Source organism: Salvelinus alpinus, chromosome 19 (genome assembly GCF_045679555.1).
Source record: "Salvelinus alpinus chromosome 19, SLU_Salpinus.1, whole genome shotgun sequence".
Taxonomy (NCBI): domain Eukaryota; kingdom Metazoa; phylum Chordata; class Actinopteri; order Salmoniformes; family Salmonidae; genus Salvelinus; species Salvelinus alpinus.
In genome coordinates, this window is record NC_092104.1 from 39,525,541 (window position 1) to 39,669,719 (window position 144,179).

Genomic DNA, 144,179 nt, shown 5'->3' on the forward strand with positions numbered 1-144,179 from the left:
TTTATCTAGCCCATCCACGCCCCTCTTCCGAGGACAAAAGTATATATATATTTTAAACATAGATTTAGTTTAATATACATAATTCATACACTTTACATACATGGTACTTTTATACACAGCATTACATTATAGGAGTACAATACACGTACGCTACGATCACAAGACGCAGGCCTCCTAATTGTCCCTAGAAGTTCTAAGCAAACAGCTGGAGGCAGGGCTTTCTCCTATAGATCTCCATTTTTATGGAATGGTCTGCCTATCCATGTGAGAGACGCAGACTCGGTCTCAACCTTTAAGTCTTTACTGAAGACTCATCTCTTCAGTAGGTCATATGATTGAGTGTAGTCTGGCCCAGGAGTGTGAAGGTGAACGGAAAGGCTCTGGAGCAACGAACCGCCCTTGCTGTCTCTGCCTGGCCAGTTCCCTTCTCTCCACTGGGATTCTCTGCCTCTAACCCTATTACAGGGGCTGAGTCACTGGCTTACTGGTGCTCTTCCATGCCATCCCTAGGAGGGGTGCGTCACTTGAGTGGGTTGAGTCACTGACGTGATCTTCCTGTCTGGGTTGGCGCCCCCCCTTGGGTTGTGCCGTGGTGGAGATCTTTGTGGGCTATACTCGGCCTTGTCTCAGGATGGTAAGTTGGTGGTTGAAGGTATCCCTCTAGTGGTGTGGGGGCTGTGCTTTGGCAAAGTGGGTGGGGTTATATCCTGCCTGTTTGGCCCTGTCCGGGGGTATCATCGGATGGGGCCACAGTGTCTCCTGACCCCTCCTGTCTCAGCCTCCAGTACTTATTTATGCTGCAGTAGTTTATGTGTCGGGGGGCTAGGGTCAGTCTGTTAAATCTGGAGTACTTCTCCTGTCTTATCCGGTGTCCTGTGTGAATTTAAGTATGCTCTCTCTAATTCTCTCTTTCTTTCTCTCTCTCGGAGGACCTGAGCCCTAGGACCATGGCTCAGGACTACCTGGCATGATGACTCCTTGCTGTCCCCAGTCCACCTGGCCATGCTGCTGCTCCAGTTTCAACTGTTCTGCCTGTAGCTATGGAACCCTGACCTGTTCACCGGACGTGCTACCTGTCCCAGACCTGCTGTTTTCAACTCTCTAGAGACAGCAGGAGCGGTAGAGATACTCTTAATGATCGGCTATGAAAAGCCAACTGATATTTACTCCTGAGGTGCTGACTTGTTGCACCCTCAACAACTACTGTGATTATTATTATTTGACCATGCTGGTCATTTATGAACATTTGAACATCTTGGCCATGTTCTGTTATAATCTCCACCCGGCACAGCCAGAAGAGTACTGGCCACCGCTCATAGCCTGGTTCCTCTCTAGGTTTCTTCCTAGGTTTTGGCCTTTCTAGGGAGTTTTTCCTAGCCACCGTGCTTCTACACCTGCATTGCTTGCTGTTTGGGGTTTTAGGCTGGGTTTCTGTACAGCACTTTGAGATATCAGCTGATGTAAGAAGGGCTATATAAATACATTTTATTTTATTTGGTTGAGAGCCCAGTCGGACATACTGCCAAATTCTCTAAAACGATGTTGGAGGCGGCTTATGGTAGAGAAATTAAAATGTAATTATTTCGCAACAGCTCTGGTGGACATTCCTCTTGTCAGCAAAACAATTGCATGCTCCCTTAAAACTTGAGACATCTGTGGCATTGTGTTGTGTGACAAAACTGCACATTTTAGAGTGGCCTTTTATTGTCCCCAGCACAAGGTGCACCTGTGTAATGATCATTCTGTTTAATCAGCTTCTTGATATGCCACACCTGTCAGGTGGATGGATTATCTTGGCAAAGGAGAAATTCTCACTTACAGGGATGTACACTCATTTATGCACAAAATTGGAGAGAAATACGACAAATATTTCAGCTCATGAAACATGGGACCAACAATTTACATGTTGCATTTATATTTTTGTTCAGTGTAAAGTTGGTCGCTTCGTCTTCTGTAGTTTTCCGTAAATAAACGTTATAACATGAAGATACGGCTGTGTGGGAACACTAACCATAACCCTATCAAGGTGTGTATCAATCTAACCTTTTGTTTTTTGAAAAAAAAAAAATTGGTTGTTGAAAAAACAAGGTCCTTATGCTTCCAAAACAGTACATTGCATGTTAATGTTGGGACCAAGCGTTGGGGATCTTAACAAAACTTCCCACTACAGAAGACTCCATTCCAAGCACACAAGTTTAGTGCCGCGTTCAAGTGCTAGTCAGAACTCTGAAATTACCGACTTGCTAACTGGTTGAACGTGGTTCGTGTAGGACTACAACCAGTTAGCAAGTCATACATTTCAGAGTTCCGTCTAGCACTTGAACGAGGCACTAAACTCATGTGTGCTTGGAATGGAATCCCTTATTATACTAGTGGAATGCCACACCAAGCAGTGATGCAGCCAGTCAAGATGCTCTCAATGGTACAGGTGTAGAACTTTGAGGATTTGAGGGCCCATGCCAAACCTATTCAACCTGCTGAGGGGGAAGAGGCGCTGTCGCGCCTTTTTCACAGCTGTGCGCGTGTGTGGACCATTAAGTTCTTAGTGATTTGGAAACCTGGTCCACTTTAGCCCCGTGTATGTGGATGGGGCATGCTTGTCCCCCCATTTCCTGTAGTCCTCGATCAGCTCCTTGGTCTTACTAACATTGAGGGAAAGGTTGTGTTACGGACCCACATTGCCAGGTCACTGACCTCCTCCCTGTAGGCAGTCTCATCCCCGTCGGAATTCAGGTCCTACCACCGTTGTGTCATCAGCAAACTTGATGAGGATGTTGGAGTTGTGCGTGGCCATGCAGTCGTGGGTGAACAGGGAGTACAGGAGGGGACTAAGCACACACCCTTGTGGGGCCCCCGTGTTGAGGGTCAGCGTGGCGGAGGTGATGCTGCCTACCCTCACCACCTGGGGTCAGCCAGTCAGGAAGTCCAGGATCCAGTTGCAGAGGGAGGTGTTCAGTCCCAGGCTCCTAAGCTTGGTGACGAGCTTGGAGGGGACAATGGTGTTGAACGCTGAGCTGTAATCAATGAACAGCATTCTAACATAGATATTCCTCTTATCTAGGTGGGTGAGGGCAGTGTGGAGTGGAGTTGAGATTGCATTGTGTATGGATCTGTTGGGGCGGTATGCAAATTGGAGTGGGTCTAGGGTGTCTGGGATGATGGAGTTGATGTGTACCATAACCAGCCTCTCAAAGCACTTCAGGATTACAGATGTGAGTGCTACAGGGCGGTAGTCATAGTGGCATGAACAGGAATGATGGTGGTTCTCTCAAAACGTGGGGATTACAGACTGGGGACAAGGAGATGTTGAACATTAGAGTGAATATACCTGCAAACTGTTTTGCACATGTTCTGAGAACACACCCTCAAATAGCTACAAGTTATATAAAAAAGAAAAGACAACTTGGCATTTTGCCCCAAACTTTCTCAATGTTATGAATTTTAGTGATGTTGTTAATTTTTGCTCTTGAATGTATTTACTAATTTGGTCTTCAAAACTTGAACTCAAGGTAGGCAATTTCGAAAATTAGGTGTTTCCTGCGAACCCTAATACGCGGCATCACACTCCCTCATCTGATTGGTTGAGTAAGCGGACCTTCTGACTTTGTGGCTGTGGTAACTAGTGACGACCTCAACACGGCCCCTTTCTTGCATATTCCGCCTGTGGGCTACTCTCGTTGGACAGAAGGAGTCCGGAAATGTTTACTCGAAAGTAAGGACAGTTACGCAAAATTGTATTTACCAAGAGTTTGCCATTAGTTTGCAGCCAGTGACAGACATTGTCAAACAATCCTCCGACTCTGTAGTAGTCAGATATAGAAAATCAGGTTGATACATTTTCCTTTCCCAGGATCAGTAAGGCCCTAGTTCAGGGTTCTCCAACTCAGGTTCTAGGGCTACTGGGTGTAGGCCTACATGCATTTATTCCAGCACATCATTAACACACCTTGTTAAAATACAACATATTGTGGTATTTAGTCCATGATTAACTGAATCAGAGGGGTGTAACGAAAGCCTGCTTGCTCTCCAGTCTCCAGTCTCCAGTACCAGTATTTGCTCTGAATTATTAAATGAGCAAACTAAAAAGCCATTAACTAATTTACAGTAACACAAGATCAATGTACTTTGACATGGGATAATGAAGACATAGGCCTAGATGTGGCACATTCAATTCACTTGTTTTGTTCTTCTTAGTTCACCAAAATGGAAAAATATTAGTTTCCTTATCTTGAAAGTCTATGTACCAGCATAGATTGTGATCCACACTCTAGGTTTGCATACCTAGCCACACCCAGTATTTACATACATTAGTATTACCAACAGGGTTGGGTAGGTTACTTAATACATGTAATCCATTACAGTTAGTTAGTTACCTGTCCAAAATTGTAATCAGTAACGTAACTTTTGGATTACACAAACTCAGTAATGTAATCTGATTACATTCAGTTACTTTCAGATTACTTTCCCCTTAAGAGGCATTAGAAGAAGATGAAAATGTATGTTACCTATTGAACCACATCTATTGCAGGATAAATCAATGTTAAAGTTTACATAGCTGGCCATATGGATGTTAAATTTTACTTTATGGATTGGTTATGTAGGCTTCTTCTAACCCATCGCCTTCTACTACATATAATAATATGATTAAATTATATCTTTACATTAAAAACCAAAGTCTATCAGAATTCCAGTCATTCCAATACATGTTATACCCCTTGATCTTCAAGAATAGGATTTATGGAAATATGGAAGTATAGATTAGCCAAATTGTTTAACCTCAGCATAACCTAAAAACTAAAGATTTACCCTGCTGTTTATGATTTTGGTGTCATGCAGGACTGATTAGGCTCATTGATTCAAGATGAAAAAATAAATGCTGCGCTCATGGAATGGTATGCTTTGAGCGCTACTGAAAAGTGATATTTACATGGGAATAATGAATGCCATATGCTGCATTTGCTATAGGCCTATTGTTTAACCTTTTGTTGGTGACACTTTGATATCTTGATAATATGCAACTGTTTAAAGGGCAAAGCAACAGATGAAACAATAACAAAATGGACGCCCCACCTCTGTTTTGGTAAAAAGCTGAGGGATGGGCCTGGAGAAATGTAACCACTCTCAGATTAATAGACAGAGCTATGGATGCAAGGACTGACCATCCATGATATAACAATAATTGTTTTATCCATGTTATGAGGCTATACAGTGTTTGTTTACATTTACAATGTTTACAAACATTGGCGAAAAACAAGCTTATATTTTGGGTTCTCATGGAGTGTGACAGTTGAACTAAGCTCATGAGGCATTTATAAGTTATATTCTTCAAGAATGTATTTAAGTCCAAAAATGGATGTAGCAACTACAGATTGTCCCTTTAAGTCTATCAAAAGTGTGCTAGTTTGAACATGTGTCCATTAGGCCTATGGATTTAAAAACATTATCAGCATGAATTACATTGAGCAATAAAAGCCCCACTTTTATTCCATAGGCTGGGATCCACATTTTTCACTGGCATGTTCACTGGTTTCAAAAACAATGATTGATAGGCAGCTTAATCTTCTTGAATTCAACCATTGGGTTCAAATACACATTTAGATTTGTTAACAGCCATCCACAACAATCACAATCCGTAAAGCGCAAATAGCTAAATGAGAGAGCAGCAGTGTGATTCACATCAATGCGCTATGTAGATAACAATAAGTGATATCCGTATCCCCGTAGATTACACCACTGCTGTCATCCTTACCTCCAAGCGTTTATTCAAGTTGGATAATCTTTGGATGCCCGACAGCAGTCGCACCATTGGAAGACAACTTGGACTGTAGCCTACAAAAGCCTATTCCTGCTCTTTTCCCACTATCCATCACACACATTTGGTGTGTCATCATAGTGGTCTCTGATTTCTGGTCAGACTCGTTCAGGTGGAACAAACTTAAATTTGCACCTTTTTTCAATGCTGATTTGAATGTCTGAGAAAACAGAAGTGTCAAAGATTTTTCACAAACCTCATTTCTGAATAAAAGCAATCCATGAAGTAGTCTAGATTTTCAAAAGTGTCTGTAATCTGACTACAATATTTTTTCTGCTGACGCAATGGATTAGTTATCGTATTTTGTAATCCCTTACATGTAATCCGTTACTCCCCAAACCTGATAACCAACAACAATGAAAGTGACTGGACCCCAGGCAGCATGCTCATATATTTGCATGCACCTCACCTGAAATCAGAATGTGACGTAAACAAAGGCAGATTCTCTTTGTCAAACCAAGCGATGCAAAGCCATCACAGGCAAACTGCCATCATGGTGTGAAGGATGTCAGCGAAGGCCACTAGATGACACCCCACTGTGTTTATTAGGGGGGGATTATTGTCAGCTCTTTAAAACAGGACTGGCATTTATCATCTGTTGACACTTCCTAATGAGGCCTCCAGTGGCACATCGCCAATCCTGTTGTTCAGTTATAATTCTCTGCCAATCAGTTCCCAGTCAAGTAGCCTCCTAGAATTCACTCTTGATCCATCTGGCACTAACTGTGGCTGTGAGCAGAATATTGAGCTATGCTTCACTACAGCCAAAGCTAAGGCATGGGCACGGCGAGTGACATGTCCCCTTATTCACGTCGGCATTTATAGACAGAGGTATTCAGAATGAGTGATTTGTGAATAGGAGAGGTATATTCTAAGGACGACAGTTAACCTGTCAGTTTGATTTATCATTCACTGTTATCCATCACCTTTAGATGGCTGTGACTAGTCAGACAGAATTACGACCAAATATTGATTATCTTCAAGTATTGTTTTAAGCATATATTTGTATTAACAAAGTCAAATGAGAAGTACAACAGGATATTATGTAGCTAATATGTAAAAAATTTAGTTGTTACATTTTAAGTGTTAAAATGGACATAGACTTGGCCAAGGTACAATATGCAAGATGATAATGCTGGACCAGTTCACCCTGCACTGTCCTGTTTTAACAACAGGGGTCCAATTGATTTCCAAAATAGGCAAGCTCCTCGGCCCAAGGTCATGGAAGTTGTTTCCCAAAATAGCGGAGCGCAGCCGTGTCCCAAGTGCAACACTTTGTACGCGGTTATCTTTAGACATATAGATTGGAGATGTATTCTTAAAGATGTGTCAAAAAATATGGAGGCTGAGGATTTGTTTGAAGTCAGAGAGTTAAACCTCTTATCCGCCAGACACCTTCTGGATCATGTGTTCTTTCGGTTCTGGATTCATCAGGCACCTCTCACAATATCATCACCGGAAAGGTGCTCCTCACAGGAGAAAAATCTGTTAAATGGAACTAAATCCTACTTTGGGATTATTCACAGAGAACATAACTAGCTAACTAAACCAGGATCAACACAGATTGGTTGAATTTAATCCTTTTAACTTTAGGCAATGAAAGCAGAGATGTTTTGATTACATTAAGAGATGAAAAGTAATCATCTCATCTCTAGATAAAAAGCAAGACAGACTGATGAACTATAACTGGAGAACAAAGTACAGTAGTGAGATGAGTGAGAAGTCCTGGTCATTGTGGTAGAGCTTAGTGTACCAGAGTTAGCCCTGCGTTGACAGTCTCCTCGTTCTCACAGCACCAGCCTATCCTCACCGCCCTCCTGGATGACCTGACCAATGGAGGCCTGGCTCTGGGCCCTCAGGAAGCACCCAAGCTTGCACACCATCAGCTGCTCCAGGTCGAGCCACATCTTCACCTGCTTCATGTTGGGCCTGTGCCTCTCCCTCACGCCTTCTGCTGCTCACGCAACTTCTGTTGTTGTCCAAAGGGAAAGAGGAATCATTATTACATCAGCACAACAGGCTCATTTTGACATCGAAGACAGTGTATGATACCAGCATAGTTAAACAGACATTTTCAGTTTCTTTTCAAGTGTCAGCATATGGTTTTGTATCAAACACTGAATGGAAGGGTGGTCATGAGATCTTTGTATTCATTGACTGGAAGCTTGACCAGACAAATATTACCAAGTGCATTACAGTAATGTATCACTGCTGTGTGTTGTGCTGCTGCAGCACACCAGTACAGGTGCAGCTTGTATGTCTACATTACAGCTCGTCTACTGGGCCAAATGGTTTAGCAGGAATGCAGCGGAGCCCCCTCTGCCATGCACTTTCTCCTCTCTGGCCCCATTCTGATCAAGGTGAGGAACAACCTAAAGTATGGCCCCTGTGTTTGCAGGGGATCCATGTCAGATGCCATTGGCACTGTGCCTGCACCCTGACAAAGCACACACAGCACCTCTGCTCACCTTGCCCAGGGACTCCTGCTCTGCAACGTTCTTCATGTACTGCTCCCTGTGAAACAGCCGGAGGGTCAGTGGTCACGTGAGCCTATTAACTTTCGCAAGATCACTCCTGCCATTATTGTGAGTTTCACAAGGGAAAGACTACCTGTTAGATGAATAACACAACAAACAGTAGCAAACATCCATAACAGATTTTATTAAACCAGTATTTTTTTAACATATTTTTTCTAAAGAAAAGCAATAGTTCTGGACACACTTGGAAATGCATAGCAGTAGTATATAAAAGACCAATGAGGATGAACCTACTAACGGACTGCTGTAAGTGCGTCCTTTGAGGGAGGTGTATGGGGAGGTGTGTGGCAACAGTAGCAGATCCACACGTGTTGTAATAGGAGCCTATGGAGGGGACTGCGGTAATAGAAGTCCTAAGCAGCTGGCAGACTCACCTGATGGTTTTCCTCCTCTCTTGCGGATCAGGGGCCTTCATCTCATCTGCTGCTTGCTGCATATTCAAGTCAATGATCTGTGAAGAACAGAGAGAGATGGGGAGAAGAACAGGAGCTCTGGTTGACTGTCGCAACACAGAACAGGTGTTGTTTGCTACTTGAGCCCCTTACCTCTTTCATGCAGTTGATGTAGTGGTATCAGTTTTCCTCCCGAGTCGTCGCCTCCTTCAGAGCTCTCACCACCTGCAAGAAGAAACTGAACTGTTCCTCTTGGAGTGAACATTACAATTGTGTGGTGTATGTGAACAAATTACATATAGAAAATGTCATATGTGGTGTTAGGTCAGGTAGCACATAGCATTTCATATTGTACCTGGTCCAGTTTGGATCGGTTACTCTCCAGACCTGCAGTACAGGCTGTTGTATGACGCTACAAGCTTGGCACACCTGTATTTGGGGAGTTTCTCCCATTCTTCTCTGTAAATCCTCTCAAGCTCTGTCAGGTTGGATGGGGAGCGTCGCTACGCAGCTATTTTCAGGTCTCTCCAGAGATGTTTGATCAGGTTCAAGTCCGGGCTCTGGCTGGGCCACTCAAAGACATTCAGAGACTTGTCCCGAAGCCACTCCTGTGTTGTCTTGGCTGTGTGCTAAGGGTTGTTTCCTGTTTGAAGGTGAACCTTCGCCCCCGTCTGAGGTCCTGAGCGCTCTGGAGCAGTTTTTCATCAAGGATCTCTGTACTTTGCTCAGTTCATCTTTCCCTCGATCCTGACTAGTCTACCAGTCCCTGCCGCTAAAATACATCCCCTTAGCATGATGCTGCTACCACCATAGGGATGGTGCCAGGTTTCTTCCAGAGGTGACGCTTGGCATTCAGGCCAAAGAGTTCAATATTGGTTTCATCAGACCAGAGAATCTTGTTTCTCATGGTTTGAGAGTCTTTAGGTGCCTTTTGGCAAACTCCAAGCGGGCTGTCATATGCCTTTTACTAAAGAGTGGCTTCCATTTGGCCACTCTACCATAAAGGCCTGATTGGTAGATTGCTGCAGAGATAGAACCTTCCAGAAGGACAACACCCATCTCCACAGAGGAACTCTGGAGCTCTGTCAGAGTGACCATCGGGTCCTCCCTGACCAAGGCCCTTCTCCCCTGATTTCTCAGTTTGGCCGGGCAGCCAGCTCTAGGAAGAGTCTTGGTGGTTCCAAACTTCTTCTAAAGAATGGAGGCCACTGTGTTCTTGGGGATCGTCAAAGCTGCAGAAATGTTTTGGTAAACTTCCCCAGATCTGTCTCTTGACACAATCCTGTCTCGGAGCTCTACGGACAATTTCTTCGACCTCATGGCTTGGTTTTTGCTCTGACAACTGTGGAACCTTATATAGACAGGTTTGTGCCTTTCCAAATCATATCCAATCAATTTAATTTATCACAGGTGGACTCCAAATCAAGTTGTAGAAACATCTCAAGGATGATCAATGGAAACAGGATGCACCTGAGCTACATTTCGAGTTTCATAGCTAAGGGTCTGAATAGGTATCTGTTTTTTTATTTTTATAATACATATGCAAAAATGTGTAAAAACCTGTTTTCACTTTGTCATTATGGGGTATTGTCTGTAGATTGATGAGGGAAACTAATTATTTTATCCATTTTAGAATAAGGCTGTAACATAATTTTTTGGGGGGAAAAGTCAAGGGGTCTGAATACCCCCCTACTAGTACAAATGTTAGTTTCCCCAACCCCTTTCATATCACTATCAGATCAAAGCCCATGTATTTGCACCGTTTTACTGAATCTTAGCTCAAGCTTAGTCTATTAAAATATTTCTGATGCATCTTTTCATCATTAGTTATTGTTAGCCCGTATAATTTTATACCAACTTAGCGAACACATATTGGAAAATATGATCCCCTGCTTTAGCCAAGGGATGTGAGGGGCTTTCCCTATCATACACTTTACATATAGACTACATGTAAACTATCGTTAATGGACTCCACAAAGATCCTGCAAACCTTATTCTTATTTCTCGTATGTTTTTGTTATACCATAAGTTATTTTTAGGGCTACATTGATATTGATGACTGCATTGTTGGGTTTGGAGCTTGCAAGAAAAGCATTTCACCATACTTGTGCATGTGACATTAAAACTTGAAAGTGAATAGCAGCTGGTGGAGGCATCAGGGTTTTTCCCTTCCTTTGATAAACCTATTGACCTCCTGTCATGCTTTGCTAAGCTTCTAGTTTCGCATAATAATCTGGGGTTGTACATTTGGCTAATTCTATAGACACAGCTCTGTGTAATGACGCAATTTGAAGATGAAACTACAGACAAAGTTTCACAGCGTGTGACGTTCACCTGCCGCTGCTGTCTCAAAAGCCTCGGTTCCTTCATGGTCGGTGCAAGGGAACTCCACTATCGTCGAGTTCAGTTCCTTCACCTGAAAAAAGGTAACACATATTTCAACCCATATGCCAACATCCTGGTTTGGTGGGAAAAATGATCCACAGAAATGTCAGTTTAAGATGACTAACTATGCCCATAATAACATCTAATAATCATATGTTACCTGTGTTGTACACAAGCAGGGGCCGTATAGGGTGTGCATGGAGAGGCAAAGCTGTCTAAGGCCAACCAGAGGATTGGAAGATTGTGAGGTGAGTGAAAGTCTACTTTATAGCGACAGGTGTTGCAGGTCTAAGCACTTTAAATGGTTGAGCAAACAGGCAGGGCTCAGCTCGACACCTGGGAGTACAGGCCACCGTTCTCCAGTGTGTGTGTGTGTGTGTGTGTATAGCAGTGTGTGTGGTTATGTGGTCTATTGTATATGAGGAATGAGTAATCTGGAAGATGGTGATTTGAGTGAAAGTCTACTTTATAGCTACAGCCAGGAATGCTTGAATCCATCATTGGGAACGGCAGTCTACTATCTTCTAAGTGTGAAAGCTGCCAGCTGTCACGATGTTCGTAGTAATGATCGGACCAAGGTGCAGCGTACGTTGAGTTCCACATCATTTTAATGAAAGCGAAACTTAAGCAAATACAAAAAAAACTAAATAAAGAACAAACAAACCGTGATGACAATGCAGTGCTAAACAGGCAACTACACAGAAACAATATCCCATAACCCACAGGTGGAAAAAATGCAACTTAAGTATGATCCCCAATTAGAGACAACGATTACCAGCTGCCTCTAATTGGGAATCATACACAAACACCAACATGGATTAATAAACCTAGAACCCCACATAGAAATAATAAACTAGACTAAACACCCCTAGTCACGCCCTGACCTACTCTACCATAGAAAATACAGGCTTTCTATGGTCAGGACGTGACACCAGCTTTAACCACAAACCCTGACTAACCTTTAAAGAATTTCAAAAACATATTGGACTGGGGTCTAATCATTTGCAACTGGTTCTATTTGGATTTTCTTGCAATGGAATGACATATTGATAAACAGGTTGATTTGGTGATAAAACCTGGCTTGAAACTCACCAACTACTCTTCTTTTCCCCTGAATACAAGCACAAAGGACAGTTGAAGTATGCACGAGGGGTATTTCAAAGGTTTCAAAGACACTAAATCAATGCGAAGTAATCAATGACACAAACTAAACAGCACAGTCAGACAAGGAAGGTTCTTGTAAAACAAATTGTGCATCTGGACGAGCATCTGAAGGCAATGAGCATCCTCCTGTGACTGAGTATGGGGGTTGTCTGGAGTGGGTAAAGATCTGTCCCTGTGGTAAAGTGACATGCTACTCAGACAGTGGCTCCGATCCCCTGGTATAGTCACCATTTCAGATACGTCGTCCAGCGAGCGTGCCTTCATCTCGTCCAGTTCACCCTTGACGGCCGACACCCTCTCCAGTTCCTCCTGAGTGTCACTGTACCCAGAGATCCGCTTCTGTGCCTCCATGGATTGCTACACAGACAACAATAAGAGCATGAAAGGGCATATGGGGTTCCAGTCATCAATTAGTACACAAAATATGAGATCCTTGTGCCTTGTAATATGGCAGCATAACATGAGATTGTGTCCAGTTTTATAATCCTAAACCAAATGTCAGTGTAGGGACCTGGCAAGAGTTCATTAGAAAAACCTGGCACTTGAGCAATGTAGTCTATCTACACCCACAGGAGCTGCAAGACAGTGGGATATTTTAATGAGTGTAATCAGTAAATACAAGTTAATAATTTGAGGTGCGTAAACCTCCATGTAATAACATACAATGGCTCAGCTAATTCATTGTTTATAATTAGTTTGCACCATATCGACAAGTGTAAGTCTATAGCTGTGACTCAGTGACTAAGTTACTCCCTCCCTGTCTGGGAGGATATAGCACGGAGCCTAATCCTGAACTGACCTCTGACACCGGTGTCGCATCTCTAAGCACTGTGAAGGGTTGTGTCCACACAAACAGTCAGGGCTCAGTTCCACACCTGGGAGTACAGGCCACATTGTTCTCCAAGAAGAGAAGGTTACATGCGGTTGAGGTAGCAGTGTGTGTGTGTGTGTGTGCAGTCTATTGTATATGATGAGTGAGAAATCTGTGACCTATGAAAATAAACACAATTTCCTTCCCACGTATCCCCCAGCCCTCTATTGCAAATCTGTTCAAACACTGATAAAGACTGAATGTGAATGACCTAATTAAACTACATTAATTCTAATATTTGGTTCTGATATGAAAAGTTCACAGTGGCAGGCTGGGCTTCTAGCATGTTCTGGGTTATACTGTAGGCTATAACCAACATTGTTGCAGCGAATGGTTCATTTTATGTGGGAGGGGTAACAGTTGGGAACAGGAATGCAGGTAGCGAGAGGAGAGGGGGCTCAGGCACCAACAGACAACCAGCCGTGGTGGGGGGCGAGGGGGGGGAGGGGTGCAGCGACTGATAAAAAAATACCAGCGTCATAGAGAGAAACAGATGCAGCCTTCACAAATAGCAGCAGCCCAGCCCTCCCTGCGTCAGCCAGGCTTTTAGCAAGTCAGGAGGTGGGAGGGTTTTGAGGTGTGAAGTAATTTCCAGGAAGGTAATGTCACTTCACTTTTAATGCAATTTACATGAACATGGGCAGGATGGAAAGGCACGTGTAGCACTATAAGAGGGCTTATGCGGTATGGAGGAAAGCAGGTAGGGTGGATAGCTGCCCTGCTGTGAAAGGGGATTGGTGAGGTGCATTACCAGTTGCTGTTGGCTGACCTCACGCCTCTGTTTTAGGATCTCCTCTGTCCACTGCAGGACCCCGTGCTCAGCTCGGTAATCTCCTGCCTCTTCTTCTTGAACACCGTCCCCTTGCTGCGCAGTTTCCCGACAAAACGTTTGAACTGAGAAGAACCGAGGGAGATGGTCATGAAAAAAATATGCTAAGAGAAAGGGAATTACTAAAAGTAAGGACAATAACATTGCATTTTTTTGTGTCTGAAAATGAGACTGACATGTTCTCTTTCTTCCCAGATACACAAAAACAACCACATCTTGAAGCAAGGTCATCCTCTCCAATTCCTACCAAGACAGACATGACCCCTGGCAAACACATCAAACATTGGCCAACAGGATGCGGCACTCAACCTCCCCCCTCCTCCTCCGTAGGGGTACAATGAGAATCATGTGCATGTCAACATTTATAGCGGTTGTTCATTCTGGAGAACCCCAGAAATCACAAAATGTTACGTCACTTCAGGCATGCACGGCTTGCGCGCAAGAATGTATGGTTTGTTTTATTTCAGGACATCAAGGGCAGACAAGGTTGAGAGGGAATTAGCAGGCAGAATAATGCTGCATAGCATTCTCTCGTCACATACAATGGGTCCCCAGAACAACTGCTACTAAATTAGCCAGTACTTTGAAGGGCTTGAACTATTTATCATGACAGAGTATCGTTTTTGAAAATGCAGCACAATGGGATAGTAGATAATTAAACATGGTACGCACTGTGCATATTTATAAATAGCAGTAGCCTACAGTATATGTGAAATCTATTTCGGCAGGGTGAATAACCTTTCCAGATTGAGCAAACACATCTGTTATTTATGTTGGGGGAATTTGGGGTGTAAGTGAACAGAGAGCCAAGCAATGGACGATGGAACACTAGACACATGGTGGACCAGTTAGTAGGGGGTTTAAAACCAAGCTAACTAAGGATGGGCACACAGGGGCATAATACAGGCAGCTGCTGGGTGACATGTGATTACACGCACGCTCAGAATGGAAAATACCTCTGATAAGGTGATCATTTCCACCATGACCCATGACTCCAGGAGAGACTGATAAGTCCTTTCCATTTACCACAGGAACCCTTGTTCTCACCTACTGTTTTGCCACACTGAGAAGTAGGTTTAGAGTTCCCTTTCCCATCAAAACACACTCACTTATTATCCAGGGGAGCAGATGAAACCACCCACATTGAACAGGGCATTGGGGAGAGCAGGGAGGAAGTGGCTGCTATTTCAGACAGGCAACTTATGTGCCTTGCCAGCCTGTCCAGCTCTCAGCACCATGATCTCACTACGTGTGGAACTCCTGCTCATAAAACACTCAGACATGAACATATGTGTGCAGTACGTGCCTTTTATCCAACAGCGACCACCAACTATATAGACCTGCTTATGGCCAAAGGTTGCTCTGAAAACAGGAACAGGCATAGTTTGAGATGTGAAGAGTGGTCGTTTTTCCTTATTATCCTTGATCTTATACAGCCAGGCACAGGGTGTGTTGACACAGGAGTGATGGCTCCTGGCACTGTGTTGCAGAGGCTAAAAAGCCACTCAAATTTGAGAGTCCACTCTCTGCCAGTGGTTCAGAGGGATCTAACCAAACATAGCGTCAAAGCTTGTGTCAGTTTGTTTCGATTGGGGTAAAATATCAGCCCTCGAGTTACATTTAGTTGAAGGATTCACACTGCAATGGTTTGTGTTTTGCGGAATTAATTTAGAAGAGATTTGAAAACAGTTAACATTTCAGACAGTTTGTTCAATACTGTCCTGGTTCTAGGTAGTCCATGTTGTGGTCTATTTTTAACCTTGCATGGGAATGTGGGAGAGTGAGGGGAAAGGGATAAGTAGCTTTAGCCAGTAAGCCCCTCTCTGTTTACATAAGAGCAGAAATAGCATCTCACGTTCAGTGCGGCGCACAACTCTACCGCGCTTCACTCTTATCAACAAAGTTTGACGTAAGCAAACAGTAGAATGTTTAATCAATCTACCCCTAAAGATGGAAAACATCATCTCTGATGCATTTTGCTTTATCCTCAGAGAGTTTGGATAGTGATGTTCAGTTTTGAGTGGTGAGCAGATGTACAACGTAACGTGCGAATACAGAGCAGATGGTATCAGTGGAGGCTGGTGAGAGGACGGCTCATAATGGCTGAAACGGAGCCGAATGGAATCAAACACATAGAAACCATGTTTGATACAATTCCACTCATTCCACTCCAGCCATTACCACGAGCCCGTCCTCCCCAATTAAGGTGCCACCAACCTCCTGTAGATTGTATAAGGGTAGCAGTCTTTTTGCTGGACAATACATCACTCCCCATCGAAAAAGGCTCCAACCCTGTTTCAATGGTGAGTAAGGGGATTACTATTGGTGTGGATGATGATGATTTTCAGACCAGAATACTGAGCTGTGAGAGGTGGTTAGTTACCTCGTCTCCCTCCAGGTCTCGTGCTTGGCTGTTCTCACCTAAAAGAGACAACAAAATATTAAAATATCAATACGATAACCTGAATAAACCTTTTGATGATAAATAAAGCCGCCTCCCTTCATCAGACAACATCAATCATCCTAACAAGTTCAAAGAGCCAGCAAACGCTTAACAACACACAGACAGCCAGCCCTTACAGATTCATATAACTGACAAAGACCTGTGTGATTTAGTATCAATGACAGGGAATGGCATTCTGAAATGGACATAACCTTCATCCTATGTAATTGCTGGTGTTATGTCATATAAATGTACTGTATGTTTAAAGAATGTGAGACAAGGAGAAACAAATCACCTGCTGCCTGAAGAGACAGTTTATCATCCATGGGGTCATTTCTCATCATTCTTTTCTCAATTAGCGGATTTATTTCATTGTTGTTTTCTCGAATCTGGACAAAGTGGGGAACAGTCAGACTCAAACTTTCAATTTGTCAGAAACAACATGTTTGGTTACTGTCAGTCATTCTTGAACCAAATTGACAAGGCGCTATAGCTTAATTACCCAGGTAGGTAGATAGCTCACCTTGTCCTCTAGTTCCCTAAGCTCAGCTTGGCCCATGTCCGGCTTGGACACCACCTTCTGCAGGTACTGCACCATCCGCCTCTTACTCTCCAGCTCCTTGGGCAGTTTGTCAGACACCATGTAGGAGTTGAACTTGATCTCCTCTTCATGAAGCCGGAGACAGTAACATAGACAGAGACAGTAACAGAGACATTAACAGAGACAGTAACAGAAACAGTAACAGAAACAGTAACAGAGACAGTAACAGAGACAGTAACAGAGACAGTAACAGAGACATTTGATCAGGCTACATCATTCTGAAAGTCTTTGAAACACAATGAGGCACACCTGCTCATAGAAGAAAAGGAAGGTAATATGCTGAACTTGAGTTGAGCACACCTGCTCATCACAAGAATTAACATTAAACAAGATCAAGAGAGGGTATGCAAAACATTGTTTTAATTAATCAACTCAAGAGCATAACCTCAACATACAGTGCGTTCGGAAAGCATTCAGACCCCTTGACTTTTTCCACATTGTTATGTTACAGCCTTATTCTAAAATTGATTCAATAGATTTTTTCCCTCATCAATCTACACACAATACCCCATAATGACAAATCAAAAACAGTTTTACTGAAATTTTTGCTAAATTATAAAAAACAGAAATAGTACATTTACATAAGTATTCAGACACTTCACTCAGTACTTTGTTGAAACACCTTTGGCAGCGATTCAGACTTAAGTCTTGGGCATGATGCTACAAGCTTGGCACACCTGTATTTGGGGAGTTTCTCCTATTCTTCTCTGCAGATCGTCAAGCTCTGTCAGGTTGGATGGGGAGCGTCACTGCACAGTTATTTTCAGGTCTCTCCAGAGATGTTCGATCGGGTTCAAGTCCAGGCTCTGGCAGGGCCACTCAAGGACATTCAGAGAGTTGACCCGAACCCACTCCTACGTTGTCTTGGCTGTGTGCTTAGGGTCATTGTCCTGTTGGAAGGTAAACCTTCGCCCCAGTCTGAGGTTCTGAGCGCTCTGGAGCAGGTTTTCATCAAGGATCTCTCTGTACTTTGCTACGTTCATCTTTCCCTTGATCCTGACTAGTCTCCCAGTCCCTGCCGCACAGAAACATCCCCACAGCATGATGCCGCCACCGCCATGCTTCACCGTAGCGATGGTGCCAGGTTTCCTCCAGATGTGACGCTTGGCATTCAGGCCAAAGAGTTAAATCTTGGTTTCATCAGACCAGAGAATCTTGTTTCTCATGGTCTGAGAGTCTTTAGGTGCCTTTTGGCAAAATCCAAGCGGGCTGTCATGTGCCTTTTTCCTGAGCAATCGGGGGAGAAGGGCCTTGGTCAGCGAGGTGATGAATGAGAGGCCTTTTACTTTTGGCTTCCATTTGGCCACTCTACCATAAATGCCTAATTGGTAGAGTGCTGCAGAGATGGTTGTCCTTTTGGAAGTTTCTCCCATCTCCATAGAGGAACTCTGAAGCTCTGTCAGAGTGACCACCTCCTTGACCAAGGCCCTTCTCCCTCGATTGCTCAGTTTGGCCGCCCGGCCAGCTCTAGGAATTGTCTCGGTGCTTCCAAACTTATTCCATTTATGAATGAGAGGCCAATGTGTTCTTGGGGACCTTCAATGCCTCAGACATTTGATAATACGCTTCCCCAGATCAGTGCCTCGACACAATCCTGTCTCTGAGCTCTACGGACAATTCCTTTGACCTCATGGCTTGGTTTTTGCTCTGACATGCACTGTCAACTGTGGGACCTTATATAGACAGGTGTGCCTTTCTAAATCATGTCCAATCAATTGAATTTACCACAGGTGGACTCCAATCAAGTTGATCAAGGATAATCAATGGAAACAGGATGCATCTGAGCTCAATTTTGAGTCTCATATCAAAGGGTCTGAATATTTATGTAAATAAGCTATTTCTGTTTTTATACATTTGCAAAAATTCCCAAAACCTGTTTTTGCTTTGTCTTTATGTGGTATTGTGTGTAAAATATTTTCATCCATTTTAGAATAAGGCTGTAACGTAACAAAATGTGGAAAAAGGGAAGGGGTCTGAATACTTTCAAAATGCACTCTAGATAGTGTTCTTCCATGCTGCTGTTTAACTGATGCACAGTAGACCTACATGAGACTGAAAACCTTTACAAGAGGGTCACATCATTTGATATGTGGTATTTTGAGTCATTGGATTGTCAAATGCTTTGTTGGTGTGCCACTCACAAAAGCTTTCATGTCTGTCTTTCTTTACTTTGGTCATTTTGGAAACTATAAATGTGTAAATCTCCTGTGTGATTGTAAAGAGGCCAACACTAGATGATTACATGGCCTTAATAGATGTGAATCTGTCACGTCCTGACCATAGAGAGCCCTTGTTTCTCTATGGTGTAGGAAGTCAGGGTGTGACTAGGGGATATTCTGGTTTAATATTTATATGTTGTGTTCTAGTTTATGTTTTCTATGTTAGTGTTTTGTATGATTCCCAATTAGAGGCAGCTGGTATTCGTTGTCTCTAATTGGGGATCATATTTAAGTAGATATTTTTCCCACCTGTGTTTGTGGGATATTATTTTGTGTTTGTGCATGTGCACCACGTAGTCACGTTCTGTTGTTCGTTTATTTGATTTATTGTTTTGGCTTATGTTTCATTTTGCAATAAATATGTGGAACTCAATATCCGCTGCGCCTTGGTCCTGTTCTTACGACAACCGTGACAGAATCAATTAACAGATATTCAGCCTAATCTGCTGTGTCCTTGACCTTTCAACCTTTTCAACCAGATGTGGTGTGGAGGGTGATGCAGAACACGCCTACTCACTCTCTGGCTTGGAATCTGCTGCTGCTGCCTGCCGCAGGTCCTTCAGCTGCTGCTGAGATCTCTGCAGTCTGCTCTGCCTCGAAAAGCTGGACATATCCAAATGACAACACACCTTATCAGCATTTTAAAAGAAACCAACATCATGCTTATAAATCTACTTGTAGGTGAATTTGGAATATGTAATTGACAACAATCTTTGATAACATGTCAACTTTTACCTGTGTCTTTATAACAAACTCAGCAAAAAAAGAAACGTCCCTTTTTCAGGACCCTGTCTTTCAAAGATAATTTGTAAAAATCCAAATAACTTCACAGATCTTCATTGTAAAGGGTTTAAACACTGTTTCCCATGGGAAGACATCAGGGAAGGGAAGACATCCTCCTCCCTCATGTGGTACCCTTCCTGCAGGCACATCCTGACATGACCCTCCAGCATAACAATGCCACCAGCCATACTGCTCGTTCTGTGTGTGATTTCCTGCAAGACAGGAATGTCAGTGTTCTGCCATGGCCAGCGAAGAGCCCGGATCTCAATCCCATTGAGCACGTCTGGGACCTGTTGGATCGGAGGGTGAGGGCTAGGGCCATTCCCCCCATAAATGTCTGGGAACTTGCAAGTGCCTTGGTGGAAGAGTGGGGCAACATCTCACAGCAAGAACTGGCAAATTTGGTGCAGTCCATGAGGAGGAGATGCACTGCAGTACTTAATGCAGCTGGTGGCCACACCAGATACTGACTGTTACTTTTGATTTTGACCCCCCTCCCTTTGTTCAGGGACACATTATTCCATTTCTGTTAGTCACATGTCTGTGGAACTTGTTCAGTTTATGTCTCAGTTGTTGAATCTTGTTATGTTCATACAAATATTTACACATTAAGTTTGCTGAAAATAAACACAGTTGACCGTGAGAGGACATTTCTTTTTTTGCTGAGTTTATGTGTACTCTGTATGCAGCAAAGTTGATAATATGGATTACAAAGCCTGTAAATTGGAAAGTTGGACATGCCATATCATTAGTTGGTTCTTCTGCTGAGCCAGAGACTCTTCTCTCTCCTGTTCCACATGTAGTTGTCTGGCCAGTTCCAGCATCCGCTGGTGGTTGAACACTGACTCCACCTGGTGGACACAGAAAACAACTGTGATACTGATTCGGCACCTGAGATTGAGTTTCACCTCACACGACAGCCGGGAGCCACTACCACTGACCTCAGTTTCCCTTCTGGCATGGCCTTAAATTATGATCCACTAAAATAGCACTCTATTACTATTCTGCTCTGGAAAAGGGTGAAGCCGTGAGCCTCTCAGATGCCTGTCTAGTCTCATTACCAAAAGGAATCCGTTGGCGTGTATAAGATGTCATGTTTTCATTCCTCTGTGAGTCCCTGTGAGTTTCAGGCATTAGTACAGGGTGGGCTTCCTCAAACAGATTGTCTGCCTTACCCTCTTCTTCAGCAGCTCCACTCGCTTGATCAGCTGGTCCTTCTCCTCTTCCATAGCACCAATGTCCTGAGGTTGGCGAAAATATTGTGTTTTAGCACTGCCTTAAGCGTATTCCATGTGACACCTATTGAAAAGGTGTCACACTTTTCCACTGATCTCTGCAGTGGAAAAGCCAGAGCTCTTCAGTTGCTCACACTCCTTATGGTAGGTCTTGAAACCTTCCATTAGTTCTTCATACTACAAAAACAACAGATCAAACACTATGCAATGATTAATCATATCTTAGTTATGCATTCCATCACATCTTTCTGACCCACAGTGAACTTAAAAATAATAAAATAAGGTTTATAATCATGGCATCATAGCGTGATCTCTCTAGTCTAGCGAGAGGAGGAGTCATTATCCCACGTTCCCATTATTCCATGTTATGCTTGCACCTTGAAGTCAGTGTTAAACAAACCTGGTGACAGGTGTCAGTGATGACACCACCCTGCAGGAACTCTGCAGGCACCTCCAGCTTAACCAGGAAGCGAGCCAGGTAAGCTCTCTTCTTCAGCTCTGTGATCCTCTGCAGCAACCAGTGAAGGATAGGGTGAATCACAGGCTTTACTACCGGTCACCAGACCCTGTCTGAAACTGCTCCTGTATGAAGAAAGAGGACAGTGAGAAGCAAACACTCTCAGTGTTCTACTGCTGAAATCTGCTTTGATTTTGTAAGTTGTCAGTCAGGAATACTTACAGATCAGACATATTCCCAGGTGGTTTGTATTTCAAACCAGGTCAGGCATTTTTTCACGGATATCAATATCATGATCAAAAGTATGAGGTTGTTGTTGTTTACATTGCCATTGTTTACATTATCTTACCTTAGTGTCAATTTCAGCCAGAACATCGTTGAGAATCTCCAGCAGTTGCATTGGCTCCAGTGAGTCGAAGGTGATCAGGTTACCTTTTTAAAGTTAACGTTTTTCTTGAAGGGGTCTTTATTCAGGTGCTCAACAATAAATGTAAGTTGCTTGCTCATCTTAAAATCAACTGGTCAGCTAACGTTAAAGCGAGGTAAATAATTTTAGATAATGTTAGCTAGTCAAGAGGATTAGCAAAAATACAGAATCAAAACTAGCATTACGTTAGCTTGCTACATACTGTAAAGTTAGCTATTTAGCTAACGTTAGATACTGTTATAAAACGTTAGGTGGATAGCTTGAAGCATAGCTAGCTAAAGTTACACGCTAACAAGACAGTTCGTATGCACAAAGTGGCCAGCTAGCTTGTCCCCTTGTTTATTTCGAGGAATACTCGTTTTAAACACCATAACAACGTTCACAGTCAGCAAAACAAGACCATTTGTTTTTTGTTTTTTTAAACAAGACCATTCGTATCCGTTTTGGTAACCAGACACAAACGTACTCGAGCTGGTTGCTAACAGGAAGTCTTTCAGCTTGTTCAAGAGGGCAAAGATTGTTTGACAAGATAGTCGAGTGACTGCTCTAACAATGGAAATACCTTAAAAATAAAAGTTATCCTTTTACTTGACCACAATATCAGAAATTATAGTGTATTTTGCCTGTTGCAAGATGCGTTCAGTTTCTCTGATCTTACCCTCCCCTTTTCATAGGAGGGATTGAAGCTTATTTTTGAGTTCTAGTGGTCTGCCAAGGTGGGTAAATTAAATAAAAGATACAATCAGTAAATGTTTTAATAACGGGACATCGAAATGTGTTTTAAACAATAATGTTAAATATAAATGAGTTAAAAAGGAATTCATGATTGAAATGTAAATATTCTTCATTAAATAATATCTGGAATAATAGCTTAATTTCCATTCAACTAGATAGTACTGTCCCCATGCTGCTCCCCGTCAGGGGTCTGAGGACTCTGAAACAAAACTTAGGCTCTTGAAACGCATCCGTGCATTGGTAGATGTGCTGTACATTGTTATAAACAGTTAGTACACTGCTATAAACTGTTATTCTCACTGTTATCGACTGTTACAAACACGTATTACAAAGTCCCCCAGTGTCCGGTCTGGGGCGTGAAGTCAGGAACTTTGCTGGTCGGTTACTGCGTAGCAACCTTGCGGTGCCAAAGGCCCTGGTCTGCCCTAGAAAGCCTATGTAAATTACGATCGCCAGAACGGCCAAATCCATTTATTTTGGACAGCCGTTTTGGGATCTAAAATGTGCTTATGCTGACATACACCAATCACGGGCCTTCAGGCTTGGAGGCTCGTGCTCTCATGCCTAATGGTGCTTTTAAGAAAACTGGGAACTCGGGGGGGGAAACGAGCTGAAATCATGACATCAGTGAGCTCCATGTCGGAAAATCGGAGCTCTAGAAAGAGTCCTGACTTGGAATTCTGAGTTAGATGACCGTTCTAAAAATGTATAATCCCATTCGGCGCTCGTTTTTTTCAGAGTGGCCAACTGTCTTGAACGAAATGAAGTCGGAAGTCGGAGATTTCCAAGTTCCCAGATGTTTTAAATGCGGCAATAGGATATACATCACAGATAGAACAATGAGTCAGATATTTCACACGATGTATAAATGTGAAGCATCCGCTTAACCTTTCCACTCACTATCAAATTTGGTAGTGATAGGAAGCCCTGTGGTCAGAGAAGATTGATATTGGCCGACATTCTGCTTATTTTCTCATCGATGAAACATTCATTTCTCAATACAGTTTTCTGTTCCCAAAACTAGAATCTGTTACGAACAGAGTGGACTAAGTTTAGTAGACTTTGCCCTATGCCAAATTTTTACAAAACTACATTGTTTAAGGCTTACAAAGGCAAATTAAGTTACACGCACTTCAGAGTTGGCGTTCCCTGTCGGAAATATGCAAATGTTTCCTCCTCGTAGCCTGTCGGCCCATGATTGGTCTGTGTCAGCACGTGGTCCTGTGTGACATCAAATGCAGTAGTTAGAGTAGATCACTATTTAATTAAATATCAGAGTACACAATGCAATGCAAAAAGTCTGGGTAGCCATTTCATTAGGTGTTCAGGAGTCTTATGGCTTGGGGGTAGAAGCTGTTAAGAAGCCTGTTGGACAGTGATGCAACCAGTCAGGATGCTCTTGATGGTGCAGCTACAGAACCTTTTGAGGATCTGAAGACCCATGCCAAATCTTTTCAGGCTCCTGAGGGGGAATGGGCTTTGTCGTGCCCTCTTCACAACTGTCTTAGTGTGTTTGGACCATGATAGTTTGTTGGTGATGTGGACACCAAGGAACTTGAAGCTCTCAACCTGTTCCACTACAGCCCTACAGCCCCGTCGATGAGAATGGGTGCGTGCTCGGTCCTCCTTTTACTGTAGTCCAAAATCATCTCCTTTGTCTTGATCACGTTGAGGGAGAGGTTGTTGTCCTGGCACCACACGACCAGGTCTCTGACCTCCTCCCTATAGGCTGTCTCATCGTTGTCTGTGATCAGGCCTACCACTGTTGTGTCCTTGGCAAACTTGATGATGGTGTTGAAGTCGTGTCTGGCCATGCAGTCATGAGTGAACAGGGAGTACAGGAGGGGACTGAGCACGCACCCCTGAGGGGCCCCTGTGTTGAGGATCAGTGTGGTGGATGTGTTGTTACCTACCCTTACCTCCTGGGGGCGGCCCGGCAGAAAGTCCAGAATCCAGTTGCAGAGGGAGGTGTTTAGTCCCAGGGTCCTTAGCTTAGTGATGAGCTTTGAGGGCACTATGGTGTTGAACGCTGAGCTGTAGTCAATGAATAGCATTCTCACATAGGTGTTCCTTTTGTCTAGGTGGGAAAGGGCAGTGTTGAGTGCAATAGAGATTGCATCATCTGTGGATCTGTTGGGGCGGTATGCAAATTGGAGTGGGTCTAGGGTTTATGGGATAATGGCGCTGATGTGAGCCATGATCAGCCTTTCAAAGCACTTCATGGCTACAGACGTGAGTGCATGATCACACAGTCATCCGGAACAGCTGGTGCTCTCATGCGTGTTTCAGTGTTACTTGCCTCGAAGCGAGCATAGAAGTAATTTAACTTGTCTGGTAGGTTTGTGTCATCATCTAGACGGCAGAGACTGTGCAGGTGCATCAAAGCTGGGGACCGAGAAACTAAAAAACAGCTTCCATCTCCAGGCCATCAGACTGTTAAAGAGTCACCACTAGCCGGCCTCCGCCCAGTACCCTGCCCTGAACTTTAGTCACTGTTACTAGCCAGCTTCCACCCTGTACTCAATCCTGCACCTTAGAGACTGCTGCCCTATGTACATTGTCATTGAACACTGGTCACTTTAATAATGTTTACATACTGTTTTACCCACTTCATATGTACAGTGGGGAGAACAAGTATTTGATACACTGCCGATTTTGCAGGTTTTCCTACTTACAAAGCATGTAGAGGTCTGTCATTTTTATCATAGGTACACTTCAACTGTGAGAGACGGAATCTAAAACAAAAACCCAGAAATTCACATTGTATGATTTTTAAGTAATTAATTTGCATTTTATTGCATGACATAAGTATTTGATACATCAAAAAAGCAGAACTTAATATTTGGTACAGAAACCTTTGTTTGCAATTACAGAGATCATACGTTTCCTGTAGTTCTTGACCAGGTTTGCACACACTGCAGCAGGGATTTTGGCCCACTCCTCCAATGTTCAAATCCAGAAATAGAAAAGGGCTCTTCTACTGAAAATTACTGAAAAAATTCTGAGAAATACTGAAATGTAAACACCTCCCCCACTCAATGATGAGCTCTGTACTCACTGTAAAAGTGCAGGATGAATATGAAAGAAATACAGTCTTTCAGTCTTCAGGACTGTCCAATAGCGTATGATCAGAGGGAAATAATATGAATGAAGTTCAAATGCTCCATCATTCTTGCCAATTCAGGTTAGTCAAACAACTCCAAGTTTGTAGTGTCGTAATGCTGTAGCTACTATTTGATAGGACGTCGTACGAATGGGGCTTGTACGGAGAGACAGGGTAAGGAGTAGTAAAGCCCCGGGCGGACCAGGACCTCTCAGCCCTCCTGTCCAAAGTCCTCTGCGAACTCCCTGGTCTTGAACAAGTCCTCCATGCTGACTGTGGATCTTGTGGTGGATAGTGAGCGCAACATGTCAGACTGGAGGACAGAGGGACACAGAGAAGACAAACAAAATCATGGTTCAGCAATTACACAAATGTAAGCGTCAGTTTGCCTGGATGTGTATGTTGAAACAGCATGTTCCAGTATGTCAAATCAAATTTTATTGGTCACATACACATGGTTAGCAGATGTTAAAGCGAGTGTAGCGAAATGGGTGTGCTTCTAGTTGCGACAGTGCATTAAAATCTAACAAGTAATCTAACAATTCCCCAACAACTACCTAATACACACAAATCTAAAGGGATGGAATAAGAATATGTACATATAAATATATGAATGAGCGATGGCCGAGCGGCATAGGTGCAATAGGTGGTATAAAATACAGTATATACATATGATATGAGTAATGTAAGATATGTAAACATTATTAAAGTGGCATTATTTAAAGTGGCATTGTTTAAAGTGACTGATCCATTTATTAAAGTGGCCAGTGATTGGGTCTCAATGTAGGAAGCAGCCTCTCTGAGTTAGTGATTGCTGTTTAGCAGTCTGATGGCCTTGAGATAGAAGCTGCTTTTCAGTCTCTCGGTCCCAGCTTTGATGCACCTGTACTGACCTCGCCTTCTGGATGATAGTGGTGCAAACAGGCAGTGGCTCAGTGACAAGCCACATTTCTTCAGCCTCCTGAGGTTGAAGAGGCGCTATTGCGCCTTCTTCATCACACTGTCTGTGTGGGTGGACCATTTCAGTTTGTTTGTGATGTGTACGTCTCACTCTCCATCTTCGACAGCTTCCTAACCATCTTACAACCTGCCAGAACACTGAGGACAGACTCCCCTGCCTGGGAGAGAGAGAGACAGACAGAAGAGAACGAGAGCGAGAGTGAGAGAGAGGAGAGTGAGAGTGAGACAGAGATGGGGGAGGGAGATAGATAGCGAGAGAGACAGAGAGGATAGTGAGACAGAGATGGGGGAGGGAGATAGATAGCAAGCGAGAGAGAGAGAGAGAGAGAGAGAGAGAGAGAGAGAGAGAGAGAGAGAGAGAGAGAGAGAGAGAGAGAGAGAGAGAGAGAGAGAGAGAGAGAGAGAGAGAGAGAGAGAGAGAGAGAGAGAGAGAGAGAGAGAGAGAGAGAGAGAAGGGGGGTAGAAACAGCTGGTCCGGGACAAGGTAACCCGAGAGATAACAGAGAGAAAGAGGGAGATAGAGCCAAATTACAGAGAGAATGCATAAGATCACACAGTATACCAGATAAGACAGACTGAGCCTAGCTCTGTGGCCTCATCCAAAAGTTACTCCTGGATAGGGTCAATTTGAAAATGTTCTCTTCTAAACATGAATAAATCCTGTTCTGTTAGCAGTTAAAAAACACTAATACTTCCAGCAACAGTGTTGGTATTGTGATGTTATTGTTGTTTTTTAAAGGGACTATAAGAAAAAAACTCATCACTATAATTGTTTGGGTCATATAGTAAATAGTTCATTGATTTCTATAATATATTGTTGTTATTTTCAATAAATGTTTTTTTTTACTTTAAACAATATTTTTTGTGATTTAAATAAAAAAATCATCTAAGTAAACATTTTTCAGAGGGACTTTTAATTCGAAAAAAAATCTGTATGATCATGTGACTCATGTGCTCCCGAGTGGTGCAGTGGTCTAAGGCACTGCATCCATCTCAGTGCTAGAGGTGTCACTACAGACCCTGGTTCGATTGCAGGCTGTATCACAACTGGCTGTGATTGGGAGTCCCATAGGGCGGCACACAATTGGCCCATCGTCGTCCGGGTTTGGCCGTCATTGTAAATAAGAATTTGTTCTTAACTGACTTGCCTAGTTAAATAAAAATAAATAAATAAAACCTTAATGTTGCTAGTTTGACATGGAAGATAGGCGGGAGGAAGTGAGATCAGGTGGGACCATTCTAGCCAATGCAGATACGCTTTTGAATAAAGGGGCCAATCTGTGTCTGTGACAGCACCATTGAGACTATCTCCATTTTAAAGTAGTCAATTTCTTCTTCTTCATTGGCTAATTGCTCCCAACTCATAGGAATCCCCACCCAGTTGACTACTTTAAAATGGTGGAAGTCCTCATTGGCAATGTCCATAATAAAATTGTATATATCATGAGTCCTCTATCTATCTTTATGACAACAGGCACAACTCCAATATCAAAGTTGTCGAAATGCCACCATTACGAAATGTCTATTGATCAAATAAGCCCCACGTAGCAAATTAGCATTCCAAGTTTTTTTTGACCAAATTGACAATCTCACATTGGTCTCCATAAAAAAAATCTTTCGTGGTCTTGTTTTGTTTAACAGATATTGGGCGAGGAGAAAAGGGTAGCCTAGTGGTTAGCGCGTTCGGCCAGTAACCAAGAGGTTGCTAGATTGAATCCTCGTGGTGACAAGGTACAAATCTGTCGTTCTGAACAAGGCATTTAACCCACTGTTCCTAGGCCGTCTTTGTAAATAAGAATTTGTTCTCAACTGACTTACCTAGTTTAATAAAAAATACTCGCTTCGCCTCTTCTCTCTGAAGAGAGAGTGGGACAAGCTGCGCAGACTCTGCCACCAGCGCACACGCATGTTCTTGTCTGTCTGGATTTCTCTTTTGTACCATTAGATGGAGACAAATATCGATATTTCAGACGGTATATATACCGTAATAAAACATATCTGTTTTTAATCTTACAAAATGGTAATAGATTAGTCTATATTATTACTTACATAATATAGACCATATCATTATCAGTTTTTTTTCTTCAGCTTGGATTTCTTGTTTTTTCGACGTGCCTGTGTCTTTAAAACTGGACTGGCCCTCAATCACATCAAAGTCCCTCCCTCTCTTTTCAGCACTAACTCAACCTAAATAAAATGAGCAAAACACAGTAACTGTAGCGTGCGATCAAACGAAGTGTATATCATGTGTGGTGGATCTAAGGTTAACGAGAGAACATTCGAACTAACTTTCAATTAGATGCGGACTAACGAATTAACACGAAAAACAGGAATTACAGTGGAAATGTACAATTGTTATTGGACTTTCACTAAATCATTGGATGGAACGTATGGATATAGCACAGTGCTGCTGCTTTTACGATGAATGAAGGATCATTGTCTACTGACATTACTTACAGAAGATAAGGACACTTTATGTTTTTGTTGTTGCAGGAATCTGAACTGGGTCGTCATTCTCAGTCCTCATGGCATCCTATACTATGCGAGTTGATATGTTGATAACTAACGTTAGAACCATAAGAAAAATGTGCACGAGTCTTCTGAAAACTGTATTCAGTCAGTGAAGTGTGGAAATAGCTTCTAATGGCCATTATAAGTCATACTTTAGAAATTATTTTGATTGGAAACTAATCATATCGTTTAGTAGAATTTTTTGTAGAAGTTTCTACTCTATTCTCAGTGAACTACGTTATTTTTTTAAATGGTCGAACCAGTGGGTTTTGTAGAGGCTTGGAAAGCCCAGTTCCCGGAGTCAAATCCCCCAAACATGGAGCTGAAATCGTTGGGGGATGTTGAGCAGGAGCTTGAGAAATGCAAGGCATCTATCAGGCAGCTGGAGTTGGAGGTCAACAAGGAGCGCTTTCGGATGATCTACCTGCAGACGTTACTGGCCAAGGAGAGGAAGGCATATGATGGACAGAGATGGGGCATCAAGAAGATGTCCCTAATGAATATTGGAGACCAAGCCAGTGTTTCAGACACCCAGAGATCCCACTTAGATGACCCTTCATTGGAGGAGCAGCCAGGAGAGGTAGTTGACACAGGGTGTAAACAGTATCCAGAGGGAGAGGTGGATGGGGTGTCTCCCTCCAAACAGAGTGGTGGCTTCTCCCCTCACAGGCCTACAGTGGGTCCTCCAGACACAAATCTGGACAGGGTAGGCATGGGCTCAGTAGCAGCACTGAGGTCCAACTTTGAGCACATCAAGAGAGCCAACTCTCACACGGCAGGAGATGGGAAAGGGGTTGGTGGAACAGAGAGACCCTTTTACGTGAACATGGAGTACCACCATGAGAGAGGCTTAGTGAAGGTCAATGACAGGGAGGTCTCAGACAAGATCAGCAGCCTGGGCTGCCAGGCCATGCAAATGGAGCGGAAGAGGTCCCTGCACTCTCTACCTGGGAACCTATCCACTGCGACGGGGGAGATCCGCAAATCTGTCCTCCGAGGCAGATCCACAGAGGGCGGCTGTGGCTACAATGGGCTGTATGATGATGCAGCAGAGGTGAACCCACATTTCTTCAAGGACAGTGTGATCCGTTCCAATGGGGGGAGACAACCGGCAGACTGTCAGCCCTACACCAGTGTGTATGTCGGGGGGATGATGGGGGAGGGGAGGATCATCCACATCAGGGACCACAGTGTGGAGGAGGACTCCCACCTCACCTGGCCAAGGCGCTCCTACTCACCTGGGAGTTTTGATGATGTTGGGGGCGGCTACACCCCAGACTGCAGCTCCAATGAGAACCTAACGTCCAGCGAGGAGGACTTCTCCTCTGGCCAGTCAAGTCACGTGTCACCAAGTCCCACAACCTATCATATGTACAGACCGAAGAGCCGCTCTCCGTCCCAGATTTCCCAGCAGTCCTTTGACAGCAGCAGCCCCCCCACCCCTTTGTCTCAGAAACGTCTGAAGCAGCAGGTGTTGGTGTCCGAGGCCTCCATCGTGGGTGTCCGTAAAACAGGTCAGATCTGGCCCGACGATGGGAACTCCACTACATCTAGTAGGACCTCGCATGACAACAGTCTCCATGGAGATCTGGGTAGGTCTGCAAGGACATAGTCTCTGTCCTTTTGTAATCAAGATATTTTCTATCCTCTGTTTTCATTTCCATTTGATGAGACACTGTATAAAAGCACGAGAATTGTTAATGCACCCTAGGGCTCAATAACCACTACCGTTTCATGTTTATTAGAGATGCCTGTACTTGCCCTAACCTAGACCTCTCCTCAAGCACGGATGTGCTTACAGTATATGTGCACCTGCAACATGTCGAAGGAAAAGAAGGAATTATTTAGATCTAGTGTACCATGCATCTGCCAAGAAGTTTTCCATATGAATACATTAAACCATTAGCACAGCCCAACCATTGCAAAGCACCCTAGTGCTTGTGTGGTTCTTTGTAGATTGTACGACTGTTTTGTTTTCACTTTGTAAACATGCCTGTCCCCCCCCCCCCCTCTGCTCTCCTATTGAGTGGACTAGTGCTCTTGTGGACATGCCCTGATTGAGACAGTGCGTGCCCTCAGGCTGCCCAGTCACTCGGCCCTGTCCACCCAGAGTGTTTTTGTGTCAGCACACATCAGCGTTGTTGTCCTTGGCTAGAAGTAATTAACTTAAAGGGGCTTGTGTAGCGTGATGAATTTAGGGAGGCTCTTTGTTGGGGGTGGGGAGGAAAAGGGCTGATAACTCTCACTAAAAAGAGGACGGAGGGCTCAAAGTGTGTCACATGGCTTCCCATCAAAATCTCAGGCCTCGGTGTTTCCTGTTGTGATGTGTGAACACAATAGGAGAATCACTCATGCAGAGTATGTATTGACACTGCAACAATGTAGCAATGTTAAGTGGGATGGGGTGGTCTTACTAGGTGCTGCCAAGGACAGAGAAGAGTGAGTTCCCATGCAAAATATTTATTAAAGCTGTAATACATGAGAGGCTGTATGATTTGTCTATGATGGTGATTCAATTAAAGAAATGATTGTCTAAGTGAAAAGGGGTGACTCAATGCCACATATTACATGATTTCACTGAAGTCTTAACAGACGGTCTGTTGTAGTGAATCCGTCAGGGTCATTGGTTGCTAGGCTCAACAAATAAAAGCTATGCGAATTCATATGAGAAGAGCCAAAACATTTTTTGACGTTATTACAAAAAATACATGCTGTTTGGAGCAGATTTTCAGTAGCAATTGTTGAGAACAGGCTGTTATGTAAGGTGATGGGCTAGAAAACATTTAAAACCAAACATGCAATGAACAAGCAAATTGTCTGAGAACTGTAAGCCAGTGTTTGGCTCTTCTGACAGAAATACAGATTCCTTTTGACTTGTGGTCAAATATTTAGCTTTTTTGATATTACAATTACACTATCATGGGTTGTTTTCTACATTGTCTCGCCACATTATTGTTTATTCACACTAACACCCATTTACCAATGCTGCTTGACCTGTAGGAAATGGGGAAACAGGCTATCAGATACAAAGACACATGTTTTGACTGAAGCCTTAGTAAACTGGACAGTTAGCTTACTGTGATTGCTGCAGCTTGCTGGTTAAATGTTAAGCAGAAACAATGCTGCTGAGCCTGGCCCTGGAGTGGTGGTCTAAATGGCCGTGTTGCTGAGGTAACAGTCCTGCTGCAGGATCACTTCATGTAAACCGGGCTTCGTGGATTAATGGAAATCTGGATTTATTTTCTGATGTCGTAAGAACATTAGGGCTATTGCGCACATTGCTGGATCAGTGCTGTGGTAAGCAGTGGTTTTGAGGCGAGCATGACAATCCACTATTCTCTATTTTGGTCAGTGATTTTGAGCGAGTATGGGAAAATCTGTTTTTCTTTTTGTTTTATAACAAAACTCATTGCAACATTCAGTAAATTTCATTTAATCTGCTGAGTAAAGCTAGCTTATAATGTCAATGTTATAAAGGGCCACTGTGCTCCAGTTACATAAGCGTTCTGGTGACTATTTAGCTTTACAAGAATCGGAATGACTTTATTTGCCAAGTACATTTGCACATACCTGGAATTTGACTTAGTGAATAGGTGATGCCAGCAATAGACAATATGCAGACCATGTCAGCATAAATAATATAAATACAGTAAACGTAAAGCTGATTTTACAGTGAGGATATACAATTTACAGGCATACATTGACTATACCAAACATTCGGAATATTGAGTTGCACCCCCCTTCATTTTGTCCTCAGAACAGCCTCAGTTTGTTGGGGCATGGACTCTACAAGGTGTCGAAAGCGTTCCACAGGGATGCTGGCCGGTGGCGGGTGGTGGTTTTTAAAAAATGAATGAGCTTTGCCTTATTTCTATTAGAGCATATTGGATGACTGTCATTCATATTCCATTCACCCAGCTCAATGTAACCGTGATCGGTTTAGGCTACTACATGATACTCACGTTTTCCTGTGCCCATCATGAGGTTACTATAACCCTATAAAAATAAAAATTCAACAGAATCGGTGGAATGAATACACCCCTGATCACACGTAGCAATATAAAAACAGCATGATCACTTTGCCTACTTGCATATATAATTCCTTCTTGCAACTATCTACATGCTCTCCTCTCACTTTTTCCCTTCACTTGTAGACTTCAGTGTATAACACATCTGCTCTCTGTGACCAGGTGAAAAAACCTTTCAAAAACAAACCTTCATATCATGACTGCTAACCGCTACGCACAGCCTATGTTGTTGTCACCTCATAGTCAACATAGCTACTAGAACTAACACTTTAGTAAACCCGCTACAATCATGTAATACAGTCAGCAAGCAGTTTAGCAGTTACACCGGCGGGCCCCGATGGTAATAAATTATTAAAACCAAAAGCTTACCGTGACTTGGAAGAGATTCAGTGTTGGATAGCCATAGTCAGTTAGCTAACATAGCATCCCTCTCTGTCTTGAGCCAGGTGTTTGAGTAGGCTAAACTAGCTAGCTGCATTCAGTTAGCTAAGTGAAAGTTTTAAAAAAATACAACCAAATATAGCTAGCTCACTGTCTCGCTTGTCCTTAATTTTGGAATAAATTAATTTGTTCAAAACTGTTATGCTTTCAGTACTAGATTACTTCTCTGAACTTTTGATTGGGTGGACAACATGTCAGTTCATATAGGTTGGAGGACATCCTCCGGAAGTTGTAATAATTACTTTGTAAGTCAATGGAAGGGGGTGAGAACCAAGAGCCTTCTAGGTTTTGTATTGAAGTCAATGTACCCAGAGGAGGACGCAAGCTAGCTGTCCTCCGGCTACCTCATGGTGCTACCCTACAGAGTGCTGTTGAGGCTACTGCAGACCTTCATTGCAAAATAGTGTATGGTGATGTGAAATATATATATATATTTTAAATGAAATTCACTGAGGAGGATGGTCCTCCGCTGAGGAGCCTCCACTGATGCTGGCCCATGTTGACTCCAATACTTCCCACATTTGTGTCAAGTTGGCTGGATGTCCTTTAGGTGGTGGACCATTCTTGATACACACAGGAAGCTGTTGAGTGTGAAAAACCCAGCAGCGTTGCAGTTCTTGTCACACACTGGTGAGCCTGGCACCTACGACCATACCCCATTAAAAGGCACTTCAATATTTTGTCTTGCCCATTCACCCTGTGAATGGTACACATACCCAATCCATGTCTGTCTCGAGACTTAAAAATCCTTCTTTAACCTGTCTCTTTTCCTTCATCTACACTGATTGAAGTAGATTTAACAAGTGACATCAATAAGGGATCATAGCTTTCACCTGGATTCACCTGGTCAGTCTGTCATGGAAAGAGCAGGTGTTCTTAATGTTTTGTGTACACTTACCGGGCCAGTTTATTAGGTACACCCATCTAGTACCGGGAGATGCTCTATTGTGTTGAGGTCTGGGGACTGCACAGAAGTTAAAGTTAACTGAACTCGCTGTCATGTTGCAGCCAATGTTTTTCCACTCCAAATTTATTTATATAGCCCTTCTTACATCAGCTGATATCTCAGTGCTGTACAGAAACGCATCCTAAAGCCCCAAACAGCAAGCAATGCTGGTGTAGAAGCACGGTGGCTTCCACTCAATTGTCCAGTGTTGCTGACCGTGTGCCCACTGGAGCTGCTTCTTCTTGTTTTTAGCTGATAGGAGTGGAATCCGGTGTGGTTGTCTGCTGCGATAGCACATCCGTGACAAGGATGTCTTTCTGCACACCACTGTTGTACTGCGCCGTTATTTGTCTGTTTGTAGCCCGCTTGTTAGCTTGCACGATTCTTGCCATTCTCCTTCGACCTTTTTGCCCACAGGGCTGCCGCTGATTGGATGTTTTTATTTGTCGCACCATTCTCTGTAAACCCTAGACACTGTCGTGCGTGATAAGCCCAGGAGGGTGGCCGTTTATGAGATAATAGATCCGGCGCGCCTGGCACCAACGACTATACCACGCGCAAAGTCGCTTAGATCACTTATTTTACCTATTATAAAGTTCAATCGAACAGTGGCTGCATGCCTGTCTGCCTGCTTTATATAGCAAGCCACGGCCACGTAACTCACTGTCTGTAGGAGCGATCCATTTTCGCTAACGGGGTGTACCTAATAAACTGTCCGGTGAGTGGATACCTACAATATATATGCAGAGGAAGGGATGCTGCCGTTACAAATGTATACAGTGTTGTGCAGAGGTTTTATATGTTCCTTTCAAATGGCAGTGGCTTCATTTGAATTCATTTAAGTTGCACTAAGTCATTGCTACATTTTAAGAAGAAAATACATCTCCAATGTTGTTGTTTTTGGGGGGGGGGGGTTCTCTGTGACTGCATGAGCGGCGAACCTGTCAAACACAGGGTGGCACTGACAGGTACCCTGCAGCCCTCCTAGTGTTTTACTACCTGGCATGGTGGCTGGCTCTGCCTGAAAAAGGTCAGCCCTGGCATTGGGTACAGTACTGACTGTCATAAATGGGCCTCAGTCCTTGCCACACTGACTCCACCAACCCTGCTTTACCTCTTGCTTGTAATCATGGGAAAACAGCCCGTCTAAAATGGTCACATCTCTAAGGTCTCGTCTTCCTAGAATAGCACAGGAATAAGAGAATGAGCACATTCTCCTCGTTTGTGGATATCTAGGCCAATTGTCAGTCCTGGCTGTGAATAGAGCTGCTGATTAGCTGTGTGGCTTAAATGAGGCCACTTCTATGGTGTGTCTGCTTTGCCATAGTTAATTATCACTATGACATTGACAGACATGCCAGTGGCCAGGGCTTTTTCCTACTGTATGGCTCACAGAAATGTCTTATGGCTAATGATGAGTACATTATAAGATGGGCTACTGGGGCTTGTGTTTGTTAGAATGTCTTCAGTTTGAGTGAACCTCTGCCAGGCCAAGAGTAGCCTCTGCTTAGTATCAATTAGACAGGTCTGTATGTCTCCTTTGACACAAATGTGAAGCTTTCACTTAGTCTGTTTTGTAGTGATCCTATCTCTCTGGGTGTCTGGCATCAGTCCAGGGCTGTATTTGTAATCACAGCAGGAGGTAGAGAGATGGTGGTGGCTCACCCTCCAGGTTAACGGTCCAATCATTAATCTTTCAGAGCTCCCGATGAAGCTCACACAGGCTGGTTTTTGTACCTGAACGTCAACATTCTCAGCTTTTAGTCGTTAAGGAAGCAAAAGAAATGGGCCACTCACTCCCCTTTTGAGTTTACATTCAAGACTTGTGTCTAAAAATGTAGATGAAGTGGGGCCAGCACAGAAAAGGGACAGAGCTCTTGTGCACCGTGAGTGAGCTCTGTGTTTCCTGTCACCTGTCCTCCCAGGTGGTTGACTTGGGAAAACGGTGCAGTGGGAGTGTTCCTGGAGAGCTGGCAGGGGATCAGAGCAGCAGGCCAGGGCCCTACCAGCTGCAGTCAGAGGGAGCACAGGGACAAACACATCATTAATCTCTCAAATGAGCAGACCCTGTCCAGTTCAAGTTACACCAGCATAGGGGTAAATGGTTGGGCAGTAGCCTACTTGGCACGATTTCAACTCTCAACCTTGAAATACTTTCAGATCTAACAGAACATGGACAGTCCTCTACATTATTTTAAGTGCAGTCGGCCTACTACATCCAGGTTTGAAAGTACTGGTGTCACCCCAGGCTGTTTTCCATATCCAGATATTTTCTTAAAGATAATGGTAGAAAAGCATGAGAAATGTTTGAGCTTTTGTCCCTCGCTCCAGGCTTCCCTCTTCGCTCTAATCCTCTCTTGTGCTCTGTATCGCCCCTCTGGTCCCCTTGGTCTTAGCTCCACTCCCAGGTCCTACTCAAAGGGCCCTCTGTGCTGCTGGCTGGCAAGCCAAGTGTTTATGGAATGTCTCAGCTGCTTGTGGGGTGTAGGGGGAACACCGCTAATGAAATGTAAAGTGCTGTATGAGCTTACCTCTCCACAAACAGCCTGACCCCTGGGGCTTGTTAGACAATAATTAGTTTGTGGATATTGCTTCTGGCAGACCCGGCTCCACGAGGGGGCAAAAGGGGGCATAACGGGCTCGTTGATTTTGTCCATCCACACCAGACGCGATCAGGACATGCAGGTTGAAATATCAAAACGAACTCTGAGCAGACTATATTAATTTGGGGACAGGTCAAAACACATATGAAACATTTAGCAAGCTAGCTTGCTGTAGCTAGCTAATTTGTCTTGGGATATAAACATTGGGTTATTTTACCTGAAATGCACAAGGTTCTTTTTTTGTAGAATTTGGACCCATTTTGAGTCACAGAAAATTGTGTGTTCTCTACTCTGACAATTAATCCACAAATAAAAGGGGGAAACCTAGTTGGTATCTAGTAATCTCTCCTCCTTCAGTCTTCTTCTGTGGATTTTATATGGCGGTTGGCAACCAACTTTAAGGTGCATTACTGCTACCAACTGGACTGGAGTGTGGACCTCGTTCATCTTTCAATCACCCCCGTGGGTGTAATTCATAAAAACCAATGAGGAGATGGGAGAGGCGGGACTTGCAGCGCATCAAGTGTCTAAAATAGAAACAAGTTCGGGCGGTGTGTTCAGCATGTCAGAACATGAACAACTTCCTAGTTAAGAACACTAACAATATCGAAGAAAATGAAACGGATTCTGCAAGAACCAATATCTCTCCCTAAAAACACAACCCTATGGAAAAATCCTTGGACAGCTTTTCAGAATTAACAGATTGATCCACATGGAAAACTAAAGGCATAGAAACAGGAAATTACTTTCTATTAGGAAATAAATACATTTCCATGACATAATTAAAAAGTCATTTTGGACTGACTAGTGTAGATAACTTGAAAGTTTCATACCAAGAATTGTCTATTTGAAATCGTTTGGGCATCATAGCAATCTTGCGGGAATCTTATTTGAGTCCGAAAAGGATATTCATATGATGGGTAAGATATACAAAACCTTGCGGAGTTCATAACCAACTGACAATCTCTTAGAAAAAAATATTAACTATTGGAACCAAGACTTAAAAGTAACTGATATTGGCACAAGATGGAGGGAAAGTTGGAACATAACTAACAAAATTACAGTTAACGACAGCAGAGTCGTGTCTTAAGTGCAAAACTAACAACGACTCAATAATCCATGCCTTCTGGGAATGCTATAAAGTCCAAATGTTATGGGCAGAGTTCGAAAGTTGGTTATCAGAAATATTACAATGTACAGTGGGAATAAAAACTATGTAAACCCTTTAGAATGACCTGGATTTCTGCATAAATTGGTCATAACATTTGATCTGATCTTCATCTAAGTCACAATGATAGACAAACACATTCTGCTTAATCTAATAACACACAAACAATTACACTTTTTCATGTCTTTATTGAGCATACCGTGTAAACATTCACAGTGCAGGTTGGAAAAAGTATGTGAACCCTTGGATTTAATAACAGGTTGACCCTCCTTTGGCAGCAATAACCTCAATCAAATGTTTTCTGTAGTTGCAGATCAGACCTGCACTATGATTAGGAGGACAACTGTTTCAGTTCAGCAATATTCTTGGGATGTCTGGTGTGGACTGCTCACTTGAGGTCATGCCACAGCTTCTCAATTGGGTTGAGGTCAGCACTGAAGGTGTATTTTCTTCTGTTCAAGCCATTCTGTTGTTGATTTACTTATGTCTTTTGGGTTGTTGTCCTGTTGCATCACTTAACTTCTGTTGAGCTTCAATTGGCAGACAGCCTGCAAAATGTCTTGATAAACTTGGGAATTCATTTTTACGTCGATGATGACAAGCTGTCCAGGCCCTGAGGCAGCAAAGCAGCCCCAAACCATGATGCTCCCTCCACCATAGTTTACAGTTGGGATGAGGTTTTGATGTTGGTGTGCTGTACCTTTTTTTTATCCACACTTAGTGTACACAACTTTAGTTTAATCTGTCTGCATAATATTTTGACAGTAGCGCTGTGGAACATCCAGGTGCTCTTTTGTGAACTTCAGACATGCAGCAATGTTTTTTTTGGATAGCAGTGGCTTCTTCCATTGTGTCCTCCCATGAACACCCTTCTTGTTTGGTGTTTTACGCATTGTAGACTCGTCAACAGATATGTTAGCATCTTCCAGAGATTTCTGTAAGTATATAGCTGACACTCTAGGATTCTTCTTAACCTCATTGAACATTCTGCGCTGTGCTCTTGCAGTCATCTTTGCAGGATGGCCACTCCTAGAGAGAGTAGCAACAGTGCTGACATTTCTCCATTAACTTCTTTGGGACTGAGTAGCTTGGATAAAAAGGTGCCCAGAGTAAACTGCCTGCTACTCATTCCTAAAAGCTAGAATATGCATATAATTAGTAGATTTGGATAGAAAACACTCTGAAGTTTCTAAAACTGTTTGAAGGATGTCTGTGAGTATAACATAACTCATATGGCAGGCAAAAACCTGAGAAACAATCCAACCAGGAAGTGGGAAATCTGAGGTTTGTAGTTTTTCAAGTCATGGCCTATCGAATATACAGTGTCTATGGGGTCATATTGCACTTCCTAAGGCTTCAAGAGTCTTTAGAACCTTGTTTGATGCTTCTACTGTGAAGGAGGGGGGAATGACAGCTGATTGAGTCAGGGGTCTGGCAGTGCCACTAGCTCAGTCTCGCGCGCTCCTGTGAGAGTTAGCTGCGTTCCCTTTGCATTTCTACAGACAAAGGAATTCTCCGGTTGAAACATTATTGAATATTTATGATAAAAACATCCTAAAGATTGATTCTATACTTTGTTTGACATGTTTCTACGAACTGTAATATGACTTTTCGTCTGAACTTTCACCTGAACTTGCCCGCGCCTCCTGAGTTTGGATTTGTGTACTAAACCCCCGAACAAAAATGAGGTATTTGGACATAAATTATGGACTTTATCGAACAAAACAAACATTTATTGTGGAACTGGGATTCTTGGGAGTGCATTCTGATGAAGATCATCAAAGGTAAGTGAATATTTAAAATGCTATTTCTGACTTCTGTTGACTCCATAACATGGCGGGTATCTGTATGGCTTGTTTTTGTATCTGAGCGCCGTACTCAGATTATTGCATGGTGTGCTTTTTAAAAAAATCTGAAATCAATGTTTATTATGAGTATTTCTGTAAATTGATGTGGCTCTCTGCAAAATCACTGGATGTTTTGGAGGCAAAACATTACTGAACATAACGCGCCAATGTAAACTAAGATTTTTGGATATAAATATGAACTTTATTGAACAAAACATACATGTATTGTAACCTGTCACTCATCTAAATGATTGAGTGACAGGTTGGTGCAAAATCTGTATCTGCGCTGTGTCAGCACAATGGACAGAGCCTGCCGCGGTGTGTTGGGTGCTATGGAAAGCCACTGGGACGGTTAGGTATGACTCCCTTTTGGGTTTCCATAAAATGCGGGGTACAAAATGCTTCTCATCTTTGGTAGGCTAATTGAATAACGTGGTACACCTCCGCCTGTAATATTTAGATTTATAAGGGCTTGATCAAGTTTACCATTGAAGCTGCTTCACTCAACTCTTTCACGCCCCACACCACTACAGAGTTATCTTCTTAGCTAGCTGTAAAAGCGTTAGTGTTATTAGTCTGAGCCTATTTAGCTAGCTCGAACCAGCTAATCTGCAACTGCCACAATGGATATCAGAAACAAAGTCGGAGAGCGACGAGCAGCAGCACCATCAAATGACTGAGGCCAAGCCAAGCAGCGACGATGCCGCCAAGCTCCAGCAGAGATTTGTATATAATGACAAGATACCTATGTCGATGAGGGGTGTTGACGTCAACCGCCTGTTTTCAATGGAGAGATGCTATGCTACTAGCCACGTCATCAATATGCATAGCCATCTCGAGACAACTCTGATATAAAGTGTTTTTTCTCAAAGTTGCTGGGATGTCACGTGTCCTTATATCAGTACATTCGTAACAACCTAAGCATTATGAAACTTGTATTCGATCAAATATACCTCACGTAGAAGCCTTCCCCCTCTTCCACAAGCGCCGCCAGTATAATGGCCCCACAACCCCCTCCACCTCCACTGTTCCTGACGATCTTGGAAAAGAGGAGCCAGCCCAGGTTAGCCTAGAATCCTACCCTAGCTGCAGGTTTTATGTCCAAACATTTTATTTTAATGCCAACTGGTTCATAAGAAGAGTGGCTGGAATACTCGGTTACTGCAGATGCAGAATTTTGTTTCCCATGTCGAAAGTTCTGTGTTGGGTCCAATGCTAACACAGACAAGGCCTTTAACCAAGCTGGGTGTTCTAACTTGAAGCATGCTATTGATAGTACCAAGGGATTCGCTAGGCAGGCATCAAGTAAAGAGCATTTGATATGCACTGTGGAAAGAAAAACAAGTTAGGGTATGGGTACTGAGGTGTCAACTTGTTAATGATGGGCAGCTGGCAAGAAATCGTGTCGGCGATTGTGGACATTATTGAGTTCCTTGTTTCAAACCAGCAACCACTGCTGGGGACATTGCACGTGATAGAGGGGAGGGGGCAGTGGACTTTTTTTTCCTCCGAAAAGACAAGGAACTTGCCAAGGTGTTGAGCAGCATACCCCACAATGCCACATAGACATCATACGATATTCCAAATTAAATCATAGGGCTCATGAGTGAAATAGTCACTGAGGAAGCTACATCCGAGAACAAATTTATCCACTTTGACAAACGTGTTCAGTCAGCACAGAAGAAGCATGCTACACCTGAGGAAAGCTCAACTAATCCAACTCCCTCCAATTTGAGGGAGATCTTTCAAGAAGATTTCTGAGCAGTAAAAAAACAATCTAGGTGTTTAAAAAAATTAAAATCTTGCTTTAGTTTGTAGGGCCCTGTCCATGGTGCTGATAGAGCGCAGCGGAGATTTCGCGCCAACCTGTTGATCAAAAGAATTTGATATTTTATGTTCATTGTGATATATAAGCAGAATTCAATATAATTCCAATGCAAGAACCCAAATGATGCCTCCGGGTATAGCTATAAATCGGTATGTTACATCATAGAAATAGATACATTCTATTATGGTTTTCTTGGTAGCCGATTGGTTTTCGTGGTTGTTAATGGAACTATACCTATTGGAAAACGTGTTGATGGTAGGCCGGCATTGATTATCTGGGTCAATTGATTCACAGAAGTGTATTGTGCCATATCACACAGTGTTGCTGAACTCATTAGTACCGAGTGGCATGATTTTTCATGTTTGAACGATTTATTTGGCAAGACAGCTGTACATGGCTGCATCTCATTTGCCTATGCTTGGATCTCCATTCACCTTTTGTGTAGTGCGTTTGTTTATGCTGTTAATGTTACTGGCCTACATAGATTGTGTCATGTCTTTATCGATCTGATATTTTGTTTACTAGGCCTGCTACTTGGCAACGCTGTTTTTGTTCTGTTCGCATTCACAGTTGTCAGTATTCTAAGTCAAGTTGCAGTATTTTTGTTTGCATGCATGAATAACTAAGCGACTACTTTCAGCATTTAGTTTGCATTATTTTGGTAAGACAGCTGTGTGTACAAATGTATTCACATAGGGTAATTCACCTATTACAAAAAGACTATCTAATCTCGTAGCCTATATTCATTACCAAAACGGACTTGGTTTAGTGTGTAGGGCGCTGTCCCTTGTGCTGATACAGATTTCGCACCAACCTGACTGTCACTTCAAAAGCACTCAATGATCTCCGAGTCTCATCATTTGAACTTCGTTTATTGTGGTATAACGTGATATAAGCAAAATTCTATATAATTCCAATGCAAGAACCGCCGTTTTCAACTACCCCGTTAGTCACTTTATCCTGGTGCCAGGTCTGTGGCAAACACTATTTCATGTATTTACTTTAACAAGATGTACTGTTGATGTCTGAATAATTTATCCCGGATAAACTCAGCAAAAATAGAAACGTCCCTTTTTCAGGACCCTGTGTTTCAAAGATAATTCATAAAAATCCAAATAACTTCACAGATCTTCATTGTAAAGGGTTTAAACACTGTTTCCCATGCATGTTCAATGAACCATAAACAATTAATGAACATGCACCTGTGGAACGGTCGTTAAGACACTAACAGCTTACTGACGGTAGGCAATTAAGGTCACAGTTATGAAGATTTAGGACACTAAAGAGGCCTTTCTACTGACTCTGAAAAACACAAAGATGCCCAGGGTCCCTGCTCATCTGCGTGAATGTGCCTTAGGCATGCTGCAAGGAGGCATGAGGACTGCAGATGTGGCCAGGGCAATAAATTGCAATGTCCGTACTGTGAGATGCCTAAAACCGCTCTACAGGACGGACAGCTGATCGTCTGTGCAGTGGCAGACCACGTGTAACATCTGCACAGGATCGGTACATCTGACGGTACATCTGAACGTCACACCTGCGGGACAGGTACAGGATGGCAACAACAACTGCCCGAGTTACACCAGGAATGCACAATCCCTCCATCAGTGCTCAGACTGTCCGCAATAGGCTGAGAGAGGCTGGCCTGAGGGCTAGTAGGACTGTTGTAAGGCAGGTCCTCACCAGACATCACCGGCAACAACGTTGCCTATGGGCACAAACCCACCGTTGATGGACCAGACAGGACTGGCAAAGTGCTCTTCACTGACGAGTCACCAAGGCCTGTACTCTGGAGCGGGATCGATTTGGAGGTGGAGGGTCCGTCATGGTCTGGGGCGGTGTGTCACAGCATCATCGGACTGAGCTTGTTGTCATTGCAGGCAATCACAATGCTGTGTGTTACAGGGAAGACATCCTCCTCTCTCATGTGGTACCCTTCCTGCAGGCTCATCCTGACATGACCCTCCAGCATGACACTGCCACCAGCCATACTGCTCGTTCTGTGCATGATTTACTGCAAGACAGGAATGTCAGTGTTCTGCCATGGCCAGCGAAGAGCCCGATTCTCAATCCTATTGAGCACGTCTGGGACCTGTTGGATCGGAGGGTGAGGGCTAGGTCCATTCCCCCCAGAAATGTCCGGGAACTTGCAGGTGCCTTGGTGGAAAAGTGGGGTAATATCTCACAGCAAGAACTGGCAAATCTGGTGCAGTCCATGAGGAGGAGATGCACTGCAGTACTTAATGCAGCTGGTGGCCACACCAGATACTGACTTACTTTTGATTTTGACCCCCCTTTGTTCAGGGACACATTATTCCATTTCTGTTAGTCACATGTCTGTGGAACTTGTTCAGTTTGTCTCTGTTGTTGAATCTTGTTATGTTCATACAAATATGAAACATGTTAAGTTTGCTGAAAATAAACGCAGTTGACAGTGAGAGGACGTTTCTTTTTTTGCCGAGTTTATTAGGGGAAAACACATTTGTACCTTCTTTTTTAGCTAGCATCACACCTTCAGTGTATCAGTGTGCGTGTGTGCGTGCATCCTGTAGGTCACAGATTGGAACAATTTATTGAGCCTTGATATTTTGTTACACAGAGCATTACTGTGACCATCCTGAGCTATTTCAACACACTGATTAGTAGGTGTGCTGGGCTGGGCGGCTGAGTTCTGACCTACACTGCTCAATTCTGGCGCTAATTTTAGGCTGTCCCATAACAGATCTGAGCGGAGCGCTGGTGGGCCTCACTACTCCTACTGTGCCTGTGGTCGGCCTCCCTCCCATTTCAACAAAGTTCTTCAGATGTGCCAGAATGTGCTGATATTTGGTTGGCTCACGCTCTGCTGATTGCCAAAACACCCAGTCAGCTTCTTCCAGGGCCGGTGTGCCCCCGCCCCTTCACAAATGCCACATTTTCAGGCCTGGTTCTTTTCAACCTGATGGGGAACGCTCAATCAGAGAGAAACCAGATGTGCTGAAGTGACGTGACTGCAGTACTGAAAGATCCACCCAGCCCAGTCCTTCCTGGGTTAGCTGTGAGGGATGTAAATACTCCTTTGGAGTAGTGTGTTTGAATTGCAACTGTTTTGTAGGCTGAGGATTAGTAAATTGGATTGTTATTGATAAACAATTGCACCATTTATAGTTTTCTATGTGTCTTTTTATATTTAGCGAGGAGAGCTCTAGAAGTCATACCCGTTTTGATGGTAAAAAGCCATTATCACACCCGTATCCTCTCTGTTAGCTGGCAGCTGTCTCCCCAGTGACCACACAATCAAGATGAAAATCCATTAGTGGAGGCAGAAAGTGGCCAAACCTCTTAACAGCATCACACATTTGGCATCTTCACTGTTTTTTAGATTTTTAAAATTAAGTGCCATATCTCCTCTGATCTATGAACGTGCAGTCTGAGGCGACAGAGAGACTGTCATTGTGATACATGCAAAACTAAAGTTATTATTCCTGGACCATAATGTCTTCAAGGGAATACTGTATTAGCCCTGTCTGTGGAGAATTGATGAACATTTGTGGCTCATTTTTGAATTGGTGGACCCGTTTTGTTCGTTGCGTCCCACCACGGTTAGTGTGCGTCCAGATGGGTCAAGCAGGGTCTCTACAGGCTGTCACTCTGGTCACTCTCTGGACCATTCCCTCCTTAAGTTATTTCCAGAACTACCCACCAGTTCATCTTTCTTTCCATAGAAATATTTTGTGTCCTCTAGCCAATGCAGTGAAGTGTGACAGTGCTTTGATGCATGCATCACACTGAGACTCTAAAAGCAACACCATTCAGCATCAACACAATCAAGCTCTCCGTCTTAATCCAAAGGAGAAAGACAATGGCCTGGAAACTATCCTTCAAGACAAGTTTATTTTTTTTAAGAGTGCATTCATATGTAAAGGATATCCTGTATTCCACTGAAACGGACTGTGTGAACCCTGCCCTGTAAGCAAGGTCACATCTGTTGTGATCAGATTGTATTTGTCACATGCACCGAATACACAAGTGTAGACCTTACAGTGAAATGCTTCCTTACAAACCCTTAACCAACAATGCAGTTGTATAAACTGAGCAAAAAAAGGAATGTCCCTTTTTCAGGACCCTGTCTTTCAAAGATAATTCGTAAAAATCCAAATAACTTCACAGATCTTCATTGTAAAGGGTTTAAACACTGTTTCCCATGCTTGTTCAATGAACCATAAACAATTAATGAACACGCACCTTTGGAACGGTCGTTAAGACACTAACAGCTTACAGACGGTATGCAATTAAGGTCACAGTTATGGTAACTTAGGACACTAAAGAGGCCTTCCTACTGACTCTGAAAAACACCAAAAGAAAGATGCCCAGGGTCCCTGCTCATCTGCGTGAACGTGCCTTAGGCATGCTGCAAGGAGGCATGAGGACTGCAGATGTGGCCATGGCCATAAATTGCAATGTCCGTACTGTGAGACGCCTAAGACAGCGCTACAGGGAGACGGGACGGACAGCTGATTGTCCGCGCAGTGGCAGACCACGTGTAACAAAACCTGCACATAATCGGTACATCCGAACATCACACCTGCGGGACAGGTACAGGATAGCAACAATAACTGCCTGAGTTACACCAGGAATGCACAATCCCTCCATCAGTGCTCAGACTGTCCGCAATAGGCTGCGGGAGGCTGGACTGAGGGCTTGTAGGCCTGTTGTAAGGCAGGTCCTCACCACACATCACAGGCAACAACGTTGCCTATGGGCACAAACCCACCGTTGATGGACCAGACAGGACTGGCAAAAAGTGCTCTTCACTGATGAGTCACGGTTTTGTCTCACCAGGGGTGATGGTCGGATTCGCGTTTATCGTCGAAGGAATGAGCGTTACACCGAGGCCTGTACTCTGGAGCAGGATCGATTTGGAGGTGGAGGGTCCGTCATGGTCTGGGGCGGTGTGTCACAGCATCATCGGAGTGAGCTTGTTGTCATTGCAGGCAATCTCAACGCTGTGCGTTACAGGGAAGACATCCTCCTCCCTCATGTGGTACCCTTCCTGCAGGCTCATCCTGACATAACCCTCCAGCATGACAATGCCACACACAGAACGAGCAGTATGGCTGATTTCCTGCAAGACAGGAATTTCAGTGTTCTGCCATGGCCAGCGAAGAGACCGGATCTCAATCCCATTGAGCACGTCTGGGACCTGTTGGATCGGAGGGTGAGGGCTAGGTCCATTCCCTCCCAGAAATGTCTGGGGACTTGTAGGTGCCTTGGTGGAAGAGTGGGGTAACATCTCACAGCAAGAACTGACAAATCTGGTGCAGTCCATGAGGAGGAGATGCACTGCAGTACTTAATGCAGCTGGTGGCCACACCAGATCCTGACTCTTACTTTTGATTTTGACCCCCCCTTTTGTCCAGGGACACATTATTCAATTTCTGTTAGTCACATGTCTGTGAAACTTGTTCAGTTTGTCTCAGTTGTTGAATCTTGTTATGTTCATTCAAATATTTACACATGTTAAGACATTTACACATTTACACGTAAACGCAGTGTAACTGTCTGGTGGAAAGTGTACTGAACCAGGTTTTCCTCAAGGATTTTGCCTATGCTTAGCTCAATTCTATTTATTTTTTTATCCTGAAAAACTCACCAGTCCTTATCGATTACAAGCATACCCAAAACATGATGCAGCCACCACTATGTTTGACAATATGGAGAGTGGTACTCAGTAATGTGTTGTATTGGATTTGCCCCTAACATAACACTTTGTATTCAGGACAAAAAGTTAATTGCTTTCCCACATTTTTTGCAGTATTACTTTAGTGCCTTGTTGCAAACATGATGCATGTTTTGGAATATTTTTTTAGTCTGTACAGGCTTCATTCTTTTCACTCTGTCAATTAGGTTAGTATTGTGGAGTAATTACAATGTTGATCCATCCTCAGTTTTCTCCAATCACAGCCATCAAACTCTAACTGTTTCCAAGTCCCAATTGGCCTCATGGTGAATTACCTCAGCGGTTTCCTTCCTCTCCGACAACTGAGTTAGAAAGGACACCTGTATCTTTGTAGTGACTGGGTGTATTGATACACTGTCCAAAGTGTTGTTAGTAACTTCACCATGCTCAAAGGGATATTCAATGTCTACCAATAGGTGCCCTTCTTTGAGGGGCATTGGAAAACCTCCCTTGTCTTTGTGGTTGAATCTGTGTTTGAAATTGATTGCTTGGCTGAGGGACCTTACAATTATCTGTATGTGTGGGGTACAGAGATTAGGTAGTCATTCAAAAATCATGTTATACACTATTATTGCACACAGAGTGAGCCCATGCAACATTTTATGTGACGTGAAATTTGTTAAGCAAATTTTTACACCTGAACATATTTAGGCTTGCCATAACAAAGGGGTTGAATTTTTATTGAATACTTGTTGACTCAAGACATTTGAGCATTTTTTAAATTAATTTATAAACATTTCTAAAAACATAATTCCACTTTGACATTATGGGGTATTGTGTGTAGGCCAGTGACAAAACAATCTCCATTTAATAGATTTTAAATTCAGGCTGTAACACAACAAAATGTAGACAAAGTCAATACTTTTTGAAGGCATTGTATGTCATGGAAAGAGTAGGTGTTCCTAATGTTTTGTACACTCGGTATACATATGGAGTAGGTATATGTGTATATATCCTTGATGCAGGGTTAGGGCCAATTCCAGTCATTTCCAGAAATACACAAAAATTATTTTCAATTAGAAAGAATTTGAAATGGAATTGACCCCAACCCTGCTTTGGGGTGTGTGTGTGTCAAACCTCCTGTCATCGTTCTCCACAAAACAGAGGTTGTCAGAGGTTTTCCGATTTTTGTTTTATCTACAGGGACCGAGTGCATGGTGCCGAGGTTATGCTCTCTAGACAGGGATTTGAGAGCGTTTTAACCTGTTATGTATAGCAGGTAGCTATGTTTAGTGGCTCCCTCTGTAATGACTAACTTGTGCACTAAACAATCACCATTTCCAGATACAGGCAAAGATTTTCTAAGCCTGATGAACTTTCGTTTACTAAACACAAAGATCAGCACAGAGGCAAATTCAATAATGCTGAAAGAATCTCTAAATTCTGCAGCATTCTCTACTAAAAGTCCAGATAAATGTTTTCCTCTGTTCCTCAGCTGCTACAGTACCTTCAGAAAGTATTCACACCCCTTCACATTTTGTTGTGATACAGCCTGAATTGCACAATTGTAACCCTTTTGAGGTTAGTTGAGGGGAGACTGTCAGATTCCCTCTACCACCTTCCACCCACAGTGTTTGAGAGTAAAGCCGTTTTCTCAATGACTCTGTCACTGCACAGTGGAAACAGGAAAAGTGCATTTGCTCTTTGTTTGTTCCACAGAGCCGTAGCTGAGCTTCTTTGGTAAATGTTTTAAAGTGATTTAACTTGTGAAAAAGTAAAAGCATTAGACAACTTACAGGGTTGGTTCAGGGACAGCCATCCTAGAGTTGATTAGATTATATTTAATATGAATCTAATGTTATATGTGTCTGTGGGAGGCCGGGGGGGTATTTGTGTGAAAATTTGACCCTGTGCAGAATGTCTGTTTCCGCTTTGAAGTTGATGAATTGCTCAACATTCCGGACAGACCTGCCTGGACATTTCCTTAGCAACAGGCCTTGTAGTCCGAGAACTAAGCTTGATTGAGGATCTAGCCTATTGTGAAATCCTCTTCACTCAATGTTAGGATGTTTGCCTGCTTTTTCACGCTACCATGGAAAACTAATCTGCATTTTTTTTAAAGTATGGTTATTCCAGGGCCATGTAAATAACTCTCTGTGTCATTCCATTAAAAAATAACAATATTGTATTTCATATTAGTTCGTAAGAAATAACTTTTTTAACACGTTTTATGGATGATAACATTGGATGGTCTATTATCATGATCGAGTCATATTGACAAAGTTGTTGTGAAGGTGAGGAGGGGTGTGGCTGTCGTAAAAATGTTTTGCGTTTTTGACAAATCAACTGTACTATTTGTTCAGGCTCTGGTCTGGTCCCATCTTGATTACTGTCTGGTATTATGGTGTAGTGCAGCAAAGAAAGACCTAGCAAAGCTGCAGCTGGCTCAAAACAGAGTGGTACGCCTTGCCCTGAAATGCACATACAGAACTAACATCGACCACGTGTATGCCAGTCTTTCCTGCTTGGGGGTTGATGAGAGAGTAACTGCTTCTCTTCTCGTTTTTATGAGAAGTATTACTGTGATGAAAATTCCCGTTTTGTCTGCATAATCAAATAACATTCAACTCAGACACCCAAACATACCCCACAAGACATGCCACCAGGGGTCTCTTCACAGTCCCCAAGTCCAAAATGAATTCACAGCAACGCACAGTATTATACAGACCCATGATCGCATGGAACTCCCTTCCATCTCCTATTACTCAAGCAAACAGCAAAATGACCTTTAAAAGACGGATTGAACAACATCTCATGGAACGGCGAGGACTGTGAGGAGGCACACACAGACACACACTAACAAGCACATCATTTTTGTTGTTGTATTGTTTGTATATGGTTGTATTTTAAATCTATATGACTGTCCTTGTCTATCAGTGTTTTGTTACTTGTCATGTTTGGTATTTTTTGTGGACCCCAGGAAGAGTAGCTTCTGCAAAAGCTAATGGGGATCCAAATAAACAGATAAATATGCCAATTTTACTGAAATGTATTTTTGTCTGAATGATGGGTTAGTATGTGTCAATTGACAGTGATTTCCAGGCCTCTGTATCTGTGTGAGAGGAAGTGTTTTTCACCCATTGTCACTGCTGTTGTATAATCTGACAGACACACAGTGTGGCCTTTCACATTGGCTTCCCCTATATTCCCCTGGCCTGTCATGCCCTGCAGTGGCCTGCTCCTCCAGAGTAAACACAGTGGTTTCTCTCTGCAGGGCGCAGTGTGTTTGTTCAGGCTGTCATTGTATCTGGGTGTCACATTGTCAGACTGACTCGGCCAGGCCCCAGACACTTCACAGGGCTGGGTTTGTTCTGCCCGCCATGCTTCCGGATTCCTTTTTCCTGTTTTCTAGTAGAGGTGAGCTAGTTATCTCTGTGTATCCTCTTCTGAAAATACAGTAGGTTCTCTCAGTGTCCTGCTTTTTCAACACTGAGTCCTTACAAGCTGTGGTTTGTTTGTCTGTATCTCCCACACAGAAACTGCCAAAGATGATATACATTGTGGGTGAGTCAAGGTATCAATAACGGGGATTGAGCACTACTTTATGCAATTCTAGATGAGTAATCTACACAACAGCAGCTATAACACCAAAATAGACCACTGTGTTGCATTCTGTCTGCATACACTTCCTCCCAGAATGTCCACTTTTGCTGTGATTATGAATAAGAGGGGGTGTTTCTGGTCGGTTGCCAACACTTACGAACCAAAAAGAATAGGAAGAGCTAAGATTAGTCCTCCCTCTGTCTGCTCTACAAACGGAGAGGTCTACTGTAGCCTTCGCCACTTCCCTACGCCTTGGATGTATTCACTCAGAAGGAACTAGAAACACCACACAGCCACAATTAGACATGGTGGAGAAGGAAGGAGAGGAGAAGAGATAATAATGGGCGGACAAAGTCCCATTGACCCAATTATCTGTTCCACAGGTTACTGGTTTGATTCTGACCACTGAGTGATCAATAAGAAGGAATTCCTATTTGATTGCTCTGATACTAGTCTGTTCACTTCCTAGAGTTATTATTATTTTTTTTGTTGCTTTTTGAAATCCATTGAGTTGATATGTAAATAAAGAATTACTATGGTTAAGCCCCTGTCCAGTTGAACTACTGGCATGTCTGTACAGTTACAGTAGTTTGTGTAGCCTACTCAGAGTAGAGGGATTTACATGAATGATTCTCCGAACCACACAAGTGAGTCAGTATTTTCGCTGCAGTTCTCCTGGTTTATCCTCTGCTGTGGAACTGTCCCTGACTGTGTGTCTGGCACAGTCTCTGTGGTAGATTTGGCAGAGCTGCACACTGCTTGCTGAAGGTCAGAGGGGATTTGAAGCACAGAGACATGGACTGTATTGGAATAGAGCACACTAGAGGTTGAATGACACAGCTGTATTTTCAGCCTGTGGGCCATTTATAAATATGTTTAATATACAGTAGCTTCTAGATAATACCATTTGCTATACAGATGAATAACTTTTTTAAGCCCTTGTGTTTGTATGATGTGAAACCTATTGTGGCTATTTTTGTGTCTGCATAATGTTCTCTTCTCAACAAAGGATTATGACTAGAATGTTTGAGAGGGTGATAAATGGTCAACCCTTCCTAACTTCCTTCCACTGTCTGTTCAGTGGCATTAGTGGTGTTTTTGGATGAGAAGAGCACTTTTCTTGCCTGTGAAGTGATGTGGTCAACGAGAGAGAGATTCCCACTGTGCCATTGCCTGAAATGCCTTGCTGCCATGAAAATAGTTATTGAAACATATATTTTCAAATCCCTCACCTAACCCCCTTCCACCTGTGTGTCATTATCCCAGAAGCCCCCTACAGTGGAACCCCTCCTTCCTATGGATATCTGGAGCAGGCAGAGGAGCACCAGCAGCACCATGACCTCCAGCCTTTCAGCACCTCGCCCTCCTCCTCACCTCGCCTCCGCTCCAAGAGCCGCAGCAGCCGGGACACACACTCATCTGGCTCCCTGGAGTTCACCTTGTCGGTAATGTTATCACCAGTCCTACTGCCACACGCTTCATCTCCTACATTTTAAAGCGCCGGTCTCGGATTTTCCATTCAGTGCAGCAATCTGTTAATGCTCCCGTCCTCTAGCACTGCTTCCACCTTTCTAAGTGTGCCCTGGGCTCTGCGTGTATTTAATAGAGAGATGTTCTGCTCTTTCCAACCACACTTTCACTCACCCTATAAATCTCAACCACCCTTACTGTACTGTACCTAGCCAATCTCCGGTGTCCCCTGGGTCGTCATCCTCTGATGTGCTCCACTCTGATCTTCAAAGGTTAAATTCGGGGGGGGGGGGGGGGGGCTCTCTTGTGCCCCCCTTCGTGTTCAGGCTGTGGAGTTGTCAGAGCTATTAATTCCTGCTCTGCTCTCTATACACGAGAGCCATATCGACAGACTGTCAGAAACCTAACTGACTGATGCCTTTGACCCATCTAGTACTACAGGTCTCATCCTAGGCTAGAAAAACAATTGTTTCTCTACACAATACAATGGATCTTTGACCCTGGCCTCTGCTCTCTACATCTCCCACAGGGTTTCATTGAATGTGTTGGGTTCCCTAGAGAGGACGGTCTCCTTGAACAACCACAGGGATTTGGGAAGATCTGCTCCGGTTCGCCAGATAGAAGTGAAAACCCTGTCGGTCGGTCTGTCTCTCTCTAATTCACTGGGTCTCTCTCTCTCTCATTCTCACACAGACAGAGCTGGATCAGGAGAAAGAGTTGGAGATGCGGAAATGGGTTCTGTCAGGGATCTTAGCCAGTGAGGAGATGTATCTCAGCCACCTGGGGGCTATCTTACTGGTGAGAGACTGAGGACTTTGAGCTGTGCTGCTGCTGTTAAATCCTAGGCCTTGAGTAATCACTCAACTAATTGAATATGGCACACCTCACTATTGAACATGTTGGATAGACACACAGAGACCCATCCGTGTGTGTACACACACACACACACACACACACACACACACAGTAATGCTTTGTCTTGCATTGATTGTCCCAGCCCATGAAGCCTCTGAGGGCAGCGGCCACCACCTCTCAGCCAATGCTGACCATCCAGCAGATAGAGACCATCTTCTTCAAGGTGACAGAGCTCCATGAGATCCACAAGGACTTCTACGATGCCCTGCTACCCAGAGTTCAGGACTGGAGCCACAACCAGTGTGTGGGTGATCTCTTCCAGAAACTGGTGAGCAATATTATTGTTGTGTAAAGACCTAGTAAATGCTGTTGTTTCTTTTGTGTTCTCCGGGGGCTTCTGTACTCCAAAAACATGAGAATAAACTTCCCCAGCCGTAAACAGCATTGTGCTCTGAGTAAGCTGATATGTCTCCAGTCTAGGGCTGTTACGGTGACTGTATGAACGCCATACTGGCAGTCACGAGTCATGACCGAAGTCAAATTCCATGTGACTAGGCTTCTCCAAAACGGCGCTCTGATGCCACTGATGGTTGTATCCTACCAAACTTGTTAACGGCCAGTCACTAATGGCCTGGTACTCAGGGCTCTATTGTTCCTCTAATCACTCTGACATCCATGCAAATACAATCAGGAATCTAGTCATGAGAGCCCTGGCTTTTAGAGTTTAAGCAGAATAGGATCACCTGTTGGCAGTGAGAGACAGCTCCTCAAAGCTGCTTGTTGCATGGAATTAAAGGTGTTCCTGTAAGCCCATGTTGCGCAACATTCTTATAGGCTATCCTGTGCAATTGCGTGAGAAAACATAGTTTTGATGGCCTCTAGTTTTGATGGCCTCTATTAAAAAGAGGATCCCGTCAGCTTTCTATAGGCTAGGCCTACTATATCTATTTCTCAACTTTCCTAATATTAAGCACATTGCTTCGCTTTACAACCGAAGTAGCCTACCTGGCTGGCATGAAAATGAACCGCGGGGAAAGTGTCATCCTCCATTCACTATTCCACTACATATAGATAAAAAAAATTCTCCCCCTGCCCCTGTTCCAGCAGGTGCATGATAATGTTCCATTCTAAATAAAAGATAATTCCACACATATTTTATCTAGTATATGTAAAGACAAGATTAAATTGAGAGTAGTCTGATGGGTGAGAATATTATCAGTTGTGAATGATGCCCAGCGTGTGCAGTCTAGGCAAGAAACAGCGCATGCATTTCTTTTGCATGCAAAGTGTCCCGTAGCCTACGGCGCCCGTATCCTACAGAGCCTAGAGAAACATCTGTTCTTAGAAAGCCCAGTAATTTCGCAATCGTGTGTGAAAACAGAGTTTAGACTAGCCACAATTTAAAAGAGGATACCAACTTTCTTGTGCTGCTATATTTATTGCTAAATTCTTAAAATGTAAGCATATTCATCCACTTTACAACCGGTGTAGCCTACCTGGCACATGCAGTACCAGCCAAAAGTTTGGACACACCTACTCTTTCCAGGGTTTGTCTTTATTTGACTGTTTTCTACATTGTAAAATAATAGTGAAGACATCTCAACTATGAAATAACACAAATGGAATCATGTAGTAATGCAAAACGTGTTAAACAGATCAAAATATATTTGAGATTCATCAAAGTTCCCACCCTTTGGCTTGATGACAGCTTTGCACACTCTTGGCATTCTCTCAACCAATTGTTTGATTGGTGAGAACATTATCAAGTCCTTGTCAAATTGTGAATGAGAGACTGATGAAGTGTGTGCAGCCTGCGCAAGAAACAGTGCAGGTCTCATGCCTTTTCATGCAACCTTTTTCAAATCAACATTAATCGCATCATGCAGCCTTAGAATGTATTAAAAAACAAAACAGTGTATCACAACAGTGTATAGTGTATCACAACTAAAGTTGCATAAATAACTCTAAATTAAGCATATAGGAGGACCTGTTTCAAATGATCACTTTGTTAAATGCTCAACACAGAATAGCCGCATGTTCGCACTTCCTCGGAAATGGTTTGGGGAAAAATATCCTTTCAATTTTATTCAGCTTACTATAAAATAATATCAAATAATGCCACAGGAATTCTAAGCAAATCTTGTCTGCTGAATGAACTAGTGTAGTCCACAGCCATATGGCATAGCCAGATCAGAGCATAACATAATGGAGACTCAGAATATGCTATTCTGTTCTAATGAAATAGGCTACATTTTCTTTGTATCATAATGTTTCTTTAGACCTGCCTAAAATAAAAAATGTATTTATTGTGATGGTGTAGGCTATATTAAATGGATTTATTAGACTTTTTCAAATGTACATGTTCCAAAGGTCTGCATCAGTAGCTTGTCGACAATGTGTGGAAGCCTGGAGATGCTCAGCGTGTTTATGTTCATTAATGGTCAATTACCATCAGACCGGCAGTTGTTTGCATGACAGTTATCGGCTGACAAAATGTCATGACCGACACAGCCCTAATCCAGTCACAGTCGTCACTTTTAGACAAAATGCATCATAACTCCCCTGTAAACTTCACTTGATCATTTTAATAATACTGGAGGAAGAGATTTAAGGAGTAAAAAGTGGGAGTTAGACTGGCTGTAATGTGCAGTGGATGCTGGCTCCACATGTGAGTAGACTGCCTGGAGACATCTCCCGCACAGATAAAAGCCTGGCTTTACCACATGACAGCCAGTAAAGCAGGGCAAAACACTGAGGCTCCTGACTGCGAAGAGCTGCCTCAGTGTGACGGTGGAGAAAAAGGAGACACATGAAACAAAAGCACACAGACGCACAAAACGGATAACTTGTTTAAGACTGATAGGATGCATGTTATTTTTATTTTTTAAATGCTGTTTCTATTAAACTGCCATATCTCATCTGATCCCTATATGCAGCACATTGAGACGGGAGAAAAAAACAGAACTAGTATGACGAGTAGAATCATGAATCAACAGCAGGTTAACTACCACATGCTACATCTTATCTACTCTCTATTGTCTCTCTCCACTAAAGGCTAGCCAGCTGGGGGTGTACAGGGCCTTTGTGGATAACTACAAGGTTGCTGTGGAGACGGCAGACAAGTGCTGCCAGGCCAACGTACAGTTTGCTGAAATATGTGAGGTAGGTATTGCACCACACACAGCAGGATAGGGGGGGGGGGCTATTTGGGAAGTGGTGACTGGGCATTCTTAACACTCCTCACTGTGACCATTATGGTGAGCTTTTACATGGGTGATGTTTCTGTTAGAACACATGCTGTTGTTATGGGTAATGAAATTGTGTTACTGTGCTGTGTTGAAATGATGTTGTTCTTGGACACACTTGTAATACTTTCTCAATTCCTGTTGTGGTCTCAGAATCTTAAGGTCAGAAGTTCCAAGGAATGCAAAGACCAGGCCAAAAATTCACTGGAAAGTAAGTGCGATTTTAATTATTTTGTACTATTCCGGGTCAAATGAACTAAACCTTACATTTTAAATATCAATAGTTCAAGACAATGAATAATTCAACCCTGTAGTTAATTGAATTCATTTCAGTAAGAGTGGTACATGCTTAAGCATATTGAATTTGACCCTCAGCCTCAATGTGTCCTATGCTGTTAGTTCTGCTTTGCCTTGTCCTGCCTTGGGCCTTATGCACTTTATGAACCTTTCCCCCTCAGCTCTGCTTTACAAACCAGTGGACAGAGTCACCCGCAGCACCCTGGTTCTGCATGTAAGTCAAATCAACACACTGGAGATTTTTCCCCTTCGGTCCTGAATTTTAGATTTCTTTTTATATGGAAACAATGCCTCTTCACATCCATTAGAAGAAGTCATCATAATTGAATTTAGATGAATCCCCCCTCTCTCGCTCTCTTCTTTCTCTCTCTCCCTCTCTCAGGACCTGTTAAAACACACCCCCTCCAGCCACCCAGACTATCCACTGCTGCAGGACGCCCTGAGAATCTCCCAGAACTTCCTCTCCAGCATCAATGAGGAGATCACCCCACGCAGGCAGTCCATGACAGTGAAGAAGGGAGAGGTCAGTCAGTGTAAAAGGCTGCGACATCACAAGGTGACATGCTGTGTGTCTGCATCTCTCCACGGATTAGCTTTTTCTATGGCTTCACGACCTAATGAGAACATGTTTTCTTTCCAAACTAGATTTACATCGTGCATTCACTCACTCAATGTGTTTACACTTGCTATTATGGTTAGATTGAATGCAGTACAGCTTGTAGATGTATTTCTGACACAAAGTCTGGAATAGAGAAAGATGTATTAAGTTGGAGGGGTACAGTTCCCTCCATATACATAGGCCGGTTGTTTTCACTGCCAAGGACACATCCAGTGGTTTGACAAGTAGGCACATAGAAGCACAGAGTAGAGGTCTTCTCGGGTCCAAAAAGTTGGACCTGGACCCAAACAGACACGCAGATTTTTTTTAAAGGGGGACCCGGACCTGAGAACAGTCAAACCCGAACCCGACAACCGACCTAGACTCAACCCGTACCCTAACATGTCTGGGTCTAGACCGGACCTGAGTTACTTTATTTTTTTAATCAGTCAAGTTGCTTTTCTGGTTAACGAATGGGTCTTTATATGTTGGCTAGGCTGTCTATAAGTAAATAAATTCACCTTATTAGCGTAAAATAAATATGCTATGCAGAGCTGTGGTTGGGTCTACTCGGGTCTATCAGCTGTAGTTACATAGACCTGATGACAATCAAACAGGACCTGACCCGGACCTGAGGGAAAAGTTCGAATTTTGGACCTGGACCCACTCTTTGGGTTTTGGTGGATCCATGAAGACCTCTAGCACGGAGTCCGACAGCCAGACTCGGACCTGTGACTCTCTGGCCCTCCTTATATTGCTTTCCTATTTGGCTTCATTTCATTCTGCCACTTTGATGTCACATTGAAAATTCCCGTCTACAGAATAGTGTCCTATTACACAGCTTGTTTCAAGATAAGGAATCATCAACACCGGTTCATACATTAAGCATCTAAGACTTACTGTAAATTAGCCAATCACTGCTTCTCAGTTCCTGAAAAAGTAGTATAAACATTTAAAAGCCATGAGAACATTGTGTCTGGAAACTCTAATAAAACTGAGTTGTTAGTCAGATTCCTGCTGAGTCATCTCTGTGTGTCTGGTTTATTAGTGGAGGAAGTGGAGCGTAGAGGAAGCTCATGATAAAGTAGTATAAACCGGGAGGGCAACGGTCTCCACGGTTCTGACCAGGAAAGCCCATCGCACCGCCTACATCCCTGTCCTGGTTCCCCCACTCCCATCCTCCGGTCCCAGTCTCTGAAGTCTGTTTCCCAGAAATGACCTGTAAGCACGTCTTATCAGGCATCTGTCCACCCTTCCGCGTGGACGCACGCACTGGTTACCCTCACTCCATCCCCCCTGCTGAACTTCCTATATTATTACTGGAAACCTGCCCCACTATGACCATCAGACATCTTATCATAAGTGAACGTGAGACTGGAACAAATATTACTGCTCTTTTGTAGTATTCCACAATTCATAGGCCGGTATATGCTAAAAACAAAATAAATGTAGTACTTGTGACTAGCTAAAAGTATATACTTACTGTGGTTATTGAAATCAAGGGTTCATTTTAGTTGGGCCTCTCTTTCCAATTATCTCAAAATGGAGGATGACTATGTCAGAAAGTAACCAATGTCAATAATGTGACCATGAATCCATTAAGGACCCTCCCTAGTGGAGTTTTCCTTGTTTTTGCTGAAATGTGGTTAGGATGGGTTGGTAGAGTCTCATGTGGGTACTTTAAATATAAGTAGCTTTTAGCCCGAAGTGTATAAGGTCAGTATAAACAGTACATGCATCCACAGCCACGCTCTGGCCAAAGGAACAGCAGATTTCACTGCAGCACTCCCCAACCGCCAACTGGAATGGCCAGCCAGGCAGGATTATAGGAAGTTCCGAGGGGTATACTACAAAGCAGGGTCAAGGATTTAGTCAGCTAACTTCCCCAAATGTTCTGAAATAACTTCTTTTTTTCTTTTTTGGGGAAATGGTCATGGTCTAATTGACTCAACAACCTAAAACGTATCAGAAAGCCAACAGTTATTTCTGGTTGTTTATCAAAGTTAGCTGGCTAACTATAATTGATCCTGCTTTGTATTATACCCCTCTGGAATTAGGATCTATTCCTGTAAACACAGGCTCTTTGATAACAAAGCCACTGATTAACCTAACGGCCCTTAATTTACACGTTTTACAACCAGGTCTCAACTTTGTTTGAAGACAAAGATTTTCGGAGGTTCTGTTCTTTCCTTGTGACAAGAAGAGAATATACACATCCCAGCAGACACTAGAAGTTTGTTATTTTGCAGAACCAACAGACTGTCAGCTCAGATCATTGCTTAAGAATTATGTTACTGTTCATTGCAAGTAGTCATTTTGGAGATTCTTCTCCTGAGTCCTGTCGAGAGCCAATCATGCCACATTCACCAGATCGTAGTTCCACTTTGAGGCCATAATGACATGTTGTTGTGTGATGGTGAACTTAGGGTACATCAATTGCTCTATCATTTAATCTCTACCGTAGGATGACATTGATATTGAATCCTTATTCTTAATGTGAAAAATTATTCTGGCATGTAGTTTGGTTTGTTTTGCCGACTGGCATAAGCACCAGGAAACATCCTCTAGGTCTAGGACCCTCATGATCAAGAGAGAGTCATTGTAAAAAGCAACTTGACAGGGAAATGACTGGAAAACGGCTTTTCACTCTGGCGGTATGGTAACAAATTCTAGCAAATATATATATATATTATTTTTTTTTATCCAATGAATGTGTGATTCACTGTCTGCCCCTGTAGAACCGTCAGCTGTTGAGGGACTGCTTCATGGTGGAACTGGTGGAGGGATCTAGAAAGCTACGCCACGTCTTCCTCTTCACAGACTTACTACTATGTGCCAAGCTGAAGAAACAGACTGCAGGGTGAGTGTAGCTTTACTGATGGACTAGATGGTTTGTGTACTATCTTATGTCTGTGTGGTGTTCCTTACCTGTGTGTTGTTTGATCATTTGTGTGTTTATCTCCAGGAAAGGCCAGCAGTATGACTGTAAGTGGTACATTCCGCTGTCAGACCTCACCTTCCAGACCATCGAGGACTCTGAGGCAACCCCCATCCCCCAGGTCCAGGAAGAGGAGATTGACGCAATGAAGATCAGGATCTCACAGATCAAGAACGAGATACAGAGAGAAAAGGTGACCGCAGACGTCAGAAAGGGAGAAAATCACTGTTTGAGTAATATTGGAACCCTTGACCAGATCGTGGCTTCATAAGAGGAGCCAGCAATGACAGAGGCTGTGCGTTGATACAGCAACAAGTGTCTGAGTGCTGTTCTTCTGTATGTGTATGTGCAGAGAACCACTAAAGGAGGGAAAGCAATAGAGCGTTTTAAGAAGAAACTGTTGGAGCAGGAGTCTCTACTGCTGCTTATGTCCCCCAGCATGGCCTTCAGAGTGGCCAACAGGAACGGCAAGGTGAGCCAGCCACGGACTGTTTTCTCTCTCTCTCTCTGCACCTATGGTCCTGCAAGGTCATATCTAACTACACACCCTACTGTTTCTACTGTGAAATATTTTGGTCTAGGATCTGGTGCCCCCTACAGGTGTAGAGATGTGGTACAGCATTTCCAACAGGTCTATTGTGTTATACAGCAGAGGGCTACATGTTTCTGAGCTCTGTCTGTTTCAGGGCTTCACATTCCTGATCTCCTCTGATTATGAGCGTGCGGAGTGGAGGGAGATCATCCGCGAGCAACAGAAGAAGTGTGAGTGTTCTGTGCAACATAAGATATAGTTGCTACAATCCCATGACTGAGCTGATGGTAGCTGTCAGTCTCTCGCTAAACTCCATTTTCTCCTGCAGGTTTCAAAAGCTTCTCTCTGACCTCCCTGGAGCTGCAGATGCTCACCAACTCATGTGTGAAGCTTCAGACGGTCCATAATATACCAATGACCATGAATAAAGAAGGTAGGCCATTGACACGAAACTGATACAGTATTAGTAAGAATGGAAGGCTGTTCAGTAATGTAACTTATAGTGATAATAAGAGAGGGAGTTGTTTATTAATATTTGTTTTTGATTAAACAACTCCTGACTATTCACTCTCCTCTCTTTAGAAGACGAATCCTCTGGACTCTATGGTTTTCTGAATGTCATTGTTCATTCTGCATCAGGACTCAAACAGAGTTTGAGTAAGTGGCTCAGATTATGTTTTCCATATTGTTGGTGTCCTACCCTGATTCCCATGAAAGGAGTATTGCCAAGGCCGCCCTTCCATTCCGCTGTCAGTCCCCTCTAGTCCGGTTGTCCCCTGCCAGTCAGCAGGCATTCCCATGTGGAGCAGCTGCTGACGTAAAGTCAGAACTCACAGGATTAACGAGGAACACTGTGCTCCAGCCATGGTCGGTCTGGATGGAAAACCCCTGTCGTTTCACACTTTGTCCTAAATACAGTCAGGCGTACAGCTCACATGCATACAGTATCTCTTATCTTATACAAAATCTGACCTGTTAATCGAAATGTAATCTTCCTCTGGACGGGAACTATTTCCCTTAAAACGTAACAGATTCAGAGGGCATGGCAAGTTCCATTGTGGAGATTGTCAGAAAGTATGGTTTAACAGTGTAGCGAAAAGTACATACAGGACAGTCCTACTGGGATTCAGTAGCTAAGTATCCCTATTAGCCATGGTAACTGGATCTTCTTCCACACAGATCTCTACTGCACTCTGGAGGTGGATTCCTTTGGCTACTTTGTGAACAAAGCCAAGACACGTGTGTACAGAGACTCCACAGAACCCAACTGGAATGAGGTGAGGATGCCATGTGTCCGTTAGCACTCAGAACACAACTTCCTGGTGTCTATTATTCAGCCTGATCTGCTAGATTGTCTCTTACCTGGTTTTGCACGGTTTCCCTGCAGGAGTTTGAGATTGAGCTGGAGGGATCTCAGACTCTGAGGTTGCTGTGTTATGAGAAGTGCTACAACAAAGCCAAGCAAAACAAGGAGGACGGAGAGAACACTGACAGGATCATGGCCAAAGGACAGATACAGGTATGGAGTGGGGGTATGAAGCACATTTTGTGTTGCCTGTCACACCAGGCTACAGTGGCAACAGTGACATAGGTTAATGAAATAATAGGTGGTTTAGTTTATTAGGATCCCCATAAGCTACTGCACATGCAGCAGCTACTCATCCTGGGGTCCACATACAATGTACAAATACATGACAAAGTACAGAACAGTTATAGACCATAACAACATAAGATATTACATACAATTCACACAAAAAAGTTCAATAAAGGAAAGACACCAACAATACTATTTACACACTTCATATATACATATTCTTATATGAATATACAGTATATATTGGTGTGATAGGTGGTGAAAATTACGTATATTGTATGCCATCCCCAATAGCTGCGATGTTGCAGGTAATCCCACCATGTGTGTTTCCGTGGTGCGGAAAAGGGCTGTGGGGTCGCTGCTGGGCCACCTCAGCCTGACTGGTGATAGGGTGTTGTTAGTGTGACAGAGGGGGGATTACAGTTGGGAAGGGAAACGGGCAGACCAAATGTAGCCCCTGGCACAGATCCAACCAATGGCAGTGGAAGGGGGAGACAGAGAGCGATCCTTCGTGGTCTAGTTAGTGAAGGGTTAACATTGGATGTTTATTGAATAGGCAATCTATGTGTTGTCTCTTTTGGATAATCCACAGCCAACGTGGTCCGTCACATCCATTCAGTTGGGCGTGATGACCCTCTGGCCTGGGTCTGATCTGTTTGTGGAATTTTAGAAAAGTGCTGATTGGAGAGGCAGTCTGAACGTTGTGTGTGCATGTGTTCCCAAATGTTTGGGGATTACAAAGAGACAGATCAGATGCGGGAGGGTTTGGTTGAGAGGAAAAAGGGTCAGGTGAAGTCAGGAGGAGCCAGGGTCACTAGAACCAAAACAGATCTACCAACTAGTGATCCATGAGGATGCTGTAGGAAGCTACCTGTGTAAACCTGGGGCTGTTACCCACCCTGCAGTCCTCATAACCTCTGAGCAGCTGCCAGCGTGTGGCCATAGTCAGGGGAGGAGGGGATTCTCAGGAGTTAATCCACAGATCCATCTAGGAACTGGGACAACAGGGAGGCAGCGTGGTCGTGGGGCTGCCTTTGTTCCCATTGTTTTTTTTTCATCTGGTGTGCAAGGATTGATGACATGACAGGGTTAAGAAGTTGATGGGACACACAGACATTTTCCGGGGGACTACTGGACCATTAAAGGACTATAGGAGTCTCTGGATTCTTTGAGACAATACAATATTTTCTGGACTGCTGCCTTGTTTTGTTTGTCCCATTGTTTTGAACAGTACATTAGCTAGTGAAAGTAGAGAGTGAGATACTGAGTCTTAAGTAGAAGAGTATGGGTGAGACCTGTGATGAAGAGCTGATACTGGATCAGACCAGCAGTCAGTTCACCAGCAGCTGTTCTCTGGAGGATGAGGGGGACACAGGTCCCAGGAAGCCCCCAGGCACAGGAGCACGGCTGTGGGGCAGGGTCCGCAGCACTCTGCTCAGACAGAAGGTAAAGACAGCACAAATAGGAGAGAGAATGAGCTATATTTCTTATCATGGATGGTCTGTGCTTCGGAACAGAGAGGGTATTGTATATTTTTTTTATATCCTTCGTTGTACAGTCGCTAGTGAAGGTCTACACACCCCTTGCACAGTTGTCACATTTTGCTGCCTTTAATCAAATTAAAACCAAAAAGAGATTAAATTGATCCACCCCCCCCTACCGATCCACACAACCTACTTTATATATTCGAAGGCATTTAATACTTGGTGGGAGAACCTCCAGCAGCCATTACTGCTGTGAATCATTGTGAATAAGATTCCACCAGCTTTGCACAACTCTTAGGGCAACATATATCCATTGTTAGTCAACATTGCTCAAGCTCTGTACATTGTATTGGGAACCATTGATGTACATCAATATTCAAACCATGTCTAATTTTCAAGCCGATTTAAGTCAGGACGGAGGCTGGACCACTCAGGAACTCTCCACAACTTGGAAAGCCATTCAGGTGCGTTTTTGGCAGAAAATGTGTGCAATTGTTCCTCTAAAAAATCTATCCCAGGGTTAGGTATTCAGGTGACAAGAGGCAGGTTTCCCGGTAACTTTTTACCTAGGCTTTGCCCCTGTCATATTTATTTTGCTCCTGACAAACTCCCCGGTCCCTGCCGGTGGCAAGTATACCAATAACATGATGCTGCCACCACAATACTTGAAAATACAGAAGGTTCCCCTCTGTGTTGTGATGGTATTGGATTTGATCCAAACCTGAAGATTTAATTTAGGCCCTGAAATACATGTATTTGGTGTTGATTTTCTGTATTTTCAAGTATTGTGGTGACAGCATCATGTCATGGGTATGCTTGTTACCAGCAGGGACTAGGCCTAGGGAGTTTGTTAGGATCAAAATAAATATGATAGGAGCAAAGCCTGTTAAAAAGTTAGAGGAAAACCTGCCTCAAACTTCTGAATAGCTAACCCTGGGATTTTTATCTTTCAGCGGGACAATAACACTAATTTGAATGCCAAAGACACACCAGAATGGCTTTCAAAGTGGTGTTGAGTGGTCCAGTCTCAGTCTTGACTTAAATCAGCTTGAAAGTCAGAGACAATGTTTTAATATTCCTATACATCAATGATTCCCAACAAAATTGACTGAGCTATAGCAATTGACAAAAACAATGCACATATGTTGCCCTAAGAGTTGTGCAAAATTGGTAGAATATTATTCTGCCAGAGGTGCGTCCACTAAGTTTTTACTTTGGGGTGTGAAGTCATACTCAATCAAAACATGTTTGTTTTTTAAATTAATTTGGAAAATGTTCTACAATTCTATAACTTGAAAATGTGAAGTACATTGTGTAGATCAATAGGAAGAAAATCCAATTTAATCCCTTTTTAGATTTCATTTTAAGCCAGACAAATGTGACAACTGTACAAGGCGTGTGTAGACTTTCACTAGGCACTGTATATCATTTACATTTCAGTAATTTAGCAGACACTCTTATCCAGAGTGACTTACAGTTACTGCATTCATCTTAAGATAGCTAGGTGGGACAACTACATATCACAGGCATAAAGTAAAATTTTCCTCAAAGTAGCTATCAGTCAAGTTTGAGGTGAGGACTCTGCTGTCCTAGCTTCAAGGGGAAGCTGGTTCCTCCATTGGGGTGCCAGGACAGAGAAGAGCTTGGACTGGACTGAGCTACCCTCCAGTAGGGGTGCGAGGGCCAAGAAGAGACCTGAGGTGTCAGAATGGAGTGCTCGGGTTGGGGTGTAGGGTTTGAGCAGAGCCTGAAGGTAGGGAGGGGCAGTTCCTATTGCTGTTCCGTAGTTAAGCACCATCGTCTTGTAGTGGATACAAGCTTCGACTGAAAGCCAATGGAGTGTGTGGCTGAGCGGGGTGACATGAGTGAACTTGGGAAGGTTGATAACCAGGCAGGCTGCAGCGTTCTTGATAAGTTACAGGGGTTTGATGGCACAAGGGGGGAGCCCAGCCAACAGTGAGTTGTAGTAGTCCAGACGGCAGAGGACAAGTGCCTGGATTAGGACCTGCGCCGCTTCCTGTCTGAGGTAGGGTCATACTCTACGGATATTGTAGAGCATGAACCTGCAGGAGCGAGTCATTGATTTTGTTTGCAGAGAACGACATGGTGTTGTCCAGGGTCAAGCCAAGGTTCTTTACACTCTGGGAGGGCGACACTGTGGAGTTGTCAACCATGATGGAGAGGTCGTTGAGCGGGCAGGCCTTCCCTGGGAGGTAGAGCAGCTCCTTCTTGTCGAGGTTGAGCTTTAGGTGGTGGGCTGACATCTGCGATATCTGCCAGGCACGCAGAGATGCGTGTAGCCACCTGGGTGTCAGAAGGGGGGGAAGGAGAAAAGTAGTTGAGTGTCATCCGCATAGCAATGATAAGCGAGATCATGTGAGGATATGAAGGAGCCGGATAACTTGGTGTAGTACTGAGAGTACGTGATGCAGACACAGATCCTCTCTATGTCACCTGGTAGGAGCGGTCTGCCAGGTAGGATGCAATCCAAGAGTGTGCAGAGCCTGAGAAGCTGAGCCCTGAGAGGGTGGAGAGGAGGATTGATGATTCACGGGGCCGAAGGCAGCGGATAGATCTATGAGGATGAGAACAGAGGAGAGAGAGTCTGCATTGGCAGTGCTGAGAGCCTCCGTGACCCAGATTGGAATCTGGAAAAAAAAAAAAAGCATATCCTTTAAGTATCCTTGAATGTGTTTATACAGTATTCTCATACTTAATACATAATGCTATTTTCTTTCGATAAACCCACTGCATTATGTAAGAAGAACTTGATGTCCACAGAACAAAAATACAATTATTTTCGGGATTAGATTGAGTATCTATATGTTGGTCCCTAGGGTGAGATGACATCTGTCATGTTAGCATTATCTATCACAATACTTGTGCCTGTTGGCAACTTGGCATTAGTCACATGATTAAAATAGATCAGTGACATGAGTTGACACTAGTCAATCATATGAAATTTGTGAGGATAAGGGCAAGTGAAGGGTAATTGTTACGTAAGACCCAGGCTTGCTGATTGGGGAGAAAGACAAAATAACAATCTTTTCTCTTTGAATCCATCATTTTGTAAATCTTTTGCTTTGCTTCAGTGAAATTATACAATTTCCAATCTAATAGTTTCATTGAAGGTTTATTTTTATATTGTGCTTTAGATTAATTGGAAAGGATCAAGAGGCTAACTGTGCTAAACATTCATACAAAGCGGGATTTTGAGAGGTTTAAATATGTCATTGGTTCTTAATAATGGATTGACTTTCATTACTAGAGTACTATAACATGTCTGTACTGCAAATAAAGACTGCATCAGTCCTACCACGCCATCATGTTGTCCACACACTGTCTGTCAGAGCAGTTCGTCTTTACTGGGTTAGATGATTGCTCTGATTTGATAGATGTCTCCATATTTTCCAGCTGGATCCTCAGACGCTACAAACCAAAGACTGGCAAAGAACAGTCATCACCATGAACGGGGTACGTATTACCTGCCTAAATTGAAACAATTATCACTGTTTTTCACAAAGCTTTCTGAAACCACACTGCCTTACTTTTTTTGTTTAGCAAAAGTACTCTTTTGGCACAACTTTACATTGGCATTACTCCAGTGGCCAGTGTAAGCGTTGTTAAATAAGTTATGTATATAACATGGTAATTACATGGGTTTTTCCACTAATAGTTACTGTGTAATACAGACTTCAATATTACGTATATTTAAGTTTTCTGTGTGGATCAGGATACATGCAGTACTCTTAATTTCACTGACTCCTGGCTAATTCTTAACTTCTCTTGGTAAAGATTGAGGTGAAGCTGTCAATGAAGTTCACCAGCAGAGAGTTCAGTCTGAAGAGAATGCCCTCGCGGAAACAGTCGGGCGTGTTTGGAGTGAAAATCAGTGTTGTAACCAAGTGAGTGAATAGTGTGTGTTTGTTAGCCTCTGTATAATCTCCGCACCCAGATCCAAATCATACTTTAGGATTTTGGCAATGAAACCATTTTTATGTCTCTGCGTGCAGTCTGACGAAAGTTGCTAACTAGCATTAGTGCAATGCCTGGAAGTCTATGGTAACTGCTAGCATGCTAGTAGATACCATATACTTCTAGTCATTGCGACATTGGCTTGCGAAATTACCTCGAACTTGCTTCGTACTGGATGCAGAGACATACAAACGGTATCCATGAGTTCATCTGACTCTGGGGAAGTAGATAAAGGGCTCGATTGCCAAAATCCCGAAGTATCCCTTTAAGCCTGTCATGAAGGACTAGCCTCATGTAATGCATGCCACATTTCTATGACCACCACAGATCAGACCTAATATTGTCAAATGAATGGGATACCTCCTCCTACCTCCTTCACTTTAATCCAAAAACAACAGTGAACGGTCAGGAATAACTTTCAAAAGACATGCCTTGTTTGGGATTTTCTATTTTCACAGGGACCATAAGTCTCTCATGATCGTTTGTAAAATAACTAAAGCCCCCTATGGGCAGGGTCTATTTGAGAAACCTTTTATAGTGCTAAAGATGCAATACTGCAGGATGGAGGTCTTTCTCAGTGTTTGCTTTACTCCGAAAGTAGAAAGAAAAGATGGGTCATTTATTCATACTTGGGAACAAGTATTACATATCAAAATTGAAAAATACTATTGGGTTCAGTTTATGCACTACCACAATAAAACAAACACCAGGTGTGTACTGAAGTAAGAAATGAGACACAGTTTTGCAGTCACAGGTATTTTGACTCATTAGTGTAAAGCACTAGACTTCTCTTGTTTCCTGCATTAATCCAATTTTAATCCTGCATTAAGTGTAACCATGTGTGTGTTTGACCTCGACAGACGGGAGCGGTCTAAGGTGCCCCTCATCGTGAAGCAGTGTGTAGAGGAGATAGAGCGCCGCGGCATGGAGGAGGTAGGAATCTACCGGGTCTCCGGGGTGGCTACAGACATCCAGGCCCTGAAGGCTGCATTTGATGCCAGTGAGTACAACGACTTTGGATCTCTTCCTTAGCAAATAATACATCATGCTATACAATGAATGTTTTACTATTATTCATACCGGCTTGCAACTTACTGTTCCCCCTGTTTATCGTTCAATCCCTTCCTCTGATTAACAGACAATAAGGATGTGTCGGTGATGATGAGTGAGATGGATGTGAATGCCATTGCTGGAACGCTGAAGCTGTATTTCCGTGAGCTGCCGGAACCTCTTTTCACAGATGACCTGTACCCCAACTTCGCTGGAGGCATCGGTCAGTCTCTCCTTGTGACCTCAAAAAGGCTTACTATGGCATTTAGTCTCATCATAGTGAATACAACATAAGAGTGACATTTAACAAACCATTAAACATCAATCAGGTAGTATAAAAAATACTAAAACAATTGTGTCCTCCTCTTGCAGCCCTGTCAGACAGTGTGGCTAAGGAGAGCTGTATGCTGCACCTGCTGCTGTCACTCCCAGAACCCAACCTGGTCACCTTCCTCTTCCTGCTGGATCACCTGAAGAGGTATACTCCCCACAGTGACATCATGTTTGATCCTGTCACATTAACAGTCTAGTGCTGAGTGATTAACCGATCACTTTGTTTTTTGGGGTTATTAAACAACTAATTGACCGATGTCGGTTCATTTACTTGAATTCCATTTAGTTCGTTTTTTTTGTGAGCCCAACATGTGTTTCTCTAGAGTGAAATCAAATCATTCATGAAATAAATCAATTCAAGAACTATGTGGGACGCTAGGCTGAAGGGAGTTGTTGTTTTCATTAAGCAAATATTAAACCTAGGTCAAAGCAGAAACGGGGATAATTAACTACAATCTCAAACGGATCAGAGAGGAAGAGGCAAAGCAAGAAGTTCCACTCGCCAACATATGCCCAAAATAAGCCCAGTGCGTTTTGATGGGTTTATTTTGGACCTAAGCTTGTCGCCTGCCTTCCCGCCTTTGGGACAACGACTCCCATTGTTAGGGCAGAGACACTTATGATATCCTCTGTGTTCTTACAGGATTGCTGATAATGAGAGCATTAATAAGATGTCTTTTCACAACCTGGCCACGGTCTTTGGTCCAACCCTGCTCCGCCCATCTGAGAAAGACAGCAAGATCCCAGCCAATGCCACGCAACCCATCACTATGAATGACAACTGGTCACTGGAGGTTATGTCACAGGTACTGCCAAAATCTGTGGAGAAAATCTGTGGAGACCTGTGTCTTTTGGAACGTCAATGTTGATTTTGTTGCAGAGGTAGATTCAGAGGTATTCATGGAGCCCAAAATTATGTGCTATGGTTCTAATAATCTGTTTCCTTTGCTCTTTCCCGCTTCCCCTTCTGTCTCTGTAGGTACAGGTCCTACTGTATTTCCTTCAGCTTCAGAGCATCCCAACACCGGACAGCAAACGTCAAAGCATCCTCTTCTCCACTGAAGTATAGCGAGAGCATGGACATTTCCATCTGTGAAAAACTGAGGGAGGAAGAAGTGGACAAAAGTATGCCTTCCATGGTAAATTGTTGACTGCTGGAGCTGATGAACACTGGCTGGATTGGCTGGATTACAGGGCACCTACTCTATATGGCCCACCAGAGGGAGTCAACAGCACATTTCAGATTGGATCAAATACAGTACTTTATGATTATGATCATGCTTATCTTGCTGACCTTAAAACTGTCTTACATCAAACACAAAAAGCCATTTAATATGGTCAAAGACCAGACCATTCCTTTATTTGATTTTTAATTGAAAACCAATTTTTACCAGATGAAGTGATGCAAATTGTCATCTTCATGATCCCTCATATTAAGTGTGCTGAGCACTTACAGATAGGTAAAAGATTTTGACACACTATCTGACAATCAACTCATTTTAGAGGCACTGATGAGCACAATTATCAAAATGGTAAGATGGTTACAGTTCTTATTATGGCATAAGGCCTGTTTCATAAATTGTTGGCACAATTGAGGGTTACAAACTCCAATCTTTTCCCTGCTGAAGCTATTGTAGGAAAATGTGTATTCACCAGGTGTTTATGCGTATGCTCTCTTTATTTAGTAAGGAATGTGAGACTGATCAAACTTATGTAGGTATATTTAACATGCAGGCATGTTGACTTAAATGTGTTTTGGAATACTTTTCTCTTCAAATAACTGCGGTTTGTGAGTTTCTGTTAAAAGATTTCTGGGAGGTTGTACTTAGTTAAACAGTGGACCTCAACCATATCTCAGAATTGTGTTTTTTGTTCATTAGCTTATAGGGACCTGAAAGCTGGATACTGCTAAATCTTGCTAAATCTATGTTGTAAGACCAGCAGCATTAAGTAGTAGGCTTAAATGTTTAAGTACAATTATGACAGTCCTACATTTTCCTTAAGAATTTATATTTTGATCTTATTCAATTAGAGATCATTCATCTGAACACACCACCCCTTTACTGGAGGAATTTAGTTTTTTTTATTTCAGATGGGTGAAATCAAAGACTATTCAGTGCTGTCACGTGGAAATTAGACAGGAATAGCACTGATAAGCTTTGGCTCTTTATTCAATTTTAGTGGTAGCCTACCTTGGTAGTGATCCACTAATATCCAAATCTCCTGGGTATGAAAACAAATAATGGGCATTGTGAAGGGCACCATTGTCTTCTGTTGTGTTATTTTGTTTCTAGCTAAATATATAAAGGGTTTACTGTTCTCTGCCTGGTGAGCTGTAACTTTGAAAGCCCTTAAAAATGTATCTGTGCTTGCAAAATGAAAATAATTCCAAATGTTTACAGATATCTCAATTAAGATGTTAAGATATGATACCACATATGAAACTGTTAGACTACAAACAGTCAGTTAGCCTATCAGCAATCACATAATTTACATTTCTTCATGTCAGACAGTTGTAGTCATTATTCCAAGAAAGTCTAATTTATGTAGCTACAATAAAGAGTTGATTCCCATGTGCTTTGTATTTTTTATCTTGATTCTCTGCAATCTGAAATCACAATTTAAGATTATTTAACATGATTATTGAACAAGTGTTGTGTCAGTAGAATAAGATTTTTGTTATTTTCTACACTTATTATATATATACATGTTCTTTATTAATATAGAGCTGGGCTCTAGATGTAGATGGGCTAGAATGCGCATCCCGATCTTGTAAAGAAAAAACATCTATGAAGGATGCGGTCCAAGTCCAGGGCAAGGCTCTGGGAGGCAATAATCAGGCTGCTGTTGGCTGCATTGACAACTGAAAAGCATCGTGTCAGATGGACCATATTGGGATAACCTCCAGTATCTGTCTCAGCTACAAAGCTGTCTTAAGATGTATTCGCAAACCCTTATTAATTTTCACTCTTCAAGGATCAAATAGAAGAAGCCACGGTATGAATTTTAGCTAGCTGCAGTACGTTAGTAAGTAACGTCGTTATCAATATCAAGCTAAGCTAGGCTAGAAAACTAGCTAGCTACTGTAGTTATGTGAAAATGCATATTTTAGCTAATCATTTCTTAGCGAATGTATTTCTGGAAAAGCTTGCAACTTTCACGTCTTCTGGAACATTCAATTTAGTCGTCTTTTAGGCTAGTTATAGTAGCCAGGCTCAGGCTATAAAAAGGAACGTTAGCTTAATAGTTTGACACAGCTAGCGACGGTAACTAGCTAACTTAGTTAACGTTAGCAGACAACTTCTCATGATTGGCTGGATGGAAATGTTGGCAGCAATATATTTAGCTACTACTAGATAGTAAGTTATTATTCTATTTAGCTAATGGTAACTAAAAGGGCGAGTGGGGTGACATTCTGTCAACTGGTCATATAGCCAAAGCTCATAGTTAGGTGCCAGAAGATTCCGACCCCACCATTACGCTTGTTTACTCTGAGATGCACTGGGGTCTGAACACAATCATAGTTATATTAAGACACTGGAGCGCGCGCCAGATATAGATCAGAAAATATATCTCAATGCAGGGATGGGATATGCCTTTATCCACACTAATACATTGAGAACGTTTAAATATGGCTAGTTTTCTCAGAAAACTGCCCTTTTTGCCCTCATGCTAGCAATCAGTAGCCAACATGGCCATTTTGGAATGGCAGTGTCAGCCAATCAGCTCCTTTGTTGTTCAACGCTAGCATGGGGACGAAAAGGGCAGTTTTCTGGGAAAACTAGCAGTATTTCAATCTTCTCGGTGGAGTAAGGTGGCATATCCCATCCCTGCATATAGCCCCACAGTGGAGGTGTCATAATACCCATAAAACCTAGCGGTCAAACAGGGAAATGGTTCCAATCATTTTTCTACCATTCATTTTTCCCATAGTGGATTTTAGAGAAACATAACATGTGGGCTTACCATGGCGTGACATTTTGATAACCATATTAAATCTTTCTCGGACAAGGTGACTTATCAATATATTCGGCTCTAGTTACTCTGATTTGAAAATGATAATAGATGTCATGCAAAACTACCAATCCCTGCAAGCTCCTGCACGCCATATCTAGCTGACACATTTGATGGCAGGTATTGTGTCAATTTGAAAGAAATGTAGCCATTTTATTCATTACTACATTTAGCTAACATTAGATAGTTAATCCAGAGATTCTTACCTTTGTCTCGATTCGGCAGTTTCGTCCAGATCATGATAGCCACATTAGCAGCTGATTTAGTATTTCATTTTTGGGTGTAAATACAGTCGAATATATTGATAAGTCACCTTGTCCTAGAGAGATTTACACGGTTATCAAAACATCACGCCAGGGTAAGCTTACACAAAACAAAGCCCTTATTTTAAGTGTTTCTAAAATGAATGGTGGAAAAACGATTGGAACCATTTCCCTGTTTGACTGCTAGGTTTTATGCGTATCACACTGTTGTACACTATAGAGGTACGTTTATCCTGTGTAGCCGACCCATATCTTGCGCCGGCTACACAGTGTCTTAATGTAACCATGATTGTGTTCCGACCCCAGTAAACAAGCATAACGGTAGGGTCGTAATCTTCTGGTAAGCTAGCTAGCTATGTCAAATGTCATAGCGGTAATTAACTTGTAGTCCTGATTGTGGTGATGCTTCCCATTGCATGTGCAGCATACCCACGCATATGTACATAGTAAAATCCTAAACATCCCTTGTCTGTCACAGATGTTGAATACAATCGAGTAAGTTTAAGTATAATTGTATGTGGGGTTGGTCCTTCAGCTGGCCAAAACTTGAGACAAAAAAATTATAATATCCACGCAGTATACTAACCGAAGTCTTGCAGGTGTTTACATGGTTTTGAGCATATGCCAGGTGATAGAAAGTTCAACGGCAGTACCGGCACTCTAAAAGTCTGGATATTTTGTATCAAATTTCGACCAGCCGCACAGACAATCGGCAGAGTAAGTTCACATTTAATTTGATTAAACATTCTGGCTGGTGAAGAAACTTTCCAAGTTTTTGCAGTGCTTTGTTTGACTGTATACCAATAATTGGTATCATAGTCTGATTTATTAGGCAACTTGTCATAGCTATCTAGCTACATTATTTATGTTTGTGATTCCCTGGGCCTGAAGCATGTCACTCTTTTTTACACATGCAACTTAGAGGTCTCTCTAAAGCTTCTCATTATACAGTAGAAGAATTCAAAGTGAGCATATATTTCTCCTGACTATTCTTTATTTTCCTGAAAAAGCTGTCCAGTCTGCTCTTCAGTGTCCTGTCCAGGGAATGTGACTTATGCAATAGGAATTCGGCTACTCCTCCTTGTCTCTTGAGTCCTGCCTTTTGGAAAAATGTCCCAAAGTAATAAATCTTCAGTTCTTGGAAATGTTCCTAGAGCTGGAGGTTACCTAAGCACCCGTTTGTGCATGTGTGATTGTGCATAGTCTGATCCTACTTTTTAAAGAAGCCTGCGTTGTTCACCTCACACTGTGATGTCCCCTTAGCTCTGATACAGATTGTCCTAGCCATATGTTTTGTGTTGTATGCACTGCATAGCTCAGTGTTTCTCCATCCTGGTCCTGGGGACCCAAAGGATTGGGAAACACTGGTATATCATAATAAGGTACATGAAGGATGGCTTGGTTGGATCTGTTAGGAGGACTGGGTCTTCGGCTATGATGGATGTTTTAGACCGAAGAGTTCAGAGGTTACACTGTCTGCTCTGTCTGAAACACACTGGTGCCTACTTGTCCTCGCACACGTTCATCCTTGTAGGATTTTCTCAGACGTCATCACAGGAAGCAGATGTTATGGAAGGGAAGTAACGCCCACAGTCAAAGCACTGAATAAGGAAGAGGAGGGAGAGGCAGTTTACAGTAGGCCTAACTCACTAAGACTCTTGCTCGCTCTCTCTTGCTCCCTTCTTTCCCGCTTTTAATGGTTTTGTTTCATAAGCAACAAGTGGACACTGACTGTGCATAGTTGTCCTCCGGGTCAGCCTTGGATTGAATCCAAGGGTTCCGTGCATCCATTAGCCTGACATTGATGTAATCAAATAGCAGCACTTGCCCAATCATCATGACCAGTGCTGGCTTTAGATCTTGCAGGTCTGTTGCTGAGCGAGAGCTCATCACCCTAGACGTCAACCCTTTACCCACCCATGAATGCATAGCTGGGATTGTCGTGTCTTTTCACTTTCTGTAACACATTTGCACACAGTGCATTTTACATAAGACCAAGGCCTTTATTTCTTCTTCGAGTATGCTGGGATGCATTACTAATATTTTGACTATAAGAAAGCCATTGAAGTATTACTGCACACCTGAACCTGATAGTCTACGGAAGGCATTCTGTCATGTTACTCTATGAATAGACTGAAAGTCTAGGCTATACTCGCAGCCTCTCTCACTCAATCCCATTCATTCATAGCCAAAGAAAAGGGCAGGTTGTGTGTTTGGGTGATCTTTGACCCACATCTGAGCTACAGGAAGCTATACCCAGGCTGTGTGTTGAGAGCCCATGTCAGCAGCTGGCAACATGTCCTGCACAATCCAAACAGAGGTCAGCTAGGCTGTGAACACACACACCTGACTGGGGAGTGTAGGCTACAGTAGAACACTCTTCTGTTGAAAGATGTCCCTCTTTCTGTTTTGTTTTACATTAAAGGTGCAACTCTACAGGAACGTTCCAATGCCACATTTTACATTAATATTCCACTGCCAATAAGGGTGTATGTTAGTGTATTGCATTTCATTGTTATTTCAACATTCACTATCTGTTCTGTCTCTTACCCTCTGGCAGTTCAAGAATGTGTACACTACTAGGCATATTTCAATGGGGGTCTGAATACACAAGCACCTTCCAACCACAGGAATCATGGGGCTTCAACACACGCAGCTGAGAGACATTAGGCAGAGTTGACTCCTAACGAGCACAAGCCCTCTGCTGCTCTGCCATAAATGAGAGGCGAGAGAGGACAACTGGGAGAGATCTCATAACTCCAGCAGAGTGCAGAAAGTACCAAACGAACCAGACTGCGTGTTCCCTTTTTTGCACCTCTTTTTGACGAATTGTTTAAAGTTTAAAGTAGAAAGACAAGTGGAAGGGTTTTGGCTGCATATCTGAATTTATTAATATGCCAAACAAAAGAGTTTAGAAAATGTTATCACAGGCACTGATTATTCTATTTAGACAGAAAAGCTCCCTATATAATTTATATTTAGAAAAGAAACAAGTATAATATTTACTCAACTTTGTCTGCTTACTTGATTAAACAATGATGGCCATCCAGGGAGGGCGTTGGTACATCCGCCTGCACCCAGCTTGACAGCAGGCATAAAGAGATCCAGAAAGCCTGCTTGGTTTAATTGTCACATATGCTGTGCGGGATAGTATGGCCAGCAGATTGGGTTACAGATCATAGGAATCGCAGGGGAGAACAGCACCACTAATGTCACTCAGCTGAGGGATATTATTGAGATCTGCCCCTCCCTGTCCCGTCTCGTCTCCAGCAGTATAGAATTTAAACTATGCCTAGTTTAGAACCATAGTCTGGCCGAGCCCTTTGGAAAGCCATTACTCTGCAAATTGGTTTATTTTTAGGCTCTCTTGCTATTATGATTTACTCTTGTGATTTATTGCACAATTTATTCCTTGTAGACAAAAAGTAAAAATGTATTGTATTCAACAAATATAATATTTCTTCTTGGTATGTCCTAAAAGTTACAAAAAAAGACTGCCTCATTTGTCCTATAACGCTGTTTTATAGCCTCTGCTGTCATAGATAAAACCCCAAATACTTTCCCTACCGTGGTCATCTGGACAGCAAGGCAAGTTGTCCATGCACCTGGGTGAGACACGTGAACTAATACACATGGATTGTGTATTACATCTTTATTAGTGACAGTAGGAACTTCTGGGCAGAGAACAACCCCAGTTGAACCCTAACCAGCCTATGGTTAGGGTTCATCTGGTAAAGCTGATGACAGTCAGGAAATCTGACACTGGGATGAAGAGAGATGAAGTCAAATGAGCATGTAGTTGAAGTGAGTCCTTCCATTGATATGTTGTCCTTTCTCCCTGTGTGTATCCAGATTGAGGTGTAAATGTATGGGCATCAGAGAGCCCAGTATGAAGAAGACAGGCAGGCCGGTGGTGAGTAAGGCTCAGAGTGGAGAGAGGGGGAAGACTGAAGGCGCTGCTACAGGAATCACAGGCAAGGCTGCAGCCAAGACCACCACAACGGCACCTCTGTTAAAGGTACACTTCTATCCCTCTACACGTCTTGTCACTAAGCCAAGTACACTTCTATCAAATTCAAAATGATATACAATGGCCTACTTTGCCAACACCCATTTGTACATGTTTATCATGGTACCGAACAATCCTATGTTATTATTCTGCCTGCTGGCTGGATTAGTGGGCATTAAAGTAATTGTTTTCATGTGATTTGTTCTCCAGGTTAAAAGCAATGATGATCTGCTAGCAGCAATGACAGGGGGCACTCCAGCTATGAACAGCACTGTGACCAAGAACAAGAGGACTGCCTCCACAGGGACCAGCAGTGGTAACCCAGACAGTAAACCAAAGACTAGCTCAGGTAAATCTGTTTATATATTTATATTAGCTGACTTGCCTCTAATGACCTATGCTATTTTCATCGTACTTATTATTACTCTGCTTTTCATGATTGCTGCGTTCTGTCTCTCTTTACAAGGTTCTTCAGCCAAACGTGTGACGTCCTCTACCTCCAAGGAGCCCAACTCGTCAAGGGACCGTCTGCGAACATCCAGAACATCGGCTAGTAAAAAGCAGTCATCGTCAGGGGCGGGGCAGGAGGATGTGGCCCAGGGAAAGCGCTCTCGCACCCAGCAGCTGGCAGAGTCGGAGGGCCGCATGAACAAGTCTAAATCAGACAGCCAGATCAGTGTCAAGGTGGCCCTGGAGGCCAAGGTGAAAGACCTGCTGGGTTTGGCCAAGAGCAAAGACTTGGAGATCCTGCACCTGCGCAGCGAGCTGAGGGACATGAGGGCCCAGCTGGGCCTGGGAGGGGAGGAGGTTCCCCCAGAGGAGGGAGGAGGAGGGGAGGAGGAGAAGCCCCAGGAGAGGGAGGTGTCAGCCATCACAGCAGCGGATGTGGAGTCCACACTGCTTCTCCTGCAGGAGCAGAACCATGCCATTCGTGAGGAGCTGAACCTGTTGAAGAGTGAGAACCGCATGCTGAAGGACCGGCTCAACGCGCTGGGCTTCTCCCTGGAGCAGAGGCTGGATGGCTCTGACAAGTTCTTCAGCTACCCCTCCCTGAGCCCAGACCTGGCAGTCAGCAGCGGGCACAGTGATGGCGGGGGCACTGGTACCCTCACCTCCTCTGTGGAAGGCTCTGCCCCGGGCTCCCTGGAGGACCTGCTGACGGCCCAGCAGCACAGTGGTTCAGTGGACAACCTGGACAGTGAGTCCAGCGAGGTCTACCAGGGCGTCACCTCCAGCGATGATGCCCTGGACGCCCCCTCCGGAGCCTCGTCCTCCTCCGAGTCGGAGAGCGTGCCCAGGCGAGAGCGCTCACGCCGGGGCAGCAGCGGCAACGCCAGCGAGGTGTCTGTGGCCTGCCTGACGGAGCGCATTCACCAGATGGAGGAGAACCAGCACAGCACGGCCGAGGAGCTGCAGGCCACACTACAGGAGCTTGCTGACCTGCAGCAGATCACCCAGGAGCTGAACGGAGAGAACGAGAGGCTAGGGGAAGAGAAGGTAATCCTCATGGACTCCCTGTGCCAGCAGAGCGACAAGCTGGAGCACTACGGCCGGCAGATTGAATACTTCCGCTCTCTGCTGGACGACCACCACTTGTCCTACGTCCTGGAGGAGGACATCAAAAGCGGCCGCTACATGGAGCTGGAGCAGCGCTACGTGGACCTGGCCGACAACGCCCGTTTCGAGAGGGAGCAGCTGCTGGGAGTGCAGCAGCACCTCAGCAACACGCTGAAGATGGCGGAGCAGGACAACACTGAGGCCCAGGAGGTAATTGGGGCTTTGAAGGAAAGAAACCACCACATGGAGCACATCATGGAGTCTGAGAGGCAGGACCGGGGGGCCATGGTGGCAGCGCTGGAGGAGTATAAGGCAGCGGTAAGCTGTGACCAGGTAGAGCTGAGCCGCTGCAGGGCCCAGCTGGACCAGGAGAGGCAAAAGGTGGCTGAGCTCTACTCCATCCACAACTCTGGAGACAAAAGTGACATCTGCCAGCTGCTGGAGGGGGTTCGGCTGGACAAGGAGGCGGCGGAGGGCAGGGCTGCCAAACTACAGGAGGAGCTGAGCCACGCCCGCACTGATGTCACCAGACTGCAGGACACCCTCAGTAAGGTGAGTCCACCACGCACACACCATCCTACAGAGGTAGTACATTTGATCCCTGATCCCACCCTTTTGATAGTTTGCCCATGTTCACCATCAAAGTTGCGAGACTGCTTCTGTCTCCTGTATTGAACTTGTGAAAAGTTCACGAAAGTCCACTTTCCTCCGTACCACCTTGAAAGCTTTTCATAGAAATGCATGTGTCTGCTTTATATGTACCCTCACCACTGAAAAGAAGAATGAGCATTCATTTGGGCCATTTAGTTTATGAATGAGATAATGATTAATTCCCCTGGTGGTGTGTGCAGCTGGATCGGGAGTACCGGGACATCCAGGAGCAGGAGCAGAAGCAAATGGCAGAGCAGAAGCGTGGGCTGGAGAAGCAGCGCGGGGAGCTGCAGGAGAAGGAGACTGAGATCGGGGACATGAAGGAGACCATCTTTGAGCTAGAGGACGAGGTGGAGCAGCACCGAGCTGTAAAACTTCACGACAACCTCATCATCACAGACCTAGAGAGTGAGTGGGCTATGGCCAAGGGGGAAAACATGTCACAGCATCATAGATCTATGCCAGGATCAAGTCCAGGATTTTTAGGGCACTTTTTGAGGCACTGTGCTTTTACGGGTAATTCCAACATAGTCCACTAATGTTGCTGCAGGCAGGAATCGTAGGAAATGTTTTGTAATTAACATAAGCTGTCTGCAATCAATCCATCCATCCATGTCTGGCTGTGCGTGTGTGTTTGACGGGGGAGATCTTAATCGCACAAAACCTATTATTTGGGGGAATACTATTTGTCGATCAGTGATTCTACAGCTCACTTACTAAATTGGGAAGTTTCACGCTAAAGTTGACATTTATACTTGATGAGAGAATGTGCTCACCTCCCCGCAAACTTTAAGCTTTGATCACACCGACAGCGTCGTTGCATTTTGGTACACCAGAATTACATTCATTTCCAAGGAAACGCTGCGTTTGCCTTGCAGCATTGCGTTGCAGAGGCATTGCGTTCGGTGTGGTGTGGTGCATACGTTGGATTTATTGACCGTATGCGTCAAACTGTACGTGTAGACGGCTTGACAGAAATGGTAGCAGAAGGTGAATGTCTAACTTTTGTTGCATACATATCTAGATGATGCTGCGTACTGTTTTGCGCAGTGATGCTGTCTGTGTGTTTGAAGCATTAGAACATGCGTACGCACATCTACTACTGGTCGAAATACTGTATTGCAAGCTGGCAAGTAAGTATTTTTTGCAACAAAAAAAACAGGAAAACATTAACAAGATTGCAGTCGTTAGAGTGAAAATATGTGTTTTTATTTTTAGATTCTAAAATAATTAGACAACGGGAATCTTTTTCTGTATTTTCATAACCGTTTTAGAATAAATTGGTTCATATTCCCAAAGTAGCCATACAACAAATGACCATGCTCATCTCTCATGGGCCTATTAAATAGATAGACTATATGTATCATATTTAGGTAGGAGGAAAATTCAATGCAAAAACATTGTTGAATTCAAAAGTTCTGCTGACAGGTCCACAACAATTTGCCATGGCTTTCTCTTGTAGAAACTGGCAGTCCTTTGCCAGATACAGCATACATTTGTGCAAAATTGAAATATTCTGCCAACACAGTAAAACTTATATTTTACATAAGCCAGTAGCTTATGTGAACTATTTAACAGTATGAGCAGGCTACAGTATTGCGTGACATATCCAATTGAATCTCAGAACCTATACCAAGGCAGGACATGGAAACCCATAATCAGTGTTGGGGAGGCTACTCTGAAAATATAGTTTACCAAGCTACCATTACTTCACACTTGAGGAAGTTAAGCTAAACTAAAGCTACCTTTAAAAAATATAGTTTACTTAACTAATGTTACTTTAAAAAATTAGTTCACGACATCAAAACTACTAAAATTATCATATGTAAATCTGAGATGTCCTAGATGACAAATTGCAAGAACAGATCACTCTGTAGTCAGGTCATTTTATTCTATTAATCACAAAAACAACGTTTCAAGTGAGTTAGGCAGGTCTGATGCTGAAAAAAAAAGAAAATGATTGCCCATTTTACCCATATTTTATTTTTGTAAAGAGTCGTGTGTAGTTCCAGTAGTTAGCTACACCACTACATGGCTTAAACGTTATTAACTACTGTTAACACTACCTGATTGGAATTTAGTTCCACTACCACCAAGCTACTGCAAAATGTAGTTAAATTACTAGTAGAACTACATGTAGTTTACTACTTTCCAACACTGACAATAATCTATTGATAAACTAAATATTGAACAACAACGTGTATTTTGCATAGAAATGTGGGCTGTAGCATTTAGCCTAATTGTTTTGAATATGCAATCAATCTTTCAGAATTTGCAGACAGGCACTCACATATAGGCAGCATAGCATGCATGTTTAGTTTGAAAAAGTCACTGCAAAATATCCAAACATTCTGCCCACACCTCTACAGAAATATGATCTAAATTGCCATTTCTCTTTCTTATAAAAACTACGTTGACCTAATTCCAATAGTTTCAAATTATTCAGCAAATAAAGGGTTTTATTGTCACCATAAAAGGTGAATGGAGGCCGTTTTCCAGGTGGAGTTTTAATGCTCGTTCACGGGCGCACAGTTTTTTTAACGACAGGTCTGATTTGTAACGGGAAACATTTGGATACTATGGTGTGCGCCAAGTTTATAAATCTCTATATTCTTGTACGTGCGCAGACTTTTCAGACATTTTGGGTGAAATTTATGCAACGGTTATAAATAAAGCCCCTGGCTCTACACATAAGACATAACACTGGAACCCCACTGTGCATTTTCCACCTTTGGCCAGTGCCACATGGTGGCTGTGTAGAGCTGTGTCAGGCTTCTTGCAGCCAGAGGAAAGTGTGAACAGTACAGTAGGAGTGTGCCGAGTACTCGGACAAAACAAGTATTGTAATGGATATGGAGAATTTTCCAAATACGATCATGACAAGAGTATATCTTTTTTAATTATCTGTGATCTGTAAAAGTTATTTTCAGCTGCCAGCACGCATCTCTCTTTCACTCGAAACAGTGTGAAGCACTGTGTGCGCCAAACAACTATTGACTAGTATTTCTGTCTGTAAAGAAACTTGCTTAGTTTCGGTTGAGCCTCCTAGAACGATTGGATTAGAACAAGCTGCTCTCAGTCTGCTCTCATTTCATTTTACATTTGAATCATTTAGCAGACGCTCTTATTCAGAGCCACTTACAGAGAGTATACATTTTCGTACTAGTCCCCCTTGGGAACCAAGAACCCACAACCCTGGCTTTGCGGGACCACATTTCTCCAGGCAGACACACGCAGATGTTTTCACATAATGTCTGTTGTGATCCAAGCCCATGGTTCTTGCAATTATTATTTATTCTTTCCCAGGCATGTTTACCGATCATAAATAAATGAAAGTACAAATGTAGATAGTTTCTTTTGATTGTACAAATGTTGTGGCATAAGTGTTGGGGGAGAAGTTTTGCTCCTCTCAAAAGTGAAACAATATATGGGGCAAGTGAATTAGCCTACCTTCATCTAAATCTGTGTCTGGAATAAATACAGGCAGTAGTAGCCAGCCATGCGTTGGGCTATTTATTAGCCTATTTAGTTGATAATTGAATAGGACTAAGTAAGGAACTTTGTTGATTTGTATGTTCATAAGTCACTCAGTATTCATACCCCTTGATTTATTCCACATTTTGTTGCATTACATCCTGAATTCAAAATGAATTCAATAAATGTTTCTCACCCATCTACCCACAATACCCCTTAATGACAAAGTGGGAACATGTTTTTAGAAATTTTAACAAATTTATTGAAAATGAAATAGAAATATCAAATTTACATAAGAGTCAATACATGGCAGCGATAACAGCTGCGAGTCTTTCTGAGTAATTCTCTAAGAGGTTTGCACACCTGGATTGTACAATATTTGCACTTTATTCTTTAAAAAATTCATCACGCTCTGTCAAGTTGGTTGATGACCATTTCTAGACAGCCATTTTCAAGTCTTGCCATAGATTTGCAAAACTATTTTAAGTCAACTTTAACTAGGCCACTCAGGAACATTCAATGTCATCTTGGACAGCAACTCGTGTTTTAGGTTATTGTCCTGCTGAATGGTGAATTTGTCTCCCAGTGTCTGTTGGGAAGCAGACTGAACCAGGTTTTCCTCTAGGATTTTGCCTGGGTTTAGCGCTATTCCGTTTCTTTTTATTCTAAAAAACTTCCAAGTCTTGCCCAATGACAAGTATACCCATAACATGATGCAGCCACCACCATGCCTGAAAATATGAAGAATGGTACTCAGTGATGTGTTGTGTTGGATTTGCCCCAAACATAATGCTTTATATTCAGGACATTGTCATGTCTTTGCCAATTTTTTTGCAGTTTTACTTTAGTGGCTTATTGCAAACAGGATGCATGTTTTTTAAATATTTGTATTCTGTACAGGCTTCCTTATTTTCACTCTGTCATTTAGGTTAGTATTGTGGAGTAACTACAATGTTGTTGATCCATCCTCAGTTTTCTGCTATCACAGCCTTTAAACTATGTAACTGTTTTTAAGTCACCATTGGCCTCAGGGTGAAATCCCTGAGTGGTTTTCTTCCTCTTCGGCAACTGAGTTAGGATGGATGCCTGTATCTCTTTTAGTGACTGGGTGTATTGATACACCACCCAAAGTGTAATTAATAACTTCACCATGCTCAAATGGATATTCAATGTCTGCTTTTTTATTTTTAACCATCTACCTATAGGTGCCCTTCTTTGCGAGGCATTGGAAAACCTCCCTGATCTTTGTGGTTGACTCTGTTTGAAATCCACTGTTCGTTTGAGGGACCTTACAATTATCTGTATGTGTGGGGTACAGAGATGAGGTAGTCATTCAAAAATCATTTTAAACACTATTTCACACATAGTTCATGCAACTTAGTATGTGCCTTGTTAAGCGCATTTTTACTCTTGAATTTATTTAGGCATGTGAATACTTTCTGAAGACACTGTATGAACTTGTTATTTAACAGAAAATAACATAACTCTGATACGCTTGGTAGATAAAGTCAATCATGTTTTGCCTTTTAGACTACATGACGTGTAGCTATATTGCTATTGGCATCAGTGGCATTCAAGTTTACTTCATAGACTGAATTACACAATAATTAACCCTAACCTCTAGTTTCATAAGTTGGTGCTGCTAAGGTCAGTGTCTCTATCAGCTCTTGAATTGTTTGAAAGCAGATTCTCTTCCTGCGCTGCGTGTGAATATATCCTGTGGCCCGTTCACATGAACTCAGCCATGTCTGCTTCCCCCCTCAGACTCTGTAAAAAAACTGCAGGACCAGAAGCGTGACATGGAGCGGGAGATTAAGATTCTGCACCGGAGGCTGAGGGTGAGTGGGCCAGTGGACAGGGCCATCTGAGGACCAGAGGTCACTGACATGGTCAAGCACAGCAGCACTATGGTTTGGTTTGGGCCATGTTCATTACAACTGGAATCCACTCGAAAGCAATATGATGATATTTGCTTACACAAATTTTCTTATTAGCTTTATCATTCCTGGCTCAGTGGTCGAAATTATGTTGCTGTGTGTGTGTGTGTTTCTCTCTGTGTATGTGCGCGCACGTGTGTTTGTCTGTTCAGGAAGAGTCGGCAGAGTGGCGTCAGTTCCAGGCTGATCTGCAGACGGCCGTGGTCATCGCTAATGACATCAAGTCGGAAGCACAGGAGGAGATTGGGGATATGCGGCACCGTCTCCGCGAGGCCCAGGAGAAGAACGAGAAGCTTGGCAAGGAGCTGGACGAAGTCAAGAACCGCAAGTAAGAGACACTGAGAAACACGCTGTGCTTAATTCCAAGTGTCATGTGGCCGACGCCAGCTATCTTGTGATCATGTCGGAGAGATGTACAGTACCAGTCAAAAGTTTGGACACACCTACTCATTCTATGATTTTTCTTTATTTTTGCTATTTTCCACATTGTAGAATAATAGTGAAGACATCAAAACTATAAAATAACATGTATGGAATCATGTAGTACCAAAAAAAAGACAGCTTTGCACACTCTTGGCATTCCCTCAACCAGCTTCATGAGGTAGTCACCTGGAATGCATTTCAATTAACAGGTGTGCCTTGTTAAAAGTTAATTTATGGAATTTCTTTCCTTAATGCGTTTGAGCCAATCAGTTGTGTTGTGACAAGCTAGGAGTGGTATACAGGAAGATAGCCCTATTTGGTAAAAGACCAAGTCCATATTATGGCAAAAACAGCTCAAATAAGCAAAGAGAAGTGACAGTCCAGCATTTAAGACATGAAGGTCAGTCAATCTGGAAAATGTCAAAACGTTGAACGTTTCTTCAAGTGCAGTCGCAAAAACCATCAAGCGCTATGATGAAACTAGCTCGCATGAGGACCGCCACAGGAAAGGAAGACCTCTGCTGCAGAGGATAAGTTCATTAGAGTTAACTGCACCTCAGATTGCAGCCCAAATAAATGCTTCACAGAGTTCAAGTAACAGACTCATCTCAAAATCAACTGTTCAGAGGAGACTGCGTGAATCAGGCCTTCATGGTTGAGTTGCTGCAAAGAAACCACTACTAAAGGACCCCAATAAGAAAAAGAGACTTGCTTGGGCCAAGAAACACGAGGAATGGACATTAGACCTGTGGAAATCTGTCAAAATGTGAGATTTTTGGTTCCATCCGCTGTGTCTTTGTGAGACGGTGAATAGGTGATCTCTGCATTTGTGGTTCCCATTGTGAAGCATGGAGAAGGTGGTGTGGGGGTGCTTTGCTGGTGACACTGTCAGGGATTTTATTAGAATTCAAGGCACACTAACCCAGCTTGACTACCACAGCATTCTGCAGCGATACGCCATCCCATCTGGTTTGCGCTTAATGGGACTATTATTTGTTTGTCAACAGGACAATGACCCAAAACACACCTCCAGGCTGTGTAAGGGCTATTTGACCAAGAAGGAGAGTGATGGTGCTGCATCAGATGACCTAGCCTCCATAATCACCCGACCTCAACCCAATTGAGATGGTTTGGGATGAGTTGGACCGCAGAGTGAAGGAAAAGCAGCTAACAAGTACTCAGCATATCTGGGAACTCCTTCAAGACTGTTGGAAAAGCATTCCTTGTGAAGCTGGTTGAGAGAATGCCAAGAGTGTGCAAAGCTGTCGTCAAGGCAAATGGTGGCTACTTAGAAGAATCTCAAATCTAAAATATATTTTGATTTGTTGAACACTTTTGCTTACTACATGATTCCATATGCATTATTTCATATTTTTTATGTCTTCACTATTATTCTACAATGTAGAAAATAGTAAAAACACTTGAATGAGTAGGTGTGTCCAAACTTTTGACTGGTACTGTATGTGTTCAGGGTTGGGTTAACAGTGATTGCCACATTGATGAAGCTGGATGTGGTGGTCTGTATTTGCATCCACATGAAATGGGTGAGGTGGGATCTGATGTGCCTTGATATGTATTGAGTGTGTTGGTGTTTGTCTCCTTAGGCAGGATGAGGAGAGGGGCAGGGTGTATAACTACATGAATGCAGTGGAGAGGGATCTGGCTGTACTGAGGCAGGGCATGGGCCTGAGCCGTCGCTCCTCTACCTCCTCTGAGCCCTCTCCCACCGTCAAAACCCTCATCAAGAGCTTTGACAATGCCTCCTCACAAGGTACCCCAACCTGCGAGTGTAAGATATGGACCACTTTTTTGTACTTTTATTCTCATTTCACCTGTATATTCCTAGTAATAAGTATAGCAGTAACACTGCTACTAATACAATGTAGTAGTATTACTGTGGGATGTGACTGATTTCTGTTCACAACAGGCCCAGTCCCCACGGCCGCTGCCCCTGCTGCTCCGACAGCACCTGCTGCCACATTACCACGCACTCCCCTGAGCCCCAGCCCCATGAAGACCCCTCCTGCAGCCGCCATCTCACCCATACAGGTATGCCACCTGTAACCCATTCCAGTGTGTTTGTTTGCATGGCAAGCTCTAAGTGTAGGCATCAGGTCAAGCACACAATAAAAACCTGGCTTACACTAGACCAGTCATTCACACATAGCTGCAGTGCATTCGGAAAGTATTCAGACCCCTTCACTTTTTACAGCCTTATTCTAAAATGGATTAAATAGTTTTATCCCATCATCAATCTACACACAATACCCCATAATGAGCGAAAACAGTTATAAAAACAATTATAATAACTTATTTACACAAGTATTCAGACCCTTTGCTATGAGACTCGAAATTGAGCTCAGGTGCATCATGTTTCCATTGATCATCCTTGAGATGTTTCTACAACTTGATTGGAAAGGCATAAACCTGTCTATATAAGGTCCCACAGTTGATAGTGCATGTCAGAGCAAAAACCAAGTCGAAAGGAATTGTCTGTAGAGCTCTGAGACAGGATTGTGTCGAGGCACAGATCTGCGGAAGGGTACCAAAATATGTCTGCAGCATTGAAGATCCCCAAGAACACAGTGGCCTCCATCATTCTTAAATGGAAGAAGTTTAGAACCACCAAGACTCTTCTTAGAGCTTGTCGCCCGGCCAAACTGAGCAATCGGGGGAGGAGGGCCTTGGTCAGGGAGGTGACCAAGAACCCGATGGTCACTCTGACAGAGTTCCTCTGCGGCGATGGGAGAACATTCCAGAAGAACAGCCATCTCTGCAGCACCCCACCAATCAGGCCTTTATGGTAGAGTGGCCAGACGGAAACCACTCTTCAGTAAAAGGCACATGACAGCCAGTTTGGAGTTTTCCAAAAGGTATCTAAAGGACTCTCAGACCATGAGAAACAAGATTCTCTGGTCTGATGATACCAAGATTGCCCGAATGCCAAGTGTCACATCTGGAGGTAACCTGGCACCATCCCTACGGTGAAGCATGGGGGTGGCAGCATCAAGCTGTGGGGATGTTTTTCAGCGACAGGGATTGGGAGACTAGTCAGGATTGAGGGAAAGATGAATGGAGCAAAGTACAGAGAGATCCTTGATGAAAACCTGCTCAGGACCTCAGACTGAGGGGAAGGTTCACCTTCCAACAGGACAACAACCCTAAGCACACACCAAGACAACACAGGAGTGGCTTTGGGACAAGTCTCTGAATGTTCTTGAGTGGCCCGGACTTGATCCCGATTAAACATCTCTGGAGAGACCTGAAAATAGCTGTGCAGCGACACTCCCTATCCAAGTTTGAGAGGATCTGCAGAGAAGAATGGGAGAAACTCCAAGATTGTAGTTTCATACCCAAGAAGACTTGAGGCTGTAATCGCTGCTTATGTAAATGTGATATTTCAGTTTTTTGTTTCTAAGAAATTTGCAAAAATGTATAAAAAACAGTTTTTGCTTTGTCATTATGGGGTATTTTGTGTAGATTGATGAGGAAAAAAACAAGAATTGAATCCATTTTAGAATAAGGCTGTAACGTAAGAAAATGTGGAAAAGGTCAAGGGGTCTGAAAACTTTCCAAATGCCCTGTATTTATCAAGGTCTAGATCAAATGGTATGTTTTAGAACTGCCAGAGCAGTATGGCAAGGAATTGTTGTCTGTGCTGACTAGGTCAGGGAGCGGTGCAGTAGTGAAAGAGTTATTGTGACCATCGGGTCAAGAGCTGTTCTATATTCACAATGTTTATAGACCTCTAATACTCCACAAATATCACTTCCTCGTCTTCCTCTGGCACTTTGTCACAGTTGACAGTCCCAGGGCTTGCCTCATACACAGACCATGAGAGATTGAGTTGTTTGAGAATATGTCCCATAGCTCTAATTCCGTTACCTCACTTTCCCTTAATTTAAATTTTGGTAATTTAGCAGACGCTCTTATCCATAGTGACTTAGTCAGTGCATCCAAATTATCCATATGACCCAAAGATTCTTTCTCATGTTTTAAACTCTCACACGTTTTTTCAAACATGGCAGCTGTTTGCCTCTAACACATTTTTCTTGAACCTGCAATGTAGTGTTGTCACGATAACAGAATCTTGACTTATATACTGATGCCAGGTTTAGTATCACGATACTCGATACCAGGGGGGGAAAAATAAATCGTATTAGCCAATGTCGTAGAGTGGCACTTGATCCAGACAGATCTTTTGAGTTAAATATCATTACATTTGAAATGTTCTATTTAAATTTTAAAAAACAATTATGTAAGCATTAATGAATCAATTGTATAATCATACAATCAATTTGACTTCGTTTTTTACCAATCTAACTAGATAACAACATAATGGTAATCATTTATTTGAATGTTACATCTCTAGTCTATTGATAATCTGGGTAAATCAAGATGTAGCCTAGGCCTATTTACTATACAGGTGAATACATATTCAATAGGACTGTGTGCATGCATTGAGTTATTGATCTTATTTTGGCTGATTTCATGTGGCTACAGGTTAAAAACAATCTGTTTCCCTTCCATTTGGGACTTATTTTATTGTACTGATCAACAACATTTGCATAGAAGAAGCAGTATCTTCTTATATAAGTGTGCGCTGTCTCTTTAACGCCCATGACGTAAGCATTTCACTGTTAGTCTACACTTGTTGTTTACGAAATATATGACAAATAAAATGTGATTTGATTCACACAAACACTCAGTTCGAGGCTCGAGCAAAGATGATCTTGGCCGAATACCAAATGGACCCCTACACCCTATGTACTCGTGGAGATCTGAAAGGATTTGACCGGTGTAAGCAATATGGTAATAGTTCCACCTAGGCTAGGTGGAAATTTCACTATATTACTTATACCAATCAAATCCTCTCAGATCTCCACGAGTGAATAGGGTGTTCGATTTGGGGGTCCATTTGGGATTGGGCGTGGTAGATTAAGTGAACGTATAAAGTTTTTGGTGACAATCAGCTTTAAAATCAGCAATATTTTTCCTTATGGTGTTGCATATTATCATATTAGTAATAGTGTAGTGAATTGATGTTAGCTTCAGCTGTAAGCTAGTAAGGAAAGTTAACCTACAAAGCTGGACGTTACGGGTGCAAATTATTGTATGGGACAATATACAAACGTTTTTGAGAAAGATCCTTTGAAAAATACAATTTCACTAAATGTATTTATTGGTTTCTTTTCATTTTGATAAGGGATGAAAATGCAATGAATTGAAGATTATTTGTTGTAAAAAGTAGTCATTAGATTTGGGGTGGGGTGAGGTTGCGAGAAATCTTGGAGAAACAATGGGGTCCCCAGAAATTCTGTCCAAAAAAATGGTGTCCCTGCTGAAAACGTTTGAATACCACTGCCTTAGAGTATAAGGACAAATTCAGTCTTTCCATGTAATACTGTGGACAGAGGGGCAAATCTGAGCATTGGATATTTTATATACATTATTTAAGCAGAGTATCAGATCTTCTCATATGAAAGGGTCAAAGTTCAGGGAGAGATTGGTTTTTCTGTTTCCTAGACAGGTTTCAAGTCTTCTGTCCTGCTTTTTCTCATCTATCCTCTGCAGTCACAAGATGATTGCCAATGCCTGGCTGCTGGTGCTGCAGTCAGAATGGCCTCCTCGAGCTAGGCATTTTTTCAGAAATTGCAAATAGTAGGCTACTTCTATAGGAATTGTGAAGACATTTTCAGGAAGTTTTTGGATTAAAAAAGGGATGGGCGTGGCAGGGGGCGTGGCAATGAGCATGGTCGGCTCATCAGAGCGGCTACATTTTAGAGGCCCCCATCTTGTCGGTGTAGAAGTGTTTGCATTTTTGCTCCATTTTCCTGCAATTCTACAATATTTCTCCATGGAGCCGTGAGAAAATGCTGCAGCTTTAAACCTAATTTCCTGCGATTCTACATATTCTGCCATGGAGCTAAAATAACATTTTGGTTTTAAAGCTATTTTGCTAAATTTCTATGCATTTTGCCATGGAAATGCTGTGTTCTTTTACTCCAAAATAATAAGAAAATGAGTACTCAATTCTCCCTGATTGTCTGGCTTTTATATAATATTTTTCTCAAAGATTATATTATTTTTTAAATATATAGGTTCATTATCTTTTCTATGTACTTTATATCTGCTTTCTAGCCCTTTATTATTTGTATATTTTTTTTTTACACCATTTGACTTAGGCAACCTGAAAAAACGCTTAGATTGACCGCCCAAGGATTACAATGGCAGAAAAATCCCTGATTTTGTATGTATGTGAGCGAGTTTTAATCCAATGATTGTTGGTCTATTTCAGAGACACTCCATAACTGGGTCCATCTCTGCACCCAAACCCCTCTCCTCTCTGAGTGACAAAAGGCCCAGCTACGCAGACATCAGCATGTCAGGTGAGTCCGCAGAAACACCAACACTGACAACAGAGCTCCATGGATATATTTGTCATTTTTAAGTTTGGAGGTGCTTTGCGACCAAAGCAGTGGGGTGGGTGTCTTTAGCCCCTAAGGAAGCGAGCATGGAGTCAGCAGAGCTTCACGTTGACTTTGATGTGTGGGTTTAATAAAGCACCATAGAAAGTGTGGTGTCCCAGTGACTGGCCTCCCCCATAAATGTTGTCATACATATTCTAGTGGGTTCCAGGGCCTGGAATGTGAACGTGCTATAATGGTCATGCCCTCCGATGTTTAGTTAAATGTCCCTGTTGTTTTTTAACCTCATTCGATGGTACTTGACAGTTCCAGGGCCTGGAATGTTACTTTGATCCCTTGAGAATAAGAGGAAGGAAAAAATCCCTCTTGCTTAAACTAACATTTTGAAGGGAATATGAAGTCACTATTTCAATGCAATGTTTCTGTTTCCTCACTTTGGTTGTGGGGTTGTCATAATGTTTGTGTGTTTCATCCTGTCACTGTCCTCTTCCCTCCACAGCGGAGCATCTTCTCAGGGGCTCCTCTGCCAGCCGCCCTGCCTCTGCTCTCCAGAGGGTGTCCAACATGGACTCATCGAAGGCCATGGCCATCTCAGGTATCACAAATCATGGACATATGAATAGGCCTTGAAATAGATCTACAATTCTTTTAAATGGTTGCCAGTAAAATTAAATGCATTTTGAGAAAGAATTCAACTACATTTATCGGAACACATGTTGTCGCTGGCAGTGAAGACGGGTCACTCACACTGTATCTCTGTCTGTTTGTGTGGTGGCCAGTGTCCCGCAGGAGCAGTGAGGAGATGAAGAGGGACATCTCTGCACCTGAAGGTGGCTCCTCCTCTCTGATGGCCATGGCCTCTGGTTCCTCCCTGTCCTCCTCCTCCCCCACCGCCTCTGTCACCCCCACCGCACGCAGCCGCCTCCGGTAAAACCCTCATCAGCTCCATACCTTTGATACGACACATACTAATCCACTAAGTCCTTTTTATGTTTAAAACTATATTTTGACTATACCAAATGGGCTTTGTGGACTAGCCGGTCAATGGAGTCTGAATTATTTTCTGTCCTCTCCAACGTGGTGTGTTCAGAGAGGAGCGGAAGGACCCCCTCTCAGCGCTGGCCCGGGAGTATGGGGGCTCCAAGAGGAACGCACTGCTCAAGTGGTGCCAGAAGAAGACTGAGGGGTACCAGGTATGTGTTCTTCAGTCAGAACAGACCGGTCAGGTCATTTCACCTCTCGGGTCGCTCTCTTTTAATGAGGATTTATTTTTTAAATGTCTCAATAGTGAGACTCTGGTGGGGTTTTTATAAGCTCAACTATCTGGAGTGATAATCTAATTCAATAACTTTGTCAGAATGTCCATTATTCCTTCAGAGGTCTAGTTCAGTTAATTGTTTTTTAAAGGCCCTCTCCGACACCTATGTCAGCGCATCCTTTATGCTCCCCTCTCAAGTCGTAAACCATTGTAGATGTTGTCATGAGGACTGTTGTCAGTTTTATTGTGTTGTCCTTATGGTTCCTCTCCAACTCTAAAGCATGTGACTGGACCACCAGTGCTTGGGAACGGCTTCAAACGTCATCCACAGAGGGAATAAACATTTGGCTACTATGAAAACTTTATTTATTGGTTGAATTTGCTATTTAGGGCACGTTTTTAAGACCCACTCTGTCATATTGAAACAGCATTTTTTTATGGTCTTGGTTCTAGTGCAGAGAGTGACTGGTCATGGTTCTCCAGGAAGTGCTCCGAATGTTACACATGTCGTGCCAACTGCCTGTCAGAAAAGCTGTGAATTGCCCTGGCTGAGAGGAAGGCAATGAGATTCAATACATTGGGGATTCACACTATAGTGGGATGGAGACAAACCAGCTTACTTTTTTAGGGGGAGGGGGGGGTTCTTCTGTTTTTTTAAATGTTGCTCTTGCTGAGTAAGCAATCTTGTCAGGATTATGATGTGGTGTTAAGAGAGCATCCAGTCAAATGAATCTGAGTAGACACATCATACTCCACTCAATCTTTATGACCTCTTCCTTCAGAGAAACTTGGTAATTCTGATAAAACAGTGTTTGTTCGTGAGGAAAACAAGCCTGTTTATTTCTGACAGTATGGCCACAACAACCTCTCCCTCAACCGTCAGTAAAACAAACGAGTTGATTGTTGACCTCAGGAAGCAGAGGAGGGAACATGGCCCGGTCCACATCAACGGGACTGCAGTCAAGAGAGTAAGCAGTTTGAAGTTCCTCTGAGTCCATATCACAGAGGACTTGACGTGGACCAACACCACCACCACTCTTGTCAAGAGGAAGCAACAGCGTCTCTAGTTCCTAAGGCGGCTGAAGAAATTCGTCATGCCACCCCGGGTCCTCTCCAAATACTATCGCTGCACCATCGAGAGCGTCCTGACCGGTTGCATCACGGCCTGGTACGTGAAATGCTACATCCACGACCGCAAGGCCCTCCAGCGGCTGGTGAAGACGGCCCAGCACATTACTGAGACCGTACTTCCACCCATCCAGGACATGTACTCGAAATTCAGCCTGAGGAAGGCCCGCAGCATCATCAAGGACCCCACACACCCCAGCCATGAGCTGTTCACTCGCTTAGCGTCGGGCAGACGGTATCGGAGCATTAGGTCTGATACCAACAGGCTCAGATACAGTTTCTATCTACAAGCCATCAGACTGCGGAACACTTGAACTGGACTGACCACATGCTTGTACCAGGCGCACCGGTTTGTGTCAAGAAATGCAGTGCTGCTGGGTTTTTCACGCTCAACAGTTTCCCGTGTGTATCAAGAATGGTCCACCACCCAAAGGACATCCAGCCAATTTGACACAACTGTGGGAAGCATTGGAATCAACATGGGCCAGCATCCCTGTGAAAGCTTTCAACACCTTGTAGAGTCCATGCCATGACGAATTGAGGCTCTTCGGAGGATAAAATGTGGTATACTCAGTGTACATTCTCAGTGTACTTTGGTGTCCTCAGTGTACATTGATGCTACACACACATCTCAACTGCTGCTACCAGACTCTTATTAGGATTGTTAAATGCTGCACAATTTTAACACTTGCCCCCAAATCTCCCCTTGCCAAAACACTTCTAAATGACGGACTATAAATGGTGCCTACCTGTAATATAATTATGCTAAAATGTTTTCTATTCTACTGAGCCATTACTTTGTTCGTGTTCTTATCTTTTATTATTTCTTATTGTTGCATTGTGGAGAAGGAACCTGCAAGTAAGCATTTGGTTGGACAGTGTATACTATGTGTATCCCGTACATACTGTGTATCCCGTACATACTGTGTATCCCGTACATACTGTGTATCCCATACATACGACTAATAAAACTTGAAACTAGTAGGAAGATGAAACAACGAGGTGGTTTTATTATGTTTTTTATTTTTTTATTAAACTTTTTCTCCCTTATTTCGTAATATCCAATTGGTAGTTCCAGTCTTGTCCCATCGTTGCAACTCCCTTACGGACTCGGTAGAGGCGATGGTCGAGAGCCGTGCGTCCTCCGAAACTCGACCCTGTCAAGCCGCACAGCTTCTTGACACACTGCTCGTTTAACCCGGAAGCCAGCCGCACCAATGTGTCGGAGTGAACACCGTCCAACTGTCGACCGTGTCAGCATGCATGTGCCCGGCCCGCCACAGCAGTCGCTAGAGCGCCATGGGACAAGGACATCCCGGCTGGCCAAACCCTCCCCTAAACCGGACAATGCTGGTCCAATTGTGCGCCGCCTCATGGGTCTCCCGGGCGTGGCCTGCTGCGACACAGCCTGGTCTCGAACCCAGATCTGTAGTGATGCCTCTAGCACTGCGATGCAGTGCCTTAGACCGCTGTGCCACTTGGGAGGCCCAACGAGGTGCTTTTAGGACCAATGTCTGGGACCCAGTATCTATTGGATTATCAATACAATACACTTCTGCACCCTACATGTCTTTACACTGTACCTTTGCAATACAATAAAAAATGTTTCCCCTCTTTCTGGCAGAACATTGACATAACAAACTTCAGCAGCAGCTGGAATGACGGCCTTGCGTTCTGCGCTGTGCTCCACACCTACCTGCCTGCTCACATCCCCTACCAGGAGCTCACCAGCCAGGAAAAGGCAAGCCTATTTCCTACTGTAGTGATGATAAGTAACAATGTGTCATAGAACTGTAACCAAGTTTCCATCCAACCATTACATGTGGAATATTTACCTGATCAGAAAAAGTTACGACAGGGCTCATGGAAACAGGAAGTCGGTACAATTTCATACATTTCCGACAGACGATTGGTTCGTTCGATGTGGTGGGATCTTTTTGTGTGAGTATAATTATTTGAGAAATGTCGGTGGAAATGCCAAATATTTACTTAATAACCATCATATTGAAGTAAACTTGGAGTCACGCAATGATATGGGCCTACCACCACGACAGGGAAAAGCATTAAATGTTTATAGGCAGATTAAATAAGTTATATTCATGCTAATTTCCAATAGGCTCAATATCGAGGGTAGGCTATTATTTTGAGTTCTGGTGACATGATGATCGGTTCTTGGCTGCCAATTATCAAATAAAATTACATTGCGCTTATCCATATCTCATCATATAATCATCCCCCTGTCCACTTTATCAGCGAAGTCTAGAGATCATGCGCCAAAACCAGATTGTGCAAGTTTACGTGAGTTGAAATTGCAATGGAAATCCATATAACTAACGTTTTTTTTTCGGTACATGGGAACTTAACTACAAACGTCATTTTTATCTGCACTACATCATCAAGCACAGCCTTTCATCCGCAACAAGTCAATTTGATGGAAACATCTCTGGTGGGAAAATGCACATTGTTTTTATGCAGATTTTAGAATATATTTGCATGGAAATCTGTTGCCAATTGGATGGAAACTTAGCTATTGTTTAATCTTTTACAGTTGTCTCAATCTGTCATCAGGGAGCTTTGTAGTGTGTGATTGTGTGTTTTTGTCTCCCGATCTTTAGAGACGAAATTTCACACTAGCCTTCCAGGCTGCAGAGAGTGTGGGGATCAAGTCCACTCTGGTAAGATTCAAGTGAAAGATGAACTGAACTGTGAATAACAGAGGTGTTTTTCACATGAACATATTAAACATATATCTGACATGCTTAGAAATCCAGTTTTTCTAGAGAATCTTTCAGACTCATTTCACCTTAAAAATCACCGCACTGGCACATTGGTGAATTATGACCTGCTATTGTATTGCATATTCAGGATGGTCATTTTTTTGTGTGGGACTGAGGACTGTACTCACAGGCTCTTATAGGCAGACTCCTGTAGAGAAGATAAATATTTTAGATGAAATACTGCTCTCATCGTGCATATGTGCAGACTTGTAGCTATTTTAGTCCTTTTCACAAAATAAGTCCTCACATGAATGTGCATTCAAGAAGTATTCAGACCCCTTCCCCTTTTCAACATTTTGTTACGTTACAGCCTTATTCTAAAATGGATTAAGTCAAATGTGTTCCTCGTCAATCTACACACAATACCCCATAATGACAAAGCAAAAAAAAACGTTTTTAGGAATGTTTGCACATTTATAAAATACTAAAAACAGAAATACCTTATTTACATAAGTATTCAGACCCTTTGCTATGACACTCTAAATTGAGCTCAGGTGCATCCTGTTTCCATTGATCATCCTTGAGATGTTTCTACAACTTGATTAGAGTCCACCTGTGGTAAGTTCAATTGATTGTACATGATTTGGAAAGGCACACACCTGTCTTTATAAGGTCCCACAGTTGACAGTGCATGTCTGAAGCAAAAACCAAGCCATGAGGTTGAAGAAATTGTCCGTAGAGCTCACAGACAGGTCCCCAAGAACGCAATGGTCTCCATCATTCTTAAATGGAAGAAGTTTGGAACCACCAAGACTCTTCCTAGAGCTGGCCGCCCGGCCAAACTGAGCAATCGGGGGAGGCTCGGTCAGGGAGGTAACCAAGAACCCAATGTTCATTCTGACAGAGCTCCAGAGTTCCTCTGTGGAAATGGGAGGAAACAATCTCTGTAGCACTCTACCAATTAGGCCTTTATGGTAGAGTGGCCGGTCTTTGAATGTCCTTGTGTCCCAGCCAGAGCCTGGACTTGAACCCGATCGAACATCTCTGGAGAGACTTGAAAATAACTATGCAGCGACGTTCCCCATCCAACCTGACAGCACTTGAGAGAATCTGCAGAGAAGAATGGGAGAAACTCCCCAAATACAGTTGTGCCAAGCTTGTAGCGTCACACCCAAGAAGACTCGAGGCTGTAATCGCTGCCAAAGGTGCTTCAACAAAGTACTGAGTAAAGGGTCTGAATACTTATGGAAATGTGATATTTCAGTTTTATTATTATTTTTTTTTACTTTGGACACATTTTCTAAAAACAAGTTTTTGTTTTGTCATTATGGGGTATGGTGTGTAAATTGTTGAGGGGGGGAAAACACGATTGAAACTATTTTAGAATAAAGCTGTAACGTAACAAAATGTGGAACAAATTCAAGGGGTCTGAATACTTTTCGAATGCACTGTATATCGCTGCTACCCATAGCTAGATATAAAGCTGGCTCTGTGTGAGTTGTAAACTGACAGATTTGTTGTACGAGTTCAGTTAGATTCTGGAAATGGAAACCGCAAGCTCTAATTTTCTGAATTTATGCCACAAAAGCACATTTCTGACCACAGTTAATTCTAGTCAGGCTGTGGAAATCTGACCTAGACAAACAGCATGTTATTTCAAGTTTTTTGTTTTTGTTTTACCGACATCTCGATATATATATATATAATACAAAGATGAACAAATGGCACAGCCTTTTGTCTGGGCATGATGTAGCTTAATGACAAAGACCCTGTTTATTCAACTTGGTGTCATTCTCTGTTTTGCAGGACCTCAATGAGATGGCCAGTACTGAGAGACCAGACTGGCAGAGTGTGATGACCTATGTCACAGCCATCTACAAGTACTTTGAGACCTGATGTGATCTCTCCACCCAACATGGCAAGCACAACCTGCAGTCCAGCCTGCTAGCTCCTCTGACCTCAGCGCACCTCCAACACTTCAACTCGACATTCAACTCAGCTGTTATGCCTCACTTCACTGAGCCACCCTTCACCCCAACACCCAGCCATGCCGCACACCGTCCGCTCTGTCTCTCGTCTAGACGCCTTCTAGTTTGAGTCACCATAAGAAACGTTCAAATAAGCTCACTGTTGACTTCCTAAAGCTAATCATGGTTATTTCTATGATGAACAGTCTGGCATTTTTCACTGACACATTTTTAGTGTGATGAACACAGCCTAAGGGCACTTCAAGCACCTGTTCAGGGCCTGTTCTGTTTGGGATGCTATTTTTACTCTTATCCATTACTGGATAACCCAGTTGAGGTGATCCTCAGTCCAGATTGTCTGGTTAAACCAATATGATCTGATCTACGATAAGAGCCTGCAGATCTACTAGCTCTACTCTCCGTGACCAGAGTTGGGGAACATGCTACAGACTATCGCAGCCTTTGTGCCTTGCACCCGGCTTTGATTCTTCTAACCAAGTGGTTATCCCAAATGTTTAAGCCAAACCATACCCAGTGTGCAGTGTGTCCACCCTAGTAATCATGGGACACATTTTCTATGGAAATCAGACAAGGCATTTTTTGCTCCATTGTCTTCCTGACCCATTGAACACTGTGAAGGGGCCTCTTCTATTATGGATTAAGTGCCTGTTTGATTTACATCGCTGGAGATTTACTAAGAGACGGTTGGAGCAAAAATTGCTAAATGAAATGTTTCAATGGTCCATGCTTTCAAAGCATCTTTGGAGGAATCTAAGTGAAGCTTTTTAGAAGTGATTCTGCAGTTCTATGAACACTAGCTACATCATAAGGGAAAAGCTGTCAGGTGCTCTCTTGGTCACCTGTAAGATTCAAGTTACAATTGAATGTGCTTTTGGACTATTTTTAGGAGAGTGATCATTGCTACGTTAACATAATTTGTTTTGCTAACAGAGACCAACTAATAGAAAACAATGGGCTATACAGAACCAACACAATGTCTTTCAGTGATCGTTTTCTCAAATAGAACTGTCTTAATCCTGAACCAAAAAAGTAACTTGCTCAAGTGTCCTATCTATGTGAAGTCAAGGGCTAGACTTGCCAAAAGTCCTAGCTCTTGGTGATTTGATTGTGGTAAATGTTTCCCCAGCATGTTGAGTCTCAGGGTTGGATGTTCTCTTGTTGTTGTCATCAATCATGATAGGGGAAGAGTTTTTGTCAGATGCAGAATGCATCCGTTTTGCTGCTGGAGCCAAATGTATTAACACATTGTTCGTTTTGACACATTACTTCCACCAACAGCAGACTGAAACTCCCAGGATTGGTCACAGTCCAGTTGTCTTGAACTGTAAGATTTTTGTGTTATTAGAGACTCTGAGCTCAACAATGACTAAGTTATTGTGTGTGTAACCTAACTCTGTAACTTGATATACTCCATCTTGCTAGTAACATTTAACATGGGGGAGGTGGGGGGGGGGGGGGGTGCAAATACTAACTACAAGAAATGCACAAGGAACTCATAGGTACATTTTATATTTGAGCTTCGTGTTATCACTTGCCACCCAATTGACTTTATTGATAAAGCTGTACTAACACTAATCATGTGTAAATCAATTCTATGTAGTTTACATAGTCACGAAGAAAGATGTTGGAATGAAGAATGACTGCGTTATGTTTATTGAGCCTCTGCTTATTAAAGTTTGTGTGGGTTAATTAGCATGGTTTAATCCACCGTGGAGTGTAGTGATGCAAGTGTTACAAATGTTAATGTAAACTTCATATAATGTGAATCTATGACTTTTCATCACACTGCTGCACTGATGTCTCTCCTAAACTCATAATGTATGATGACGATTTGCCTTTCATGTGGTCCCAACCACACTCCTGTATCATTTCAGAATGGTACAGTATGCAATTGATACTCCCTCGTTGGCGTACCATTTTGGCTTAGGCCCCCTTACAGCTATGATCTAACACACTTGCATGTGACCATAACTTTGTAGGGACAACATTTTTCTGAATATATTTAAAAGCACATTTGCACCTGTCTGCTTGACAAGCCACCTCCCCCCCAGCTGTACAGGTGCACTGCATGGTGTTTGACAGAAGCACAACTTGAAACACAAGTGCTAGGTTTTTTGTGTCGATCAGTGTGGTTGGCGAGTAAGACTGAGCGGTTAAATGTTGTGTTGGTAGTCCTTTGTATGGATAAATACTCATTTGTGAGAGCGCATGTGCTGTTATTATTATCATTATCATGTACGGTATTTACTATTGAACAGTGAGCACAGTATGTCAACTCTAACTAATGTATTTATGATTCCCATTGCTATACTGCAACCCGGTCTTAAATTTGATTTGCATAGGATCCAAACACTAGTTGGTCTGCAATTATTCTATTATGTGAAGCTTCTCTGCGCCTTCTTGCCAAGTGTTAAAAATGGAATCTCTTGATCATGTTCCAATGGACATTGGTATTGATAAGTGGTCCTTCATGTTGTGGTCTATGAGGACTGAAACCTTGCCCTAACATTCTACTCAACTGTACAGTGTAGACAGAATGTAGTTGGCCTAGTAGATAATACAATGTGTTAAAATATCAGGATGATACCATCTTGACATATCATCACCACTGAAGAACATTGGTCTGGTTTGCTTGAGTTCGTTCAATAAGTTGCTCATATTTTCCATGGCTTCTGTATTTCGCTCTGCATTGTCTTCCATTTCTTTCTACACTACATCACAAAAAATGTGAAAAGAACTTAAAGCATGTTTTTATTTTTACGGGTCCGTTAGAAGTTCATTCTGTTTACTTGAAAGGTTGAGTTTTTCTAAGCTGCATTCTTTTGGTTATTATTAATGGTGCCTTTTGCCTACACATGTATGTCATTCTTGCCAGAGCTTTACTTGGTAATAAGGAGGCCAAGAGACCCATGTTTCCTTTTGTCTCATTCTGTCTCTAAGTCATGATTGCCACTATATTAATTGCCAATGGAGTATCTTGAAGCAAAATGTATCCTGTTGATTGGGTAATGATAATATCAAGAGTATGGTGTAAGCCAAATGCACATTATGATAATCAACAATTCGGCAAAAAAATCAAAAGGCTTATCTGTATTTATATTGTTTTGTTTTGCAGACAAGTAATATTAAAGAATCATTGCAACAGGAATGTGTTATGTTTTGTGAAGGCATAAATGAATTTGCCATGTGGTTAATTCAGTCATATCCTGCTTTTGATAGAGTAAGAGGCTATGATTTAACTGTTGCACTGAATGTATTATCAGATTACTGGTCTGAAGTTAATGAAGGCACTGATAAACAAAAAGCATTCCTTGCTTGTGAAACAGGCAACACTAATATTAACTCTACTCTGTAGTGCTAGGGCATATTAAAGCTACTGAGATAATTTAGATCAAATTAGATTGTGATGAATGAAGTGTTTAATTCAGTCCGCTAGCCTGTGGGATTTGGAATACAGCAGCAACCTTTGTTCTGATAAAGAGCGATTATATATACTGAACAAAAATATAAACGCAACATGTAAAGTGTTGGTCCCATTTTTCAAGAAGCAGATTAAACAGCATGATCATTACACAGGTGCACCTTGGGCCATTCTAAAATCATGGGCCACTCATGATCATTACACAGGTGCACCTTGGGCCACTCTAAAATGTGCCGTTGTCACACAACACAATGCCACAGATGTCAAGTTTTGAGGGAGGATGCAATTGGCATGCTGCTCAGGAGTATTTCTGTATTTTTGTTCAGTGGAATGATGCGATAAGACCCAGATTCACCCAAATAAGCTGTTTCTCTATGAACTGTTTGGTAACTGTTGAACAGATAATGATTTGAAGGTTTTAACAAAAAAATGTATATTTTATTGTAAAGACAGGATTCATATCAAAGTGAACCCCTCAGTAATGGTGTATTATTTTAGTTTGCACACAATACAACACAAGTCAAGAGGATAATATGGAGATTAAAAAATATTCTGATTCAAGACCTGAATATTTCCAATATGCACAATCAAATGTGAACTTTAGCCAGTGATCTCATTCCCAAGTCTTGGGATAATATCTGTTCAAATGTCAAAGATGAAGTCCATAGCCTGTAAAGTCTATTACTAACATGGCAAATATTACCAGATGTGAAGATAGGTTTTACAGTGTATACCAGATGAAGAGCTCAATCACAATGCTTTCCCTTCCATGTGTTTTATTCTGAATAACAAATCAGCCAAAACTTTTTTTTTCTATGTTAGGGTTGTGCGGGTCAGCTGTTTGTTCACCTGAACTCACCACCAGTTGCTAATTTAACGCAATGCATGGTAAATCTGGTTTTCTGCAGTGGCCATATAGCATTTACTTTGAGATGGAGCCTCCAACCACATTTTCAGATCAAGCATAAATTGGCTTTAACCCATCTACAATGCCAGACTATATGTGATGAAGTGAAGGCCTGCAGCCTACCCTAAAAGTAAATTTATGCTTGATCTGAAAATGTGGTAGGAGACTCCATATGTGTGACGCAGAGCCTCTGGGTGCATGCAGAGGCCAAGTTGAGCTCCATACCGAATTGCCATGCGCCTCCCAAATGTTGTAACAATGCGGAGGGCACCTTATAGGTCTACATTGACATGATTGGTTGACGGTAGGTGGGAGCAGCTGGTCCTGTATAAACACAAACTCACTTCGTTGACAACTTCCTTCACAACAGCTCTGCTCAACAGCTCTGGCTTAGCGCAAGAAGTATGAATGCACTGAATTCTGCAGAGGCCATATCACTGCAAATGCTGCATGATACGCCTTTAACCCGCACATTTAAATGTAGAACATGCACTGTACAATTTTCTTAAACATTTATTGGAACAATAATGTTTTTCTTCAAAGTTTCATAATTTATTTATTGAATAGGCTATTTAGGCCTATTGAACAGTAGCCTAATGTTTTTCTGAAACAGAAAATCTCAACAGCGTAAATTGATACCTTACACATGCTTTTGTGAAAAATAAATCCTATTGAAATAAACTCCGAGATTGTCCTCTTTGTCTCAGTTGATTGATGTTAACATTTTCTGCCCAAGTTCCCAAAAGCATTTGGCTATTATCCTATGTTGTGCTGCTGGGGTCACGTGTCAGTCTGGTCCGCCTGTGCGATATTGAACCGAGGAGAATCGGTTTAAGCATCAGTAGTCAAACAGTGGTAGCGCACAAATTGCCTATCAAATTACGTTCCCCGGCTATGATCCTTTACAGAGCGCGTTCTATCTGACGCCACTTAAAACGTAGGCCTATAATATGAATTACTTTATTCGAGCGATGTTTATTGACATGATGCAAACTATTTCTATTAGGTTGTGATTCATTTGGAATAAGACACGTCGAGGGATACATTGAAAAGGTACTTTTTTGGAAATGTAAATAGGATTAGAATAGCATTAGATAGAAGTCCAAGGGTTTGTATTTCTATTTAGAGTATTTTATTTAAATCCAATTAATGAATAGCCTAATTAAATATTTTGAAAGTTTATGCAACAGTTATTGATCCGGGTGCGATCAAAATCATTTTCAGCCAGGTATACAGAAACTGGACAGTAGCCTATGCCAAGTTTTTTTTATGGACAATTGTGCTCGGTACATTTTGGGGAGTGTTTGGAATTACTTTATGGATTTCTAGACATTGTATTTACACAGATTATCTTGTATGTTCTGGTGTCCCTCTTTTGATGGAGAGTTACAGGAGGGAGACGAGAGAGCTAGGGAACAATACTGTCACTTTCTGGTAAGGATAATGTTTATGGGTTTGCCAGGTATAGGTTTCCACATGTGAACAGGATGTAGCAGGTTTTACCACGATGATTTTACTTCTCCAGGTAATCTACTAAAGTGTTTTCTGGGCAAACAGTTATACATTAAGCTGTTTATGTTTATTAAGGCCCTGTATGCTCAGTTGGTTTGTATTCATGGACATTATTTGAATTCCTTTACATTTGTGTCAATCTGAAACATATAGTACCTTTCAATTGAGATATCAATGCACTTCGAATACACCCCTTTGGTTTACATCCAACCACCAGGACCAACTGTTGAGCAGAATACTGTCAGAACTCTTGTTGGCTACAACTGTTGAGAAACATTTCAGGATGGAATATAAATGTATTTAACATGATTGACTATTCATGCCCCTCAAGTGCTGTCAAAGAGGACAACTGAAATACAGTGTTATTACCTAGCTGTTGTAAGGTGACTGGGACAGGGTCACACATACTGTTCACATTGAGATATCACTTCTAATCCAGTTGTAACCTTTATATTAAATGTACCACTTTGCACCTTCACTTGTGACTAGGTCTGTGTGATGGTGAACATAATTATGCCTCGTCCTTTCTCACATGCAGTATAGAAATGTAGCCATATTAGGCTTTCTACATTGTCAAAGGGGTTTTCCTACAGAGGACTACCCTATGACTATTAGATCTGTCACTGTTGGGTTACCTGTGGTCAAAGACTGACACAATTTGCAACCGCCTCTTTTTGCGCCTTATACTGTATGTGTGTGATAAAGGTTAAACAGTATGGAAACTTACACAGTGACTGAGATCGGTCTGAAAAAAAAAAAGCTCAGTCCCACCAAAAGGGAAATGTTTCTGAGAGCAAAGGCCTTTCAGTTCCAGCACAGCTGCTATCTCCTGAAACAATGAGTAACCTTCAAAAACATCCTTAGCTTCAGCGTGGGAATTCTCCTCCATAAACATGATGAGAGTTCTGTACGGAAGGAGCTTGGAAACCTCTTCACTCTCACATACAATTCCAGGGAATTCAGTGTTGCGTAGTGACCTCAGTTAATTGACAAATTAGACCTAATTTAAAACAATTGTTGAGTGTATATTATGCCTGCTCTATTCTCAAATTACATTCTGCACTACTTGAATTGTTTTTCTTTTTTTGTCTTGAGCATGACGACACCCATCTAACAAAATCGAAATTATTAATTTGGTGTTCTCATAACCTCATTTAGTGAATCTTTCTCTGGACGTCCTCAATACTCCTCTCCCCTTATCAGGCAGGGGTTGGGCAATCTCATGGGGACATATAGAACATTCCGGTCCCTGAAGCATATTGTTTCCTCGCTCTGGTACAGCTGACATTTAACTCACTGGGATAGTAGCTCCATAACTCCATCGTGTCATTCTGACGCTGGTTATATTTCCCCTGACCCCTGGTTTACAGTTCAGTGACTGTTGTTAATGGGGTAAAGAAGAATTGGTGGGAAGCCAGTTATCATGTGTTAACATGAACACTGCAGTTGCCCAGGTACTTTAGTGGGGGGACTATTTCAGATCTTGATGTTGGTTTTGGATCGAGTATGAATGATGATGAACAGCAGTTTTATGGGGAATACAGTACAGTAATGTAAAGTAAACACTGAAATTGTTACTTTACAGTGTGTTTTACTTGCTACATTGGAAATTCCAGTGTATCATGTCAAATAATACACCGTCAGATTTATTGTTTGACTTGAAACGTGGTTAATATTTGATGGAAATGATCAGTGTAATATTCATTGGTATTTTCTGCAGTCATTTCCTGTTTCGGCATTCAGCACTTCCACTTTATTCACTCTTTCTTCCCTTTATCTGCAGCAGTATGACACTTGTGATCACTTCCTGGCTCAGTCTCAGCCCCATTGGAGTTTCATGCTAAATCGTGCAACAGTGAAGAACTTGAGAGGAGAGCACCAGACAGGACAACGGATACGATAACAGAAGGTTGGACTGCTTCTCTGACCACCAACTGTGGGACTTCTAAGAGGCTTTAAGGTGAAGTGGTCTCAGTGTTTGGAGAGCTCAGCCCTAGTCCCATGCAGTGAGTTAAGCCCTACAGGGTCAGGCCACCGCTACCAGCCTGCAGCTATGGACCTTGAGGAGAGTGGTCCTCCTTCTTCCTCAGTGACCTCGCTGCTCCTCTCACCATGCTGAACGATGCTTCCTCTGTCATCTACATTGTGCTGGAACTGCTGATCGCCATACTATCCGTGCTGGGCAATGTGCTGGTCTGCTGGGCCGTCTGCCTCAACAGCAACCTGCAGAACATCACCAACTTCTTTGTGGTGTCCCTGGCGATGGCAGACATTGCTGTGGGAGTGCTGGGTATCCCCTTCGCCATCGTCATCAGCACAGGCTTCTGCTCCAACTTCTATGGCTGCCTCTTCATTGCTTGCTTTGTGCTGGTGCTCACCCAGAGCTCCATCTTCAGCCTGCTGGCCATCGCCATAGACCGCTACATCGCTATCACGATACCTCTCAGGTCAGTTCAACATTGTATGAACATAACAGAGAATGTGCTAACATGTTGCTGCCGTCATGCTGCTTTCCTCTCTGAGAGTTCAGACCCAATTACGGACAAAGCGGTTAGACATTAAGCTTTGTAAAGATTTTCAATGTACCCTATGAGGTTGTATAGTGTTATTGATTGATTTGCATACCCGTGTTGCAGGTACATTGTGTAGTTTTCATGCCAGTAGCAAATAGCAAAACAAATCTGAAGTAAATCTTAAAACCTGTGAGAGTTATTTTCAGAATAGAGCAGCAGAGGACCGTGCTATTTTTTGAATGAACTTGAAATCTTTAGCCCAAATGGCCAGAAGAGCTTTTTTGATTTCCTCAGTGGATCCAGACATAAGTGGAATCTCCTTTGACTACGAGTTTATACAGACCATGACCCCTCTTCAGAACTATACACATGTCAAAAACGTTAGCCGTTTAAACAACTTGTTTATTAAACGAATATAAATTACATTATGCCTTGAAATGAATTAATAATCAGTAATTACTTATACACTTTTTTGATAGTGTGTGCAGACTTATTGCATCCAAGATAGTTTGTTGTTCTGAGTTTAGGGCTGTGTTCCTGCATCTCTCATAGCTAACCTTTGAACTTTAACATCTTGAGAATGTGGCAGAAATAGGCCAAATAGCTTAGCTGTTCTCTCACACTGACTGACAGACACACTCGAAATAGACGTTCCTTCCAAATGCTAACATTTTGTTTTTAAGCATCTATTTTATTACTTAAACGAGATGTTTTCCCATAAAAAAAGAGTGTGTGAATGATATGCCTATTATAATGTTTATTATTTAACTCACTATCCCTTAACCTCTGGGAGAATCTAACCCTCCAGAGAGACAACTCATGCTCCCCAAGCCAACAGAGTATGTTTGCCTCCAGAGTGGCGCAGTGGTCTAAGTCATCACTACAGACCCTGGTTCGATCCCAGGCTGTGTCACAGCCAGCCGTAACCGGGAGACCCATGAGGCGGCACACAATTGGCCCAGTGTTGTCCGGGTTAGGAGATGGTTTGGCCAGCTGGGATTTCCTTGTCCCATTGCTCTCTAGTAACTCCTTGTGGCGAGCCGGGCGCCTGCAAGCTGACTTCGGTCACCAGCTCGACGGTGTTTCCTCCGACACATTGGTGTGGCTGGCTTCCGGGTTAATCGAGCATTGTGTCAAGAAGCAATGCGGCTTGTGTTTCGCATGGCTCTCAACCTTCGCCTCTCCCGAGTCCGTAGGGGAGTTGCAGCGATGGGACAAGACTATAACTACTAATTGGGGAGGGAAAAAACCCCAGAGATTGTGTGTTTTACTAACAGAGTCCATATATTTTTTGTTCCAACAGGTACAATAGCCTGGTGACGGGCCAGCGTGCCAAGGGGATCATTGCTGTCTGCTGGGTGCTGTCCATCATCATCGGCCTGACTCCAATGTTGGGCTGGAATAAGTCCACTGAGCGCCCCAACAGCACCTGCTCCCCAGGCCTGATGGAGTGTCTGTTTGAAGAGGTGGTTGTCATGGACTACATGGTCTACTTTAACTTCTTCGCCTGTGTGCTAATGCCTCTGCTGCTCATGCTGGTCATCTACCTGCGGATCTTCATGGCAGCTCGGCATCAGCTGAAGCTCATAGAACTAAAGGCTGTCCACGGGGGGAAGTCCCACTCCACCCTGCAGAAGGAGGTCCAGGCGGCCAAGTCGCTGGCCATCATCGTGGGCCTGTTTGCCATCTGCTGGCTGCCGCTGCACATCATCAACTGCTTCACCCTGTTCTGCCCTCAGTGTGCCCGCCCACCCCTCTGGATCATATACGTGGCCATCATCCTCTCCCACGGCAACTCGGTGGTCAACCCCTTCATCTATGCATACCGCATCCGGGAGTTCCGTCACACCTTCAGGAGGATCATCCGCCGCCACTTCCTGGGCCTCCACCGCCGGCAGCTGTTTGAGAGTGGTGGCAGCACTCGCACCTCCACCCACAACAGCGTCTGTGGCTCAGTGAGGGTTAAAGCCAACTGCCTCAGCTTCGACCTCCACACCGAGCACAACACCTGTAGCTGTGAGAGCCATGTCACACCTGCAGGGGCCGTTCTGACCTCAGCGCCCATTCACAACCACCCTCTTGCCGTGATTAGTTTCCACAATCACAATGTGAGCCCCCCTCTGCCACAGCCTCTCATACAGACACAGACACAACCCTTATGTCATCCCCTGCAGTATGGGGACCACCAGCAGTCTCCTAATGGAACGGAGATGGAAGAGGTAAAGGACAGGCAGGATCTCTCCCCTGTCCAGGTCAAATCACTGTTCTATAAACATAAAACCTGCTTCACCAAGCTTTCTGGGGTGTCCTGATGGATACAGAATTGGCACCAGACAGCTACTAAGGATCCCTTAACACCTGGCCTTTTGTGTGAAATTACTCAGATGCTCTTATTTTTTGGGAGTCAGCTCTGAGTGTAATGGTAGATTACTGGGTAGGCAGGCTCACAAGCTGAGGATCAGAGTTTGGATGTATCGCATGTTATCTAGATGGCCCAATGCCAAATACTTGGAGGCATTCTATCAGCAGGGATTCTAATAGTGGAGCCGAGCTTCTACACAAAGGCAGCCATACAAAACAAACTGTATATGCACCATTTATTTTGTATTTCAATTGGACCTTTCAGCTTCTTGAAGCAAAAATCGTTGTAGTTATTTATAGCAGAAATGTGACTTGAATGGTTCAATGTGATTCTGTTTATTCTCTTGGTCTGTGACGTCATGTGGTGCTTAGATCTGAAGCTTCACAATTGACTCTTGTTCTTTGCCACCTAGTGAGCCCTAAAGAAATAACATCGACGTGATTGGATTACTCTTGTGTATTTGGGGATGGCAGGGATGTTTCAAGCGTGTGAAAAGGGGACAGTACTACTTCATTGATTTAGCATGTTTGTGTCCCATATAGATGGACGTGATGATAGTACATTTCCTTTAGACGTTCAGGCTTATGATCTTGCAAATGTATGAATGCAACAAAGCTCAAATCTGCCTAGCTAAGAGTTTTTCAATGATAATGGTTTTAAACTATTTTGAGGAGGATCTACTAATCTACCACTGTGCACTTTCTCTACATTACACTTCTTTCAACTTGTCTAACTGTCAGTAGCACAAACCTGTGCAGATCCTTCAGATATCACAGACAATTAAATGGTACAAATAAATAATGACATACACCTTATATTTTTTACTAAAATGACTCTCTCACAAGTGTTACATATCCATGGCATTCTGTGCATTCTCACATTTCGGATGCAATGCATGCAGCAATACCTCCTGTCCAAAAATAAATCTATTTTTTAAGTAAATCGTTTTTTTTGTTTCCATGTTGAACTGTTTAAGTATTACAAGTACTGTACAGTTTTCCCAAACATGAATTAATAAGTGCAGAGAAAGCTACAGGGCTCACCGTGGCTTTGCTCCCAGAAGGGAGGAGTTTTGGACAAAGGGAAGTGAAGCTCCATAAGAGGGCTGGTCAGTCTGTGGAGGGGGCAGACCAGACCAGATGGGCCATGGGATTTGGTGCCCTGTGCCCCTGATTTCTACAGCTTTCCCAGCTTTTATCCAAATTCCCGGATGATTCCAGGTTACGGGGCACAGGGCATTCTCCTTTTAATGTCCTCCCAGGGGCTTCCTGAAATTACACTGTGGTGTTTTTTAAAGATGCTACCAGCATAATTTACTGGTGTTTTCTACACAACAACATCCTGACTCTCACCCCCTTTCTGACATGACTAAATAAGACTTCCACAACTCATCCTTTTAGAAGTGGCCATTCTGGCCAATATCTCTTTCACTCACCACTTACTTGTTTAACAATGCCATCCTCACCCAAATGTATCTTTACTGTACTAACCTCTATATCAACAGTATACTGTACCTGTGACTGGAGGGTAATTTGTGAAATGTTTATTTAACCTTTATTTAACCAGGAAAAGCCCTTTGAGACCTAGAGTCTCTTTTTCAAGGGAGACCTGGCCAAGAAGGCAGCAACAATCAATACATTACATAATTAAAACATACAACAATACAATACAACACAACATGATCCAGCCTAAAAAAAAGCATTTACACTCCTCCGTAACAGAGTCTCCCATCAATATTTAAATGAATTCAGTAGCACTAAGATATCTAGATGAAGCATGGATTGTGGATTATTCCATGCATCTGGTGCACAAGAAGAGAAGGCAGTCTTGCCTAATACTGTGAATGTCCTGGGGACTTTAAGTAGCAACCAATTAATGTTACAGACATAGCTTCCTTCCTGTCATGACTCAGTGATCCTGATACTGTACATGGTTTACTGTACATTTGGCCATGAAAAATGGTGCTCACTGAACAAGGCTAATCTAATTTTCTCACTGAGTGGCTCTATAGTGCCTCATTCACTGGCATGTACAATCTATCAAGTGTTAGATGGTCTGGTATTCTTGTCTCATCTGATTGACAGTGTAATTTGAGCAGTAACAACGCACATTCTCTTCATGGTCGTACAATGGGAAAGAGTTGATTGATAGTTCAGCGTTGATGGTTTAATCATGACCCTTTTCGCACTAACTCTCTTCATTCATTTATTATCTGTCCTGTTGCCTACTCACTTTATCCTTACCTATAGTACATATCTACCTCAATTACCTCGTACCCCATGCACATTGACTCGGTACTGGTACCCTGTGTACAGTATATAGCCAAGTTATCATTACTCATTGTGTATTTATCCCTCCTGTTATTTTTCAATATATATATATATTTTTTTCTATATTTATTGTTGGGAGGGACTGTAAGTAATCATTTCACTGTTATTCTACACCTGTTGTTTGCGAAGCATGTAACAAACACAATTTGATTTGATGTAGCATACAAGTCAGCAGGACGTGCCGTGAATGGACTGAGGTCCCCAGATGATCTCCTGTACTGGTCATTGTTATGGTGTTATGTGCGGAATGTGTGGAATGTATTAAATACAACTTGTGTGGTATTATGAAATAAGAGGAAAAGCTCAGATCCCTGATCCTAACGTTTCTAAACAAAAGACAAATCATTTCTCTCTTAGATTTGTTGTGATGATGCGAATGGTAACAACTGGCTTGTCATTATAATTCACTAGGTAGTAGAGTAGCATTGCCTCTACGTGTAATGGTCAGTCTAATCCCAGTTAGTGGTCGGCTGACAATAAACCCGCGAAGTCATCCCCCACAGTATCTAAGTCAGACCTCAGTGTTCAACAAGTAGCAGTAAAAGCCAGAGGACTTGTGTGTCTGTGTGTTGACTCCATGGAAACAAACAATAACACTTCCCTCACATAAAAGGTTCTGTCTTCTCTTCTATTGAAAGGAGAGACGAGGGGGAGTCAGATGGGTTATCAACCAGGGGGAATGTGCTTTCGATGTGTGTATAAGACAAACATTTTTGCTTGCTCTGCAACAGTTCAAAACAGTTTACAGGTCTGGCTTTAAAATGCCAAATGGATAACGTATCCTGTCAACTGTTGGTTTACTCAGAGCAACTGCAGAAGCAATTCACAATGGCCTCCTCAGTGCAGAAGCTTAGTCACTAAGTATGACAGTAGTCAACAACATAGATTTTCTTTTTTTTGTTGTTGACTATTGTGGCACTGTGTGCTAAGCCCAAACTCATCACTCCTTTGGCTCTATGGAAGAGGCGAGTGCTTCAGATACTTGTAGCAACATTATGGGAGGTGGCTTTAGAGGTCTGGTCTGAAGCGTTTTGTGTAGAGACAAGGTGAAATGTTTGTCACCGTGCAGTTTGGAGGTAAGTGAAAGACAGTGCTATATCATCATCATCATGATGGAGTATAATTCCATCATCTCAATGGAGGCCAACAGCTGACCTCTAATGAAAACTTCGGAGACCTATGGAGATTTAAACAGATCATTTGAGAATAACACATTTAAACATTAGATGTACTTTTGTGATGTACGATGTCATATGAATGTAATACAATGTTATAGGAAATGTACAAACGTACTTCTCTTTTCTTACTTTGAAAGAGGGCCAAACAGAACTGTTTAACCTGAACTGCAGGGTGATAGACTTCATCCACAGTTTGAAGGAGAGATGTTGTCTGGATTCTCAAGGTGCAGTTCCGTACATCTCCTACAGAGCAGAATCATTTACAGTTGAACTTCAGATATGTTGTATTAGATTCTTTATTCAACCTCAGAAGCACCTGATAGTGTTGTTTGTATTTGTATTTATTAGGGATCCCCATCAAGCTACTCTTCCTCGGGTCCAAACACATAAAGACAATTGCATTACACATAAAACAAAATATTTTAAACATTATTTTAAAAAGATAAGAGTCTGAAAGCATGATACAAATACTATTGAATATATATTATACAGTACATTTCCGTGTGAGGTTATATGCACATGGTATCTCTGCCAATGACTGGAAATTATAGAAACAGCCTGCCAGATTGTTTCCTGACTGAGTAAATACCAATAAGTGAAAATGTAATAGACAGAGAGCCCAGTGTAAAGGTCACATTACAGATGTACTCTACAGACTGTGTGGATCTGATGGACAGGACAGGGGAGCTGGTGAACCTGAGTGAAAAGGAGAAGAGCATGGAGCAGGCCAGCAGTCTGATGAAGGAGAGGCACAGCTATGTTCTCATACGCATCTGCAGTGAGTCTCTCCAAATATAATAAACGCACTAGGCTGTGTATGTCTAAAGAGCCCATTGGATCAAAGAGTGGTTTCTCACATTGCCTGCTCTACACACGATTACTAGGCCTACTAATATGTTATAGATAGGTTGATAAGGCCAGGCACCACAGGCAAAAATTGTGATTTTGCTTGCATTTGTAAATTTTCAGATTTTGGGACATTTTGCAACTACAAATAAATCGGCAATAATGTATATAAATACTTGATTTGTATAATTTTATCTCAACTCCGTCAATTACACCTGCCATAAATGTTGTTCTCGTTAGCATTTTTCACGTAGAACTTCTACCTCTAATTTTAAAACTTTCCATGTTGAATTATACATCATGCAAAAGATTGTTTTCCGGTGTTGTGCCGAAAAGCTCCCCCCTGTCAGATTGTTTTCTAGAGCCCTAGAAAATGGTGAAGATCCAACCAGTCGCAAAAACCATGGAAGCCATTTTTTTAAATAGAAAATGGTACCTCAAATCAAATGTTATTGGTCACATACACGTGTTTAGCAGATGTTAATATCAGTAATATCTAACAAGTAATATCTAACAATTTCCCAACATATACTCAATACACACAAATCTGAGTAAGCAAATGGAATGAAGAATAACACAAAAAAATTCTGTGCTAACAATGTAAGAAATAATACATTAAAAAAACGAAATACTGCAAAGTTTCCTAAGAGCTAGAAGCGAGGCAGCCCTCTCTGTCGGCTACCCTTATATCATAGGATGTCAAAAACTCCAAGATGGCGTAGCAGTCAGACGTCTTTGTCTTGTCGTGTCCCGTGTATATCTTTTTTTTCTTCGTATATATTTTTCATATTTTTAACCTCAATTTCAACATACTCTCCTGCAACCCGCCTCACCCAATGTGGTATGGATCTGCTATTTTCTATTCTTTAGAACCGGAAACCCCAACAGAAGCTTGCCAGCTAACTAGTAGTCAGTTAGCCACTGCTAGCGGTCATCAGCTAACCTCAGCCCGGACAACTCCTGCCAGTCTGCACAGCACGATTCAACCCAGAGCATATCGGACTGCTCTTTCTCTACCCCATCTACCACATCTCCACATCTCCGGATTCCTACCGCAAGCTCTGAACCTTTACATCGGATCATCGCCGCCATCTAGCTGCTATCCGAGTGGCAACTCCTGGCTAACGTCTCTGTCCCGAATCAAGCACCAGTTAGCCTGGAGCTAGCCCCGAGCTAGGCACACCTCCTGGCTAGCTGAAGAGGTCCATCAGCCAATTTCTTGGGCTTCAATATCTATTTTGCCAATTGGCTTGGACCCTTTTACTGCCTACATGGAGCCCTGCCGATCCATCACGACTGGTCTGCCGACGTAACCGTCCGAGGGGGCTTCAACAGACTCTTCCGTCACGACGTCCCCTAAGGCCCTACTGCTAGCCTGCTAGCCCCGGCCTGCTAGCTGTCTGAATCGCCGTGTCTCCAGCTCGTCTAGCTACTCACTGGACCCTATGATCACATGCCCACGTATGCCTCTCCGTAATGTCAATATGCCTTGTCCATTGCTGTTTTGGTTAGTGATTATTGTCTTATTTCACTGTAGAGCCTCCAGCCCTGCTCAACATGCCTCAGCTAGCCCTTTTGTTCCACCTCCCACACATGCGGTGACCACACCTGGTTTAAATGGTGTCTCTAGAGACAAAACCTCTCATCATCACTCAATGCCTAGGTTTACCTCCACTGTATTCACATCCTACCCTACCCTTGTTTGTACATTATGCCTTGAATCTATTCTTCCGAGCCCAGTAACCTGCTCCTTTTACTCTTTGTTCCGAACGCACTAGACGACCAGTTCTTATAGCCTTCAGCAATACCCTTATCCTATTCCTCCTCTGTTCCTCTGGTGATGTAGAGATTAATCCAAGCCCTGCAGCGCCTAGCTCCACTCCCATTCCCCAGGCGCTCTCATTTGTTGACTTCTGTAACCGTAAAAGCCTTGGTTTCATACATGTTAACATTCGAAGCCTCCTCCCTAAGTTTGTTTTATTCACTGCTTCAGCACACTCTGCCAACCCGGATGTCTTAGCCGTATCTGAATCCTGGCTTAGGAAGGCCACCAAAAATCCTGAAATTTCCAACCCTAACTATACATTTTTCCGACAAGATAGAACTGCCAAAGGGGGCGGAGTTAGCCTGCAGAGTTCTATCATACTATCCAGGTCTGTGCCCAAACAATTTGAGCTTCTACTTTTAAAAATCCACCTTTCCAGAAACAAGTCTCTCACCATTGTTATAGACCACCTTCAGACCCCAGCTGTGCCCTGGACACCATATCTGAATTGATTGCCCCCCATCTATCTTCAGAACTCGTACTGTTAGGTGACCTAAACTGGGACATACTTAACACCCCGGCCGTCCTACAATCTAAGCTAGATGCCCTCAATGTCACACAAATTATCAATGAACCTACCAGGTACAACCCCAAATCCGTAAACACAGGCACCCTCGTAGATATCATCCTGACCAACCTGCCCTCTAAATACACCTCTGCTGTCTTCAACCAGGATTTCAGCGATCACTGCCTCATTGCCTGAGTCTGTAATGGGTCTGCGGTCAAACGACCACCCCTCATCACTGTCAAATGCTCCCTAAAACACTTCAGCGAGCAGGCCTTTCTAATCGACCTCGCCCGGGTATCCTGGAAGGATATTGACCTCATTCCGTCAGTAGAGGATGCCTGGTTATTCTTTAAAAGTGCTTTCCTCACCATCTTAAATAAGCATGCCCCTTTCAAAAAATGTAGAACTAGGAACAGATATAGCCCTTGGTTCACTCCAGACCTGACTGCCCTTGACCAGCACAAAAACATAATGTGGTGTACTGCATTAGCATCGAATAGCCCCTGCGATATGCAACTTTTCAGCGAAGTTAGGGACCAATATACACAGGCAGTTAGGAAAGCAAAGGCTAGCTTTTTCAAACAGAAATGTGCATCCTGTAGCACAAACTCCAAAAAGTTCTGGGACACTGTAAAGTCCATGGAGAATAAGAGCACCTCCTCCCAGCTGCCCACTGCACTGAGGCTAGGAAACACTGTCACCACCGATAAATCCATGATAATTGACAATTTCAATAAGCATTTTTCTACGGCTGCCCATGCTTTCCACCTGGCTACCGCTAACCTAGTCAACAGCTCTGCACCCCCCACAGCAACTTGCCCAAGCCTTCCCCATTTCTCCTTCACCCAAATCCAAATAGCTGATGTTCTGAAAGAGCTGCAAAATCTGGACCCCTACAAATCAGCTCGGCTAGACAATCTGGACCCTCTCTTTCTAAAATTATCCGCCGCAATTGTTGCAACCCCTATTACTAGCCTGTTCAACCTCTCTTTCGTATTGTCTGAGATTCCCATAGATTGGAAAGGGAGACACTCTAGACCCAAACTGTTACAGACCTATATCTATCCTACCCTGCCTTTCTAAGGTCTTCGAAAGCCAAGTTAAAACCTCTACCGCTTCTCTCTCCCGGATCCGGGATCCTCCTCATCAAAAAAGCTGACTAGCATAGCCTAGCCTAACGGGACAGGGATATCATATAATATAATTTTCAGTCCAATACAGCAAATGAAAGATAAACATCTTGTGAATCCAGCCATCATTTCCGATTTTTAAAATGTTTTACAGCGAAAACACAATATGTATTTCTATTAGCTAACCACAATAGCCAAACACACAACCGCATATTTTCACCATGTTTCCACCGCATAGGTAGCTTTCACAAAACCGACAAAATAGAGATAAAATTAGTCACCAACCAAGAAACAACTTCATCAGATGACAGTCTTATAACATGTTATACAATACATTTATGTTTTGTTCGAAAATGTGCATATTTGAGGTATAAATCATAGTTTTACATTGCAGCTACCATCAAAAATAGCACAAAAGCAGCCAGAATAATTACAGAGAGCAACGTGAAATACATAAATACTCATCATAAAACATTTATGAAAAATACATGGTGTACAGCAAATGAAAGATAAACATCTTGTGAATCCAGCCAATATTTCCGATTTTTTAAGTGTTTTACAGCGAAAACACAATATAGAATTATATTAGCTTACCACAATAGCCAAACACACAAACGCATTTATTCACCGCAAAGGTAGCTTTCGCAAAAACCAGCAAAAGATATCAAATGAATCACTAACCTTGAACAAATTCATCAGATGACAGTCTTATAACATCATGTTATACAATACAATTATGTTTTGTTCGAAAATGTGCATATTTATAGCTACAAATCCTGGTTATACATTGTGAATACGTAGCATCGATTCACCAGAATCTCCGGAGATATTTTGGACACTCACCTAATCTGACCAAAGAACTCATCATAAACTTTACATAAAAATACTTGTTGTATGGCAAATGAAAGATACACTGGTTCTTAATGCAACCGCTGTGTTAGATTTTTAAAAATAACTTTACCATAACATACAGCTTGCGTTATTGTGAGACAGCGCTCACCAAAACGGCGGAGAATAGGAGTCAACATTTTACACAGAAATACGAAATAACATCATAAATGTTTTCTTACTTTTGCTGAGCTTCCATCAGAATGTTGTACAAGGAGTCCTTGGTCCAGAATAAATCGTTGTTTGGTTTTAGAATGTCCATTTCTTCTGTCGAATTCGCACCACAATGCTAGCCAAGGTTGCTAACATTCCCATCCTCTCTTGACGCAAAGAACGGAAAACTCCAAAAGTCCCAATAAACGTTGAATAAACTGATAAAACTCGGTTGAAAAAACCTACTTTATGATGTTATTATCATATGTATCAAATAAAATCAGAGCCGGAGATATTCGCCGTGTAAACTGAACGCTTTTCAGAAGACAATGTCGAGCTCCGCCGCGCGCCTTCAAAGACAAAGAAATTCCGAACCTATCACTCCAAAAGCTCTTGTTCGGCCTCAGATCAAGCTAGACACCCCATTCCACCTTCCACTGCCTGTTGACATCTAGTGGAAGGCGTATGAAGTGCATGCATATCGATAAATAAAAGCCAGTTGAATAGGCAGGCCCTGAAACAGAGCCTCGTTTTCAGATTTTTCACTTCCTGTATGGAAGTTTGCTGCAAAATGAGTTCTGTTTTACGCACAGATATAATTCAAACAGTTTTAGAAACTTCTGAGTGTTTTCTATCCAATAGTAATAATATGCATATTGTATGATCTAGAAAAGAGTAGGAGGCCGTTTCATTTGGGCACGATTTTTCCCAAAGTGAAAACAGCGCCCCCCTATTGACAAGAAGTTACAAACAGATCATCGACCATTTCGAATCCCACTGTACCTTCTCCGCTATGCAATCTGGTTTCCGAGCTGGTCATGGGTGCACCTCAGTCACACTCAAGGTCCTAAACGATACTATAACTGCCGTCGATAAAAGACAATACTGTGCAGCCGTATTCATCGACCTGGCCAAGGCTTTCGACTCTGTCAATCACCACATACTTATTGTCAGACTCAACAGCCTTGGTTTCTCAAATGACTGCCTCGCCTGGTTCACCAACTACTTCTCAGATAGAGTTCAGTGTGTCAAATCGGAGGGCCTGTTGTCCGGACCTCTGGCAGTCCCCATGGGGGTGCCACAGGGTTCAATTCTCGGGCCGATTCTTTTCTCTGTATACATCAATGATGTCGCTCTTGCTGCTGGTGATTCTCTGATCCATCTCTACGCAGACGACACCATTCTGTATACTTCTGGCCCTTCTTTGGACACTGTGTTAACTAACCTCCAGACGAGCTTCAACGCCATACAACTCTCCTTCTGTAGCCTCTAACTGCTCTTAAATGCAAGTAAAACTCAATGCATGCTCTTCAACCGATCGCTGCCTGCACCTGCCCGCCCGTCCAGCATCACTACTCTGGACGGTTCTGACTTAGAATATGTAGGCATCTACAAATACCTAGGTGTCTGGTTAGACTGTAAACTCTCCTTCCTAGCTCACAATAAGCATCTCCAATCCAAAATTAAATCTAGAATCGGCTTCCTATTTCGCAACAAAGCATCCTTCACTCATGCTGCCAAACATACCCTCATAAAACTGACTATCCTACCGATCCTTGACTTCAGCGATGTCATTTACAAAATAGCCTCCAACACTCAGCAAATTGGATGCAGTCTATCACAGTGCCATCCGTTTTGTCACCAAAGCCCCATATACTACCCACCACTGCGACCTGTATGCTCTTGATGGCTGGCCCTCACTTCATATTCTTCGCCAAACCCACTGGCTCCAGGTCATCTATAATTCTTTGCTTGGTAAAGCCCCCACCTTATCTCAGGTCCCTGGTCACCATAGCAGCACCCACCCGTAGCACGCGCTCCAGCAGGTATATTTCACTGGTCACCCCTAAAGCCAATTCCTCCTTTGGCCGCCTTTCCTTCCAGTTCTCTGCTGCCAATGACTGGAAACAATTGCAAAAATCACTGAAGCTGGAGACTCATATCTCCCTCGCTAACTTTAAGCATCAGCTGTCAGAGCAGCTTACAGATCATTGCACCTGTACATAGCCCATCCAACTACCTCATCCCCATATTGTTATTTATTTATTTTGCTCCTTTGCACCCCAGTATCTCTACTTGCACATTCATCTTCTGCACATCTATCACTCCAGTGTTTAATTGCTAAATTGTAATTACTTCGCCACTACAGCCTATTTATTGCCTAATCTTACCTCATTTGCACACACTGTATATAGACTTTTCTATTGTGTTATTGACTGTACGTTTGCTTATTCCATGTGTAACTCTGTGTTGTTTGTGTCACACTGCTTTGCTTTATCTTGGCCAGGTTGCAGTTTTAAATGAGAACTTGTTCTCAATCTGGCCTACCTGATTCTGATTAAATAAAGTTGAAAAAAATAAGAAATTACCTCCTCAAAAGAATATAGCATGGAGGAACCCAGAATGTATATGACTGTTTGAATTCTGTAATATGGTCGCAGTGCCCCAAAACTGTCTTCGTGGGCAAAAGCTGCATTGACGCAACAGCCAGTATGGCAGTAGCAACGTTCAATGAGGGAACCACTGCTATATCAAATCTGATGGACAAATTGTGGCTTGACAGCCCTTTGGTGACACTGGAGCAATCAGAGAGGAGTTGTGAGAGCTGATGCTGCTTCAATGGAGTGTGTCAAGCGTAGGCGCAGGTCCCATGACACAGTCAAGCGGCACCAGCAACAACTCAGAGGACCTTACATATGGGGCAGGCATAGCTTATTAATGTTCTGCACATTTCGATAGCCATAAAATATTCTTGTATGTGACACATTGGGCAAAGTGACATGAGAATTTGCCCAAAAGTGCATATTTGCCCATCAGACCAGTATTTAAAGCATATGCTCTATTCCTTGAAAGAAATGTATTAAACGTGCTAATGTATTAGTAAAAGGTATATCTCATGTTTATTTGTCAGTTTAGAAGTGATATATGAATAAGAGTTTAATTAATGTGACATGAATGGTAATATTTATGGAAAGTACATTTTAATTGCATTAGCCTATCTTTATCGGCCATTTTCTCAAAATGACATGTTCCCTGTGCGCCAATTCATTTTTCTCAGCCTTCAAACGACGTACATTCACATTATTCCACATTATTCCATACACAGGTTCTTAGGTCTTATTTTTATTTTATCTTTATTTAACTAGGCAAGTCAGTTAACAAATTCTTATTTTACAATGACGCCATACCCTCCACTAACTGGGCCAATTGTGCCCTGCCCGATCACGGCTGGTTGTGATACAGTCCGGGATCGAACCAGGGTCTGTAGTGACACCTCTAGCACTGAGATGCAGTGCCTTAGACCTGCTGTGCCACTCGGGTAGACTTTTAGTCAGACTTTTACTGAGGCTTTTATTTTAGATCTTGTGTTGTTTTGATTTTAAGTGTAATTTTATGTGTAAATATATGCAAAATATGCATCCGTCATACATGTGAATAGTGTTTTTTAAATAATTCCACGAAATTACAATATTTTTATAAAATGATCTGTAAAAGTCGGACTATTGAGTGTCATATCACAATAAAACAAAAAAAAGTAATTCTGCTTTGAAGCAATGTGTTTAAGAACGGATTCTTGGAATATGCAAATTAGCGCATATTGTAATAAAATAATATATTGTATTTATGTATACTTTCAACTGGTAAAGGTTCAGTCTGATGAGACTAAAGGAAGAAAAAAATCCCTATTAGCCTGTGGTGCCTGGACTTAACATGGCTGAAGTTAATGTTATTATTACTAAAGTTACTTTACAGTAATGAAACTGGTTAACTTTAATTCACTTCATATTGCCCCCTGGAGGTGATGGGACTGAAGCGCAGAAGTATGTGCCACTCCTAAATGACCTTGGCAAGAGCCATCCCGAGTTAGCAGGTAATGAAAAAAACATCCACAGCACTGAGGCAAATGTGCCCGACTGAAACCACTGCATGGCTTTATTCAGTGCCGGCACCGAGCATGATCTAAAGTAATTCTTTGTGGATTCCTAATGGGACAATACCTGTAACGTGACTTTGTTGCCTAGTTACTGTACATGTGCAGTACACTAGCCTTAAGCAAACCCACATCAAGCCTGATTTAAGACTGTATGATAAGGATGGTTAATATGTGGTGGTTAATATGTATCTTAATATGTATTAACTGTCTATACTTGTGTATGTTACTTTTGTAAATGTTTCTACCTCAGAGGTCCTAAAGAAGCTGTCCAACCCCTGTAAGGAGGGGGTGAAGGGTGGTCCCTCAAGGAAAGGCTCTGTCAACCAGATCCGGCGCAAGCCCACTGCTGGAAACAAGAAGAGCCATCCTAGAAGACTTAAAGATATGAAGAAAGGAGAGGAGGAAGGCTGAAAAAGATGGTGATGGACATGCATGTGTAGAAAGCTGTGGACCACATACATGTAATTGTGTTGGTGCTGTGGTTCTCTTCACTCTAATTATTTTTTACTTATGTAAATTTAGGTTGATAAATTAACATTCCCACATATCCCTGGGAAAATTAAGAATGGGATTTGCATGTAGCTTGTCTCCTGTATGTACTAGAAGCTGGTATTGGCCCAGAAATGTTTTTTTACTAATCTAGGATTATTTGGCTGAGTTAACACAGACAGCCCAATTATAGGTAAAAGAGAATTGGACTGCCTATGTAAACTGCAGCCTAATGTGAGAATTAGACTATATGGACCATTGAACTTATTAAAGGCATATAAATGTAGCCTGAGCATACTTGTCCATTTATTCACAACAATTAATGTTTAAATTAAATTATTAGTTGAACAACTAATAAAGGTACCCTATATATGTACTAAACAACAATATAAATGTTGGTCCCATATTTCATGAGTTGAAATAAAAGATCCCAGAAATGTCCCATATGCACAAAACGCTTATTACCAGAAAGGCGTGGCATATCAAGAAGCTGATGATTAAACAGTTTGATCATTACACAGGTGCACCTTGTGCTGGGGACATTAAAATGTACAGTTTTGTCACACGTCACAATGCAACAGATGTCTAAAGTTTTGAAGGAGAGTGCAATTGGCATGCTGACTACAGGAATGCCTACCAGAGCTGTTGCCAGATAATTTAATGTTCATATCTGTACCATAAGCCACCAATTTAGAGAATTTAGCAGTATGTCCAACCAGCCTCACAACCGCAGACCACATACGTGTATGGCGTTGTGTGGGCGAGCGGTTTACTGATGTCAACGTTGTGAACAGAGTGCCCCATGCTGGCGGTGGGGTTATGGTATGGGAGGCATAAGCTACAGACAACGAACACAATTGCATTTTATCTATGGCAATTTGAATGCATAGAGATACCATGACGAGCCCATTGTCGTGACATTCATGTTTCAGCATGATAATGCACGGCCCCATGTTGCAAGGATCTGTACACATTTCCTGGAATTTTAAAATGTCCCAGTTCTTCCATGGCCTGCATACTCACCAGACATGTCACACCTTGAGTATGTTTGGGATGCTCTGTGTTGACGTGTAAGACAGCGTGTTCCAGTCCCCTCCAATATCTAGGTCAAAAAGGCTCATTAATAACAGTTTCTACCCCCAAGCCATGACTGCTGAACAATTAATCAAATCTCCACCTAGACTATTTGCATTGACTATTCCCCTTTTTACACTGCTGCTACTCGCTGTTTATTATCTATGCATAGTCACTTTACCCAACCTACATGTACAAATTAACTCGACTGACCTGTACTCCCGCACATTGACTCCGTACCAGTACCCCCTGTATAGCCTCATTATTGTTTATATATATATATGTGTATATATATATATACACTTTTGTTTGTTTAGTAATGTGACCAATACAATTTGATTTGGATTTGACATTCAGCAACTTCGCACAGCCATTGAAGAGGCGTTGGTCAACTTGCCACAATCAACAGCTTGATCGACTCTACGTGAAATAGATGTGTCGCGCTGCATGAGGCAAATGGTGGTCACCAGATACTGACTGGTTTTCTGATCCACGCCCCTACGTTTAAAAAAAATGTATCTCTGACCAACATATTGTAATGAAAAAGGCAGGGAGCAGGCTTCGAACCCTCGATCTTCTAGCCCGAAGCTCAGCGCGCTATCCGTGTGTCCCAAAAGCATGTTCAAGCGGCAGAGTCAATATCGATATCCGCGCGTATAAACCCAGGGTCGTTACAATATGTATCTGTATTCCCAGTCATGTGATCCATAGATTAGGGCCAAATGAATTTATTTCACTTGACTGATTTCCTTACATAAACTGTAATTCAATAAAATCTTTGAAATTGTTTAATGTTGTGTTTATATTTTTGTTCAGTACTTCTGTTGACACAGTAGACCTACCCTAGTCCGATACTACACCTGAGACCTGTCAAAAGCATACTTCCTGTAGTGCTGAGCATGACATTTGACCTTGAGAAATGTGATGGAATCCGGCTGGTTGCATAACCGCAGCAAAATTAACTATGTAGATTTTGCCCAATAGTCGAAGGGGTGGGTTTACTAGGCTATCGGATTCACAAACACACGCACAAGGCTTGGACAGTATACAGAAGGAGCCTCAAAATGTCGGGGTCTGAGTTTGAATCTCTGGAGAAGATATTGGAGAAACATATTCCAGATGAGGAACTGAAAGAAGTTAAACGAATCTTGTTTGGAAAAGAAACCAAGTGAGTTGTTGTCGAATTCTGCACGCAACATTATCAGGGTTAAAAAATCCTGTCTGTAGGTTACTAGCCAGCAGATCCGACCCGCTTGCTTATAGCTGCACTAGGGTCAGACAGGATTCCTGTATAGATTAAGACAACATGGAGCCGGCACGAGATATGGCTCGGAAAACGTACCTCAATCCAGTGATGAGAAACACGGTGTACTCTGAATTGTCAACTTATCCAAACTGTTACATCGAAAAGATTGAACGACTGCTATTTCTTTCCGGAAAACTTTCCTTTTCGTCCTCATGCTAGGTAGCAGAAACCAAAGCAGTCTTTTTGGAATGGCAGTGTCAGCCAATCAGCTCCTTTGTGACACTCCCCAGTAGGAGAAGTCCTCCATAGGAATGAATGGAATTTTACAGTATTTAAATTAAATTGACATGTATTTAAGTATTTATTTATTGTAGTTGGGACAGTAACATTAGTAATCTAAAAAAAATCAACTTTAAAGGAAATGTATATATATATTTTAATGTTTTTATTTTGTATGTTTAGATCACATAATATATTTTAAAAGCATACATTAAAGTGTCTTTAAAATAATACATATATAATACAAAACAAATAGAGACATTAATAAATGCATTTCTATAGCGTCCAAAACATTTTTTACAATGGTTGGGGTGCCAAGATGGAGGCACGGTGGCTTCAACACAGCACCACCTATAAGTCATCTAGTGTATATATAAATCATTGAGTGCAACGCATTTCTCATCCCTGGAATGAGGTATGTTTTCCGAGCCATATCTCATATCTCGCACTGGCTCCTATGGCGTCTTAATCTACAGTGGAAGCCTGTCCAACCCTAGTGCAGCTGTAAGCAAGCGGGTCAGATCTGCTGGCTAGTAGGCTAACAGAGAAAATAGATCAAGTTTCATAACTACTTGGACAGTATGTATGGCCACATTTTGACACTGCTACTATAAAGTGAAACATATAGGAAAATATTGCTGTCTTTATTTTTCCTATTCAAACATTCCTTTTCACTATGATGTTCTGCATAGTGAGTAAATTATTTACAATCAAGTGGACTTTGACCAGTCAGTGTCCTTTCAACCTCTGTCATATTTGTGCCTGTAGATGGGGGCAGTATTGAGCCTTTCACTGGGTAATCCTCAGTCTTAAGTATATGGTTGGTGCACCCTGGCAGCGGTGGCCAAATTAAAGGGATAGTTAAATCAAAAACAATGTTTTGGTATTTTGTTAGTTAGCTAACTGTTAATACAATCACACAAAAACGCACTTGTTTGTAGGTTTTACTAGCAATACATGTGTTGCTGAGGGTTTGTGAACCCAGATGAGAGTCAATGAAGTCATTTTTGTCTGGGTAATTAGGGTTATCTGACCTTCTGGCCCTCCACATATTGAGTTATTTCCTCCTTGAAACTAAAAGGTTTACAGCACATTTGACAATCTCTTGCAGGAAGTTGGTTCTACCAGCATGTGCAGTGGAGGCAGCTTTGGAGTGGGACTTTGAGCTTCAGGGGTACATGTTTGAAGCTTCCACGGAGCAGCTCAGGACCCCGAGAACTGTCCGGGTGGGCCTCATTCAAAACCGCATCGTCCTGCCCACTGATGCCCCTGTCCTGGATCAGGTTAGAGAAGAATGACTACTTGGATTCCATTTATTTTACCAACCAAAGCCTATTACAATATTGTTTAAAGCTATGGCTTTCTCTCTTCCTTCTCATTATATATGCATGTGAAGTTACAATTGCACTTTCAAGTCCTTGCTATGAGCAGTGTTGAGAAGATGCATGAGGCTTGGTGACTGATCCCTGTGTTTATCCCTCTGCCCAGATCACAGCGCTCCACAAAAGGATTGGTGAGATGGTGGATGTGGCGGCCATGTGTGGGGTCAACATTGTCTGCTTTCAGGAGGCCTGGAGTGAGTGACATAACTAAACCTCGGTCTTACTGGGGTAGCCTATTAGAGCTTATCAATGCTTTCCCAAAACATTTCTTTGTGCAATTTGTTACAGAGAATACGGTAATTCCACTTTAAATAGGATACAAATTGTGCTTGTTCACTTTACAGTATCTGTAGAAATGTGGAATTATAACAGGGTGATATTGGATTAGCCAAGGTGATAGGATCTGGGTATACGGCAGTAGGTTCATTTGTCCTTAATTGGTCATAGGGACGTCAGCAGCACACCAAACAGTCTGTTGTCTTATTTGTTTTGGCTCCTAAATGGCATGTTGATGTGTTGTGAATGAGGAGTGCATTACTCTGGTTCCTTAGAGTCTCCCAGTATAGAAACATACTAAACTCACCCCAAAGTGTCCCGCAAGGGAGGTGACCCCCATTCCCACAACTATTTACGGCATTGATAAACGTACACAGAAGTTTGCACCAAAATGCTTCTCATGGTGTAAAGAAGGATCATGTGACAAATAGTTTGAGCATATTTTCTGTCCTCTGAGAGATGTACTTATGATATGCACCCAAAGTGATGTTTAACTGCTCTCTTGCCTTACTCTTACTGCCTTGAGTTTTTAGAGATGATCCTGCTTTGTTCCCCACCACAGCTATGCCCTTTGCTTTCTGTACCCGGGAGAAAGAACCGTGGACAGAATTTGCTGAGTCTGCAGAAGAAGGATACACTACCCGCTTCTGCCAAGAGGTGAGAGGTCAGGGGTCATCCAGAGTACAGGAATGTGCCATGTCTAATGCAATACTGCTAGTGACTCTTACTCTGAGAACAGTCAGAGTAGTAGCCATTTAAAAGTATGGTTAGTAAGTATGCACAACTATACTGAAGTTTTACAAATTCCTTTTACAGCAACTAACAGATATGAAACAGTTTAATAATGTCATTGTATAGATTGGAGATTGGCATTGCTCCTTAGTGTATTATTTAGCATGTGAAATAATGTTCCATTATGATTCATTACAAGGCACATTCTACAACATTTATTTATATAGGCCTAATTGTTGAATGTATACTGTTTTAAGAAACAGAGTGATTGTACTGTAGGTTAGTTCGCAAGCTAATAATATTGAGTAATAATATTGAATAATAAATGTTTGCAGTGGGAATTCATGCTCAGCTTGGGGACTAAAACATGTCAAAAAACATCAGCTCCCATCTGAGATGAGCATTCCAGCATGTAGCTGTGCGCTGTTGTCCACAATACATCCCTGTATATACACATACTGTATGTGTGCTGATAAAGATGGGCAATTCCAGCCTTGTGTCTTTGTATGATGACCCATGTCTAAAACTGCTCTTGTTTGTCTTTAGCTGGCAAAGAAATACAATATGGTAGTGATATCGCCCATTTTGGAGCGAGAGGAGGTACACAACGTTCTGTGGAACACGGCAGTAGTGGTCTCTAACTCGGGCAGCGTGCTGGGTAAAACCAGGAAGAATCACATTCCCAGAGTGGGAGAATTCAACGAGGTCAGTACAGTAATCAATCTTTTTTTTAATCAGCGATCAAACAATCAATAAACAATTGTATGTATACAGCCCAATTTGTCACAAAGTGCCAAAACACCCAGTATACAGTACTGTATGTCTCACAGCTGGCACTATGTATCCTTCCCATGGTGGTCTGTGCCTCTGTCCACAACCTATCCATGAACCAGGGAACTGGTGCCTTCTTTCACAGAATATGGTTTTCCAGTGAGCCTCAAGGAATTGAACAGTGAAAGCACACTGGCACTAGTTAGATTACAGGGTTCAGAGAGGGTTCTTGCATGTGTGGACAGCACACCTCCTACCCTACTTTACTGCCATACTTGCCGTGCAGTACATGCTGAGCTTTCTATGTCTGAAAGGTTATGTACATGTACAGTGCCTTCGGAAAATATTCAGACCCCTTGACTTTTTCCACATTTTGTTACGTTACAGCCTTATTCTAAAATTGATAATAGTTTTTTCCCCTCATCAATCTACACACAATACCCTCTAATGACAAAGCAAAAACATACCCTTTACTCAGTACTTTGTTGAAGCACCTTTGGCAGCGATTACAGCCTCGAGTCTTCTCCGGTATGATGCTACAAGCTTGGCACACCTGTATTTGTGGAGTTTCTCCCATTCCTCTCTGCAGATCCTTTCAAGCTCTGTCAGGTTGGATGGGGAGTGTTGCACAGCTATTTTCAGGTCTCTCCAGAGATGTTCGCTCGGGTTCAAGTATGGGTTCTGGCTGGGCCACTCAAGAACATTCAGAGACTGAAAGTCACTCCTGCGTTGTCTTGGCTGTGTGCTTAGGGTTGTTATCCTGTTGGAAGGTGAACCTTCGCCCCAGTCTGAGGTCCTGAGCACTTTGGAGCAGTTTTTCATCAAGGATCTCTCTGTACTTTGCTCCGTTCATCTTTCCCTTGATCCTGACTAGTCTCCCAGTCTCTTCCTCTGGAAAACATCCCCACAGCATGATGCTGCCAACACCATGCTTCACCGTAGGGATTGTGCCAGGTTTCCTCCAGACTTGACATTTGGCATTCAAGCCAAAGAGTTCAATTTTGGTTTCATCAGACCAGAGAATCTTGTTTCTCATGGTCTGAGAGTCTTTAGAGGCCTTTTGGCAAACTCCAAGCGGGCTGTCATGTGCCTATTACTGAGGAGTGGCTTCCGTCTGGCCACTCTACCGTAAAGGCCTGATTGATGGAGTGCTGCAGAGATAGTTGTCCTTCTGGAAGGTTCTCCCATCTCCACAGATGAACTCTAGAGCTCTGTCAGAGTGACCATCAGGATCTTGGTCACCTCCCTGACGAAGACCCTTCTACCCTGATTGCTCAGTTTGGCCGGGCGGCCTGCTCTAGGAAGAATTTTGGTGGTTTCAAACTTTTCCATTTAAGAATGATGGAGGCCACTGTGTTCATGGGGACCTTCAATACTGCAGACATTTTTTGGTACCCTTCCCCAGATCTGTGCCTCGACACAATCCTGTCTCTGCGCTCTATGGACAATTCCTTCGACCTCATGGCTTGGTTTTTGCTCTGACATGCACTGTCAACTGTGAGACCTTAAATATACAGATGTGTGCCTTTTCAAATCATGTCCAATCAATTGAATTTACCACAAGTGGACTCCAGTGAAGTTGTAGAAACATCTCAAGGATGATCAATGCAAACAGGATGCACCTGAGCTCAATTTCGAGTCTCATAGCAAAGGGTCTGAATAATTATGTAAATAAGGTATTTCAGTTTTTTTGGGGCAAAAAAATTCTAAAAACCTGTTTTCACTTTTTCATTATGGGGTGTAGATTGCTGAGGATTTTTTATTTATTTAATCCATTTTAGAGTAAGGCTGTAACGTAACAAAATGTGGAAAAAGTCAATGGGTCTGAATACTTTCCGAATGCACTGTAAGTGTCCTGAGCAGATCACCATGTACATATTAATCGAATAGTGTCCTATTTGTTTATCAAACAGTAAGTCCTAATGTCCAGCTCCCACAATGGTGTATCTAGGAAGACATGGGTGCACGCTCATTTCGGGCAATTTTCAATAAGTCATGTCATCCACTAAACCTATTTACAGGTCAATGGATTCTGCATATTCATGCAGATGACATGGCATGTATGACATGTTCATTGCTCATGTTTATTGTCCTACACTGACATCTACAGTATCAACAATTTCCTTGACCTCTACAGGTCTACTGTATTTCTATGAGAACTTATTTGAACCTTCTTTAATTTTTGTCTTTTTTTTCTATATTTCCTTACATGTAACCTTGTTATGCTCACCTCTTACATGTTTTTATGGAAGATATAATGTACTCGATGCAGATATGCACAGACTTTTGCTTTGACATATTTTTCTTCCCTCCCTAACTCAGTCCACATATTACATGGAGGGAAACACTGGCCACAGAGTGTTTCAGACCCAGTTTGGAAAGATTGCTGTGAACATCTGCTATGGGCGCCATCACCCTCTCAACTGGTTCATGTACAGCATGAATGGAGCAGAGATCATCTTCAACCCCTCTGCAACTGTCGGAGGACTCAGTGAGCCCATGTGGTCAATCGAGGCGAGGAATGCAGCTATAGCAAACCACTGCTTCACCTGTGGAATCAACCGTGTTGGGACAGTAAGTACCGCCAAAGACAGGATTATTTTGTTGCACATCTTTCTCTATTACAACCACCTATTATTGAGCCAAGTCCTAGAGGCATTGTAACATCTATTTTATGCTGCCCCCTACTGCCTCCATAGTACAATTATCTACAGTATACTGGTATTCATTCTATTGTGTATAGCCATACATGCCATTGCTAGACTTCACAGCTGGTGTAAATTACATTATGTATGTGCCATCATGATTCTCTTTCTGACAAGGATATCTCTTGTTTTATGTAGGAGCACTTTAACAATGAGTTCACCTCTGGGGATGGAAAAAAAGGTATGAATCTTTTAGTCTTTTTTTAGGACAGCGTAATATCATGCATATTACTTTGTCCTCTCCTGCCTTATCCTGTCTGTGACAAAATATAGTCATATGCATATCTCTATTTCAACTCACCACTGCATCTTTCTGTCAAGAATTTTACATGGATGTACACTACCGTTCAAAAGTTTGGGGCCACGTAGAAATGTCCTTGTTTTTGAAAGAAAGGCACATTTTTTGTCCATTAACATAACACCAAAATGATCAGAAATACAGTGAAGATATTGTTAATGACTATTGTAGCTGGAAATGCCTCATTTGTTTATGGAATATCTTCATAGGCGTACAGAGGCCCATTATCAGCAACCATCACTCCTGTGTTCCAATGGTACGTTGTGTTAGCTAATCCAAGTTTATCATTTTAAAAGGCTAATTGATCATTAGAAAACACTTTTGCAATTATGTTAGCACAGCTAAAAACTGTTGTGCTGATTAAAGGAGCAATAAAACTGGCCTTTTTTAGACTAGTTGAGTATTTGGAGCATCAGCATTTGTGGTTCGATTACAGGCTCAAAATGGCCAGAAACAAAGAACTTTCTTCTGAAACTCGTCAGTCTATTCTTGTTCAGAGAAATTAAGGCTATTCCATGCGATAAACTGAAGATCTCGTACAACGCTGTGTACTACTCCCTTCACAGAACAGCGCAAACTGGCTCTAACCAGAAAAGAAAGAGGAGTGGGAGGCCCCGGGGGCAAAACTGAGCAAGAGGACAAGTACATTAGACTGTTTAGTTTGAGAAACAGACGCCTCACAAGTCCTCAACTGGCTGCTTCATTAAATAGTACCCGCAAAACACCAGTCTCAACGTCAACATTGAAGAGGCGACTCCGGGATGCTGGCCTTCTAGGCAGAGTTCGTCTTTCCAGTGTCTGTTCTTTTGCCCATCTTAATCTTTTCTTTTTATTGGCCATTCTGAGATATGGCTTTTTCTTTGCAACTCTGGCTAGAAGGCCAGCATCCCAGAGTCGCCTCTTCACTATTGCTGTTGAGACTAGTGTTTTGCTGGTACTATTTAATGAAGCTGCCAGTTGAGGATTTGTGATGCGTCTGTTTCCCATTAAGACCATTCTTGATTCACACGGGAAACTGTTGAGTGTGAAAAACCCAGCAGCGTTGCAGTTCTCGACACAAACCGGTGCGCCTGGCACCTACTACAATACCCTGTTCAAAGGCACTTAAATATTTTGTCCTGCCCATTCACCCTCTGAATGGCACACAGACTGTACACAATTCCTGTCTCAAGGTTTAGAAATACTTCTTTAACCTGTCTCCTCCCCTTCATCTACACTGATTTGAAGTGGATTTAACAAATGACATCAAGACTGATTCACCTGGTCAGTCTGTCTTGAAAAGAGACAGTTTTCTTAATGTTTTGTATACTAGGTGTAAGTGAATTTGCCCAAATACTTTTGGTTCCCTAAAATGGGAGGTCTATGTACAAAGAGTGCTGTAATTTCTAAACGGTTCACCCGATATGGAGGAAAATACCCTCAAATTAAAGCTGACAGTCTGCACGTTAACCTCATATTCATTGTATCATCCAAAGTGCTGGAGTACAGAGCCAAAACAACAAATGTGCCACTGTCCAAATACTTTTGGTCCTCACTGTATGAGCCACACCCCAAAGCAAAGTGTCTGTTTGCTGTTGACACTCAGAACAGGCCTGGGGAAAGCAGCCAAGTCAACAAGTGTCATGTTTCTGAATGTAAAATCCACACTCATTTCCAAAGACTTCATTACCCATGTATAAAGTGGAAGTTTGAACATGCAGTCCTGCCCTACTCTTGTTACACGTAGGTGAAATCTGACCAGGTAGACACGAGCCTTCTGTCATTCAGTTGGGATTCCTTTGACTAGTTTTATTGAAAAGCTCATTGTCAACTAGAGTCCTGTCTTTGTTCTTTTATAGCTCACCAAGATTTCGGGTACTTCTATGGGTCAAGCTATGTGGCTGCTCCGGATGGCAGCCGCTCACCAGGCCTGTCCAGAACCCGTGACGGACTCCTTGTGACCGAAATGGACCTCAACCTGACCAGGCAAATCAGTGACAAATGGAGTTTTAAGGTGAACTACTTTCATAAGAACCTTATTTCACAAGAATTGCACATAGCATGGGCCATCTTTTACATGATTTCAGCTCATGTTTTTGGCAGTAATAGCAGTTCATTGCGTCCTTATTGGAAATGCATTTTTGCCTAACAGACATCACTATCTGGTCTACCTTTCTAGCTTTCAGTTAGGCGATAACACAACCCTGGTCTATTACATTTGCATTAAGTAGTTTGCACTGTAACTATTTGCAGATGACTGGGAGGTATGGAGAGTATGCAGAGGAGCTCACCAGGGCCACCAAGCAGGACTTTAAACCCAACATTATCAAGGAGTAGAAGATCCATGTGTCCTGAAGGGAACTCTACATGGAGACGTGCTGCACAGTAGACTGTATCTCAATGAGGACATGAAGTCACTGTTGAGGCAGACATGTCTAGTGCCATCAAGAGTATGAACAGACCAATCAAGCCAGCCATTTGCTCAAATTGTTTTATTGATTACAGTACGTAATTGGAATTGTAAAAAAATAAAGCCATTTTAATACCTAACATGCTCATAACAAATACACAACCAGGAATAAATTGTCTTCCCACCCAATTAGTAGATTGGGAAAATATCTTATGTTAAAATATAAATTAAATAATACATAATTATGGCTGGTACAAATACCATAGTGCAATAACATCATCCATGATACCAAAATGTACAAATAAATGTTGAATGAGAATTAAATAAAGGTGTCATTCTATGTGTTGTCTCTACTTGATTGCGGTTTTCAACAGAAAACATCTTATGATCGAATTCCTTTAAAACCTTACGGTAGTGTTTAGTCATACACTGAAGAAAACCCTACAAAGCATCCATACCCCGTACTGAGTATTTCAGACTTTACACTGTCTCCATTCTCTCTTTTTTCAAACTTAAAGAGCATGGAGATCGAGGCGTGTAGTGCAATCCTGAAAAGGGACCTTCTGATGAAAACGAAGTTAACTGATTATCTATTGCACACAACAAGAGCAAAGTCTGTTCAAAGCAGCTGGCTGAGGTTGAACATGATGTCCTGATTGCCGACATCTAAGCCTGCCGGGCAGATGTGGTTCCATAAACAGGCTATTGGTCGAGGCGTATTGAATTAAGAAAATTAGTTTGTGAAATGGGTTTGCCATCGTAGTACAACACACAAACTTCATGGACATTAATTACCAGAGTCCTTCAAAAACAATTTCTCCCTCTATTCCCTGTTATTAGAAAATCCTAAATAATAAGTTAAGTTTAACAAACAGACATGCCAAAGGTCTCTTCACGTTCCCCAAGTCAAGAACAGACTATGGGAGGCGCACAGTACTATGTAGAGCCATGGCTACATGGAACTCTATTCCACATCAGGTAACTGATGCAAGCAGTAGAATCAGATTTAAAAAACAGATAAAAATACACCTTATGGAACAGCGGGGACTGTGAAGAGACACACACACAGACACATGATAAGACACGCACTCTACACACACGTACACATGGATGTTGTATTGTAAATATGTGATAGTGGAGTAGTGGACTGAGGGAACACTATATGTATTGGGTAAAGTGTTATGAAATGTAATGTCATGTACTGTTTTAAACGTTATATAACTGCCTTAATGTTGCTGGCCCCCCGAAAGAGTAGCTGAGCAGCTAATGAGGATCCTTAATAAATACAATTAATACAAATCAAACTATTAATAAAATAAGACTAGGCTAGTCTTAGGGGAGGAAAGCAGCTATACATGGCCCATCAGACTTGCATGACAAGTAGCATGACACCAGAATAAACCATTAAGAAAGCATCATGTTGCCGTAAGCCCTTGTATGTGCATTGTTTTGCCCTCGTCTCCAAGTTTAGAAACAACTTTAGTGTCATTGGCATTTTGTCCACTCAGCAATAGGAATAGGATTTATAGGCCTGCACTGCTAAATATTTCACAATGTCAATTGGTAGAATCAACTAAAACTAAACAAAAGGGGACACTGTCAAAATTCATTTCTTCTATTTCATCTATCTGCTTGTCCCCCAACTAACGTAAAAACCACACTTGCTTTGTTGATCTCTTCAGCTGTTATTCCTTTAGACACTGACGACTATCATGGGCTATGTGTGGTGACGTAGGAGTGGTGTTGTATGTTCTGTGAGCAAGCAGCCATGTTAGCACTGGAGTGGACAGCCCAGGCCCATCTACAACACTGGGCCAGAGCTGGAACCAGCAGTCCCTGTTCAGGGACCTGTGGACCCACTGTTGTGTCATCATAGTGAGGATGGGACGCTATGATGATGTGGAGACCATCTGCATCGTCATCTGCACCGTCACCATCAGCTCTCCTTGAAGATGAACAGAATATCCTCATCTGTCCCGTAGCTCATTCGAGCCTCTTCAAAGTTACTAATGCTGGTGCAACACACGCCTGCAAGCAAAACACCCAAAGGCTTTCTGTCAATGTGATATTTTCACTCTTACTCAATCTCCCTGTGCTTACTGCCAAGAACATGGTCAACCTTTCACCCTCTGGTTACATGTTCATGCAATGCACCATGCAGGGGTCAGGTGTGGGTGTTAATGTTATTGTGCAATTTATTAAGAAGCGTTTAAATGTAGAACTTCAATGCCCCAAAATACAATGCGATTTATTCCACACTTTTACATAATTATATATGGGTCTGGTATGTCAGTTGCCCTGTTTACTGTTGGAAATGTGTAGAGGGACCACTCACGGTCTGAGTAGGCAGGGTTGTTGTAGAAGATGCAGCCACTGCTCCGGTTGAAGCCGCACACCACCACGAAGTGACCCTGGTATCCTGGCTTCCTGCAGAAGCACTTCTGGCCCACAGGCAGGAAACAGCAGTACTTGACAGGCGAAGAGCAGAGTTCACACACCAGAACCACAGCGTTGACCAGCACTATGGCCACATGGCTCTGGTCAACATGTTCCTGGATTTCCTGAATTGTCACAGAACTACAGGTGACATTGAAAAAGGGAGAAAGTTAGGATCTGTTAGTTATTCTCTCTTTAGGTCTGAAAAACAACTATTACTAACCAGACAAGCTGGTAATTTTGGAACAATTTGTCTTTACTTTTCACAAAGTTAATTAACCATTGTTTCACCACGACACTCTTGCTCTCAGCCTTAAGGAAGAGTTTGTTCACTCTGTCTTCCTCAGTGTCAAAATGCTTTTTGTAGAAGGACTGGAAAAAGATCAAAGAAACACAAACACATAATAAGTCTCTCAAGTTAATTAATTAATTAAGGATATTTGTTATGGTGGGCTACATCAAAAAAGGTGTGATGGGTTCGCACTCAAAAAGATGTTGCATAAAGCTTACTTCATTTTTATAATTGTTTTATTTACTTCACTAATTTCATCAGGGACATTTCAGCTTTGCAGCCTTCTTCTACACACTGAAGAATGCTGCAAAGCCGAAACATCTGTGTACATTATCCCTGATGCAATGAAAATAATAAGAAAAGCTATGAAACATCTTTTTGAGTGTGAATTCACAGGTTCTATGCACCAACCAAACTTCCTGAAAAGCGCAATGGTCTCCTTTTAATGGGTACATGACAATGAAATATACATTATAACTATTGTACTTCTTGTGATGGTCTACAAAGTGTTGCCTCATTACCTGATTCCTGAAGCCCTTGTCAACACCCAGTGTCTGAGTGCAGAAGCGGTACCTGACCCCCAGCTGGCACATGAGGTAGGCCAAGTCAATTGTCCACACACTCTCCGTCAGCTTCAGCTCCCAGCAAGCACCCTGAAACTCCTCATCACTTACAGGGTGGAGGTACCTGCCAAATCATGGACAAAAAGTGACACTTGCATGATGAGGTCTTCAGCGTCACAATTTTCTGTATCTACTGTGGTTAAAATGCCGACACATGCAAGTCTGTGTACCGTGTATGTAAAGTATATGATGAAATGTTCCCGTACTTCAAAACCATTCTTGCGCAGGCTAATCCACAGTCCCAGTGGTACAGCTGCCGAATGACAGGTACATTCAGCAGAATGGCATCACCTGTCAAAAACAAGATATGATGAGGCTGCTACAAAGAAGTACACAATCATAGATACTGGTCTCAACTGGGCCTAAATCTGTCTGTTACTTGCTGTTCTGGCAAGCTTCTCTAAATGAATTCAAATCATGTTTACAAAACTAGCTAGCTAGTTAATGTTTTTCTCGTGGATTGGAAATTCCTTTAGCACCCCTGACATAGAAAGCAAGTACTATTCACATGTGACAACATCATGAAATGGATGGGGTGCTTTTGCTCCACTGTTTACATTGGTGGCTAGCTAACTAACGTTAGCTAAATTAAGTGGGGTCAACTACCAAACTCTACATTTCAAAACCACTCTCTAGCTAGAACATAACTACATTTACCTGACATTCTGTTGGATTGTTCTTTGCTGCTAGATGCAAAACCCAAGTTAGTCAGACTTGTTTACAGTTGGTAGCTAGCTAATCCTCCGGAGTTGGATTGCCTCATGAGGGTGTTGGCTAGGACTGCCTAGCTAGCAACGAAATTAGCTTACCCTAACAGATAACGTTAGCATTATTTACATCTGGTAGGTCGACTTGATGGTCGATTCGCTCACTAAGTTAACTGTTAGATCCTTCAAAGTGGTAGCTACAGCTTTGACGTATGTGAACTGTTGAGGAATGGTTTCTAGTGTACACAGACAGTTCTGTTCAGCTAGCTAGTAAGCTAACTAGCTATATGGTTATATTCAGAGAAAACTACAAACGAAACACCATTGTGAAGTGTTCAAGAATAAATAACTAAGTTTTTCTGGGTCAAGGATTTTTAGACTCTTCAGCATAACAGTTCCGTTCTGTATGCTTTGTAAATGAATAATTAGGCTAAAACGATGGAAAATGTGCACAAGTATCTATAAATGTTATACTAGTTATAAAATAAATAATAATTAAAGTATTTAAATGAGATATTATGTGTTTTATTTCTTTCTTATTTTTTCAAGACTGTCAACAATGTTTCTTTTTTTGTATGTACTCTTGTAATTTATTGCACCATACACAATTTCTGTACGTTGTGTTGCAGTATAAGGGGGGTCTATTTTACTCAGGAGAACTAAGTAAAATAATGTTTCTTTTATCTATATAATGTTTCTTTTATCTATTTTACTCAGTTCTCCTGAGTAAAATAGACCCCCCTTATACTGCAACACAACGTACAGAAATTGTGTATAAAACACATAATATCTCATTTAAATACTTTAATTATTATTTATATCATAACTAGTATAACATTTATAGATACTTGTGCACATTTTCCATCGTTTTAGCCTAATTATTCATTTACAAAGCATACAGAACGGAACTGTTATGCTGAAGAGTCTAAAAATCCTTGACCCGGATCTAACAGTTAACTTAACATTAGTTTACACCCAGAGGAGTTTCGCTGCTCATTGTGGAGCCCTTAAAGAATGCCAAATCAGCTTAAATACAATATTTTTTCATATTGGACATACATATTACACCATATACAATTTTCTGTACACTGTTTTGCATGAAATTGGGGTCCATTCTACTCAGGAGCATCTCTAGTTTAAAAATTCACAGTTTACACTCCGGGGGGTTTCGCTGCTCATTCTACAAACAAACAATATGTTTATTAAAAAAGTGAAGAGAGATACAATTTTCTCAAAAAAGCATACTTTATTCACAATGAAGTTAATTAATCCAATACTTTCGTGAAATTGATAATCAACAGTAAAACATAAGTTTCAAATTATATTCAAGATCCTCTTCATCTCATGGGCTGAGTCAGCCCACTGGGCACAAACTGGTTGAGTCAACATTGTTTCCACCTCATTTAAAAATAAATCTGCATGATGATTGGGGAGATACTAACCTGTAGCATCATGATCTTATTAGGAAACTGCCTCAAAAAAACATAGTTAGCTTCTCACCTAATCAGCTGCTAATAGTCGGAATTTGGCACCTCCATTTTAGGGCAAGCCAAGAGTATACACTGAGTATACACTGAGTGTACAAAACATTAGGACCACCTGCTCTTTCCATGACATAGACTGACCAGGTGTAAGCTATGATCCTTTATTGATGTCACTTCTTAAATTCAATTCAATCACTGTAGATGAATGGGAGGAGACAGGTTGAAGAAGGATTTTTAAGGCTTGAGACAATTGAGACATGGATTGTGTATGTGTGCTGTTCAGAGGGTGAATAGGCAAGACAAAAGTGCCTTTGAACGGGGTATGGTAGTAGGTGCCAGGAGCAGCGGTTTGAGTGTGTCAAGAATTGCTGGGTTGGGTTTTTCACGCTCAACAGTTTCCTCTGTGTATCAAGAATGGTCCACCACCCAAAGGACATCCAGACAACTCGACATAACTGTGGGAAGCATTGGAGTCAACATGGACCAGCAATCCCTGTGGAACGCTTTCGACACCTTGTAGAGTCCATGCCCCAACGAATTGAGGCTGTTCTGAGGGCAAAAGGGGTGCAACTCAATATTAGAGAGGTGTTCCTAATGTTTTGTACACTCAGTGGAGTACGCTAAAACAATACATTTATTGTTTCGTAATTAAGATATAGTCCGGAATTAGTCAGTCAGCAGAGAATTAAAGTGATAGACTGGACCCTGGTTTTATGGACACAAACAATCACTAGTTTTTCCTCTAAAATGCAATATTTGTACCATATAGTCTCCATGCACCCCACATTAAGCTGTTTGACCAAAGTAAAAGCCCAGCAACACTTCCTATGACATAGCTTTTTGTTCAAACTAATCCGTTTTGTACACATAATTATGTAAGGTGCAATATGTACGTCCAATATGAAAAACATACTGCATTTCAGCTGATGTGCCACCCTTGGGTTATGAGCTCTATGGATTTAGACTGTATAAATTCTCCTGAGTAGAATGGACCCCCCCCTCCTTTTTCTGTTTTACTGTGACACAATGTACAGGAAATTGTGTGCAGTACAATATGTATGTCCAATATGAAAAATATACATCTTGCAATATAAATGGGCTAATTAACAATGGGATTTAATAGTGCTTCCTAACGTTGATTATTAGAATTATAATAATAATATTATTAATACTGTTATTACTATTATTATTAATAGTAACATTATAAATCATGCTTTGTTATTTATATTACTGTTGTTACCATGATAACTTTATAGTAATCATTACTTTTAATGCTGTTAACAATAATGTCAATAATATTACTTGTGCTATAAAGGCGATAAACTGGGTGGTTCGCGCTCTGAATGCTGATCGGCTGAAAGCTGTGGTATACCACAGGTATGACAAACATGTATTTTTACGGCTGGTAACCAGTTTATAATAGCAATAAGGCACCTGGTGGTTTGTGGTATAAGGGCTGTATCCAGACAATCCGCTTTGCATCGTGCGTAAGAACAGCCCTTAGCCATGGTATATTGGCAATATACCACACCCCCTCGGACCTTATTGCTTATTTAACCTTTTTCCATTTGTATTTTATTTTATTTTTAAAACGTCATTATTGTGGGACATTTATTTTGAAAGGAAATCGCCGAGGTCATGGCCTTATTCTTGGTAGGTCTTGCTTATTCTTGCTGGCTAACGAGACTACCGAGCCAAGCAGTCAAAAGTGTCTGCAGAAACTACACTGCCTCAGAGAAACGCTGGTTGCGCACAAGAAGAACATCCATCACAGTGTATTCTACATTATTATAGTTGATTAATTTATTGCTGACAGTTAAAGCTGTCAGTCAGCACTAGGGTTGCACATTCTGTTGCGTGCTTTGGTGTGTGTGTTCCCAAACAAGGACCAGTTGTGCTCTGAGGTGGCTGATGTTGGTGGGATTTGGAGGATGATGGAGGGAACAGGGGAAAGAGCCTCAGATCCACAAAGTCCCTTCCACCAGGTGGCTGATAAGATATGTTGGCACGACTGCCATATTGCATTTCCATCCCAAAGCCCTTGCTTGGACTTCGCCAGACTGCCAAGAACCTTGCCCTCATCCAGGCCAAGGTGGTGAACACGGTAGTGATGACACCATAGGCCTTGTTGATCTCTGCATCAGACAGGATGCTCTTGACAGCATACTTTGGGTCCAACATGTACGCTGTATGGGCTTCAGGCAGAAATCTTCATGTTTTTTTTAATGTATTTCAGAACTGCAGTTTCCGCTGCTTGGAGCAACAGTGAAGTGGGCAGGGCAGTACGGATTTCTTCTCTTACATCTGTAAGCAGAGTCTGAACATCAGACAGGATGGCATTGTCTCCCTCAATCTGTGCAATGGCTACTGCTATAGGTTTCAGGCTGCTTTACCATTCTCTCCCAAAATACATCATCCAGGAGGATCCTCTTGATGGTGCTGTCCATATTTGCAGACTGTGTTATGGCCATTTCTTGGAGAGACTCCTTCCCCTCCAGGACATGATGACAATACCAACCCAACGGGTGTTGCTGGGCAGCTTCAATGTGGTGCTCTTATTCTTCTCACTTTGCTTGGTGAGGTAGATTGCTGCTATAGCTTGAGGACCCTTCACATACCTAACCATTTCCTTGGCTCTCTTGTAGAGTGTATCCATTGTTTTCAGTGCCATGATGTCCTTGAGGAGCCGATTCAATGCATGAGCAGCACAGCCAATGTATGTGATGTGAGGGTAGGACACCACCTTAGACCAAGCAGCCTTCATGTTCGCAGCATTGTCTGTCACCAGTGCAAATACCTTCTGTGGTCCAAGTTCATTGATGACTGCCTTCAGCTCATCTGCAATGTAGAGACCGGTGTGTCGGTTGTCCCTTGTGTCTGTGCTCTTGTAGAATACTGGTTGAGGGGTGGAGATGATGTAGTTAATTATTCATTGCCCACGAACATTCGACCACCCATCAGAGATGATTGCAATACAGTCCGCTTTCTCTATGATTTGCTTGACCTTCACTTGAACTCTGCATCCAGCAAATGAGTAGATAAAGTGTAACAGTATAACTTTAAACCGTCCCCTCGCCCCGACACGGGCGCGAACCAGGGACCCTCTGCACACATCGACAACAGTCACCCACGAAGCGTCGTTACCCATCGCTCCACAAAAGCCGCGGCCCTTGCAGAGCAAGGAGCAACCCTACTTCTAGGAAGTTTCAGAGCAAGTGACGTAACTGATGGAAACGCTACTAGCGCGTACCCGCTAACTAGCTAGCCATTTCACATCCGTTACAAAAGCATGTCTGGTTGGAGGGGTGTATGCTGGGCGAAGAACATTCAGAAATCTCTTCCAATACACATTGCCTGTGAGGATCAGAGGTGAACCAGTTGCATACACAGCCCGAGCAAGACATTCATCAGCATTTCTCTGACAACGTTCCTCCATCGAGTCAAAAAAACTTCTGATTCAAGGAAGACCACGAGCTGTTGCTAACGATAAGGTGTCTGATTCATAATTTCCACCTCGATTAGAAGTAGAGGGACTTTCGTCAGAGGTTGCTTGTTGTGAGCGCTGAGGGAACTTTATGCACTTGGCCAGATGATTCTGCATCTTTGTTGCATTCTTCACATGATTTGGCACAGTATTTGCAAATGTACACAGCTTTTCCTAGCTGCAGGGAAATGTCTCCACAC

General features: G+C 42.5%; 6 protein-coding genes, 1 long non-coding RNA gene and 1 pseudogene across 14 annotated transcripts; 5 read left to right on the forward strand and 3 right to left on the reverse strand.

The window, feature by feature from the left end:
• Window positions 1-6,785: 6,785 nt before the first annotated feature.
• LOC139545860 (intraflagellar transport protein 81 homolog) lies at window positions 6,786-22,838 on the reverse strand (annotated as a pseudogene).
• A 6,296-nt stretch (window positions 22,839-29,134) lies between these two features.
• On the forward strand, window positions 29,135-72,531 carry LOC139545556 (breakpoint cluster region protein-like). 3 transcript variants are annotated; one of them, XM_071353474.1, is made up of 23 exons: window positions 29,135-31,056; window positions 52,854-53,032; window positions 53,751-53,855; window positions 54,055-54,240; window positions 56,967-57,074; window positions 57,311-57,368; window positions 57,616-57,668; window positions 57,837-57,977; window positions 60,791-60,912; window positions 61,018-61,183; window positions 61,343-61,462; window positions 61,677-61,752; window positions 61,851-61,955; window positions 62,105-62,179; window positions 62,702-62,799; window positions 62,910-63,041; window positions 68,015-68,074; window positions 68,396-68,505; window positions 69,436-69,575; window positions 69,714-69,848; window positions 69,998-70,103; window positions 70,602-70,764; window positions 70,938-72,531. In XM_071353474.1, exons 1-23 carry the CDS (start codon window positions 29,715-29,717, stop codon window positions 71,025-71,027), a joined length of 3,870 nt encoding a protein of 1,289 aa, XP_071209575.1. In that variant the 5' UTR covers window positions 29,135-29,714; the 3' UTR covers window positions 71,028-72,531. The 3 variants fall into 3 exon arrangements, with proteins under 3 accessions (XP_071209575.1, XP_071209576.1, XP_071209577.1); XM_071353475.1 differs by having other exon boundaries at window positions 52,857-53,032; XM_071353476.1 differs by lacking the exons at window positions 29,135-31,056; window positions 52,854-53,032; window positions 53,751-53,855; ... (11 more) ...; window positions 62,702-62,799; window positions 62,910-63,041 and adding an exon at window positions 64,122-64,562.
• Window positions 72,532-72,739: 208 nt separating this feature from the next.
• Window positions 72,740-102,953, forward strand: LOC139545557 (cytospin-A-like). 3 transcript variants are annotated; one of them, XM_071353479.1, is made up of 16 exons: window positions 72,740-72,985; window positions 78,088-78,253; window positions 78,455-78,593; window positions 78,711-80,353; window positions 80,653-80,860; window positions 85,691-85,764; window positions 86,016-86,191; window positions 87,891-88,075; window positions 88,214-88,335; window positions 92,585-92,675; window positions 93,214-93,309; window positions 93,494-93,641; window positions 93,805-93,907; window positions 96,725-96,841; window positions 97,716-97,775; window positions 99,624-102,953. In XM_071353479.1, the coding sequence occupies exons 2-16, from the start codon at window positions 78,104-78,106 to the stop codon at window positions 99,711-99,713; spliced, it is 3,402 nt and encodes a 1,133-aa protein (XP_071209580.1). In that variant the 5' UTR covers window positions 72,740-72,985; window positions 78,088-78,103; the 3' UTR covers window positions 99,714-102,953. The 3 variants fall into 3 exon arrangements, with proteins under 3 accessions (XP_071209580.1, XP_071209578.1, XP_071209581.1); XM_071353477.1 differs by having other exon boundaries at window positions 72,740-72,955; XM_071353480.1 differs by having other exon boundaries at window positions 72,740-72,955; window positions 87,891-88,057.
• Window positions 102,954-104,976: 2,023 nt separating this feature from the next.
• On the forward strand, window positions 104,977-111,462 carry LOC139545558 (adenosine receptor A2b-like). Its single transcript, XM_071353481.1, has 3 exons — window positions 104,977-105,186; window positions 107,429-108,092; window positions 109,462-111,462. Exons 2-3 carry the CDS (start codon window positions 107,758-107,760, stop codon window positions 110,468-110,470), a joined length of 1,344 nt encoding a protein of 447 aa, XP_071209582.1. The 5' UTR covers window positions 104,977-105,186; window positions 107,429-107,757; the 3' UTR covers window positions 110,471-111,462.
• Window positions 111,463-113,757: 2,295 nt separating this feature from the next.
• Window positions 113,758-124,087, forward strand: LOC139545561 (uncharacterized protein C22orf15-like). Its single transcript, XM_071353488.1, has 5 exons — window positions 113,758-113,926; window positions 114,166-114,252; window positions 114,684-114,806; window positions 123,178-123,249; window positions 123,563-124,087. Exons 1-5 carry the CDS (start codon window positions 113,902-113,904, stop codon window positions 123,721-123,723), a joined length of 468 nt encoding a protein of 155 aa, XP_071209589.1. The 5' UTR covers window positions 113,758-113,901; the 3' UTR covers window positions 123,724-124,087.
• LOC139545562 (uncharacterized) lies at window positions 123,585-126,330 on the reverse strand. Its single transcript, XR_011669089.1, has 3 exons — window positions 126,218-126,330; window positions 124,825-124,903; window positions 123,585-123,687 (listed from the first exon to the last, which is right to left on the reverse strand). It is a non-coding gene; the product is annotated as an uncharacterized lncRNA (long non-coding RNA).
• On the forward strand, window positions 125,782-135,293 carry upb1 (ureidopropionase, beta). Its single transcript, XM_071353482.1, has 9 exons — window positions 125,782-126,043; window positions 127,512-127,683; window positions 127,889-127,976; window positions 128,621-128,715; window positions 129,337-129,495; window positions 131,884-132,135; window positions 132,405-132,447; window positions 134,403-134,557; window positions 134,797-135,293. Exons 1-9 carry the CDS (start codon window positions 125,940-125,942, stop codon window positions 134,878-134,880), a joined length of 1,152 nt encoding a protein of 383 aa, XP_071209583.1. The 5' UTR covers window positions 125,782-125,939; the 3' UTR covers window positions 134,881-135,293.
• Window positions 135,021-139,310, reverse strand: LOC139545560 (protein GUCD1-like). 4 transcript variants are annotated; one of them, XM_071353486.1, is made up of 6 exons: window positions 139,114-139,310; window positions 138,511-138,595; window positions 138,203-138,368; window positions 137,670-137,761; window positions 137,289-137,530; window positions 135,021-136,981 (listed from the first exon to the last, which is right to left on the reverse strand). In XM_071353486.1, the coding sequence occupies exons 2-6, from the start codon at window positions 138,519-138,521 to the stop codon at window positions 136,890-136,892; spliced, it is 603 nt and encodes a 200-aa protein (XP_071209587.1). In that variant the 5' UTR covers window positions 138,522-138,595; window positions 139,114-139,310; the 3' UTR covers window positions 135,021-136,889. The 4 variants fall into 4 exon arrangements, with proteins under 4 accessions (XP_071209587.1, XP_071209584.1, XP_071209586.1 ...); XM_071353483.1 differs by having other exon boundaries at window positions 138,475-138,595; window positions 138,962-139,306; XM_071353485.1 differs by having other exon boundaries at window positions 138,475-138,595; window positions 139,114-139,251.
• Between the last annotated feature and the right edge of the window lie 4,869 nt (window positions 139,311-144,179).

Excerpts from the sequence above, each read along its gene's own strand:
- LOC139545561 (XM_071353488.1), top strand. The coding sequence starts at position 113,902 with ATGTTTGTCACCGTGCAGTTTGGAG. Across the intron at positions 114,253-114,683 it reads ATGTTGTCTGGATTCTCAAG|ACTGTGTGGATCTGATGGAC; the intron begins GTGCAGTTCCGT and ends TGTACTCTACAG. Across the intron at positions 123,250-123,562 it reads GAGCCATCCCGAGTTAGCAG|AGGTCCTAAAGAAGCTGTCC; the intron begins GTAATGAAAAAA and ends TTTCTACCTCAG.
- upb1 (XM_071353482.1), top strand. The coding sequence starts at position 125,940 with ATGTCGGGGTCTGAGTTTGAATCTCTGGAGAAGATATTGGAGAAACAT. Across the intron at positions 128,716-129,336 it reads CTACCCGCTTCTGCCAAGAG|CTGGCAAAGAAATACAATAT; the intron begins GTGAGAGGTCAG and ends GTTTGTCTTTAG. Across the intron at positions 132,448-134,402 it reads CTCTGGGGATGGAAAAAAAG|CTCACCAAGATTTCGGGTAC; the intron begins GTATGAATCTTT and ends GTTCTTTTATAG.
- LOC139545557 (XM_071353479.1), top strand. The coding sequence starts at position 78,104 with ATGGGCATCAGAGAGCCCAGTATGAAGAAGACAGGCAGGCCGGTGGTG. Across the intron at positions 80,354-80,652 it reads TGCAGGACACCCTCAGTAAG|CTGGATCGGGAGTACCGGGA; the intron begins GTGAGTCCACCA and ends TGGTGTGTGCAG. Across the intron at positions 93,908-96,724 it reads AGAAGACTGAGGGGTACCAG|AACATTGACATAACAAACTT; the intron begins GTATGTGTTCTT and ends TCTTTCTGGCAG.
- LOC139545560 (XM_071353483.1), bottom strand. Across the intron at positions 137,531-137,669 it reads AGTGTCGTGGTGAAACAATG|TTCTGTGACAATTCAGGAAA; the intron begins GTTAATTAACTT and ends TGTCACCTGTAG. Across the intron at positions 136,982-137,288 it reads CAACCCTGCCTACTCAGACC|GCGTGTGTTGCACCAGCATT; the intron begins GTGAGTGGTCCC and ends TTTTGCTTGCAG.
- LOC139545556 (XM_071353474.1), top strand. The coding sequence starts at position 29,715 with ATGGTCGAACCAGTGGGTTTTGTAGAGGCTTGGAAAGCCCAGTTCCCG. Across the intron at positions 31,057-52,853 it reads CAGTCTCCATGGAGATCTGG|AAGCCCCCTACAGTGGAACC; the intron begins GTAGGTCTGCAA and ends TCATTATCCCAG. Across the intron at positions 61,956-62,104 it reads AATGACCATGAATAAAGAAG|AAGACGAATCCTCTGGACTC; the intron begins GTAGGCCATTGA and ends TCCTCTCTTTAG.
- LOC139545558 (XM_071353481.1), top strand. The coding sequence starts at position 107,758 with ATGCTGAACGATGCTTCCTCTGTCATCTACATTGTGCTGGAACTGCTG. Across the intron at positions 108,093-109,461 it reads GCTATCACGATACCTCTCAG|GTACAATAGCCTGGTGACGG; the intron begins GTCAGTTCAACA and ends TTGTTCCAACAG.